Genomic DNA, 143,447 nt, shown 5'->3' on the forward strand with positions numbered 1-143,447 from the left:
TGTCTGATTTGATAATCTCCTCCCTCTCGAGCCATAATCCACCCACAAGATTCCCGACGGTTTACGCCCGGCGACAAAGAGCTGACCCCCTCACACTGACCACTCTTTGTTTTCTGGTCAAAAGTACCACGGACTGACTCCGCCGGGACAAAGACGTCATAGTGTCTGTGGGCTTGGAAGATTATCAGTTTGAACTACGAAATAGTCAGAGGAGCAAACTTATTACGCAAGACAGGAGTTGATGGCGAGTGCCAACAGCTGATGATGAGTTCAAAGACCAAAAAGGTCCATGAAAAGGAGAAAAAAAATCACACTGCAATGCTGCCAAAATCTCAATCTTATTATATCCTCACATTGTACAGAACTTTTCATTGAAGTCCTAAAAAAAATGAATTGCTGACATAAAATGGAACAAGTTAGTTGAACTGATTAAGAGTCCCAACAAAGAAAAATGAAGTTAATCTACAGGAATGTAAAAGATAGAAGTTTGATCGGTTTTACAAAGTGTTTCCTAATCTCAGTCTGTTGGTACAAGGCTGTTGGTACAACTTCATTACTCAATCATCTGTTATCTACGGCTGATATGAAAGAAGAAAAAAGAGATTTGTTGGTACAAAAAGTAGGCCAATGGAATTTAAAAAACTAAACTCTGGATCTGACGCTATTTAATACAAACACCATGCAAACTGTTTCCTGTTGTATAGGGAACACAAACAGAAAAACTGATTTTGGAGAATTTATTTTGAATGAATTTTTTTTATTTGATACTTTTTATAGGACTGGGCGATAACACAGTTAAAGTAATTATCTTGATAACATTTTCATCGAAAACATAACAAAAGTTTTATATAATCAGTATATTTCTTACGCACTTTGCAAGCATGGTGAGGAAGTATGTAATACAAATAATTTTTAATGTTCTAATGTTGATTAGATATTCTCTACCCATAAAGATAAAACCACAACCTTCAAGCATGAGAGAAATAATGATGTGATATTTATTGTGATAAGTATCGATATCGACTGATGTGAAAATGCTTATCTCTATAACATTATGGCCATAATTTGAACAGCCCTCAACCCAAAAGCTGTTGTTGTTAATTGATTAATAAATTAACTTATAACTTGTAAATTTCAACAGTGTTTTTCTGCTAATTTCTGCATTGTTATGAGCTTTTATGAAAGTTTACGCAAAGAGAACATACAGTCACTTCATATGGAATTATCTTTCAGAATTGCATTCTACCTCGCCATTTATTTTAATTAAATTTCAACTGTCCGAATGGATCATATTGGCATTGTAGTAGCATATACACGGTGTATATTTTATATGTAACAATATAATACTTGAACATTATTTGATTGGGTATCAGGGTTGTTTGATATACATATATGCAAAAATTGCATGGGGTTTCTTCTTTTTCAATTTGTGCTATAGTTGGAAAAGTGCAATAAAATTTACAAATGTATTATTATTATGATTATGATTATGATTATTACGTCCAACTTCTCTGCTGTAGAACTTTTGGTTTCTTGGGATGTGCACCACCAGGGCTAGCTGGTTAGCATGCTAACTACAGCAGAATAAAGTGATTTTTAAAAAAAAACAACAGTTAGCATTAGCATTGCTCTCCATCGAACAAAGTGAAGTTTGAAGCAGCCAATGCTAACATCGGCTAGGTAGCGATAGCAACAAAAAAACACCAACATGTATCCCCTTTTAATAAAGACATCAAGCACAGTTTCCTCACCTGCCCATGGCCCCAGTTTGCCGGGTGACACGAGCCGCCCGTTGCCCAGCACCCACACCCGGATCCCGGACAGGAGCCGCCACACGCAGCTCACAGACAGCCAGGCCGCGGTCAGCGCGCCTAGGCCGAGGAGCGGCGTCTCCAGGGCCCGGAACACGGCTTCTCCGCCGGACGACATGATACAACTGCACCACGGACAACTGACAACTGGGGAGTTTATAACCTGCTTGCGTGAAAATGTACCGACAAGTGCTCAAAGTGCAAAGTGAGTGCGAGGAGTACGTCCAGGGATCCCGGATATCCGCATAAGCGATGCGCTGCTTGTGATTGGTCGCTGTTCTTCTTCTTCGAGCAAATTTTTTTTTTTTTTAAATCGGTGCAATACTGCCACCTTCTGTTTCACCACGGTTACAGTTTTGCCTGTCTTCAGCCTCATTTTTGCACAAATTAAATTAGAGATTAAAACGTTTATGTGGTGAAGCATTTATTGAGGTCTTATGTTGTTTTACATTATCTAGCTATTCTTTCCGTTGCACTTTTTCCACTTACGCACGACATGATCAACATATTGTCGGGCATCTTTAAGGCCCTAAGACACCTCAGATCTTTTGATCCCCTGTGAACCGTTGCGTAGCCTGAGATCCTCGTGCAGAGGACTTTCTCACAGCTCCAGAGATCGAGGGGTCGAAGATTAAAGGGGGACAGAGTCTTTCTGCGGTCAGGGGCCCCGAAGCTCTGGAAGGACCCGGTTGTTCCAAGCAAGGTCAAGGTTGAAGCACTGGGGCGATCAAACCTTTGCAGTCATAACCGCTTTTGTCCACTTTGGTTTTAAAATGTGCTTTCGTGAATATATTTGACTTGAATTCATCCTTGTCCTTCTCAAGCTGCGGGGCGTTTATAACAGATGAGGGGAAAATGATTCACTCTTTGCATTGCAGTATGTAAGATGTTGATATTTAAGATTGTCTCATATTTTTACAACCTCAGACTAAATACAATATAAATACTAAATATTTAATCATGCCTGCTGTTTGGCTGTTGGTTGAAAAACCTTGTTTGAAAATACAGCAACAAGAGTTATATATGAAATTCCAGCTGTTGGAATTCTCCATATAGATTATGTGGATTTCATATTATCCAACTACTTCTTCTATTTCTACAAATGTTTTCTCAACAACTGTTGTCCAGCTGTTCTCCCCTAAAGGCTCCTGTAAAGAAAACTGGCAGATGATGTTGAGCAACACTGAGTTTGTTTTACCTTCTGTTTATCACATTTTATGGAAATTCATAACACATTAAATGGGGATCAGATTTTAGGAAAGTCAAGAAATATTCATGAAGTATATTTACAATATTGTGAGAAATCCGCGAGCACAACATACGCATGTGCAATACACCTATATCACCCTGGGAAATTGTAAGAATTATTTAGAATTTGTCCAAAACAAGAGTCTTAATGGAAAAAACGGTGGACAAAGGACTTTTCTTCCATTAGATATTTTGTGTTTGTTGTAAAATGCGTGTTTGATTTGATAGTTTTCCCAAACAAAAGCATGGAAGAGAATATACATATCTTTCCTTTCCTTTTGATTTCTTCTTGCTTCATCGAAGTTACGAGACGCAGTTGAATCCAACTCAATACACAGACACACACACACACACACACACACCGAGCGCACGCTTCAGCCAAGTGGAGCAGACAGCAGTGGTCCATAATGTGAGAGTGAGCGTTACATAAGAGCGTTGCATGCTAAAAATAGAAATGCAGCAATGGTAAACACAGGCGTCTAAACTGTTGGCTCCGAGCGTCCAAAGGAACCTGAATGGAATCCGTATTAAAGCGCCTCCGAGGACGCAACTGGGTCCAGCTGTGGATCATGACCACGGGATCCTGCAGGGACGTACAGTACAGTCGGCCTGGAGTCCACGTGTGTGTGTGTGTGTGTGTGTGTGTGTGTGTGTGTGTGTGTGTGTGATGAGGAGCTAAAACGGTTTGCACTGACAAATCATCAAGAGGGATAGTTGATAAGGCTGATTTGGTAATTTTTAAAAGTATGTGGACGTCCTTTTAATCACACGACATGGTGCACTGCTAATTCTGCTCCACATGTTGATGTCATGGAGTTTGTTTGGCATTTTCGAGGATGGACCTGGTTTATCGAGAGGCAAAAGGTCAGAAATGTGTCTTTTATTGGACAAAACACACACACACACACACACACACACACACACACAAACATTCAGGAAGATATGTTAAATGTAATGAACGACGACACACATTTTGTGTCTTCTGTACCGTCATATTCAACTTACACAAAATACCCACACGACATCAGATGAGTTATTTACATTTATTTTTCTTGCGTGTGATTTTTTTTTGCGCAGAAAAAACGTGAAGTTCAACTTCAGCTTTATTATTATTTCCACACACACACACACACACACACACACACATGCGTATCACAGACACCGACAGGGAAGTAAAATGTCGTTCCTCATGGAAAAAAGTGCAGCACCGAACAGATATTACGTCCAAGTGCAAAACTATAAGAAGTGTAAAGGAGAAAATATTTGTAGACTTAAATGTAAAAAATGTAAAACAAAAAATTAACATTACGGAAGACAAACACGTGGTCAAGAAGAAGTCCTCGCACATCAGCAGCGGTAAAGGTGCACACCGGTGACATATTTACTAAAACTGCACATGTGAAATCAAAAAGGACTCATGGAGGAAGATTTCACACTGCTTTTATTAAACATCAATTCTGCAGCATACATGTTCAAAGCATCGCTAATACTGTACAGTACATACGGTCAAATTATCAAACACAGGAAGTGAGGTCAACACTACATCCAGCCACTCTCAGAATATGACTGAGGATATTTGATTCATCCACATAATTTGATTTGTCATTTAGTGCACAGACGTTATGTCACATTTACACAGAAGAGGAGAAAAGAGGTGACAGCATATGACAGTATGATAGAAAATGTGGGGTTGCATGAAAGACATTTTTAAGGAGGGCGACAGGAGAACATGCACAAAGAGAGGAAAGAGAAAAAGGGCAACACACACACACGCACACACACACACACACACACACACACACACACGTCGTCTTGTCTCTCTCTTTGTCATGTTGTTTAATTTGAGAAAAAACAAAAAAAGTCATTCATTCAGGGGCAAACGGGGCTGTTAATAGTTATAACAATTAATACTATTACTACGTTAATAGTAAATATTTATCCGTTTTTTGCCCCCAGTTTGATGTAGTTGAATATTTGGAAATGTTTGCAGATTTCCATGTAATCCCAGTGAAGAGTCTAGCTGCTCTGTGTGCGTCTGAAAACTACAGATCAGCTGTTTCATCTGATAATAGACGGAAGAGTCACGTACGCGGCTGTAAATGTTTGGACTGAATTTTTTACAAATACCTTACACACTCCATACACACACACACACACACACACACACACACACACACACACACACTCCATACACACACACTCCATACACACAACCTGCTCTGCGTCAAGCCTTTCGCCAAAAAATGTATATGTTATGTAAAAAAAAAAATAAGATGACATGGTCTCATTCATCTACAAACATTATTTCTATGCGTCAGGATCTAAGTGGAGTGTTTGTCCCAACCGAAACACTTCCAGCGCGTTACAACAAGGTTTTTAAAAAAAATCAATTTGGTGTTTTGACTGTGTGCGTTTCCTTTTCGCTTAAATATTTCCAATCTTTTGCACCAACCAAGAGTATAGTAGCACTCTCAAATTCAAAGATGATGTATGATTTCTAATCCATTCTTTTTACACTCGCGAAAGAAAATGCAAAAAACAGATTTAAAATGATTGGATGTAAATGACCCTGTAGAAAGAAAGGGACACACACACACACACACACACACACGCACACACACACACATCTGAACTCTCTGGATCTCGACTGGAAATGTGTGACACTTTAAAAAACAGATTTTCTGATCTTTTCACTAGTTCTGTCTTTTCACAATGTTCTTGTTTCCTTCCACACACCTCACAAAAGAAAGAGAGATGACGGAGACAGACAGAGTGTGTGTGTGTGTGTTCTGACGTCTTCTGACTTCTAACTATGGGAGTGGGTGTGACCCCCGTATACCCGGGGCCCCGGGCCTCCACGTGATGGGACCCTCGTCAAAAAGAGGCTTAGACGAAAGGGATCGGTCACTTCGAGTCAAATCACCGCAGTCTTTATAACCGAGTGAATCGCTTCAAACGTCCGGGCCCCCGGAAGAAGAGAAGGAGACGTCGTGCATCACTTTGGGATTTTTTTGTGCGGGCACGTCGAGGTCCGTTAATCTTTATCATAACGACATTGGCAGTAACCTGACGACTCCGAGGTTTGATCAAGCAGCTGCTCTCCGTGTGGCAGCGTGGGGGCTGTTAAAGTTACCGTGTGTGTGTGTGTGTGTGTGTGTGTGTGTGTGTGTGAAGTGGTTGCACATTCAAATATTATGAATGTGTGTCGACATGATGTCGTGTGGTGACACTTTCTCTCCGTCCGTGGAGGAGAAAGTGGAACCACATGGCGCGCGACTCTACGTCGCGATTCGGAAAAGTGCAAATGCCTCTTCTTTTTTTTTCTTTTTTTTAAATTGCAGATAATATGAAAAGAAGGAGAAGAAGAATGAAAAAGACACAGGATGACACACAAGACAAAGTCAATCTAGAGGAGGCGTGGGGGGGAGTGGTGGTGGTGGTGGTGGTGGTGGGGAGGGGGGGGGGGGGGTCACGTCATCACAAGCATGTCCGCGGCTGTTGTTACTGAACATGGCGGAAAACATTTTGTCTACTTCCCTTTCAACAATTGTCACCCGGTGGATTCCTTCCTCCTGACCTCGCCGTGGTCTGGACGCTGCTGTGGTTTCCCCGGCGTCGTGTGTTTGTGTGTGTGTGTGTGTGTGTGTGTGTGTGTGTGGGATGTGGAGAACCTGTAAGTTCACAAGGCATGAAGACAAAAGGACAAGGAAAAAGCATTAGGAATAAAAAAAACCAAACATATTTCAATAGAACAGAGAACTGTTGTTACTTCGTTGGCCCGTGTCTCGGATGGAAAACTGATTTGAAACTGCTACAGGTTGACACACTCCAGACGTCAAGAGCGTCCACATGCACGTTTCAACTTCAACACAGACTGATGTCGACTCCACTTGATTTCTAGCACATGATCTATGTGGAGGATTCTTTAAAAAACAAAACAAAACATAATCCTGATTTAAGGTAGAAAATGTGAGTATCACGTTGTTGAGGAACTTTGAGCGAATGCGTCAACAACTATTTCTACGTACAAGGAAGAAATAAATCCCCACAGCTGATTCATCCTCTTCTCCCCGACACCTGTCGGCCCGGTGTCGAGCGTAAAAACGCGCGAGTATCGCTGAAAGACGAATTTCTGCCACGCAACGCACGTCTGCGTTTTCCATTTTCGCCCCCCCCCCCCCCCCCCCCCCCCCCCGCGTGACAGACAACATTGCAGCATTTGGCGGCATCCTACAGAGAATGCAAAGGTCTTAGAGCGTGCAGAGAAGACGGAGGGGATGCTGACGCGGAATAATTGATGCATGAAAAGCGATGCATGAAAGAACCAACCCTCCACACCAGTTCCTCTCTCGAACATGTTTGTTTGAGCAGCACGACAGAGACAGAACGACAGCGGGCGCGGTCGGACGTAATTGCAAAGGTGTGTACGGCACTGAACAACAAGGGGGCCGCTGGGTGAGGGCGTTCAGCGCGACACTCGCTCTTTTCGTTTCCTTTTTGACCTTTGACCTCGCCCACTTCACCATGTGTCAGTGTCACAGCTGGAGAGGAAAAAGTGTCTGATATCGAATGTTTCACATCCCGCTGTTACAGCCGACCGTGTGTGTGTGTGTGTGTGTGTGTGTGTGTGTATCACTCTTGTCCACTTCCAGCAACGTGTGGCTCCTCTCCTCTCCTCAGCACCACAACAATAACAACAACAACATCAACAACACGACCGACGTTCACATCCTCCACAAATGCTTTTTGGGGTAAGGGCTTCCCAAAGTCATGTACGCACAGCAAGCCCAGACCGCAAAAAGATTTGTGACGGACAAGTGCTCCTTCTCCGAGAAAATAAAAGAAAGAAGAAACAAAGATTCCACACCCACTCCGGTCCACGACTCCTCTGTGTGTGGTCTTCGTCCTCCCCGAGTGTGTCCAGATTGTGCGTGACGGAGGATGGACGGTTGCTTTAGTTTTGCCATGATGTAGCACAACCACAAGTGGAGAAAAAAACAAACAAGCGGACTGCGAGGCATTTGCTTTTGCATCAACAACCGTTGGACTTTTTTAACGCGCAGCGGATGTGGGGGGGGGGGGGGGGGGGGGGGGGGAGCCTGCGATCTCATTGGCCGCGTCCGTCCGCCAATGGCAGCGCGGACAGGAGCACCTCTGAGTGAAGCAGCAGGCCGGAGAGCATCTTCTGACAGCTCCATCCTCTCCCCTCCACCTTCCACGTGCACAGTGGACGCCGGGCGTGGGGCTGGACGACCAGTGTCATGGTGATTTCACTCTGGGACGAAAAAACAAAAAAATATAGAAAATGGCTGAGGTCGATTATTGCCTCGTGTTTCGTTCATGTAAAGTTTCCAAAAAAAAAAGGAAAAAAAAAGGGGGGGGGGGGGGGTTGGTTCATTTGGCCAGGAGGCAAGGAAGCAAGGAAGGGGCCCCACCCCGCCCTCGCTCCGTTTCCATTGGGCACGTCCAAGCCTTTTCATCCGCGGACGCGTCTCCTCCAGCCGGTCACGATTTTTCCTCCCCATCTGTCTCGAGCGCACCGGAGCCAGACGGCGCTGACGCAGCACGCGCGCCTTCACTCACTCACTCACTCACTCACTCACTCACTTTTCTCCTTTTTTTTTGGAGGCAGTCACGACTCGAGACTCCTCGTGCACGGGAGGATATCTTACCCCCCCCCCTCCCAAAAAAAAGAATCAATCTGATGCGAACAGGCATCATCGGATTGTAAAGGCACCGGCGCGCGCGCGCGCGCCCCCTTCGGCACGAGGCGGAGCAGCGAAGCGCACGAGCAACCTCGAAGCCTTAAAAAAACACCCATCTTTTTATTGTATTCAATGGCAAAAAAAAAAATCCGGTGCACCAAACTTATCAGGGAGATGCCCACGGTGGTGGAGGCGGCGGTGTAAAGACGCTCCTCCGTGTGCAAGAGCAGAGGATGAAAAAGACTTCAGCACCACAACAAGAGGACAGCTCCCCGACGCTCACTATAATAAAAAAATAATAAAATCCATCCACAGATCTGAGGCTCACATTCTGTCTCATATCATAAGAGCAACACAGTAACTATATTACATATATATATATATATATATGTATATATATATATATATATACATATATATATATATATATATAAAACACATCCACCCTTTGTTTTAGTCACAGCTGAGGGAGATTCCCCGTGTGGCTGCAGAGACGAGACACATTTCACATCTCTCCAAAAAAAAATAAAAAAAATCTCATCCTTAAATCAAACACATTTTTCCAACTCATCATCGTTTTGCAGCAAAAAAAATAAAACAAAAAAAACACACACACATATGCAACAAAGACTTGGTGTATAGGTGCAGAGAACTCACCAAGGTAGCAGCAGCAGGAGCCTCCTTTGAAGGAAAAAAGGGACACGAGTCGTGTATAGTCTTGCCACACACACAATAATAAAGAGAAAAGGACAAATGAAAAACGATAAGATTGTTTGTCCATAAGAAAAAATGCCGACGGCTTTTTCCGCTTTTCTTCCAAACTGTGCACACACTGTACTCTTGAATGGCAGAGCCTTTTATAGGAGTGATGCCCCCTATCTATTTCTGGATCACGATCCAACCCCGTTTCTATTTTTAGCTCGCGCGTGATGATGATGAAAAAAAACAACAAAAAAAAAAAACGGAGAGAGAGGAGAGAGAGAGAGAGAAATAACAGAAAAGCGCGCAGAGGTTCCTTGGAGGAATTTTGCGCGTGCGTGCGCTTTTTCAGAAGAAGCCGGCACGAGCTCTCCCGCCTCCCCATCCTCTCTCCTCCTCATCCCCTCTCCTCCCCATCCTCTCTCCTCCTCATCCCCTCTCCTCACCCGCACGGCAGATGCGCGCGCACGTCGTGTATAGCCCATATCATCTCAACTATAATGGCCCCCGAGAAGGATGCGTGTGGTGGAGATGCGGGATTCGAACGGGTCGTTTGTGAAAGTGTGCAGAAGTATCAATGCATATCCCCCCTCAACACACACACACACACACACACACACACACACACACACACAGAAAGAAAAAATGCAACCACCTTTTATTCTGCAGCTCATTTGGTACATGATGATATATACAGTATATATATATATATATATTTATTTTTTTAATATATGGCCTGTTTTCAAATTGAAAACAAATAAATCCATGGATAAAATTAAAGTAAAAAGTAAAGAGACCCTCGTCTCGTGGGGGCTGCGTCAGCCACCACCATGGGCATTGACGTCAGGTGGAGAATCTCCCTGCACTCTGAAGGTGGAGGCTGCTGGAGCCTCATCCGTTGACAATCAAACAAAAACAAAAACAAAAAACCCAACCCAGCTGAGGTCCAGTGAAAAACAAATCGTCATCTGAAAATGTTTGACAGCAGATTATATGGATGGAGATAAAGGCGCAGCTCCTCCTCCAACCACCTGCAACCTGGAAAGACCTTTGTTTGCAGGCCGCTGTACTTAAACATCTCTGGTGGCAAAGGAGAGAAGGGGTCTACTACTACTACTACTACACACCCACACACACAAACTGGTGTGTGAACTGAATATATCATATATCATATATCATATATCATATATCACAAGGGCCTGTACAGGTTGAACGTGCATGGCCGCAGGTTGCAGCAGGGGGGTTCAGGGGGTTTCAGGGGGGGGGTTCACCCCGCCAGGACGAGAGGCCGCTTCAGTGTGATGATGCAGAGGAGTGGAGAGGGGTTGTTTGCTTCCAGGCTGCCGCGGTGTGTAGTCCTGCAGACTCCCCATCCTCCTCTCCTCCTCCTCCTCTTCCTCCTCCCCCTGCACAGGGCAGAATGCTGAAACGCGTAGTAACGGAGCGGCGCTTGGCCGAGAGATGATGCTATTTTTAAACTCCCGTGCCTGCCGCTGCGGGTTCCTCTGCTCACGGTGGCCGACTACTGTACGAGGGAGACAGAGCATCAACAGTGGGTGAGCTTCCATACATGCAGGCGGAGACTGGGGGTCTGGTTCCACAGATTAAAGAACAAAAAATATACATAAAGCCAATAATAATCCTAGTCAGATTATGAGATGCAGTTTTTTTTTTGGTGTGTGTGTGTGTGTGCCCCTTTAAGAATGAGAGCTTTATTCATTAAAGCTGCAACCTGTAGGATTCCCATGGTTACAGGAGATTTTTGAAATGATTTTCTTAAAACAAAAATTTGTTTGACATTAAATTGAGTTAAAACAACGGATATTTTTTTAATATAAATTCTGATTTTTGCATTCACATTTCTGATAAATAGTCAGGCCTATATTCGCAAACAATAATACACCTCCCGCACGCACACATGATGCAGACCAGTGTTATAATAATAATAATATGATCATTTTATTTTTATGGCACCTTTTAGAAGAACTTCACAAAGTGCTTTCACAAAAACATACAGATCACAGAGAATTAAAATCAGCATTCCAACAATAAAACGGTTTGCAGGTCAAAAAATAAAAAAAGATATAAAAAGACGATATAAAAAGACGATATAAAGAGACAACATCAAATACATTCTTATTGTTGTGCTGTAGCAACGATGATAGCCCTCTGGATGCCCTAAAATGTGGTTAATCCAAGTTGATGATGCGGGTTGAATGTTAAAATGAAGTGATTTGTTTCGTTGGCTTTTGTGGGTTAAACAAGATGCAATGGATTGTAAACAATGGTAAATAGCTCTATTTAGTAGACAGCCATCCTTTCCTGTGCATCATGCGAGTCACTCATGGACGGTCGACGACGGACCAGGTCCAGACAGCTCAGATTGGAAGTGGGTTGACCGACCGACCGACTGAAGAAGTCAGACTTTGAGCCGAGCCAGGTCTTCCTCCCTTTCGACGGAAGCGGGAATCGTTGAGGGCAGGAATACCTTTTCCGTCGTGAGGTCGTCCATGATTTGAAGCATGACGAAGATGATCAGCGCCTTGGCAGTGGATCGGTCTGACCGCTCCGCATCAGGAGGTCAATATCTAGTATTTCAACAGCAGGTCGGTCACACTCTCCGTGGGCGGAGATAAACCCACCACGGCTGCAGTGTGCGAACAGGTGGAGGAGGATTTTTAAAAGATGTGGGGCAGTTTTGATCGAGCATGAAAATGATACGAATCTATGGTAATTGCCTTCTCGGTCACCAGATCGTATCTCAGCTGAACTCTCGGGGGAATCTCTCCTTTATCTTTTGCGTTTCAGACGAGGCTCGTCATCCCACCATCAGGAAAACGAAAACCTTTAATTGTGAAAAGTCTTTATCGCGGCTCAGGTCTACCAGACTGTTTTAATAATTTTGGAAAGTTTTATTTTATTCTATTTTGCCCTTTTTGCCTTTCACTGTTGCATTCTAGTTCTGCCCTACTGTGTGTGTGTGTGTGTGTGTGTGTGTGTGTGTGTGTGATCTTCAAATTGTCTTGAATCGATTCCTATGTTCGCCTTCAATATTTAATTTTCTCTGTGTGTTTTCGAAAGATGCCATATGAATAATAAAGATTGTTTAGTATTGTTGGAAAGAATAGAACAACTGACAATGTTCAAGCTGCGGAAACTTCCGTTCTGTGACTTCTGAAGTGCGAGTGTGTGACGGTTTCACTCCGGAGCTGTCCGTGGTGCTGGAGCCACAGGGAAGCGCGAGTGTGGGAGTTTGGCTTTAAATGGTTTGGTTTTAAATGTTGTCGTTTAAAAGAAAGATCATGTCGTGCATAAGTTTTATGTGTGGCAACGATTCTTACAGACAGAACAAACGTGTTTTACTTTCCAGCTTTTTGAAAATGCGGAGGATCTTCTGCTTTTCTTTGCTCGTCCTGTATGGCCGCGATTAAACGCCTTTGGTTTAGAAGAAGTTACTCAATCTTGTTTGAAAAAAAAATATGAAGACAAAACTATAATTGATTAATGGATGACAATAATAATCAAGTAGACAGGTTGACAATTATCACTAACCTGCCGCCGGCCGGCCCATGTCCTTTCCGTGTGGCGTTGACATGTTGGTTGTCATGTCAGGTTTCCTCCAGGTTCTCCGGCATCCTCCCACAGTCCACAGACAATCCAACTCGGGTCAAATGGAGACTCTGGAATTACCTGTAGATTCTGAATGTTTGTTTGTCTGCACTGCGGTACGCTGGTTACCTGTCCTGTGTGTACTGTACCTCACCTCTCGTCCAATGTCCGCTGGGATTGGCTCCAGCTCCCCTGTGACCCTCGAAGGACAAGTTGTATAGATAATGTTCTCTGAAAAATTAAAATTGCTTACAAAAACAATTAAAAAATACTGTTACATTGGTAACACAGAAATGAATTAGGTTTGTTCGACTAACTTAACTTCAAGTTGAACAAACTGAATTCAACCAAATGACGTAATTATTTTAAGATGGTAGACGGACAAACTGATAATTTACATTTACCTATATGGCTACATATCTGGTCCTCACACGGCCAGGACATTTTTATTACACCGAAATAAAAAAAAAGAATAAAACAAAAAGACAATATATATATATATATATATATATATATATATATATATATATATATATATATATATATATATATATATGCAGACTGAAAGACTCATGTCTCAAAAGTCAGCTGCAAGTTTATTTCTGTTTCATACGTATGTTTTACTGACCGTTTTTTCCCACTTTCATGTTTATACTAGTGGTTATTATATTCTACGCCACTACTCTGCAATTATATTCTCTCTCTGGTTTTATATTTTTTTTATTTGTTGATGCAATAAACTGTCATTTTTCGTGTCCTACATGCCCCGTCTCAAAAGAATAGCTCTGGTGTCTTTTGAGGAGCCGCCGTCGAAACATCTGATGACGATACGTCAACACACACACGAATATGTTTGTGCCTAATGAATGAGAGACGACCTCATTCAAAATGAACTGACGTATTTTTTTTTTCTTCTTGTGTGTGCGTGTGTGTGTGTGTTTTGAAATCGTGATCCGAGCTTACGTCACCGTGTCTTCAAAATAGTCTCCTCCTTTCATGGCCCATGTTGGAAACTCACTATTATTACATAACATCTCGCAACAACAATCCATTCTGCGTTACTATTTTGGGCCGGGGTGAACCGGAGCAGCGAGTTTGACTGACTGGCACGAACGCAGATCAAGTCGCTGAGTCGGATATGTGGTTATGAACTTTGCGTCTGTTTATATGACTAAGAAACAAACAAAAATTGACTATAATAACATTTGTTTGCTACCAACTGATAAAGATGAGACTGCTACATTTATTTTAGAGTATAGCTTCACATTAACAACAATAATTGCATGTAGTTCTACTGTTGCAGTTAAATGCTACAAGCTCAAAAGAACGTTGACGATGCCCGTCTGTTCAATCGATATATGACGTCTACTTCACTTCTGCACGCGGAAAAGCCAAACAAAGATATTAACTTTAATGTACGAGAGGAGACTGCAACAAAAGAATGAGCTGCCTCAGCTGCAGCAGACAAAAGGACTCCCAGTGAGTGTACTATCACTCTGGAAACACTCAATGGGTACAGAGCAACACACACACACACACACACACACACACACACACACACACACACACACACACACACACACACACACACACACACACACACACACACACACACACACACACACACACACACACACACACACACACACACACACACACACACACACGATGCAGTCTCTGTGGTGCGCCAACTCACATGCCCATTACATAACAGGGCTCCTACCCCCCCCCGGCAGATCTGCGCACGCTCTGCTACACACAAGCTATTTATAAACTGCGCCCGAGACGAGGCCGGTCAAAAATATACCGCTCCAGTCAATTATTCATTGACAAAACATTCCCAAAAACTGAGATGGGGACGTGGGCTGGGGTTGCACAGGAATAGACCAAGAAGGGCTCACAATATAATAATAGCAAAAATAAAAAAAGTCCATTATGGATGCAGCAGCAGCAGTTTGTCCTCAGTGGTACTGAGTCTGAGGGAGGGGTGGTGGGGGGGGGGGGGCAGTGTACGAATTTGCTCCCTCATGTGTTGTGCTCTGTATTTATAGGAAGCCGACACTCTGTGCATAAACACTCTCGGGCTCCTCCGCATCCATCTTGTTCCTTTACAGGATTCTAAAAATAGCGCGGCTGCACTGAGCTTGTGCCATTTTTAGGTCTTGCAGTTTGAAGCGAGAGAGAGAAAAATTATATTATAAAAAGAAAGCAGGAAGAAAAAAAATAAAAGGTGCAGTTTCACGCGGATACTATGTGGTTGCACTGCTTTCTTTCTTTCTTTCTTTCTGTGAAAGGACAAACTGTTCCAACTTTGTTTGGCAGCTCCGTGCTGCCTTCGGTAATATCATCATCAGCATCATCATCATATTTAAATAAGCAGCTCGGAACTGTCAGGTTTTAATAAGCGTCTCCCCTGTTTATTGCTTTAAACATTTATGGAGCAGGAAGTAACGCATTTTGTTTTGTACAGTGCTATAAAAACTACGGTCTCTTGGTCTTTAATTATTATTAGTACGCTTCTGAAAAATGACGGATAAACGACTGGAGCCTTAAAAAGGGGTTTTAAAAAGTTTTTATGGGCTGACTGATGGGAAATTAGGAGGTTTATTAAAACTGATGGTTGAAAAAAGCTGATATGAATTACAGGTTTCATATTCTCAAACACTGAAAACTTTTCTGCATCACAGGTTGTCAAACAAGAATTAGGCGAGAAATATATACATGTATATTCTTTTGCGCATGTGAATGTTTAATAATTCACATCTCTGGTGCTTAGAAAAAGAAAAAAAACTATCAGCTGTTGTGAAATGAAAAAAACTGATGCAAGAGTTTTCCCCCCCCCACAGCTTCAGATCTAACTCTTCGGGTTTTACCCCCAAATTATAGTTTAAGATTAGATTTTGAAAGAAGTTCTTCGGCGATTTAGAATTCACTTTCAGGACAAAATAAATGAATAAAAATCCACGAGTTGTCTTGTTCTCAGTCGTGCTGCAGCAGCACAGTTGCTGAGTTGCTTTGTCTGCAGACTCCACCTCGCTGCTGCAGTCACTCACAGCCGCTCCAACCTGCAGCTTCTAAAAGCGAAATTATCACTTCACACAAATGGACGACGTGAGTCGATCACTTCAACTTGCATCACTTCTCAGGGAGTGTAGCAAGTGAAGGCTCCTCACTAGTGTAGAAAGTAGAACATCTACTAACTTGAATAACGCTGAATTATTTTTTCATACCTTTATAAACAACTGTAAGACCGAAGATGCTCATCAATCCCAGATTTTTATTTAGACATTTTAATGTGGATACAGTGGTTCTATGCTGAGACAATTTTATTCAGAGTATATTGATTCTTTGGTGACCTATAATGTAGTTGCGGCCGTGTTCTAGTTGCAGCCAGAACCAGATAAGAGATTGCATCGTGATCGGTTGTACACTCTTCTTCTTGGCGGAGTTTTCCCCTTTCCTCTGACAGTGGCAGATATTAAAATGTGGCAGAAAAGCCACAGAAGAGAGGTAGATGTAGTGATTGTTTGATTGTAGTGATTATTTGTTTTTAAAACCAATATTTAGTTGTTATAGGTTTGAAAAATAAAGTTTTTGTCTGATTTTCACTTGTGTGCAACGACAAAGAAATTTACCCTTACAACTCTAACATAACCGTAACTAGAGAGAGACATTTTTACCAAATGATTCTTTTTATAATACGTTTGTGCTTATGTTATACGGTGTGCTGTCATGTCATATATGCTTGTTTTCGTTTTTATGCTCTGTAAATTCCCTCAGGGGCCATACAGGTTTCATTCATTCAATTGATTAACAAAAGGTCTGAGTTTGTGTGAAAATGGAAAGGCACAAATGGAACATGGCCGACGGTCATGATAATAACGATACAGTAATAATCTGATAAATTAAATTCTAGATAAGATCAGTTTCAGTTCACAAACCCCGGAATGTGAGCTGACGTTTCTGTATTTCCACACTGAGGAGAAAAACTTCCAAGTGGATTAAGGCAGACATCGAAGATCCCTCACTGAACGCCGAGTCATTTCTGATGCCATCTACTTGAGAACACAGACGTCACGCGGGGACTTCGTTGTGGAGCTTTTGTGACGCTCAGTCGTAAGAGTGTCATTTCTTTATCCAGTCAGAAGAGGCTGCGATGATGGAGCCCTGTGATTATTACACCACAAAATTACAACCACAGTGACTGTTTTTTAATGTTGTGGCTGATCAGTGTCAGTTTCATAGTCAGTCATGCATATGTCCAGGCTTTGAAACAATCTGATTATGTATGTAAAATACTGCAATTGTATCATCATAACTAAAAATAAGAGTCTGTCATCATTATTTGCTCTCTTCTTGAATATTAACTGAATATTCTTTTGAAAAGTATTGAATAAAATACATAAATATTGACAGTTTGTGTGTGAGAAGCTGCAGTTTGGATCTTTGAGTGCTGACATTTGATCCAATGTGGATTGATTTTAGTTTTTCATCACAAAAAACAGCTTCTAATCAGATATAGAATTGTATTTTGAACGATCACACAAATAAAAGACTGTTGGAGCAGTAAAAGGTTGGGCGGCGCCACCTTTAGGTTGGTTTTGAATCTTTACTTCAAAAAAAATAATAGCAGATGTGTTTGTTCATATCCATTAATATCCATATTGATCCACAGTCTATTTTAAGCTCCAACGAGTCCAAACACTTGTTTTTTTTAATCCGATAAGAGACAAAGAAGTGACACAGAGAAATAAAACTGATCAATTCCACACGTTGCCTTTAATACTGTACATTTAATACAGATCCCACTTAAGGTTTTTTTTCTCTTTTTTTATAGATGGTCGACGGCAATTCCTTTTTTTTTCTGCCTTGACAATTTCCATAAGTTAAGAAGCACATGTAATAGCATATTTAATTTCCTCTTATTCGTTTTTTAAATTAGCTTGGAGCAAAATCAAACTGTTTGTAGGTCCCATAGAAATGGGAATGCTATAGATAAAAAAATAAAAAGTGCAAAAAACTGAGAATTCCCATTTTCCTTATTAGGGCATAAACGTAACAAGGGCGTATGTCGTTTGAGTCAACTCATTTAACCTCGGAGTCGAGAAGCACATTCCTCACCGCCTCAGCAAAAGATTTACGCTTTAATACTGTTTGATATCATTTTTCATACAAAATTCCCAAATTTAAACGTTAAATTAAAACTTGGCACACGTCCAGGAAGTAGTAGGTTTGCTCCTTGAGAAACACGGAAAAAACATATTTGTAATTTCTTTTCATTTTAAATGCTTAAAGGTCTTCAAGAAGACGACGGCTGAGATGAAAAAATATTGCAGAATTAAGTGTTACTTAAAAGCCTTTTTCAAAATGTATCCCCAAATTATGCAAACCTGGAAAAAAAAAATGTGGAGTTTCACGGTCGTAACTTCTTGACCCCAGAAGTTGTGGGATAAAATAATCGACAGTTGTGCCATTTCAAACCACGATTCTTTAGGAAGTTAGATCTCAAAGAGAAAAAGACATTTATGTCTGGATATGAATCTTGATACCTCACCTTTAACCACATTCGAGTCTCTTACACTTTTATTTTATGTAAGTTATCTGTGGTCTTCAGATAAGTGCGGATCTGTGTGTGTGTGTGTGTGTGTGTGTGTGTGTGTTCACGGTCGCGTGGTACTGGTGGGATCAGACTGGAAGCGTGGTTCAGGGCTGACGGCGTTCCCTCTTGGTGAGCAGGTAACACTGGATGGTCCTCAGGCGATCTTTGGCCGGGGCGAACTCGGGTTGCAGCTTCAGGGTGGACTCGTACCAGCGCATGGCTTTCTCGAACTCCTCCTGTCGACAGGAAACAACAACAACAACAACGACCACGGTCACCGCAGTGCTCAATAAATGATTTGATCAACTCTTGACAGGAAATGTGACTGTAGTGGCCGCTTACCATCGCTATGTAGACGTTGGCCAGCGTGAAGTGGTTCACCACAAAGTGCGGGGCGATCTCCACAGCCATGCGGGCGACTGTAAGGGCGTCTTCCCACAGCCGAGCGTTCTGGAAGATGTTGGCCAGGCTGATGAGGGGAACATCCTGAATTCAGGAGGAAGAAAAAGAAAGAATAACGATTATTATTCTCAGTAAAACAACACTTTATTCAGTTTGAGCACCAGGTAGGTGTAGGTTAAGCTGACGTCTAACTTGCCTTCATGTTGTGGGGGGCGTAGTTGAGAGCCTGACGCAGACAGTCGATGGCTCTCTTGCCTTGACCTTTCACCCTCCAGTACAGCGCCGCCATGCTGGATAACACCCACGATGTCTGGTTCTGCAGTTTCAGGGATCAGGGAAGGGAAATACAGGTAACATTTTTAATTTAATTAGGGTGTAAATTACACAGAGTAATGGCAATTTCTAAAAATGACAATTTCTTTCCTACACATTTGCTTTTTTAAAAATCATTACTTAAATTTGCTACAAAAAAGCATTAAACTCTGAATATATATTTTTTTTTTTGTTTCAGAAAATCCTCTGAAAAAAGGATCCATGACACTGAGCAGACAAACTTTACAGCAGACTTTACCTTCTCCAGCACTTTGGCGATGCGAGTTCCCACCTGCTCAAAGGACTGAGGGAGGAACTTGTCTTTGCCGAGGTTCTGCAGAACCTGTGGAAGAGGAGAGACGTGTGAGATCTTTAACTTAGACGTGGTGCTGCACTGATCAGACTGATTTTCCTATTTGACTGTCAGTACATTAGGACTGACCCTGAGCTTTCATGATCTGCTGCATGTTCGTGACATCAGCCGATCATCGTCTTGGCTGTTAAACTTTAGTTGTAAAAGGAGGCACATGAAACTGAAACAATACTCAACTTTTCTCTGTTTGCCTATTATTATTGTTGTGATAGACATATTTAAAAAAGGGAAGAGGACGAGTGTTAATCTACGGCTCGTGGCTCAGACTACCTCACGCAGTTGACTCTCCCCAGTGTAGTGGATGGCGGCCCGATTGGCGACGCCCGCCAGGTGGTCGAGGGTGTGCATGCTGGTGGCAAGGTTGGCGTTGCATAAAGGTTCGGCTGCCGGCTCCTGGAGTGGTGTGGCAAAGTCTATGTGCTCCGTGATGCTGAAAAAGGTACAAGGAAGGAGAAATATTAAATCATTATTCCTCAAGTATGCATTTTTTGGGGGCATTTGTGCCTTTATTATTAAATAGGGACATTGGAGCTGGATTGAAAAAGGGGCGAGAGAGAGTAGGGGAATGCAAATGAGGCTGCCATGTTTTCTTTTTCAAAAAAAATAATGTACTTCATAAAAACGCTATGGTATGTAATTTTTTATGGTCAATATTTGAGCATCTATTAAATTCAAAGTGAACCATGAATCATCTTTAATACAAGATGAAAATGAGTCGATGATCAGTGACGGTGAGAGTCCTACTCGATGTTCTTGGCAGAGACAGCCAACCAGGTGCTGGCTACAGTGGTGAGGTCGACCCTTCGTGTCCGCTGGCACTCCTCCGGCCCGGGCCAGCCAAGACTTGTGTAGTCCCTCCATCGACCTGCACAGAAAAACAAAAAAAACACAAAGACGTCTCTTTAAGTTGTGTGAAGTTGAGTACGTTTTGTGTATATATAGGGTGGGGGTGTGTATGTGGTACCTGAAGGGCCGGGCGATGGTATAGTCGGCCCGCTGATCTCCAGGACGGAGTGTCCTCCGGGCAGCGACTCCCCGTTCTGCCCGTCGTCAGAGCTGGAAAGACCCTCTGTCCCATCCACCTTGTTCTTCCTGACTCGCTTCACCTGGAATGTGATCTGACGAACCAAAAATAAGAAAGGCTCTCACATATTTATATCACATATAATATCTACAGGAGTCTGGTGATTGCACACTTACCCACTCGGCTCCCTCATCGTCTTCGCAGTTTCCGAAGCAGGGCCCGCCACCGGCGCGGGCACCCATGACGCGGTCGTTCTTCAGCACCCTGATGCCTCGCAGGTCCCCGCGTTTGCCTCCGACATCCAGCGCTCCCTCGAAGGCTCCCATCAGGTCCTCCTTCAGCTGCCACTCCTCCTCCGCTTCCACTGCCCCGCCTCCAAATGGGGCGGCCATTTTAGACGCGGCAGAGGCCGAGGGTGGAGCCCGGTGCTGTCCGGCCGTCTCACCGGAACCGTTACTGTCTAAGATGACCTCTGGAGAGGGGAAGAAATTCATTTAATCACAGAGGAGTTGATCTGCAGAGAACTCACTAAACTGACCAGGACAGAAACGCTAAAGTGTAATACAATTTTTTTTCAAGAAATCCACTTTAAATTAATTATCACCCCCCCCCCCCCCCCCCATCTATTAAAAAACCTTTATTTTAACACAGAGCTCAGAGATGAAATTGTGATCACGCTTACAAAGATTCAAGAGCAGTCAAATTGTGTAAAGTAGGAAGTCTGTCGTCACTGTAAAATCTTTGATGTTCATAATGGATGCAGTTCAAATTTGTGAGGAACTAAACATCCAATTCTTAACCAAACACTGTGTTTAGAGATTTTTTCATATCATCAAATTCTTACTCTCAAACAGTAACGAGTCCTCCAGTGCAGAAATGGCCGGTGCCTCCTGCTTCTCTTCCTCCCATTCCTCCAGTTGTATTCCGAGGTCTTCCACCGCCATGCAGGCAGCGCCCTCTGGAACAACACAGGTCGAGGGGAAAGTTATTACTCCGAATCTTACCGTTCCCATAATCAAATCCATTAACAGAGAACGAGCATGTGTACAGCATGTGGAAAAACACATGTTTATTTATTTATTCCCAAACACTGTTTTGTGTAATCATAGATATTTCAGTAAGGCACATCAGTAAATTTGTAATAAAATGAATATTCCGAGACTTCCACTCTTGTGTGGGGAATTACGTATTCATGTTACTACAGAGAAGTTTACAAAGGGTGCTTTTTTCTTTTTAACTCTGGAGAGAATGTCCGCGGGAATTTGCCGCTCGCATATGACAAACGCAGCAGGAGATTGTCCGAGTCAGTCACGTTCACACCTACGGGAACATTTACGGAACATTCTGTGGCGTCTGGGTCGAGCACGCAGTGGTTTTGTTTACTGTCATTGAAACGCCCACTCCCTCGCTGTGATCCTCTGGAAATTTTGGGAAAATTCTCACACGGGCTAATTTGGACCTTCTCTGGAAATTTGAGTAGGGGGCTGGCAGGAGAAAATTCCGGGGCAACATCTGCACACCTTTGTGTTCTCCCATACAGCCCCTCCGGAGAAGTTCAGGAAAAGATCCGGACTTCAGTCCTCGTCTAAAAGCTTTGAGCAGTTTGGATTTTGACTTTCGGCTTCACTGTCTAAAATTCACTCTGGAAAGTAAGTTTCCAACTTGGAAAATTTTGAAATTACATCTCTGTATTACTGGAGGTCAGAATCGTATAGGAGTCATGGCAGACCCATAAAGACACTTTCATGTTTTAATTGTATTTTTTTTTCTTACACTGCCAGGGGTTGAGCACAGCTTTTGCTCAAATGTTGATTTGTTAAGAAAAAAAAAAGGATAAGGCCGTTCAGATGGATGCCTTGCCATGGATTATGCCTCCCGACACTGCAGCATCGGAAGAATGCTCCGACTGTGGCAGGCGTGCAAGGCTCCTTGTTTCCCTGGTAGGTTTCTGTAATTGTTTGTTAGCTTGTCTACAATCATTTCCATTATGTTACGTTGGTCTGGGGAGTTCTTGTGGATTACTGCCTTTCCTACAGAGCAGACTCTCCCCATCCTCAAGGTTTATAACACAAGAAGCCGGAAAGGCAACAAAAGCCATTTTGATTTTCAGATCTATGCTAAGATATTTAGTTTTTTCCACAACTAGCAGTATTTCGCTAAAAGGGATCAAACATGTGGGAGGAACTGCAGCCACCATAAAAAAAAAATTTGGGTGTGGGTGTGCGTTTGATGATTGCTGGTGCGACCTCATGTACCGGCATGCTTTGTGGGAGCAATATTTAGATTTCGGAGAATAAAATATAGACCCTTCTAAATTTGGCATCAGCTATTTTCTGCGGCTTAAATTATTGAGTGGCAAAATTTCTCCACTTCAAAGCACTTTTCTCTTCACTCCTACTGATATGAATAAAGAAGCAGAAGCAGCGGTTCCGTTCACGTCAGTACGCTATTTGTTTCTCTTGGCTTTAAGCGACAACATGGGGGGGTTTCTGAGCGGTGGGCCCACGTAGAGTGCATTCCCAGTCCGTGGCCAATTTTCAGTTCAATATATCCGACTGGCAGGAAACCGGCAACACGGAAAACAATTTTTTTAGGGCTGTATCGAAGTTGCCAAAACCATTAAAAAAAAAAATCTAAACAAATTTTATTTTGGAGAAATAATGTAGACTCACCTGAAATCATCAAAGCAAAATCTCAATATTCAGAATTTAGAACAAAGTTTTTATGTAAACTCTTAGAAATATAGGTCAGGGATTTGTGTCCTAGATCTGTCCATCTTTCTGGTTCGTGGCTCAAGTTTTAATGGAACTTGTTAAATACGGTAAGATTTACCAACACTATGCTTAGGTTTAACAAACAAAACCTTTAATACCGTACTACTTTGCAATTGTTAGACCTTTTTAACGTCTATATATTTCTTTAAAAACTCTCCAGAGCACTAAAAAAAAGGAATATGCCTTTTAAAAAATTGTAGCCACATCCACCTTACTACAATTTGTTTTTTAATCACGGCTGCTACGTGGTTTTCCTGCCGTCCACACTACTCGAGTTTTCGAGTGCGTAAAACAAAGAGGTTTGGAAGCGCGGCTCGTCCCGTTTCAGTTTCAAAACTCCAGGGGGCAGAAACAAAGACGTTTGGAAACAATGACCCAGTCCCCTGCATTCACATCCTGATTGGTTCTCATGAGTCACAAATCGACTAAGCAAAACGGTGTAAACACTTACTTTAAGTACTAGTTCCACCTTGTCGTCCCTCAAGGAAACAAAATTCCTGCTCTTACTTTCCATTATTGTTGTTTCTCATTCGTAGGGTTTTCAGGTGTGTTAGTATGGACGGGGATTAAAGTGGATAAGGAGCTAAAAACGCTCGTCTGGACAGTGATAATTATAGTTCGAAGATGAAAACCTAGTAGTGTCGATGTAGACTGTAAATCTAGGGGGGGAAATACTCATCATATTTCAGAGATACGGTTAAAATAAGTGTTTGAGTTACTCACGTGGGCAGGGCTGTCTGTGTGAAAGGTTGTAAAGGAAGGGGTAGAACTGCAGACAGCGCAGCAGAGGCAGGCCGGTGCGACACTGCTCACAGCCGGCAAAGGACGAGAAGGAGGATGAGGAGGAAAGAGCCGTCAGCAGAGTGTGGCGGAACAAGGCCAGAGCACCTGTCACATTGCCCTGGGCCAAGTGCACGCTCACCAGACTGAGCAGAGCGTGGGGCTGAGGAAAAACAAAACAAAAAGAATATTATCAGAAAGGACACACATCTGAAAACTGACACTCAGCTTTAGCAGACTTGTTCATCCTACAGGGACATACGGACAAAGAATGGTAAATATTTTTTTGGGGTCATTTATTATTGACTCTTTGCAATTTCCTTCCAAAAATAAGCAGTGTATGTCCATTTCAAGGGGTTCAACCCTTTGACCTTTAAAAGAGTGACTGTTTTTTTCTTTTCTTTTCAAGGCTTTATTCAACAAGATTTTGGAAATGTTCCATATCGATTTCACTCAATGCTGACACCGATAGCTTCTTGCAGAATGTGCATAATTTTCAGCCACACACCCTTTCAATCTCCCATACGTTCTCTTAGGGTTGAAATTGTGAAACTAAATTCATATTTTTGGACGAGGATGAGCGCTTTTTCGGTCATGGCACGAAATACTGCTGGACACCTCCGATTGACTAACGGCTGAAAAAGTGGCCATGACGAGATAATGTTAATATTAGTATGGTTGCTAATGATCAACACATTCTGATAATGCCAGAATATCCTTGTATAACCATGTACGGTGAAATAAAATGGCAACGATGCAAATTTTTTTATATTTAAATAACATTCAGGCCTCTTAACCCTTTACCACAGAGATGCACTTTTTATGTGGTACCATTAGAAAAGTGTTTTTAGTTAACCTGATAAGGAGAAATCTGTTTATACGAGCACATACAGCCAGAGCACGAGATGTCTGTGATTTATTATCTTGTTGGGGATTTATCAATACTGGTGCACTGATGTATTTATATCAGTAAAGAGCAGCAGACAAGTGACTGACGTGACCAAAAGTGTAAACTACAGTGCGACTCCCCAGATGGTGAAGCTATTGTTCCCCAACGTGCCTTTACCTCCGATTGATTGAGCGCCAGCGCTTGCTCCAGCAGTGTTTGTGCGTGGGTGGTCAAGCCGTGGTGCAGCAGCAGGTTAGCGGCGTTGGTGAGGGGCAAGTGGCGGTGGGAAGGCGGAGCCGAGCTCAGCACTTGGCGCAGGCACTGCAGGGCACGGCTGCCGTTGCCTTTGGCTCGCCAGAACAGAGCCGCCTCATTGTGGACCTGCCAGCGGGGGATAGTGGCCTACATGTACAAACAGACTTCAGTCAGCTCGGGAAAGTGACTAAAGAGACTGGGAGCCATTCAGAGTGATTCAAGTGATCGAGTTTGAGTCAGTGTGAAGCATCGCCTCGATGAAAGCGTGAATTCCCAGTCAGTGATTAAAGACAGAAAAAAAAATAGAATGTGCCACTCAACAGATTCAGACATTCATGTATTTTTTTTTACCTGCTTCATAGCTTCAGCTACTCTGGAGCCAATCTGCTCCAGTGACCATCCTCCACTGCGAAGCTGCAGTATCTGTAAACACACACACATTTCACAATTCCACACTTTTCTATACTTCTTTGATATGGCCAGATGTTTCTAAAGTAATTGTTTTAATGTAATTGTAAATGTTTTATGATATGACTAAAACCTATTACAGTTCATTCAGAGAGTATTCAGACCCTTTCTCTTTCCCCCCATGATATTGTTATGTTGCAGACTTGAGCTAAAATCATTTAAATGTATTTTTCATGCATCTTCATCAAACTAAATAACCCAAAGCAAAAACTGAATTTTTGAAAAAAAATTAACACGAGTACAACTGAAATATGGCAACATAATTATTGAAGACTCTTATATTTTAGGATTTAAAAAAGAAGAACAGCAGAAATAGTTTGGAAATGCAAATATTTCCTAACCTGGAAATGACCAAAATCAAATTCAATACTTTTCCATACCCTGCACTTCTTCTGCAAAGTTCCACATATCATAGAAGACGCATACACAAACACATACACACAAAGACTGTACAAAGCACAGTGAATCTGTTAACATGTGGTGCATGGTATGTTTCTATCACACTCATTCTTCTATTGAAACCACACACACACACACACACACACACACACCTTGGAGGCAAAGGGATCTGGCAGTTGCTTCTCTTCCAGCGGCAAGTCTAGTGCGGCTGGCAGGAGGGCTGGATACGGTTTGGGGATGGGACCACAGTCTGGCAGAGCCGCCGTCTGAGGAGGATCGCTCGTCCCATAGAGGAGAGTCGCCACTTGGCTGAATGTACGTAATAAAACAAACGCCGAAGACTCATAATCGTCTCGACTCAAAAAAGAGTCAAAAGAAATTGTACAGTGTATGTTAAATGTGCACTGACCTGAGGGCATGAGTTTCAGGTGGAAGGTAGTAGGTGGGGAGCAGGTGAGCAGGGGGAACACTTGGGTACTCGTGGGCACAGTCGGTCCTCTGAGGCCACAGCATCCTCTGGACGTCCTGAAGCAAAAAAAAAATACATTCTGCCTCTCGTTCTCTGAAACAAAACCATTGTGCATTCTACAACTTTTTCTTCAAGATGAATTTTCGTCAATCCTCACATTCATAAGACCAAATGTGATACAGCTACTACTCCAAGTAGAACAGCCTGGTTTGTCAGGTCCAATGTGGTCTGTGAATTCTATTGTGTGTGCATTAGCATTGTGTTTTACTGCCTTATCTTGCCTGTGTGTGCTCGTGATGGACGCCCCACAGGGCAGCAGCAGGGTCTTGGTCTCCGGACACAGAGGGGTGGAGCTGGGGACTGGCTGCTGTCTGGTTGGAGTTCCGCTCTGACACAAGCGCCACGCTTGACGCGACCGACACCTCCTCTCCGAACTGAGAACGAAAAGAGAAAACGAAAGAGCTGAGAAACAGAAAATGGATTTTCCCCATTTATGTATTTTTTTTTTAAATTGATTTTTAATTGCCTCTAGTGATAAATACCTACAGAAATTTGTCAGTGCCTTGTGGGTTTAAAACCCTGGGCTCATATTCACGTCCTTACGTTCACTTACCTGGACGTAGTGGACGTGCTCGAACAGATCGCCCCGGTGATAGCGCACAGGCAGGTCGAAGGGGCAGTAGAGGCTGCGCTGCTGCTGACCCAGCAGACACATCTGATGGTTCCCTGGAGCGCACGTGAAACGCAATACTTAGACGCTGCTCTGGGCTTCGGAGGACGTGTATGTACCAAATAAGCATGAAGATAAAAGCTACAGTCTTTTCATGCGACTCACAGTGAAATTGCTCTTCTCATGAGTTCCATACAATCACACTTATCTTGCCTTCTACTTCTGTTCTGTCAAGCCAACAATAAAGATCTTCCCTTCTCAAAATTAGTATATGCCACTTTGTTTGAGACCACATGCCTGATTAAATAAACAAATATCTGTGAATTTGAATTTGTTAAATCAAACCCAGCATAGGTCAGCACATTCTCTCTGGATGAAGTTCTACTAAAATGCGCGGGGCGTCCTACCGAGTTGGGCTTCCTTGGCCATCTGGGTCTCGTGGATAATGTTGCGTAGGATCTGCTCTTCCTGCAGCAGCTTGTGCTTGTCCAGTGCCTCCTGCTGGCGGAGGTAGTGATCGTGCTGCTTCTGGTACTCCTTCAGCTCATTCAGCGTCCGCTGCAGGGATCTATAAATAAAAGGAGAAAAACGGGGACAGGAAATACTGTACAGGGCCGTTGGCTGAAATGCAAAGCGGGGTATCTGCGGAAAAGCTCCACTGCATTGAAGAGCAGAACTCTGACTCTCTGGTCAGCTAAAAGGTATTTTTTTGTAACACAGACTGAATGACACGCAGACATCTTCCTTGCAAGCCCCTGTAGGTTGTAATCCTCATTGTTCAAACTGAAATAAAGTGGACAGCCTCTAGGTACTAAAACCTGCTTACAAGATTAAATATTGGTACATTTTTATATTTCGAACTGCGAAAAGAAAGAGAAAAAACAGGAGAAACAATTACTACAATGCCTCCTCATCGCGACTTAACCCAGGATTATAACAGTATACTTGTACATTAAGCTGACTGAGCTGAAATGAGTGTATCGCGTCAGGGTTGCCCTACCTGTGCTGGGCTTCGAGTCGCTGCTCCAGCTTCTGCTGACAGAGCACGGCGTGCTTCCTCCTCAGGGCCTGCTCGAAGCCCGGCTGGGCCTGCAGCGCCTGCTCGTAGCACAGCACCGAGTGGTTGTATTCCCCGAGCATCTGGTCGGACAGTGGCAGAAGGGGAGACGGTGATATGGCACGGGGTCAAATGTGGATTTGTTTCATCAGAGGAAATCATACAGGGAAATAAAACAATAATAACACAACTAAAAAGAATAAGGAATAAAATATGGGCAAGATGGTGAGACTCTTGACTCGAGTCGAGCCTCAGACGGGTGTCTGACGTGGGCTGTGTCGCTGCTCTAACCTGTAAACATGGGCACAAGACTAAACCACCAGGCACAGGTGAGGTGACTTTCGTGCCCCTAGTGGTTCATGGTGGTATTATTGTTTGGTTAACTGTCGTAAAAAGAGGCTGAAGTAGCAAGACGCAGGTAGTTTTTCTCAGAGCTGGTTGCAGAGGAAGTAGTCAACACCACTCTGGATGCTTTGGAATCGTTGACGCAATTAATTTGTGCCATATATCAACTTGTCATATTTTCGTGAAAACCGCATACGCCGGCCCATAGTGCGGGATAATTGCTGACGGTGATTACACTCTGCAATTAGTTTTATCATCATAATGACAAGTTTAATCCCAAAAAGTTGTTTATTTCTGCTTTAAGGAAACAAAAATTCTGATAGCGTTTCATTAACCAGTTGGTAGGTCTGTGTTTTGTTTTTTTTGACTTACAGCATAAATGTTGCCTAAGGTGTAGTGGCTGGTGAAGAGGTCAGACGTGAGGTCCAGGGCAGCGTGGGCGAGAATAGCAGCGTCTGCTGAGAAATGGGCGCGGTGCAGGACGTTGGCCATGTTGACCAGGGCTACATCCTTGTGCAGCCTACGAGTGCAGTAAAATAAACACACACATGAGAATGTGGACATCTGTGAGCAGCCTCAGTTAACATAGTACAGTATGTCGGTGCATTGGGTTTCTGGCCATTGAGAGAGTACCTCGGGGAGAAATGCAGAGCACGGACGACGCAGTCCACTGCCTTCTGAGGCTCGTTCTTCATACGCCAGTAAAATGACGCCATGTTGTATAGCACCCAGGACGACGAATTCTGGAAAGCACAGAAATAAGAAGATAGTTCTTCTGCTGGCTTTTTTTCTCTACACACATCTCATATTTTAGTCTAAAGGCTATAAAAGTTGTTGTGTCAGTCCTTACCCTCAGTAAACCTTGATGGATGCGGTGGCCCACCTCATCGACACTGCGGCCTAGCTTTTGAGACAGTGCACTAAAAATGGGATCCTCCTTGGAAAGAAGAGGGGAGGTCAAGTTTGCTCTCTCCTGCACGCCCTGCAACAGACAAAATGTCAGAAATGTATTACTTGTAATTTTCAGCATGTGACGTGTGACGTGTAACAAAAATGCTGTTCTCAATTAAATGTATTGGATTCATCTTGTTTGTACAATCTGAGCCTGACTAAATGTAAACTTGATTCATTGGCACCATTGCTCTGGCCACACTTAAAAAACTGTAGTTGGATAAGAATGCAACTTCAAGATAAAAATAGCATGTTGTTCTTGAGATCTGGACACAGATAACTGCACATCTCCATCCGGGAACCCTTAATTCTGAAAGGGTCACAGAATATAAATGTTTTGGCGTCTGGCACAAAAAGAAATGTACTTTTTCTACAGAAACAAAACCAGCTTCCCATTGCATTCACAGGCACTACAAAACAGTGCATTTAGCTGTTACTGTGCACCAAAGATGAAGCAGGTCAGAGCCGATTTCAGTGAAAATGAAAAGGTACAAGTTTGTTCCCCGTGGTTTGCGGCACGACAATAATATTATGCTTGTGTAAATACGTGTGTATTGTAGGCAATGTGGCCCGTCCATTGCGGGCATCTCTCAACCTGTTTACTGGGTCAACACACTTAAAGCTTGAAACTCTGAAGGTGCACGACGGTATGAATCACTGAGCTGCTCCCCACTTCTTTCAAGTGGTTAGACGAGAGAACCGAGGACAATGAAAGTTCTCACCACCATTTACATCATGACAAAGAATCTCCTATTCCAAAATTTTGAAATCCCAGATCACACTGGTAAAGACAAAAAAATTGGCCGAATGTGAATCATCCTACCTATGCCAACAACGTGATCCATGGCTCGTTTTTAAGGCGTGATATCAAACCACCTGTGTGAAACAACTTTTCACTAAAGTCCCTCCATCCTAAACTAATCCTTTATGATTCAAGGTGCCACTGACGTTTACCACCGTGTCATTGATAATGGAATTGTAAAAAAAACAAGGTGTGACCTAAACCGTGTGTAGGTGGTGCAACCAACTGAGAAAAATTTGGCAGCAGCGGTGCAAACCGTGGAAAAAAAATGTGGATCACTGAAACCATTTTCCCCTTACGTCTGGATAACTTGGCTCTAATCTATTGACACGCAGCTGCCTCCACTATCGGCCTTTTTGATTTCATTACACATTCAGACTTTAGGGTCAATACTGAAAGTAGGTAAAACACTCAGCACTGCAGTTTGTTTGCTACGGTTGACTGGGGCCTCCCTGACGGAGAAACCTAATAAACTTTGGAATTCATACATTTGCTAAGTCTTTGCCATTAAATATCCCGCTTACAACTTTTTGTGCTCTTGAAATTTGGTCCATGCTTAAATTGCTCAAGTGATTAGCCGATGCTTCACTAACCCTGTGTGCCAGAACTGAGCTACATCAGACTGCTTTTGCTGTTGGAAAATCAAAACACTCATCAATCAATATCATATCAATACTTAAAAGACAATTGTTGAAGTTCATCCCATATCTGCTTTAACTGAGAGCCAATGTTCCGGTTGGATTTCATCATCTTCTGTTCATACATCCGTTAAATAATTTTCCAGTGAAACTGTAAAGTGTTGTGGTAAAAAAAAGCATGTAAGGGCTGCCAAACTAGGGTTTAAATACATTCCCAAAAGGATGCAGACATTTGCTGAAAAACGATCTATTTTTAAATTAATATACATTAGAGATGGGAGAGTACTTTTTACAAATGCCGTAACAGCATCGCCCTCTTAAAAACAAAGGCATTTTAGAGCCAACAAAATATTCACCGTGTGACGCCCAGACGAGCCATTTCTATCTTGCTCTATTTTTTGAGCAAAGCTTCGACGAGTTTGACCTCCACTCACCCTGAGGTGCTGGAAAGCATGGATACTGTAAGGTAGTTCAAACGCTCTCGCACAGTCAGGCTTTTCTAGATCTGGAGGCAGAGCTGACCGGGAATCCACATAGTCTTCGGGACTGCAGGGAGCAGAGAGAGAGAGGGGAACAAAAACAACACCTTAAAGAATCATCCACCAAGATGAGAAAAAAATAAAAATGTTTGGCGATGAGGTGTTTCATTGGCAAGAGCTCACCTGATGTCTTTGCCTTCCAATGAGATGTAAGTGCCATCGTACAGGTCCAGGTCTCCCAGGGGAACCTTGGCCATGACGCAGTCCGCGTCTTCTTTGTAGTGTCTCTGCTCGAGCCCCGTGTCCCGGTCCTCGTTCTCCTCGATGTGGATTTTCTGTGCCACGAGCTGCTTCTGCTCCGACGATCGACAAGCAAGGACGAAGACAGTTGACAGAAGATGTAACACTTGCCACACTCTCTCCTTGGCGAGATTGAATTTGACACAGAAAACGTCACATACACTTTGACAACAACCTTTGCACAGTGACACAGAGTGGAAACACACACACACACACACACACACACACACACACACACACACACACACACACACACACACACACACACACACACCTCGAGCTTCTTGAGGTAGTTAACGCGGGCCTCTTGCCTCATGAAGATCACAACGTCGTGTGGATGCTTCAGATTCAAAGGTGAGTCGACCTGGGACAGACACAATGTGCGGTAAGGTCAGACACAGTGACATGCGCGAGGAGTATTCAAAAAATGAACAGCATCCTAAACAGCAGCTGACTGACTCGTGTGACATGACATGACAGTTTATTCAAGGGTCTATGAACTGTCTACTGCGGACGTGCAAACTCAGCAGTGTCTGTCACATAGACATGGACACGACTTCATCGTCTCTTTGCTGAAGGTGGCAGCTGTCATCATGGTCATTTGCACCAACTCACAATAGCGTTAACAGTGGAATATCTATGAGGGAAGTTGCGGAAGTTGACATGAGCCTGAAACGTATTGGTCATCTTGACCTCAAACACCACAACGTCAGGTAGCTGGTGACTTAGCCAGATGGTTGTTGTTCTTTTGTAATGCCATTTAAGTTACCATCTAAACGACTCTTGCCGAGTTGGAAATGAATTACTAAGCTAACCCAATGATAAAAAAAAAAATCACAACAAAACGTCACGGTTGCCGCTAACACAAACAGTTAGCTGCAGCAAGCTAGCCGGCTAGCGTGAGCGGGTTAGCAACGAGCTTAGCTGACTGGCGCTAACCTGTTGTTGGATCTTCCCGTCCTCCGTGACGACCCAGTGGGTCGTGGCTCCGGCGGAGTCCGCCAGCAGCGCGCAGAGGAGCACGAACAGCCCACCCCGGAGCGACGACTCTCGCGGACAGTTGCCGCGACGGGGCAGAGACTCGGGGCAGATTTCCCTGGTGTCCGCCATCTTTTTCTCGTCTCCTTTAGCTCTCTGTGGTGGTGGCGGCGGCGACTGCAACGCCGGCCTCCGGCCACGCGGCGGCGCTGCTGGCGATTTCGCCGCAACAGAGAGAAACGGTAAAAAAAAAACAAAAAAAAAACAACTCTCATGACGTTTGGGGATTTTTATGTATTTATTTTAATTTTGTTTTATTCTGTTTTGGTTGTTTTGGTTCTTGTTTTGGGTAGAAAACTCTGGCTCACACTCCAACATAGTAGGTGGCGGTAATGCACCATAACGCTGGTTGCCGCCCGCCAAAGAAAAAGAAGAAGAATGACGTTTGACGTTTGACGTTTGGTGCAAGAAAGTGAAGGGAAAGTGGCAAAGCAATGGGACAATGGGAAGAAAGGACGATGGTTTTACAGAGTTCAAAGGAAAGTGGGAGAAATGAGGTTTGCAGGGAGGAACAGGAGACAAGAGACAATAATATCAAGACTTAGGTTTGGACAAACTGGACTAAACAGCACATTATTCAAAAGAGGTCAACATCATACAGATAAATGTGACCACTGTAGCCAGGAAGAAACAACAGAGCATGTAATGCTGCACTGTCGAAAAATATGAGCAAGAAAGAAGGCATCTTATTCAAAAGCTCAGAAAGAAAAAAAAGTACAGTTTAATCTAGTAGACATTCTACAGAGGAACACAGATAATATGATAATTATAATAATATATTTAATTTAGAGAGCACTTTTCATTGCTAAAAGCAATCTCAAAGTGCTACGGAGTAACACAAAAATAAATATAGAAACAATAAATAGGTTAAAAAAAGAAAAAGAAAGAAAGAAAAGAAAAAAATCAGTAGGTTGACAGATGAATGATATCAAGTCATATTTCAGTGTCTTAGACAAACAAATGTAATTGTGAAGATATAATTTTTGTTTTGTTTGTTTTGTTTTGTTTTGTTTGTTTATTATTAAGTGTGTTTGTTTTCTTTGGTTAGCGATGCTGAGCCACACTCCCCGCCAGTTGGTGGCGGTTGTGCGCCAATTTGTTGTTTTGGCAACTGTCAAAAAAAAAAAAAAAAAAATCCCAGAAGAAGAAGAAGTAGAAGAAGAAGAAGAAGAAGAAGTAGAAGGAGTAGAAGAAGAACGTTTTAGGGGGAAAAAACAGGAAATTCTGTAGAAACGAAAAGTCTTGGGAAGTTTTCACGTCAAAGGTATGTTGTAAGAATTGTATATATATATGTTTATATGTATATACATATATATATATATACTTGTTAGCACAAGTAGTCAGTGCTTGTGTGACGCTGCCGTTGCCGATGAGGACGCGTGTTTGTTTCCTGTTTCTTTGGTCAGCGCCGTTTCTTTTTCCGACTTGTTAGCACACCTCGGAGTGGAACAGTACCCGGTCCCGCTGCGTGACAGCACCGGCGACGGTGTCCGGCATTGTTTCATTATTGCTGCCGTGTCGACGACGGCACACGTTGCAGTCTGTCGTCAGCCGCACGAAGGGCAGACGTGGTGGTTTCGATGTGTGTGCACACGAGCTGCAGCGGCGCTCCTCGGTTGTGTTGACGTTTAACTTACAATGACACCTCATAACCACTGTGCTACCCTTGTTTAGATCATGTCAATACAGTTGTATCACTATCATATCCTTCTTCGTACGCAGAGTTGCCATGAGTGACCAGGGAAAGATCATTCAACCGAAATTCAAGGCTCAAGCGTCACATGGTGTCCGTGTGTTGGCCTTGAAAAGTTATGCGAAATGTTATTTACAAATCTATCTTATCTTTATGTAATATCCATTTTCAAGCCTCCTAATTTTTGTTTATGATCAGTGTTTCCCCTACCATTGAATTGGGGGGGTCCAACGGGAGCCCCGCCCCCTCTGAAAAGTCAAATTCATGTTAATATTTTATTTATTTATTTATGTATGTAAGTAATTTAAGGTCACTTTCCTTACACACCTAATTCCTCATTCCTCGTTCAAGATTGTGGATGAAACTTAACGTGATTTGTGAAACCTAACCCTAACGAGCCCTAACCCCCCCCCCCCCCCCCCCCCCCAAAAAAAAAACTAGTAAACCTAGAGGAAACAATTATGATGTTACCAAAAATCCCCAGTCCTATTGTTCCAGACTTAATGTGAAATCCTCATCTTAAAGCGTTAATCCATCAATTTACTGCGACTTACCCAGGTCCGGTTCGTTGGCACTCCTCAGTTAATGACAATATTCGTAATCATTTTTAAATACTGCTGGGAAAACCTTATAAAAATGTTTGTAAATTCATATAATTTGTAAATGAGTCTAGGGCCTCGATAGTATTGTTTTTCCCACTAAGGCCAGAATGACTGTGAAACAGATATATAATTTCATTTCGTTTTCACTTAGAAAAAACCCCCACTTACGAGTCATGTGGAGGTGGTCTAAATTTGCTTTATTGAGAACATGAATGGTTTGATTGTTTGTCTCTGTGGTCGTGATAGAATTATAGAGCTGAAATCAGTCAGTCAGAGAGAGAACATTGACCATTTACGTCGCTTCTCAAGCAAAGATACAACTTATTATTCCCTAATTGTGATTATTCAGTCATGACAACAATTGTTAGTTGCTGCAGTGAAGCTTCCTCATAGAAATGCTATTAAATAAACCGACCATGGTTTATGCTGTTGTCTATATGACATAACAGTATCTCAGGGTTTAAGGATTCTTTGTATATGTGCTGTTACAGAGCCTGGCTGTCCTAGATAAATTATTGAAGAAAGAATAAAAACATGTACATCCCTGTACCACTCTCCACAGATGGCCTGCTTTGATAGCAATAAGGGGAGTCTGGAGGAGGACAGCTTTGATGGAGCTGTCGGCGGAGAGCTGTCCAGTTGTGCCTTGGCAATGCTGGAGAAGGAGCGGGAATCCCTCCTCAGCCCGTCAGAGGGCCCCGGGACCCTCAACAGCAGCAGCACCTCCACCAGTCTTCAGGCCGCCGACCCCGTCCAGGGCTACGACGTGGAATTCGACCCGCACCTGGAGCCCAAATACGAGTGCCCCATCTGCCTCATGGCGCTGAGGAACGCCGTTCAAACACCCTGTGGCCACCGCTTCTGCAAGAACTGCATCGAGAAGTCAATTCGGTACGCTGTTGTGCAACTCTCCAAATAACTTTTGAGGCCAACTCAGATTTATGTATTTGTTTAAAATGCTGTCACCATCTTGAATAGTAATTCCGAAAGTAAATGTCCTCTAGGTTTGTGTATTTTGAGAGTAGCTCTGCTGCTCAAATAATAAATCACTGTGCAGATAATCCGTCATGCTCGGGCCTAAATCACTGCTGTTCTTGGTAAACAGTGACACGGGACAGAGATGCCCTGTGGACAACGAAATGCTCACAGAAGATCAGCTGTTCCCTGATAACTTTGCCAAACGGGAGATTCTGTCACTGACGGTTCGCTGTCCAAACTCCGGCTGTGTTGACAAAATGGAGCTACGACAACTGGAGGTGAGATTTTTTTTTTTTTACGACTCACGGTCATCTGTGATTTTGAATGCAGCTCAAAGGAGAATATGGAAACAGAAAACTAATAGTTATAAGACCAGGATTTTTAAAGTGACCATGGGTTGCAATAAGCTAGCACGACGGTTTTTAAATGATATTCAGATAATTGTGATCATGTAAAAGCGTTTTTGCAGACCATAACTAATCACAAAACATGTAATAGATAGATATATGTACTTAATTGATCCATCTATCAATCTAACTGGGATCTTTTATGGTTGATCTAAAACGACCATTGACCACTAACCTCTGAAAATAAGAGGGAAGTCTTCAACAGGTTGTGTGCACTCTGAGATTCCCGCAGAACAAGTTGGAGTTTTCTGTCGTAGCACCATCAAACTTAAGTTATGGTGAATCATAACACCAGCAGACCTAAAAGGGTCTTGGTCAAGGATCTTTGTAGCTGTCATCTACAAGTTGCTTCCACACACGAAGGATGTATCTTTTTACTTTGGCGTGTAAAAAACTGTCAAGTAAAGAGCTGCATCTTTCTCTGGTTTAGACGGTGAAAATGTTATATATATATATATATATATATATATATATAGACACACACACATGAGCTGCTGCTGTGTCACAACAGAATAAATGGAACTGCCTCGTTTCAATATATCGTTTCCCTTCCAGAATCATTTGGCGCACTGTCAGTTTGCGACGGAGCCCTGCCCACAGTGCCAGCAGTCGGTGAGGAAGAGCCACTTAGAGGAGCACACGACTGTCGAGTGCCAAAGGAGACCCATGTCCTGTCCAGATTGTGTGGCCTGCTTTGTTTACGAGGACAGAGAGGTGACTGGTGACTCGCTTGTGCGATTGCTCCTGCTGCCTTTTTCCCCCCAGAATAGTTACCCCCCAAAATAATCCTCAGTGAATTGTCTTATCAGTGAGGATTAGTCATCTTACGATCTGGTTTCTTTGTTGCTCCTTCAGCTTCACGAGCAGCAGTGTCCCTTTGCCAACGTCAAGTGCCACTACTGTGAGATGGATCTCATCAGAGACCAGGTGAGTGCCTCAGCGTCTGGCCAATCACAATGTTGTTGCTTTTTTTTAAAGTGAGAAGTAGTCAATTGTTAATCAGTGGCGCTAACGTCCCTTAACAAGAACTTCTCTTTTATTTTAAATGACGGGGAGCCGTTCCTCACCCAGTCACACTTCTGCATTACCAAGTGCAAACAGTGATGTTAAATTTTTTCTTTCAAACTTTTCTTTAGATTTTCCCACAACTATACAGTAACAACCAGCTTCTTGAAGTGTTTGTTAAAAACCTGATTTGAATAAATAAACATGAATATAACCGAGGTTATCACGTTCTCTGTTTGCAGATTGAATCTCATTGTGATACAGATTGCCCCAAAGCACCTATCGCCTGTAACTTCAGCACCTTTGGGTGCAAGGAAAGGGTAGGTGATCCAATTCAAATTTTTCTTCTACACACTCATACAATCCTTGAAAACTCGTCCCCCCACAGACCAGATGTCACAAAGAAAAATGGTTTCGCCCTCCGCAGATGCAGCGCCACAACCTGGCTCAGCACATGCAGGAGTTCACGCAGATGCACATGTGGTACATGGCGGAGTTCCTGCGCGGCCTCAGCCTCAATGGCACCGCGCCCAGATCCCTGCGGGCGCACGGACCATCTGCGTCGACCGAGGACCAGGGAGCCGCGGCGTCGGCGTCCGCCTCTTCCTCTGCCTCCGGGGGGCCCAGAGGAGCAGCGAGCTGCAGCGGCAGCTGTGCTCCGGCTCCGCCTCCGCCCAGCGAGGAGATGCAGCGGCTCCGGGAAATGGACGGACGGCTGGTGAAGCAGGATCACCAGCTGCGTGAGCTCATCATCTTAAAAGAAACGCAGGTAGAGGATGTCCACCTGCCTCGGAATACTATTATGTGCATATGTGCACTTTTTTATTTTTTAAATCATTTCGTTATTTGTAAAAATTAGCTTGTAGAAAAAATATAGCATAGCTCTTTATTAGTTTAAAGGATGAGTAAGAAGATGTCTCCAGTACTGTAGCCTCTCTGCTGCCCTTATATATAAAATATATATGAAAATACTCTTCATTTCTTTGAAGAAGAGGAAGACTAAGGAAATGAATTCAGATATTACATAATTAAAAGTGTTAAGAGTGAAATGTAATTTTACGAATTTCAACACTTAAAAAATACAACCTGCCACCTTGATTTCAACTTCTGATACTCGTATTTGCCCAATTCAATTTCTTTCTAGGGCTGCAACTAATGATTATTTTCATTATCCATTAATCTGTCGATTATTTTCTCGATTAATCGATTAGTAGTTTGGTCAGGAAATGCTGAAGAATGTCTTGGTTTTGTCCACACACCAAAGATATTTAGTTTACTGTAACAGGAGCGAAGAAACCAGAAAAAATTCACATTTAAGAAGCTGAAATCAGAGAAAAAAAATATTCCCCCACAAAAACAGTTTTTTTTAATTTGATTAATCGATCATCAAAATAGATTATCAAAATAGAGCTGTTGCAGCTCTAATTCTTTTAAAGAGAGGAAACATTTTGACTAAAATGTAACGACTTTTCGTCGAGTAAAACTATGAAGGATAAACATGACTTGAATGGGACTAAAACTAATAAGCATTTCAGTCTAAAGACTAAGACTAAATCTAAAATAGCTGCCAAAATGAACACTGTCGCTAATCCATTTATGTTGGTTGTTGGTGACTCTTTAGATCTTGTCACCATTGTCTTCAAGCCTCTGTCCAATCTCGTTCACAGGCAGGCCAGCTTGCGGAACTCAGGCGCAGGGTGTCGACGCTAGAGGACACCGTTAAGGAGCTGGAGGCCCAGCAGTGCCGCGGCATCTTCGTGTGGCGCCTCAAAGGTTTCTCCGCCCACCTGCGGAACCAAGAGGCCGGGCTGCCGGTGGTGGAGCACAGCCCCGGCTTCTACACGGGCTGCCCGGGCTACAAGCTGTGTCTGCGCTTGCACCTGCAGACGCCCAACGCGCTGCGCTGCTCCAACTACATCTCGCTCTTCGTGCACACCATGCAGGGGGCGTTCGACGCGCAGCTCACCTGGCCGTTCCAGGGCACCATCCGGCTCGCCATCCTCGACCAGGGCCCCGAGGGCCAGCACCACATGGAGGTGATGGAAACCAAGCCCGACCTGCAGGCCTTCCAGAGGCCCACCATCCAGCGCAACCCCAAGGGATTCGGCTACGTCACCTTCATGCACCTGCACCAGCTGGGTCAGAAAGCCTTCGTCAAAGACGACACGCTGCTCATCCGCTGCGAGGTGACGCCGCGCTTTGACAGTATGCCTCACCGCGAGGGGCCCGCCGTGCAGCCTCGAGGACCCGAGGCATCGGTTTGACGGGACTTGAAGTGGAACTTGGAATCATCATCTTTACACTGAAATATATATATATATAAATATATTCCAATACTGCTCGGTTCATTTTATTGGACGACATCGGGAGGAGGAAGACCGATGTTGACAATGATGTAAAAACTTGGAAAACCGCAAATATGCTAGTATTTATTTGCTTGCCGGCTTTAAAATGTCAACAAATTTTTTTTGATATGTTTTAACAGATAAATGCAGTACAATCCTTTCTTTTTTTTTTTGATAATGAAAATGTATGTTCTAACCCACTAGGTACCAATCGTGTAAATTATCAATGTTTCATCAGCTCGAGGTGACCAGTTCAAGATGTATTCATGCTGCCTGTTGACTGAGCATTACTAGAGACCTTGCTCTCTTCTCTTTTTTTTGGAGATGGCACTAAATGTTAAAGGAACCCTGTGGAGTTGTAGACCTCCTGGCTCCATCCTCTATTAGCACATACGCGAGGAGCCACCGACGTGTACAGAGGCGTGTGGAGGACTGCAGAGGGCGGTGGTGCAAAGAAGAAGAATGAAGACTTGGGTAGCATTTTTTTGGTTTGTTGTCGTAGTGACTACGGTCGAAAATTGTGAAAAACACGATCTTTGATCCAAAAACCCTTTTTCCTCGACCTTCATGCATATTTTGAGACTGCAAGTTTCAGAAAAAAGTTTCAGAAAAGTCTGCTTTGTGTTGAAGGAAATGCATTCAACACATTTGTTGGACCATCAGAAACACGAGACTTGTAAACATGTTGTGTCACAAGTTACACAAAAACCTTTTTTTGTTTTCACCCGTTATTGTGTTGGTTTGCTTGTTTGTCAGCGGGATTACGCAAAAACTACTGAACGGATTTCCACGAAATTTGGTGGACGGATGGGACATGGGCCAAGAAAGAAGCCCTCAATTTTGGCGCAAATCCAGAATTTTTTTTTCATCACGGTCCTCAACATTGCTCGATATAGAGTTTGTTGACATTTTTACCAATTTTTTTATTCATGAATCTCGATGAAACATATCTATGAGTGTGTGCAATTCCCCAAATGCCGATCATGATTCCCAATCTGCATTGGGTTTTTTGAGCATTGCTGTAAGGCTTGAATTTTGAGAGACATGGCGGAGGTTTTTAAATCAAAGGTCATTAAAAGAATTAGGAATATCAATATACAAATTCATATGCTCTCGTCAAATTCAAGATTCAGTGCTGCTGTTTTTTTCTGTTTGCGGTGTCACTGTGAAATACACCCTCTGTCAACATGGAGGATTTCACTGTTTCATCACCTCTTGTGGGGGTTTTTTTTGTGCTGAACACATGAAAGCGAAGCAGGTTTGACACAAAGTTGCTCATTCCGCTATTGACAGAATTCCCGGTGCCTTTCACACAAGCTCCTGCCAAATGTGACTTTAGGAAAAATATGTAGAGAGTAGACCGACGTGACAGGTTTGTGTCTTTGCTCTAAAATAACGTGCTGCCTCTTAAATCTTCCTCAGATGTAGATGATAAACTTTAAGCTTGCCTTATTGTACTGACATGATTTGCCTGGTTACATTGAATGTGTTGTCATGAATCTCAGCATGTGATCTAATACTGATGGAAATAGCCTTAAATTAAAGCTAAGCAGATCAACTATATATTGACTAATGCCTGCATTGACACATCGTGATGAAATGATTTTAATTTTTTTTGCCTTTTGCCTTTTTGTCCTCCCCTTTACCCTTCTTCCCTTTTTTCCTGTATGTTTCTTTCATGATTTAACCAAGGACCTGAAATGTAGTCCCTAATTCTAACGATTTGCTCCACCTTTTGTTTCACCGAATCAAATTTATTCATAGAGCACAATTAAAAACAGCTGACCAATGTGCTGCACATTAAAACAATGCAAGTGAAATGCAAGAAGACCTAAAAACCAGGGAGACAACACTGTGACTGTATCCAACTTCATTCTATTCATTTAAATTAAGTCCAAACCAAATCCACCGTACCACCATCAGAGTATTGTAACAACAAAAAAAATCATCTCACGTATAGAGATTCATAATTAGCGCTCACTTTTTTGTCACTTTTAATCATCGATATAAGGAAATTTCTTGTTCGCCCCATATCCTGGGTGACCTCTTTTGACTTCTCTCCGTTCCCGTTTGACCTCCTGCTCCGGTTGACTCGCGGACGCGTCCGTGGCGCTGCTCGCCTTGCAGCCCGCTAGAGACACTGAAATTGAAATCCCCATGTTGTTATGAATCCCGGGTATTTTCTTTTTTCAATCAATTGACGAGTCAATTCCTGCGTTCGACTCACGCGGAGCGGTCGGAGCTTCTCTCCCACACTTGAGCGTGCTCTGAGAAAAGCACTCGGCCATCCAGGACAAGACCTCTCCGCAGTATCTGACCTACAGACGGGTCGACCAGAAAGTGTCTGGGTCAGATAACTTGATAAATAGATTTTCTTTTGGTGAAATATACTTTTTCCAGCGTTACCTGAGCCTCCATGGATGCCATTCGCTTCTCTTGGTCTTTGAACCCACCGACGATCCTCAGCAAACTCTGGACCCTTGATCACAAACGAATGTTAACATCAGCGCCGCAGTCGTCAAGTGTCACCACCGGGGGGCAGAAGAGCTTTAGAACAAGCTATGGTTTTGGTGCTGCACAGGTCAGATCTTGTAATCAGAGTACGTGACAGTTTCTGCAGGGTGATAAGATAAAATAATAAAAAGCAAAACGACAGTTACTTTGAGGAGGTGCTCTTGAGTCTTTCCTCACTGCTCTCCCAGTGCTGCCGCTCCAGTTTGGCCAAGTAGTTCTCTTTCTGCACCGTCTCCCATGTTATCAGCCTCTGGTCGAGCCCCGCCGGCAGCTCCCTCTCTGGCAGACACACACACACACACACACGTTTGTCCTTTTACTCTCACTTTACGTAATGCATTTCCTAGTATACTCCATACTCCATGTGTGTGTGTGTGTATATGCATGATAGTGTCCAGTGTGTGTGTGTGTGTGTGCGCCCAGCTCCCTGACTAACAACCATATTACTGAATCTGCTTCATTACACTCCTCCTTTCTTTCATCAACAGGAAAATGGGAGCCAAACCAAATTCTGCTTTGCCAAAAATGCCAGTAGGAAAAAACTTGTGCCACATCAAATGTCCGACACTTTTGGTGTCAGCTGCCCTAAACGAAACCTAAATCTGAATCCAACCCCCCTAAAACCATATGTTAACCCGTCAAGACAGCCCTTCGTGGGGGCCTACACACACACAAACACACACACACACACACACACACACACACACACACACACACACACACACCTTTCTGTAGTCGTAGTGACCCCAAAAAAGCCATTAGAGGTTATGAGGACCATGAATTGTCAGTGTCCTGACAATGGTTTTTTAACCAACACAACCATTTAGAGCACACACACACACACACACTCACACACACACACACACGCGCGCCCAAGGAGGCAGTCCAAAAACTAATTAAACAACGGGCAATTTCCATGGACAGAGAAGGTGAAGGCCCGAGATAAAAGCACAGTGTGTTTCCCTCTATTCCAATTCAAAGTTTAATTTCTCCAGATAAGCCGCGAAGAAAAGTTTTCATCTGCCTGAAATGAGGCAGGATGTCATAATAGTCCCCAGCGGGGGGGGAGGGGAAGAAAAAGAAATGTGCAGAAATGTTGAAGATGGAGGCTTCGTACCAAGATGCTCCTGCTTGGACTCGGGCTGCTTGACGAGGCTGAGGAGGATCTGAGAGAGGTGGCTGATGATGATGAAGGGCGGGGCCAGTGCCGGGCGGCTGTGGTATTCCACAATCAGGTTGTACCTCTGGAACTTCCAGAAGATGTCCGTGTTGCCCTGCACCACCTGGAATGTGTAGCTGTCAATTGCGGGGAGGGGGGGAAAAAAAACAACAATTTACAAACGTACAAATTTCACCAGACATATAAAACGCTGTTCTGGGATTTCCGACGCCGCCCCTGACCTGAACATGGCAATGAGCAGGTTGAGCAGCAGGACGTTGGTGACGAGGAGGAAGATGACCAGCAGCAGGATGACCAGCCAGTTGGCGTAGACGTTGGGACACGGCGGCCGAAGGCCCGAGATGATCTCCTCTCTGTCGTCGGTGCAGTTGATTTCAGGCATGCGAGCCGCTGCGCTCCGTTCAAGATAAGGACAAAGACAAAAAATCAGATCGGAAGAACCCAACGCTTCAGGTCAACAGGAGGCCAATCGAAATGTGACTGGAGCACCATCGATTTCCTCCAGCGGGATCTGGCCAAAGATGTGCAGGTAGGGGCGGTACAGGGCCCTGCGGAACACCCAGTCAATCCTGGGGTCGTTGGGGTGGAGGAGGGCCTGCGTGGCGACGCCGTACGCGATGAGCCACACACTCAGGAAAAAGAGGAAGAAGAAAACGTCCTTCATCTGCAATGAAGGAAACAGAAATGATTTTCTTTTCAACCTGCTCGGCAAAGTCTTCGGTCTCTCCATCTGTGACGGGAGGTGGGTTTCTTTCCCCCCACCATTCTTTCCACAATGATGATCTTGGGGCCGAGCTGCTTGTGAATGGCAAAGATGTGGATCAGACGCAGGGTGAAGACCATGAAGTCTATGGCCAGGACGGTCCTCCCTGCCTCGTAGGTGTGACTGACCATCCTGCAAAATCCAATCAAACAACACGTCACCCTTCCATTTCGACCCCTCGTTCCCACCCAGTCATTCATTCATTCACTCAGCAAAAGACCCAACGCCGCCACAAAGATGATTTATTATTTCCTGTCATCGAAAGTCATTTCATGTTACTTACCTGCACGAAACCCCCACGACAAAGAGTAAGATGGCAACCATGTCGCACTTGTTCCAGTTGTCCTCCACGTAGAGTTTGAACTTCTTCAAGATGTTGATCTCTTCGTCCGTGAAAAAGCTCTGTGTGATAAAAGATATTTTCTGTTTCACCACGAGACAAAGAAAAATCCTCCGTGACGCGACGTGTTCATCTCCGAGTCTTGGTTTCACTTCTAATTCCACCATATTCTTTGTTTGCTTTGGTAATTTCCTAGGAAGGCGATGTGTAATTTGTTCTGCTGCGACGGATACTTCCACCCTGTTCACTGCAAATATGTCAAAATCTTTTCATTGCGCTCATGCTACAACAGAGACCGAAGCACTAAAGCCTTGTAAATGTTGTACCTACCTACCGGTATGAATTGTGTTTTTTAAATTCATTTTTTATTTGCTGAAGCCATTTGACACCACTGGGATTTCAGCTAAGATTGTCATACACGCCTTGAAAACACATCTGAGCCACAAATTCTTAGAATTTAATTTAATTTATCGTAATGCACAGATTTATAGTCTCATAATGCTGTTATGATGGGGCAATGATATTAAAATCCTTTTTAATTTATCCATTCACACATTTTTCTTTTGCCAGCTGTCCCTCCTGCAATTTGGCAGCTGCAGCTTTTAGTCTGGATGCTGTGTTTACCTTCTTCATATTCATCTTATGTTGTAGTTTTATGACATGTTGCTCTGCAAGCCAGTAGACGTGTTCATGATTGCAACAGGTCATGTGCTGCAAACATCATTTTAAAAATAACGAGACTGTGGTAGTTAGGCTAAGTGGAGACAGATAATGAAAAGACAAAGGATGCACGGCCTAGCAACAAGAATTGCAAAATGGGTGTACCACAGGGATCGATGTTGGGCCCCTTATTGTTTAGTATATATATATATATATTAGCGATGTCCTACAACAGTGCCAGTGGGTAGAACTACAAATGTATGCTGATGACACTGTTGTTTATACAGTTAGCAGCTGAGAGATTTTATGTTTTAACAGTTTTACAAAAATGAAAGGAAGTATTAAAGATGGATCCTTAAAGGCCTTAAACCACTCTTCTATCCTGGGTATATAATTCAAGGGACCAACTTCATGTTGGCTATCTGCCAAGCTAACCCTTATCCAAAGCAAGAGCAGAATAAAAGGCATGTTCTTCTCCACTCCTTGATATGTTGAATTTACTTCGTAGTCCAGGCCTCTGAGCCCTCTCTTTTTAATATTTAAAATTCCACTAGTCCAACTAACGAATGCATAAATATGTTGTTCTGTCGTTTTTTCAACAACTGCCCATCCGATCAAGTTCAAACTTGGCAGGTGAATCGACTGTGAAGTTTGATCCTTCTGTTTCAAACTGGTAAACATGTTAAAGACAAGGGGTTGGCATCCCAGTGACGGGCAGGCACATGTTGAATGGGCTAAAACTATGTTTTATCCATCCTTTGAGAGAGAGAGGAGATTTGTATGAGTATCAGATTTAAAAAGCCCTCGAATCTATCTCAAATCCATCCGACAGTCGCTAAAATGTTTCTGTGACAAACTATGGTGAGAGCAGGGCCCCCCCCAGTGGCATTGTCTTCCTTCGGGGAGAGGTATGCGCCCCCAGAGCCGTCCCCTTTTGAAGGCACAGGGTCCCCCGCCGGGCTTGCCGGAATGCCAGGGCCGCCTGCGGCAACTGCGGTTCTTTTTTTTTTTTTGTGGAAAAAAACCTGTGCCCCTGAGCTCTGGGACTCTCTGGGGCGCACGTTGAAAGATTTCTGAGCCGGGGAAACGGAGGCGAGGGCCCGTCTCATCTGGGGCCGCTGCGGCCCAAGGGAAGGGAGTCTCGACGGGATCAGCGGAGTGAGGGATCGCGCTCGTCTGACTGACCCGGCCCACTGGGTGAAAGGCCCGCGAATCCTTAAAACCCCCCCAGAGAGAATGAGCTCACGGGAGCTGTCCATATCGGCTCCTGCTTAGAAGTGCGTGAGCCGCCGCGCACGGACGCAGTCATGCAAAGACATCCGATTGAAATGCCACAACGCATGGATTGATAGATGTCCCTCCATCCATCCATCCATCCACTATACAGCTTTGATCCTATGGAGGATTGAAGAAAAGAAGAATGTCTTTGAACAGTGGGAGGAAGCTCGAGCCTCTGCCGGCTGTCAGCCTCAAACCGCAACCTTCTTGCTCTGAGGCAACAACCCGCTGCACCGCCGCGCCAAAGACGAACACCACTAAATAATGATCTGAGAAGTTCAAAATCACGAGACGGGGCGATCAAAGAGGAACCGGCGGCGTCGGGGGCGCCTCACCTGCCGGAGTTCCTCCAGCACCAAGGTGAAGACCCAGAAGTAGAGGATTATCTCGGGCGCTCCGGGGCCGGCGGGCGGCGGCGGGCGGAAGTCCAGCAGCAGCACGTAGGTGAAGAGGCAGAGGAAGGCGAAGTACATGATGACGTTGCCGAGGAACACGGTGACAGCGGCGCTCCAGAAGCGACGCCAGCGGCGGAGGAGGAAGCGCCACCAGACGGAGGCGCAGCTCTGCGCCGCTGCATCGCCGGGGAGAGAGTCCCTGGGAGGGGTAGAAAAGACGTTGAGGTGCTTCTCAAACTTCATACGCAGGACAACCAACAAGTATCTACTGATATTGACGCCGGTTGAATCCATATCTTCTCAAATTGGATTACTGGTGTTGTTTTAGCCTTTGATGATTGGGGCTGTTGATGCAGACTGGATGTACTCCAGGTTTTATGTAACGCCATAATCCTAACAGCCATTTTTTTTTCTCTTCTATTTTACGAGCGCTTGTGGCTTTTGGCGCGTGTTTTTATCCATTTTTATTATCTCTCATGCATTTCATTATGGTTTTTTTTATTCGAGTCAAATGTGTGAGACGTGTCTCACTTGGCTGCAGGTCAAATTGAAACTCCCCTGGGGGCGAACAAAAAATAAAAATGCCAATTGGTGTCGGGGGCATCTGACTTTCATACAGAAGCAGAATTCAGACCAAAAATGTCCTGGACAAGGGCAAAGATACATATTTCATAGAGAAATAATGAGGACGGGAAAAAGAAATGTAGCCGTAGAACAACTACAATAATGCCCAAGGTTTTCATTTCCAGCTAGATTTATGCACCATCAATTTTACAAGCGCTGCATGGCGGCAGACTCACAGAGGGTCGTCGTCGTCAGTGAGCAGCAGCGCCTTCTCTGTATCCAGACTGTCCAGCTCGCCAAACTGCTCTTGGCTGCTGCGATTGTCGAGTTCCTCGTCGCTGAGAAAACACAGGAGCGTGTCATCATACAGTACGTCCCGCATGGCTCAGGCTAAAGGTGTGTGTGTGTGTGTGGGTGTGTGTGGGGTGGGGCAAGGGGGGGGGGGGGGGGGGGGGCAGCAAAAGATGCATCACCTGAACTTTATGAGGTTGGTCCAGATGAGGGCGGGACAGAAGAAGGACACCACGAGTTTGGAGATGGCCGTGTCCGTCGTCATGGCGCCCCACCAGATCTTTGTGAGGAGAGCCTGAGGTGAAAAGTTCCGATTCAAATGGGAAAAATTGAAATCTGATTTCACAACAGGGATGAACTAACTAACTTAACAGGGGGAATTAAATCTACCACAAGAGGGCGCCACAGGCCTCCCAATATGTCTGCCTCACACTCTTGTGCCCGGATCCACGGAAGCAATCCTGCAGGGACCTTTAAATAATCCCCCCCCCCCCCCCCCCCTGCTCATCAAACCATTTCCCGTGACGTGTGAACCATGCGTGAACCACGGCCATCGAGTCTGAGGTTTACGGATGAAGAAGTCTAGGGGGCTTGTCGGCACGTGTCAAAACGCATACGTATGTTGCGCTTGAAACATGACACACGTACTGAATTACAATTAACAGCTTTTCCTTTAAAAGCAGAAAAAAAAAAGGTAAAAAGCAGGCTGTATCATGTATGCTGCTTTGTATGAAAAACACAAATATGACTTCACTGTCAAGGGATCGCTGCACACTTAACGTTTCCCTGGCTGACAGGGAATCCCAATTAACTCTCAATGATGACTTACTAATGACAAGCAACGTCTGTTGGGAGACATTTAGGTTTAAACTGTGCAGGGTGGAATGAATGGAACGAGTGGAAGTAGAAGAAGAAGAATGCAATGAACCTGGAGAAGTTCTTTTTAAGAACGGCAGGGACAACTCTCATTTCATCGGACGCGCTCGGGGGAAAAGGTCAAACGTGAGGCGCAACGTGTCCGCGTGTCACCTGAACTCCGTCGTGGGCGAAGAAGGACTTGGCGTCGGCCTCGGTCGCCAGGTTGAGGACGGTGGACTTGCTCCAGCAGCGTGTTCTCCTCACCAACAGGGCGTACGCCCGGTCCTCGCTGTTGGAGTAACACTCTCCGAAGACATCTGCCGCAGGTACAACAACGTCAGTGGGTCACCCGCGCTCACACTTTGCTCCCTGGTCAGCAGCATCGGTCGGCACCTCGCGTGGCTCCGAGGTCGGTGAGCGCGACCTCTCGCTTCATCTTTGTATATTTACATCGCGTGGCGACAATTTCTTATTTGCTGGCTCGGGTCGCCGAATGGTTTATGCACTCACCGAGGGCGAACTGCTCGTACTTGGCCTCCTTCATGCTGCGCGCGGACTCGGCCTCCGACTCCAGTCGGGCCATCTCCTTCAGAATCTTACAGCCCGCCAGCGCTGCCGCGACCGCCTCGGGGCCCTGCGGGATTAGAAGAAAGCTGAATCCAAGAGATGGGTCTGAAAGAGGGATCTGAGAAATCTAGTTCAGGGGGGGGGGGGGGGGGCGTCGTCTTTGGAATGTAAATGAGGTGAACTGTGGCTGCGGTCTGTCTGCATCCCGTTCATTTCTCACGCACATTACATATCTATCCGCCCTGTGTTTACCAACAGCGCGGATGTGACAGCGACAGATCATATCTTAGATGCGCTTGTTGTCATGGTCCGTCTGCTGAGACAGACAGCTGTCAGTTTGGGTGATTGATGCATTGACAAACAAGCCTGAGGGGGGTGGTGGTGGTGGTGGTACCTGTCCCACGGAGTAGCAAAATGACCCAATGGGAGACTGTCCTCCACCAAAAACAACCCACCACATAGGCCGTTTTGAATTCTCAGCAACGCCGTGTCCTTGCATGTGTTGGCCTCGTTTATCACAATCGATATTACTCTACCTCCCTTTATTTTCTTACCTGCCATTTTTCTAAAGCGCACTCATGATTCTCAGCCTGTTGTCCCGGGGTTTCACTTCAGTCCAATTTATAGTGCACAAAGGATTAAACGCCTTGAAAACCAATTCAGTACATTGAACATCGAGTCTTCACGTACTTTGCCGTGGTTGTATTGTGGTTGCGTGCAAAAACTGAAAGGGAACGGACGTGTGAATACAAAACCATTGACGTATTGTCCTTTGACGGTAAAAGGGAGATTTGCTCATTTGACCTCTTGCCGAGAGTGAGGAGAGAGAATCTGTTCTATTTCGCCTAGAGACTGGAAATAAGGAGGAAGCAGCGAGCCCATGGCCGCGTCTACTGTAAATGAAGAGCAACATACTCAAATGAAACAGAGGAAGTTACACTCTGTGGTGCGGTACCTCGCACCCTCCTCTTTTAAAATAATCATGTACAATGACTTTTAAATATGTCATATATTGTACTGTGCAATGTCACTTCTGGGTCTTTTGCATAAATGTACATATTGCAACATTCCCTCCCGTATGCCAGCGCGCGGGGATAATTGTGACGAGGCCGCCGACGCGAGAGATACTTCAAACAATCAAATTATAAATGCAGATATCCCGATAGTTGAGGCGCTTTGCAGTACACACAAAGTGAATGCAATTACCATAATTTTTTAGATCATGTTTGAAATAAGACATAGGAGGGGAGGCGCGTCGGGGCTGGCCGCTCGTGCCATTCGAATAATTGGTTCCCTTTGGTTCGGGGGGAGGGGCGGCAAAGGAAGGAGAAATGAAGACGTTGAAAACAAAGAGCAATTACCGGCCACCGCGTGTCATACGACTAATCGCACGGCATCAGTCACATGTCAGGATACGAGTCATTCATTTCGTCGGGACTCGCCGCTGGCACCGACCGGCGCGACCTTCATCTGAATAGCGCCGCCGGCCGCGAGATGGCGTTCGAGTTCACCTCAGTTCCTCGATAAGTATGCCGTTCGCCGGGCCCTTTTTATCTCGAGCGACATTTTCATATGGCAGGCGTGACCCGTGCCCGCGACCGCGCCGGCCCACATTACTCATGTCCGCGCCGGACTCGGAATACAAACCAGCGGCGGTGTGACTGCGAGCCCCGCTTGTCGATGCCGGGGCGCGTTAAGACTTTTCGTTGATGGACCCGCTCGGCGCGGGGGAGACGCGAGAGCAGAGGGACAGGACTGACCATGGCCCAGAAGTAGTTGGCCATCTGCTGTCGGTTCTGAAGGACGGCCCAGAGGAAGAGATCCCTCCACGGGTGTTCGCAGCGCTCCTCCAACTCGGGCAGGTTCTTCTGGGTGTGGAACAGTCGACCCTTGGCCGGTTTCTCCTGCAGCCACACAGACAGCACTGTACGTCACGCCACGCAGTTTACAGAGCATGACATTATCATGTGAGTCATAAAATCTATGCAAGCCGATTACTCTACCCCCTCTGCCAAGAAGGATGTACTTGCCTGGGAGGCATACGCCGCAGGTATTTTAAGTGATTTCTATGAAACGCGATGAACAAGCAGACCTTTTTTCTTTGAGCCGTGCAGCAAAAATATGAACAACACACAGAACAGAACAGAGCAGAACAGAACACAGAGAGGCTGTAATTTCTTTGCAAATGGCACGGATATATTTAGAGAGGACTTTCTTAGCACGTATGTGACAGCGGGGTTCGGATTTCGTTCGCGATCCATCTCTTCCGTTTCGACATGGGGGCGGGGGGGGGGGGGGGGGTCACCGAGGGAAAGTTTGAGGGGTTTTGCATGTTGTACGAACGGGATGGAGAGGAGGAAAAGTTCTGGTACACAAATCGTATTCAGTTTGAATTACTGTAACGTCAGTAACACGCTCCTGTAAGATAAGACGCGAGGCAAGATGGAGGTCCCTCCGAAGTGTGACCCGATGCAATATCGACTCAGGAGAGAGAGGAGAGAAGGACTCGACGGGGGCCGACGGAAGGGGCAGGATTAACTCAAAATTGCCGAGACTTTATTGCTCGGATTTTTTATGCTCCACTCCGGCCAGCGAGGAAATGGGGTCGCGTTTGACTGCGGCCTCCGACCTCAAGGCCTTTAACATTTTCAGATGAAACGATCCCAGAAACTCTCTCTGCTCAGTCGCGGCGGCTGAGAGACGAGGGCGAACGAGCAGACAGAGCCAAAAGGGATGGGAGCTGGCTGCCAGACGCGGCGCAGAGTGGAAGCTAATTCATCAGCCTGAGATGATTTCTGCAAGTCAATGCGGTGCAAATGATTCACTGGCACATTTGTGACACGCACACACACACACACACACACACACACTCACTGTGGGAGTCTTCTGGTAGAAGCCTTTGCAGGAGTCGTGCAGAAAGTCCTTCAGCACTTTGGCAACCTCGAACAGGGTGAAGCGGGGCTTCCCCTGCTCGGCCGGGTGGTGCCCGGGCGGGCCGGGCGCCCTGGCGGCGCCGAGCAGCAGCTGCTTCTCCTCGTACTTCTTGAGCAGCAGGTTGTGCAGCAGGCTCTTCTCCGACACGGACCAGTAGAGCTCCTGCAGGCGGCCGTACGTGAGGAAGTCGCCCAGGTTCACGCCGTTGTCCACGAAGAGGCGCACAAAGTCGGGCTTGTCGTTGATCAGCGCGTCCATCATCACCTCCTCGAGGTCGCGCGCCTGCGAAGAGCAACGCGGAAAGTTCACCTCCGGATGATTACACTTTTGGAGCCGATCGGTCAAAGGCCGCGGCCGATATCTCGACATCTCCGCACATGACAGGGCATATGGATCAGGAAAAGACGGAAGAGTGTTCCTCATCATATGGTACGAATGACGTCTTGATGACGTCATTATGAAACGGTATTATTACAGTGTAAAGGCTGATCAGGTTATATACAGACTACTTTGGGTGCGCATCGGACAATTGGATGGATTGACACGAAATTTTGGAATGGAATTTGAAGAGTTGGCCACGTCGAATGTAAGACGAGTAAAATATGACCAAAGTGGGACAAGAGCTCCCATCGATTCTCGACTCTGGGATCCGGACCTCACCTTCCAGTCCACATCTCCGTTGAAGATGTCGCTCTTGGCGATGTCCACCCGGTTCCAGGCCACAGCCAGCTTCAGCTCGTCCAGGAAGTCCTGAGCCTCCTGACTCTGGCTCTTACATGCTGACGAGCACACACACACACACACACACACACACACACACACACATCACGCACAGGACGCCAACCCGGGGCTCGCTCTCCATCCTTCTCTCCGTGCAAATCCCCAAAAAAAACTAATATTGTTAGTGCTTTACCCTTGACGAGAGCTTTGAGGATGACCGTGTCCAGCTCGGAGCTCTCCTGCTCGGGGTCGTGCACGGTGAGGAGGTGGCCGTGGTCGAGGATCCTCTGGATCTGATTGGCAGGTTGACAAAACAGCGCCTCAATGAAGACAATTACAATCCCCTTCATTGTGCACGAAGAAAAAGAACATCTCATATCATCGGCATGTTTCCCTCCTCCTTTCATATTCCTAATTAGGTCATCACGTACAAATTTTGAAACATTAGCATTCATTACGTTCGCTCCCCTCACAGTCTTCCCCACTGTGCCCCATTTTTCTGTCAATGTTCAAGTCTTGTGATGTGCATATCTGTGTGTGTGTGTGTGTGTGTGTGTGTGTGTGTGTGTGTGTGCGCGCGCGCCTGCCGCCGCGCTGCGTGCACACTGCTGCTCTCACCAGCTTGACCCAGTTGCTGATGTCGGTGCTGTGGTGGGCACTGGGAAAGGTGTCCAGCAGCAGCTCGCGAACGCTGTCCGTATCCCAGCAGCCCCGATTCACCAGCGTGACCAGGATGTCGGCCACGCCCCCCGAGCCCGCCAGGATCAGCCACGGCGTGGAATTGCCGATGCCCTTGTGCATCCTCTGCAAGGCGGGGGGGGGGGGGGGGGGGGGGGCAGAGTGGTCAGGCGTGTGTGTCGACAAAACGCACCAGAGCTGCAACGGTTCGTCGATTACTAAATGAATCGCCAACCATTTTAAGAACCCTTTAATCGGTTCAAGTAGTTTTTATCTCCAAAGTTCTCTGATTGCAGCTTCTCAAATGGGAATGTGTTCTGGTTTTCTTTGCTCCTCTGTGACAGTGACCTGAATATCTTTGGTGTGTGGGCAAAGCGAAACATCACGTTGGGGTTTGGGGAAACATGATCTTTATTGTTCACAATTTTATAGATCAAACAGCTAATCGATGAGTCGAGGAAATAATCGTCAGATTAATCGATTATGAAAATGACCCCTAGTTGCGGCCCTCAAAGGCCCCAGAACTGAATTCTTTTTGACTTATTAACTACACGTCAACGGAGAAATGTATCGACCGGTGCAAAGTGTAGTCTGTAACCTCCTCAGTCATCGGTGTTGTTAGCGGGAGAGATTGGTTCGTGTGTGTGAACAAAAGAGAGGATTGGTTTCGCAGTTCTGGCTCGGGCCTGCGACAAACAGATATATTGCATTCCGAGCCTCCATTCTTCAAGTCACATTGTGCACTCTGCGGGGGGGGGGGGGGGTCGCGTTACCTTCAGGATCCTCGGCTCCCCGTGGACCAGGAGACACAGCACAGGGATCTCGAAACTGCCCGCACCTGAAAGCAGCACCAAGAGGCACGTTCACAACACGGCCCCCCTGTGGAAGGGGGGTCCCACGTCACCGCCGCCCCGCCGTCATCGCCCTCCCGCCATTCCCCCGCGGGCGCCCCTTTGCCAGCCACGGGCACATGAACTCAACGAATGGCGTTCCTCTTCCCTGATCAGATTGGCCAATTCGAAGGGGTCCGCACGCCGGCAGAGGTGAAGCCGTCAAAGGGGTCAACAATTGCGCGGCGAGGAGATCGAGAAAAGCCCGAATAATAAACCTAATATCCCATTTTCTTTCCTTTTTTGAAGTTCCTGTTAACCGTTTATTCAACGGGAACGAAACACGACACAACTTTTCTTGCTGTCTCGTAGATCTCGACGCAAAGTTATCAAGCGGAGGTTTTATTCTCCATGTTTGTCTGTTTGAGCAACGTTTCGGAGATTTTTTTTGTATTTCGCACTCGTGAGCGACGTTTGGGCGCAATTTATTTTAATATTTGTTCTATTCAGAAAAAAACTGTCTCCACAAATGAGAGTGCACTCGGACGCGTCTGTTGGACCTCGAGGATAAACGCAATGCGCTCGTAATGTGCAAAAAAAGGACCTTTTGTCCCTTTACGCAGAAAACTCCGGGGGTACCTCCGGTGACTCTGACATTTTTCTAGGTCGTGCGTCTTAGCAAGTTGGTGATTTAAAAAAAAAAGAAAGAAAAAAGAAACAGATACCGAGGGGGGAAGAATTTCAAGGGGAATATGATTTTTTTTTCCCCCGGCAAGCCATATGAAAAAAAAAAAACCTCATGAAATATGAATCACGTTTTCATTGTTTGTTTTGAAGCTACCAGTGTATGAAGCAGCTGCCTGTCCCACGAACATCACCACAGTTGAATAATGGTCAACGCATCTATGAGTACTTTTAATATTCAAGTCGATTCTACAGTCTTTATTTCTGTGCGTCTTACATAAGTAACAGTTAATGCAGGGCGTTTGCATTTAATTGAGTCAGTCGTAAATTCTGGCATTTTTGATTGCCTTGCTTGAGTAAGTGACTGGCGCCCGATCGCCGGTTCCCAGACGACCCCCAGACGACCCCCAGACGACCCCCAGACGACCCCCAGACGCCTTTACCTCCGTAACCGGTGCGCTGCAGAGAGATGTGCTTGAGCAGCTTCACCCTCATCTCGCTGGTGAGGCCCGGTCTGCTGGGATCCTCCTCCACCAGCACAAAGTGAGAGTGGTGGCTGTCCAGGGAGTACACCGATCCGTGAGGCAGGTCCTGTGGCTTGTAGGCGGCAGGCTCGTCCACCTGGGGGGGGGGGGCAGCGTGGAAACAGTCACGTGAAAGACTTGCTCTTTTCACGTTTGATGCATTATCTCTGTGTGAGTCTGAGTGTGTGTGTGTGTGTGTGTGTGTGTGTGTGTGTGTTTGTCTGATTGTGTGTGTATGTTTGTCTGTTTGTCTGAGTGTGTGTATGTGTGTGTGTTTGTCTGATTGTGTGTGTGTGTGTGTGTGTGTGTGAAACCTTGGCCGTGAGCAGAGCCTCTCGATTGTGGATCATGTTCCAGGGTGCGATGCCAATGGCCACGACACGAACTTTGGAGGAGGTGCTGGCCAAGGAGTGATCTCTTACCGCCTGGCCCAAGTGCTTCGTGATGCCGAAGCGGAGCCCATTAGTCAGAATCCATGCCCCTGGAGAACAGAGACGCAGTGACACACACATATATATATATATGTGTGTGTGTGTGTGTGTGTGTGTGTGGTACATAGACAGTTGTTGTGCACTTGGTAGCAGGGTCTAGACAAACTCTAATGAATCATTACCATGTGAGTGTCTCAAACTAGAGAGCTGCGTTCTGGTTTTCATTATGTGCAGAGCTGCTCTATTGATGATGCTAATCAGAGTGCCCTATAGGGTTATATATGGTTATAAAGTATGCAGTGTTAGTCCTCCTTACATACATTAGAATTCATGAAAATATTGTAATAATTGTGCTCCTAAAAAAATAAATGAAAAAACACATGAAAAAAGATAATAAATAATTTATGACCCTTATTATAGACCTCTCACATCGAGCCTTTTTCACCCGTGTGATGTGTTCCCAGTAGGTTCTGCTGCCGGGCAACAGGGGGCATCGGAGAGCCCGCTCTCTGAGTGTTTGAAATCCAAAGACAAGTGTGCTTTGTTTTCCTTTCCCCTCTCCCTGAACATCACCTGTGCTCTGCGCGGCCTTCACGAGTCCTTTCCTCAGCGTGTCCCTGAGCCACGGCTTCATCTGAGTCAGCTCGTCGCCCCCGACCAACGCCACCACCAGGTGCGGGGGGGCCAGGCCCCACTCCTCCGTCAGCATCCGGTAGATCAGCACCGGGTCCGTGTCGCTGCGCACCCTCATGAACTGGACACAAGAGTGTGCGTGTGTCATGTGGGAGCTCCTTTGCTGTCACGTGACGCCCACTGTTACACGTCGCCTGTAGTTTCACCTTTCCCCTCTTCTTGGAGGCGCCGGTGAAGTCGATGTCGCCCACTCGTCCAGCTGCCCAGTGGCTCCTCTCCCTCCTCATCTTGCTGGCCAGGCCTCGGGCCACCTTCTCCAGTGCTTCATCCGCCGTGGCGCAGCAGGAGCAGCCCAGCGGGACACTGACAGCAACACACATGCACAGAAATACAAATCATACATAAGGGATGTGTGAAATATCTTCTATTCCTGGCAACAGAAGAATATTTTGGGTCTTAAAAACAACAGTTTCTTTTGTAGAAGAACGCCGCAGACTTCAGTTTTGGCGCCTGGCAAAAACCCGTGAGGTTCACGTGAATGAATAATTGAATTAAAATGTCGTGTGCTGCTCATCTGGAACATCCTGTCGTCCTGCTCCCCAGTCGCGTAGCAAGCGCCCGGACGGAGGAACCTTCCAGCGCAAAACTCGAAAACTCACCTCCCAGCTTTTCGTCACCTTCACTTTTTTTCTAAATGCGAGGCCCCAGTCTTTCCCCGTAACCGGCTCGGTGATAAATATAAGAGGGAATAAGTTGCGCATTTGTCCATCAGGCAAGTTACTGTGTTGTTCAACTTGTCTTGTTTACATGTCAAATACCCTGTAGTACAGTAAAGCCATAGAAAATAAAAATTAATGTCACCATTGTCAGCCACTTATAAATCTTTTTGGATCTTAACTCCTAACCAGTAAGTCATACAATGACTTGACAGAAATGGGAATGATCCCAAAATGCTGTTATTCTTGACATATGCATGATTGGACATTAACCTCACTTTAAATAGGGAATAGACCAATTTTTGGCCTTAAACTTTTCAATTAACGGCACAAAGGAATTGCATCACCCATTGATTAACCACAACAAAGAAGAGAGTAGCGTTCTCCCGGTGTCTATCCCCAGTGATGGCAAAGGCAGACCTTCTATTAGCTTACTTATTAATACTACCGGACGTTCAACTCAAGGTCAATTTTTTCAAACCGGTGCTCCTCAGTGTTTGTTTTCTGCTTTGGATAGTAGCCAGGCTGCTGACACTGAGTTAGCCATGATGCCAACGCTGCCGCTTGTTCACACTGGGAGCAAGGAAACAACGTAGGCACTTCAGTGAACGTCCGTCTCCTCCATAGTGGTGTCGACAGGGGTGTAGCGCCAAATTCTGGGCCCTATGCATAAGCAGTCTCTGTGGGCCCATCAACAACACTACTACCACAAGTCAAACCCCCAACCCCTCACAAGTAATTTACTAAGAGAGGGCCCTCAGAGAACTATTTTTGGAATTGTATAGTTCAGTCTCTCAAACAATGTATTCAGCCACGTTTTTTAATTCATGCTATGACACTAATTACTTAGAAAACACTAATTAAAAACAAAAAAACCTGTTTAATTCCTCCCCCATCCTTGGGCCCTGGGCAGACACGCCCGTGGGTGCTGACAACCTCCTAGGGAACCAGCTCTGAGGAAAAATGCCGTCTTCCTTACCAGCGTCTTTACCACAGTGACCACACAACACTACCGACTGTAGCCACTGGGGGCGCACGAAAGTTGAAACGTAAATTCACTTTCATCCTCAATTGGGCAAAGCCTCCATATTTTTTCAGACGCGTCTGATGTTGAAGTGGATCCAGACGCAGAGGTGGATTCAAAATCTCAACGCCCATGCTCCATCCTCTTAAAATAACCAGTTTTGTAAGATTTTGCTCTGTTGGAGGTATGAACTGTGTGTGCTGTATCAAGAATGCAGCACTTGGCATTTCTCTAACATTGGAGGAGGCTGGGAAACAGTGTCCCCCGCTCATGAATAATTTAACTAGCAAACTCTACTTGGAATCAGTTAAGGTTTCTTATGGCCTGTCAATCACTGGGATGATCTGGATGCCTGCAGACGTCTATTATCTGATAATCAGATAAAAAAAACAAAAAAACATGAATATTGAACCACGCTGTCATTTAATCCAGATAAGAGCTCCGGCCCGTGGTCGTGGATGTATCGTGTACATAAATTCGTGATTCGAACACACACCTGTGCTCCTCCGACCACTCCAGTGCGTCCCCACATCGCAGGCACCGGGTCTGTGGCCGCAGTGTCCCCTTGCAAACAGACAAAGACACAGATGTTACGAGCAATTTCTGAACACAATATGACTCGCTCACCACGCTCTCTTATCGCATATGCAAAGGGTCCTCAGAAGCACTTGTGGTCAATGCAAAGTTGGCAGGAATTTTCATGCTCGCTTCACATGCAAAGAGCTTCCGGCCTGATGCTCGAGCTCCAAGTGCACAAAAGGCCGGTCAAACATGAAACCCTTCCGACGCAAGTGTGCTTGTGACATAGAGACACGATACGCGTGTCGCTATTGTTTCTAGACTGGAAACACAGCCACAGTCTGTCTATTCATAACAATAAATGACACTGGGTTCAGAACGGAAAATCATTCATTATTAATAAGATTATCCCCTTTGCCTGAGTAAACAATGACTTTTACTTGCCAGCGCTATTTGCATAGGCACTTGAGCCGCTCGGGAAAGATGATTGAAATGAAACGCAAGGGCGTACTTCCCTGACAAAACCACAGTTGACTCCCCGCGCACCTTGAACCCAAGTGTGGCCATCTGTTTTGAATGCAAGTGAGCAGCTTGTCGTGGGAGAGAGAAAAAGACGACTGGGAATATGCAAACCGGACGATTGGCATGCAAACGTAGAGGGAAGGACGCCCGGCTGCGTGTGCAAAAGGGGGGGGGGGGGTTCATGATCAACTTCTCCTTTGCTCGTAACGAAAAAAGAGACGATATCTGGGATCTCTGAGTCAATATGTGCTGCTCAGCGGAAAAAGTGGAAGCACAGCTCTACGGTACACGGGTCAGTGTAAAACTGAAGGGGCCTAACAATCGTCGTAGCACACGTGGGAAACCAGTCCCCAAAAGAGGCAAAGTAATTAACCAAGGAACTCACAAAAAACATATAGATTTTATGGTAAAATGCCAAAAATGTACAGTGAAAGGACAGAAATGAGAATCACTTATAACAAGATGTGGTCAAATGTACCTGTCTGCTGATATTTATGTTGTGGTTAAACATCATAAACCACGAGAGTTAAGATTTATACACACAAAAAAAGTGGTGATGTAATGTAAAAAGTTAATTATGACTGGATTATTGCGAGCAACGCACGGAATATGTGTCTATATGTCGCGCGGGTACATCAGTGAGTCTTTACATGGAATATAAAAAAAAAGAAAAGCAAAAAAAAGATCAAACTCACAACTTCTGTTTCATCTTGAACTGTGTAAATTCTCCAGAAATTGAACTATATATTAAATTCTATAGCATTCCAAAAAGACCAATCTTAGGATGATTTCCCCATTTTTCATGTTGTACGTCAACCACTCTTGACGTACAATATATATTAGGAGACGAGGAGGCGTCGGCTCACTGAAAACACGTGGAATCATGCACAGTACAGTACCTGGGAGAATTATTTCTCATAGACCTGTTACAACTTGACATGGTACACAGAAAAAAATGACACTTTTCCACTCCGTCCACACTCACCAGAGGAACGTCCTGTCTCTCCTGCATGGCTGAAGCGATTCGCCTCCTGTCGCAGAACCACACCTGTGAGGGCTCAGGGCTATTCCCCCTTCCCCTCATCCCTCAGGTGGACTCCCCCCCCCACCTCCCACTTCCTGGTTGCCAGCAGGAAGTGGGACAAAGGCGGAGCTCTCCCTCCCTCCCTCCCTCCCTCCCTCCCCGTGGGCCAATCCCTCCACTTTTGCTCCGCCCGGGTTTTTACTTTGCACCCATCGGTCGGGCCGCCGCACTCCTGCTCTCATCAGGACCAAAGACTCCCGATCCCCAGAGACACACTTCAGGTGTCTCGGGTGCACTTCCTGCATCGGTCGTGGCATGTTCACGCGCAGCTGCAGAAGTATTCAGCGTTAAACGGAGCCCTGAACTTCAGATATTGGGCAGCAGTTGAACATGCAGAGTGCGATGTTCCCCATCACCACTCGGTCAATGTGACAACTTTTGCACCATCGTTGCCCGTTGGCCTAAGTGTCTCTAAGCGGCCCCGCAGGCCAACTTTTATCCCGTGCTCAGCCGTCGGTGAGCAGTCGAGAGTTCGCCGAGGCAAGCGGCGCCGCAGCTTTTCCGACTTTGGGCTCAATAAGCCAGTTAAGCGTGAAAGCACCCTGTGAATGTGTGAATCCGGTCGGTGGCGGACAAAAGCTTTTGGAGAGGAGGCTTGAACGCCGCCAGATTGATCCGCAAAATGCTGAACCAATTACCGCCGGGGGAGCTGCCCTCGTGCACGACCCACAACCCCCCCGACTTCTCCGGAGCGGCGCTGCCCAGCGGTCACATCAGACTGTGGTCGGACTGGGAGCTTCTTTTGAATGCAGTGGGTGAGTGAGTGAGTGAGTGAGTGGGTGAGTGAGTGAGTGAGTGAGTGAGTGAGTGAGTGAGAACAGGGCCGTTCGTTTCCCTGCCAAAGATTTGGACACAAAATCATCTTCCCCTCAAGTGGAAATGATCCGTCCCTCCGTGGTCTTCTCATGCATCCACGCCTACGGTTCATTTAAAGTCTCCAGTTGACCTAAGCTGCGTGTCTTTGAAGCCGGGGGACCGGGAGGAAACCCACGCAGACGCAGGGAGAAAAACATTGAAACTCCACGCGGAGAAAAAAAGCCCCCCCCCCCCGCATGTGGGACGGCGGGTTTGGGAACCTCGAGACTTCCTGCTGCGAGGCAACAATCGCTGTTCCCTTCTGCACCGCCAAGTCAAAATTATAATATCATCAATAATTAACAGAAATGATTTGGGGTTTCTAAGTTAAATGCAAAAAAGTGGAAACCTTTTTTTCTTTTCTTTTTTACGACTAAACTCTTCTTCCAATGGGGATGGAAACCAATTAAAGCAATGACTTTCTCATTGACCTTAAAAGTATCTTAAACTAAATCCCACCTCCTGGTTTGAACTATTATCTTTTAATTTTTAGACCAAACTCTTTGACCTCCTTTGTCCACAGCCAGTGTCGCTGGTTTGTGACCTGATGTATTGAAGCCTTTCTTTACCCTAAATGAGACCACACTGTACAAAATGAACATCATGCTCAACTGAAGAAGACTTGAAACTAGAGATTGAACCATGAAACTCAAATGACAACTGACGTAATAAATCAAGTGAGAAGTCAGAGTCATTTTCTCATAGAGACTTCTATAGAGTTCTTTCTTTGTGCAAACGGTGAGTCGCCCCCCGCTGGTCATTTCTAGAGAATACAGACTTTAGGCGCTTCCGCATTGGCTTCACTTTCCCACCCGGTCGCTACGTGCATTTAGTTTTATAATTCAGTCCATGGTCCACCTGCAGAAATGTCTTCAGTGGCCTCTTATCATTGCTGCCTGCTGCTTACATACACAGGAACATAATGACTGCCACAGGCGTTTTGCTCTCACCAACAGTTTGCAGGCGTGGAAGTTTGCCTGAAAAAAAACTGCTCTTGTCTTGGAAATGTAGGTTCATATAAAATAAAGGCAGCACTCAAAGGAGGTGTGTGTCTTATTAGTCCAGTTCAGTAATACAATGTGATACTGGTTTGGAGTCGTTGCGTCAAAAACTGCAATTATTATGTATTACTATATTTATGTCAAAATAAATAAATAACACGTAAGCAATTCAAAATAAATATGCGACATGAAATCAGTTCATTTTGTCACTAATATTTGTGAGTCAAGCAGCATGACAAACCCACTCCTTTTCTGTCAATCGAAGCGGTCATTTATTGACGGTCCTTGAATCTGCATCCAGCGCTTCAGCGCCTGACCGTCCTCCTGCAGCCAACGCTGGGTAAGAGGTCGCATATCCAACTCATATGCACCGAGAAAAAAACCCAATCATTGTTGTGATTGATCCTGGTTTAGGGCAGACCCTTTCTGTTCATTGATTGTGGTCCTCCCCTCCTCATCACACAAAGGATGAATGTGGCCCCTCCTCCTCCTCCTCCTCCTCCTCCTCCTCCCCTCAGACAGCTGCAGCCAATCAGCGGCTCCTGCCCCTTTGTGTACAAACACACCACCGTGCGCCGCGCCGCTTTTAAACCGCCACCGCAGCCGAAGGACGAGCAGACAGAGAGCAGGAGGCCAGAGGGAGAGGAGGAGGACGACATCATCCGCAGCAGCAACAACAGCAGGAACGTTCCCCTCGAGACTCTCGCCGCCAGCAGCAGAGGACACCATGACCTCCATCAGGCGCAAGGAGTCGGCCTGCAGGAGTCTGTTCGGCCCCGTGGACCACGAGCAGCTGCGGCGCGACTTGGCGCTGCGGCTGAGCGAGGTCGCCGAGCAGGACAGCCGCCGCTGGAACTTCGACTTCCAGGCCGGGGCGCCGCTGCCCGGTCGGTTCCAGTGGGAGGAGACACCCGCTGCTGCGTTCTACCAGGAGGAGCCCGCGCTGCCGAGGGACGCCGTCTGTCCCCCGGTCGCACCGGGCCGCGGCGATGCTGACGGTGGTGCTGATGGCGGTGATGAGGCTGAAGGAGCAAGCGCGGGGACCGACCAGGAGAACTGCCCCCGCATCTCCAACACGCGGTGTCCCGCCGAAGTGACGCCCCTCCGGGGGAAGAGGTCTCTCTCCAAACCGGCGGCCAAGCGCAGGAGCGCGAACGCACGGATCACAGGTGAGGAACCCGCGTCTCACAGATGCAGCGTGACTTTTGATATTTCTGCTTCATCCTTATTGACTCGTTGTGGGAGGAAATGTGAAGTGACCAAACATCTTCTCTCCTCTTGTTTTGTTTTTTTATCGGCAGATTTTTTCGCAAAGAGGAGGAGGACGACGGACACAAAGAGTCCTCATCATCTTCATCTTCATCACACGAGTTCCAGTGAAGCAGCTTTGTGCAAAACGATCAGATGAACTGTTTATACGGACTATTTATATTTCTACATGAACATTTTCATGGACTGGACCAAAGGGATTTAATTTAATTTAATTTTATTGTGTTGTGTTTTCAGTTTTGTTATTTGGCCCTGACATGAAATTCTAGAATTTTATGTTATTTATTTTATTTATGGCAACGTTTTTTTTGAAATTATTATTTAAAACCTTTTCCTTTTTCCACTGCTGATGTTGCAAATATCTTTGTTAACTTATAATATGTTTAAGTTAACAATATGTTTAAGTTAACAATATGTTTTCTCTCATTGTTTTCATCAGTGTTATCGTTTTCCCACATCATTGTCAACCTTGTTGAATGAATGAAATGTACTGAGCTGCTTTCTATTAATGATCTTTTTTTTTTTAAAAAAAGCACTATTTTGTCCTTAATAACTGAGATTTACCTTGAAATATTTTCCAATTAAATAACCTGTTCTAACAGTGGTTCTTTTTTCATCCTCTGGTCATTTCATTTTTCTGCAGCCTGCTTTGATTTAACAATCAAAAGCGCGATGAGCCGCCACAAGTCAAATTCCACTTGTTGATAGACGCAACATTTGTTCTTTTCATTCATCTTAGTTTGATTCTCCATTGCTCCAACTTGGACAAAAACAAGGCGACAAAAACATTTCTGAAAGGTTCACGTCAGTGGCTGGCTCACAAATCTGTACTCCGGAGTTTAGTTGTCGAGTAAAAACGGGTCCCTGCAGAACATAGAGTACATTAGATGGATGTAAAAAAAAAAAAAAAAAAAAAGCAAAGCAAAAACACTTATTTGTGTTATAGAAAATGGCGCATTTTTATGTGGCACTCGCTCTCCTGCAGTGAGACAATGTGCCCGAAGCAAGAAGATCCCACGTGGAACAGAGTCGAAGCTTCCTCGTCTTTATTCATTAATCTAAAAGCAACAAAATACTGATCTGAGATTTATAAATATGCCCATGCGGGACCGGATGTCCAAAGTATTGCATTTGCCAATATGACTGCAGCCCCGCGAGACGACGCATCCTTTGGTTTTACTGCTGACACTGTGGCAGCCTGCGGATGAGCGCCTTCATATAAAAAACGCGGGAGGGGTCCCCTCGGAAAGCGAAGAAAATTAAATTTTAAGCTGCGGGTTTGGCAAAACATTGTAAGAGAGGAATTGCGTTGCCTGGGATTTATTAGGAGATGAGATGGGGTTTTTTTTTTTTTTTTATAAGCGCAGTCCTGAGGACCGGGTGCTGTCAGGCTAAAAATTATACCTCTTAATATGAGCGGTAACTGCCACATTAGCCCATTAGTGGGACCCACAGCCCAGCGTGTGTGTGTGTGTGTGTGTGTGTGAGAGGGGTGGGGGTTCAGCTCTGAAGCATTTTAAGAGGCCATCTGGTCGGAGGGCAGGACAATGGCCGACAAAGCAGAGTGTGCCATCTCTTTCACCTGCAAATCGGCCTTTGGAGCTCCTCGAGCCCCCCCCCCAGGTCTTTCCACAACTTTTTCCTCTTTGTCCCTTTTCTTAGTCAAAGCAGCCACTATCGCTGACATGTGCCTGTGGTTCCTTCTCACCACAGGAGGGGGGGGTGTATGCTTGTGTATGCACACACAAGCATGTAAAAGCAAAGAGCAAACATCTTGGAACGCCTCAGTGCCAATCAAGGACAAACACCGCTAAGTGTGTTATTTTGGAATTAGGGAGCTGATGATCTGACACTCTTCTCTTCTCTTCTTTGTTTTTGGATTTCCAGTCAAAAGAAAATCAATATTCAAAACTATCCCGTGGGTCCTCGGGCTCCCATGGGCTCCCGTTTCGCACCGCCCGCCCTCCTAACTGAGGTCTCCTGCGGATGAACACCAACAAGCTCCTCAGGACATCGTCGGTGAAGGAAGCCGTCACTATAGGAAACGCTGCGGTGTCAATTAAAGAGCACCGTGCTGCTCCTGCTAAACGTGTTGAAAGGAACCTGCGTGTTCACACGCAATGCACCCGATGCAGTCATACAATTACTCAGGAATAGAAACTGCATTCATTTGCATTTACTTTAATTTATTAATCACAGTTTCTTCTGGAGAGACTTTAGAAAAATTGTCCAAATTTGAAAAACAAAAAAAGCTGTAAAACTGCAGGGACTGCCAACAATCCCCTTTTTTGTAATCTGCTGCATAAGTCATTAATGGCATGAGTTGTTTTCAGACATGGAAAATTAGCTCTGGACATTTGTCCTTTCACACAGGACGATTGAGCAGGAGTTTGTCCGAGTCGGACGCGTTCACACCAACGGGAACATTTCCATTAGATCCTGTGGCGTCGGGGTAGAACATGCCATGAGTTTTTTTGTTCACAGCCATCAACGGGAGATTTTTCCAGATTATTTCCCTGTTGTATTCTTACACGGGATCACTAGGATACGTCCCAGAATATTTACCAGGGAGCTGGCGAGAAAAGTTTTTTCGGAAAATGTCCAGGGCAACATTACATACAGCCTCTCCGGGAAACGTAAGACTCCCTCGCAGGTCTGAAGGCAGCTGTAGATACAGAAATGTACAGATTTGAAGGATTAAAGTGAAATGTATGTACATTTAAGCAAATATTATTCATTTCTTTACTGTAACTATTTTACCGAAACAGACTTTTTGTTTCGTAGTGTTTATGACTGTAATGCTGAATACCGATTTCCTCAAATAACACTCATTACCAGGGGGACAATAACCGTTTTAAAGCCTCCACGTCCTCCCCGTAATGAAACGCTCCCCTCACCCACGTCCTGGTCAGCACAAAGGCCAAACACCCTCATCACACTTAAAGAGGGTGGGGCCCATTGTTGTGGACCCCAGAGGCAGATGGTCACTTGGGCCCTTTATACTCCACATGGCCACTTGTGTGGAGGAATGCATTAGGCTCCCCGGGGATGGCTGGAGCAGGGGGAAAGGTCACCATCTGCTGCCCAAAGGTCACGTGTGTAAAGAGCGTGGTGTTAGACATGGTGTTGGCCGTTTCAAAAAGTCAGCGAGGACTCGTCAGCCTCCCCCACCTCACCACAACAAAGAGAATTCTGCTCTGGTGATACAGGATTATAAAGAGAACCTGAACGGTGCCTCGAAGGTGATGATCTCGCTGAAACTGAAATAATGTATTTGTTTTAAAAGGCACCTGACACATTGTACTTAAACACTTGGTTATAATCTTTTATTGCTTTGGAAGAATATTTCTAAACTTTCACAAAATAAAATGAAAACAGTGAAAAACAGCATTTGATTAAACTAAAACTTTTCAAGTGAAGTTCTGAAGTGTAAGGCCCTTTTCCCCAAGATGAATGTAATTCAATTTGTAGTTTAAAAAAAGAAAGAAAAAAATATATATACAGGATGATGTTGATGATATTTAGCAATGTTAACCTGAATACATTTCAAGTATTATATTCAAATAGACACAGACTACGCAACAACCCAACAGATAGATGGAAAGATGGATGGATGGAAAGATGTATGGATGGAAGGACAGCTCGATGGATGGATGGACGGATAGATGGAAAGATGGAAGGAAAGATGGATGGATGGATGGAGGGATAGATGGAAAGATGGAAGGAAGGATGGATGGATGGATAGATGAAAGATGGAAGGAAGGATGGATGGATGGACTGATAGATGAAAGATGGAGGGAAGGATGGATGGATGGATGGATGGAAGGAAGGAAGGAAGGATGGACGGATAGATGGAAGGAAGGATGGATGGATGGACGGATAGATGGAAGGAAGGATGGATGGCTCGATGGACTGATAGATGGAAAGATGGATGGGTGCATGGAAGGACGGACAGACAGATAGATTCATAGATGTACAGTATAGAAAGATGAACAGATAGACAGATAGATAGATAGATGGATGGATGTACAGATAGATAGATAGATAGATAGATAGATGGATGGATGTACAGATAGATAGATGGATGAACAGATAGATAGATTTGTAAATAGATGTGGCTCCAGCAGGTTTCAGTAGCAGTCCTCCTCCTGACCGGCGGCGGTGCTGAGCGGAGGGTTGGGCCCGGCCGCCGCGCTCGCCGTGTTGGAGGAGAAGGAGGAAGGTGATGAAGACAGCTGCTCGTAGCTCGGCAGGCTGTCCTGACGGGGCTGGAGATTACATGTCCGCCCGGGCCGCGGCCTCGCCCTGCCTCCACCTTCGCCGCCGTCAACATCCCTCTGGTCCAGCAGGGAGGCGAGGGACTCGGCGATACGCTTCATCGTCTGGTCCATGTGTGTGATCTGTATAAAGGCAAATAAAGTTTGATGAATCAAAGCATCCACAGAGACAAGGCACACTGGATGCACCACTAGTTATTCTTTTTAGTCATTCAAACAGAACTGAATATGATAATCCTCGAGTTCAAACACAGGGGGGTGTTACAGTTACGTCCTTTAGATGGTTTAATTACAATGTGTGACAAATTGTGTAGATTGTGTAAAGTGTAGATCCCTGTTGTGCGTGGTCTATTAGGATGAGATCAAACAAAATTACATTTCAAGAAAGCTCTACTGTAACGGCCTCACTAAATGGCCGTTAAAGATGAAATAAAATTCATTTTCCAACAAAAAGAAATGAATTGTGCTTGATAGTTTTCTACGTGGCTGCGAGGCAAGAGTGGAAGGCACATTTTTTTCTGAAGTAGAAATGAAAGAAAAACAATCTCAAGGTTTCCCATGTTTGCGCTGCAGACCTGGAACAAGCTGTTAAAGTTTGTTCTTTAAATATCTGAATCAACAATAACAGGTCCAGCGTCTGACCATAATTGTAATGGCGAAGATGGGATCTTTTTTCTGCGTTGTCCAAAACGCAGAAAAAATGGCAGTTTCATCTTCATGAGCGAAACTGCCACCGCAGTGTCAACATCCTCCTGAGTGAAAGCCCGTTTGTTATACATTTACATAAAAGCAAGAACTATGAACACAAGAACAAAACACGGTCGTGCACATTTTTGGCAGCTCCTTCACACACAAAAGCAAATGATCAGAAAAGGGTGTAAAACGGAAGGTTTCAGTCGCACCTTATCCTCCATCCTGTTGAGTCTGGATCCGATGGAGTTGTTGCCTTTGTCCCTGGCCCTGTCTTCAAAGGGAGACAATATCCACGTGAAAACTGTAAGACGGGAGGAGGAGGACCGCGGGTTTCTGATTCATAGTTACCGTTGTGTATTTTTTGCGGGGGAGCAATGGAGTGATTCATTACCTGTGCCCGTCTGGAACAGAGTTATCTTCCCTAAAGACTGGTCCAGTCTGAGGGAAACAATGGGGAGGCTCAAGTCAAAGGAGTGCACGCTTTCCCTCTCTCTGTATTGCCCCCTCTTATGTCGTCATTTATTTAGTTCTCAAAAAAACAACCCACACATCATTTATCGATGCATCTAATTCATTACCTCCTCTGCAGCTCCTTGATTCGCACCATGAGGTTGAGGTGACCCTGGGAGTACTGCTCAATCACGTCTCGCACATCGTACGGCTTACGAGCTTGCTACAGCGGGAGAGAGGGGGGGGGGGGAAAGAAAATATGCTTGGAACGGCTGCATCAAAATATGTTTTCGTCTTAAAAATCTTCTTCGTTCGGCCGAAAAAAACATTTGCTGATATATAATGTCATTTTCACATTTTACGCAGAACAAAATCAATAGTAATAACAACAATAAAAGTAAGTAAATAACATAAGAGACTAATCAAATTATGTACAAATAAAACGAGGTGGAGTCAGGTCATACAGTGAAACACAAAGAGACACTTTACAGACACAGTGTTATACAGTAAGAGGTCGACGTTATGTCTTTCCTGAGCCGTGCATAGAGCAATTTCCATGAATTTAATTTGGGGACTTGTTGAACATTCACCAGCAAGGAAAGTTCAGGAGGATTAAGGGAACTCCTGTGACCTTGGTCAAGCTCTCACCTCTAACACAAAGTTTTTACAGGAGATGGAAGGGGTGATGTATTTATTATGTTGCTTTGTCCGAGTCTGTTGCTGAGCGTGTCTGTTACAGGAGGGCAGGAGCTCAGACAACAAATACTAGTGCTGTACGTACAGTTCTCTGTTATCACCATCCATAACACAACTATTTCATATCTTAGTTTATTTATTAAAGTGGAATACACTATCGGGTTTGAGAAGACAACTTCAACAACCCTGTTTGCTCTGTAAAGCTGCGGCTGAACTCCTCCTTTGTGAACTCTGGTGTGAAACTACTTCGAACGCCCCCCACTGCCCAAACTCCATCCACCTGGAGGTCAAAGTTCCACTGGGGCAAAGTTTATTATTATCGTCGCTCCTAAATCTCTGTGGCTTGTAGTCTGCTACCTAGAAGTCAGAGTGCAGATACCAGATTACATCTGCACATGATGGGGACTTGCAAAATAGCAAATTGCATTTCTGGGAAAACTGGATGTTAATATTGAGAAACTGTGGATAAAACCAAACTTCAATCACATCAAAGGTTTTATACACAGCATGAAGAGGTTTAAAAAACCCCAATTCTTTTTCAGTATATCTGAAGAAAAAATGATGTGCCACAAAAACAAGTGTCATATTTACCTGGAAATTTCTCTTGGCCACAAAGTAGCGCATTCTCTGGATCACCCGGATGGCTTTCCGGTGCGACTCCGTCATCCTGTGCAAAAGGAATTTCACAGGAATGTGTCCGTGTTCCTCTGAAATGTGATGAAACCGCGAGCGGAGCGAACAAATAATGTTTTGAAATTGATTTTTCGTGAAACAGAAGTGTCGGAGAAGCTTTAGACCCCCCCTCCAACCCCTGCTTTATTTATTTCTTTTCCCTTGGTTAAAGCAGGCGCCACTGTGAAAAGTTGACAAGGCCCTCGTGCCCAAAGAATATCAATTTAAGGCAAATATTCAGTGCAGCGCAGCTTCAAGATTACTATTCAGTCTACGTCAAAGGCCTCTCCCTCATGACTCGTCTGCCTCTGAATCTGCTCAGGGCGAGCTAATCGATTTTTTTTTTGGGGGGGGGGGGGGGGGGGGGGGGGGGTCTGGGTGTTTCTCTGAGCTTTTTATTAACGATTTTCAGAGTGAGTGTCGCACATTTAGCCACTGTTATATTCCGGGGGAATTATTTAGGATCTATTACTCATCGGGGATCATTACACTTGAAAAGTGGATGAGTATGTGAGGGGTGGGGTGTGTGTGTGTGTGTGTGTGTGTGTGTGTGTGTGTGTGTGGGGGGGGGGGGGGGGGGGGGGGGGGGGGTGAGTGAGCTCTTTATCAGATCTGGTCAGGTGAAAGAGTGAAGAGGTGTCTCGTAATGGACTTTTTCACAAGCAGTGCAACGGGCGGTTTTCTCAAACGCACCCTTCATGGCATTCATCATGAAAATGTCAATAATGTGCCCAGCGACCCATTATAGAAATCCATTCTCCCGCCAAAATGTGACGCATGTGCTTATTAGGCGGTGGTGATATAAGCAGGAAAAACAGACAATGTGGCGAAGAGTGAGACGCGGCTTCCTAAGAACTCTCACGAACAGAAGCTCCGTTCTCCTGAAAGTGAACTTTGAAAGGCACTTGAACATCTTAGTCCAAATTTAAAGCTCTATTACTTAAAGGAACCATGTTAAGGGAACACGGTTGTTCACTTTGCTGCAGAGACCTTGATGAGAGAGTCTGTCTAATACGAAGCTTGAGCACACGGGGGAAACAGCGAGGCTGGTACTTGCACTTTGAAAGATGTGAAAATCGAATGTAATTATTTTAAGTGTGACGCAAAAAAAAACAAAGCGTTTTGCATGCTGGACTGGCAACATCGCAATGACAGCAAGATTTTAGGAAGCCATCAAGTCCTGTCCTGTTTAAGTGGTGTCATGTAAGTCAGCGTTTCACCAAAAGGTTTGCACGACTTTCCCAAAAGATCCCAATATTTTTAGAATCCTATTCGAGTCATTTTTTTTTTAAATTTTGCAATAGCCAGTAGTCAAATGTCAGTGAACTGAGATTCAGGCCACATCCACGTTACTACGTTTACAATTTTGAAAGACATTTACTGGCGCTACGTTAACGCCTGCCGTCCACACTACTCTGGAGTTCCCGAGCAGCTACAGCGGAGACATTTGGGAGCTGTTGCCAAACAGCGCTGTAGTATGGACGGGCAAACGCGGAGATGTTTGGAACCAATGATGGATTCAGCGGCATATTCGCTTCCTGTTTGTGTGGACGGAGAATTGTTTTCCATCCATCGTCTACCGCTTTATCCATCTAACGGTCGGGGGGGGGGGGGCTGGAGCCAGTCCCAGCTGACATTAGGCGAGAGGCGGGGTTCACCCTGGACAGGTCGCCAGCCTATCACAGGGCCACATACAGAGACAAACAACCATTCACTCTCACATTCACACCTACGGTCAATTCAGAGTCTCCAATGAACCTGACCCCATTCTGCATGTCTCTGGACTGTGGGAGGAAGCCGGAGAACCCGGAGAGAACCCACTCATACACGGGGAGAACATGCAAACACCACACAGAAAGGCCCCGGTTGGTTCGAACCGGGACTCGAACCCAGAACCTTCTTGCTGCACCACTGTGCAGATTGTATTTGCCGTTTCTTTTAAAACATAGTAGTATGGATGTAGCCTCAAATTGCCTATGCACAAGGGATTCACAGGAACTGATTTGTTGGAATTGTCGGAGATGAGAAATGGACGCAGCCACATTCGATCACGGGAGCAGTCGGAGGCTGTCATTTGACATTTCACTTCTTTAGACGCATTTTAATTAGACAACATGATGTGGTAATTTTGGCATTTAGATCCAAGCTTTGGGGAACGTGCCGTGAAGTCGACAGACATGAACTTTGGAGAAGAGTTGTCGTTGGTGTTGTTTCATACAAAATACACTTGGCATTAAACGTGCATTTGCTGTACACACGTTTGTCTTTCGCGCAGTACTTTTGTAAAACTTGCACATTTACATCTGTAACTCGCAGCTACAGATTGTTGCTCATGTTTACTTTTTGCACGATTTCACAATCCCTCGATTGTGAAATCCTACTTGGCAATAAACACCATTGTGATTATTAAATATGTTTAAATACATTTCCGAGAAGGTGCAATTCCTATCTCTTCCTGAAACCGAAACTGGTGGGTTCCCAAATTGTGGACGCGAGCGGTCTCCTCTGTCGTAGACAATACGGACACGCGTGGAATTTACCGAAATTTGACAAACGCGGTTTTTAAAGGAAAACTGGAAAACCACAGTTTTCCAGCTTCTCAAATTTTGTGCTCTCTCGTTATGGTTTAAAACCCGCGAGTCATAATGGCTCGATTTAGCACGGGTTTCGTTGTGGTTCTGCCCGACGCGAACAGCTGGTTACATATTTTGGAGTCAGCAGAGCACAGAGTGATCTTTGCCAACAACGCTGCTGCATGCATTACCCACTCTGCATCATTACCCCACCGTTTAGAAAGACGGTCCCATGGGTCGGCGCTGTCGCTCCATTCGTTTCACTACCGAGCCCTCACATTACACTGCAGTTACTTAGCGATCATCTCCTCGTATCGCTCCTAGCCTCTCGCCGCGCGAGTGCCTCATCGAGCGCCAATGCTTTTCCCCTAATAGATAATCATTACACAGCAGACAGGAGCGCTTTGGGGTTCGGCACGTGACAAAAGGTTCATTACAAATAGCAAAAAATGTAAAAATACATGCAAAACATTCTGTCAACATTTGCATCACTGTACACTCGCACACGAGGACAGCATCAGTGCGACGGTAGAGTGGGGGGGGGGGGGGACGACGACTCACTGTGACATTGAGGAGACAGGAGTCAGTTCGCTGTGGTGCCGCTCCGACTCCAGCTCCAGGTTGTCTGCGAAGCTGCAGTTCCTCTGGAGGGGGCCGGGGGATTGAACATCCAATAGGCCAGGGTTCCTTTTCGCTGCACGAACACACACGCAAACACACACACGCAAACACGCACACACGGCTCATTAGGCTTTGCCGCTCGTGTTCCAAGCTGGCTTGTTGTGATGTAACTAACCGACTACTACGATACTACTACTATACCAATATACTGTACCCAACAGGAAAAGATGCTACGGTAAATTGATGGACTGAATTAAAAAAACTCTAATGATTGGGGTAAGGCCTCCTCGCTGCGGGGACATTATGACCCCGTTTCTAAACATAGCTCGGTTTTGGATTACTGTACAGAACTGTGATTTTCAGATGGGGAAAGAATAAATATCTCGAGTTTTCGGTCGCAGTTATCTGGTCAGTATTGAGGAAGGGTAAAACAGGCAAACGGTTTTTAATATCAAGTTCTCCAATGTCTTAATATTTTTGTTTGCCTGCGATTTGTGCCTTTTTTAACAAAACACAGGACTTAAGAATAAAAGCTTGTCGGCTGCTAGAGGGTTTTTTTTCCTGCTTGGCAGCTGTAACTTTGTACTTGCCTGACTGCAAATAACATATCTTTCTTTTTGAGGAAAAACAAGACATATAAAGCTGGGCCTAAAGCCAGATCCTCAAAACACATGAGTTGTTGGGTTCCAGATTTTATAAAAAATAAATAAAGATACAGAAAAGATAAAAATAAAGATACAGTTTGTGCACAAATGAGGCCATTTCCCCACCAACTGAAATTTGTGTAACTGCAACTGTGTATATTTGTAACCATCTTCAGTTGGTTGTGGAAAACCCTGGAAACCTGTTAATTATTTGCGTCTGCAAACGCAGCGTTTTGAAGCGGCGGCAGCCGGAGGAGTGTGATACGACTGGTCGGCTTTAAACGGACTTTGAAAGGAACAGACTTAATTGGTTCTGTCAACGCAGCGCAGATGCCAGATGTCATGACAAGTCCTGCCAGGCCCCGACTGATGTTTCTCAATAACAAGTACAGAGAAATGATTGAACCCCTTTTTTTTTGGGGGGGGGGGGGTATCCTCCACAACACATATATGGAGTTATGAAAGATTGGTTGTTTAGGAACTTGAGCTTTAAACTCATGTAAAACTTTTATTACTCTTTTCTTCAACAAATGCCCTACTACTCCTAGTCCCAGCACTTCAACACATCGAAGAGACCAGCCCTTCACCTCCTGAGAGACAAAGTCTAAATCCATACCACTTCATTTTCCGTCCAGACGAGCGTTTTAATCCCCGTCCATACCAAAACACGACTACACATGAAGGTGTAAACAGGAAGCAGACTGTCTACTCTGCAGTCAGTTTCTCAGTGACATAAAATAATAATATATATGTGAGGAGAGACCTCCAGCTGCAACAGGGGAGGGATTAACTTCAATAGGTTAACCACGCTGGCTCAATCGGCGAGGGAGTTCGTGGCGATGCAGCGGCAGCAGGCGACGGAAAACAGGCGGCAGCTGGATGGCTCTTCAGGCACAGGCGGACCCAGCTGCTGGAGGGTCTCCTGGCCCGATATGGGGCCCGACTTGTGTCTCGTGCCTCCGTCCTCCTCCACCAGCGTCTGCCTACATGAGACATGGCGTCCGCACGTCGTCTCCGGTCAGCAGGCCGGCGGTCACCTGATCCTCATCTCTAGGCGGTGGGCCGGCAGACACCTGGTGCCTGGTTCCCCGTTGGCGGTCCGGTCAACGCCAGCCCCTGGTTCCGGGTCAGCCATTCCGGGGCGACCCAATATGCGCCGGCGCCCTCCCGCCCAGCCTCCAGGCTCTTTAACCAGCGAAGTCGGGTGTGCTAATGTGTCCCCTGGTGCAGCTGGAGGTGTTCTCCTGAGCCCCCTGCGCCCTCACAATATAGTAATATACTATATCAATATACTATTACAAGAGGCAACAATGGTAAAAAAAAATGCAAGGGCAGGAATTCATTTTATTTTGGCCGTAACAGACGTTCCCAAACGTCTCTGTTTTAGACGTGTGAAAACTCCAGAGTAGTTTGGATGGCAGGCGCAAACGTACCAGCAGCGATGCGTTTTAAAACGAAAACGTAGTAACGTGGATGTAGTAAAAACCACTCGACTCTCGGTGTTACCTGGAGGTGGGGAGCTGAAGTGAAGGGAAGATAGAGACGCCCAGGACTCGGGGCGATCTGAAGACAAACACAAAATGAAGATGACATCAACACTGACAGACAAAATGACAAAGAACAGTGATGTTATTTAAAAACCAATGGTGCTTAGAATCCAATTGTATTTTGATTGGTAATAAAGAAATGAAAACGACATATTAGTGTAATGTTGTTTGTAGACATGAAAATTGGGCCCAGACATTTTCAAGAGTTTGCCTTTTCGCACACAGGTAAGACGAACGCAGCAGTTGATTTTCAGACACATTCACAACAACTGGAACCTTTTCTGGAACATTCTGTGGCATCTGGGTGGAGGATGAAGGAGGCAGGACAAGGACATTATACTATATATATATATATATATCATGTGTGAATTCTCCAGAGATTTTCCTGCGTTGTATTCTCACATGGGCTGGCGGGTAAGGATCCAGAAAATGTCCGTAGCGACATTTGCGGACATTTGCCTTCTTGCATACAGCCTCTCTGGGAAATTTCAGGAAAACGTCCGGACCTCGGTGCATGTCGGAGAGCAACTCGAGTGATTTTCATGCGATTGACTGTTTCTTGCCTCTGTAGTATCCATATTTCCTGTATCATCTAATAATCTATTGATTAACTTTACCAGTAAATGTCTCAACTGTATGAAGCCAAAAAAAATCAACCTTAAAAGAGGGCTTGAATGATGAAATCTAATAGACTTGGGTCGTGTTTCTGAAATGATCTCAGGACAATGTTATCTGACCACTCTGTAGGCAGCTGATTACTTCATCCACCGCCGACATGTGTCCGGTCAATACACGATCACACGCCAGATGGAAATGTGGCGAATGTAGTTAAATGATTCATAGGTTGAAGCAGCATGCAGGTGAAGTCACATGTGCAGTGCAACATGCACTGTAGAATCTATTTAGCTTCAAATACAAGAGACGGCAATTTTCGTTGAACAGGAACTAATTACAAATAATAATAATAACTAAATTAAATTTGAGTGAATGCAAAGCAAACACTGCCGCACCGCAAACGCTCGGCAGCTCCTCAGGTCACCAGCCGGCGGGAAAGATACATGTTATGTAGCCAAGCACAACAAAGAGTGGTTTGAAATCAGATGTTTGGAATTCATCTTTGTTTCATTTTGCGAGTACACAGCCCGTCCCCTGCAGTATCTCTCGCGTCGTTCCCCTGCTTTGAACAGAACATCCATCAATGCCCTCCGTGTGATAATGGTAATGATGATAAACCTCTTAACATCCTTGCATCTGCACCCTGAACAAATGAGCGACGCCGCTGCCTCGCGGCCGACAGGTACAGAGCAAGGATGAAATGAAAGTGCGTTGATGTTTGGCGGCGGCGGCGTGAATGAGGACACCGAGGCCAAAAAACTCCATTTCCACTTTTTTTGTCACGAGGTAAAGTGTTTGAAAACGTTGACCTTCGAAACGGCAGCGGATGAAAAGGCACGGGATTACCCACAAGTCTCTGAAGGCTCTCCCTCTGAGGACCGGGAACGTCTGCACAACGTTTAATCTAATAGTTGTCGTAATACTTTTAGACCAAAGTGGTCGACCGATATTAGACACACACACACACACACACACAGACGGAGTTTTCCATCCTCAAAGCCACGCCGCTGGATAGAAAATAGACTTTTAAATTGCCGTAACCTGAATATTTTGTTCCCGACATCTCTACTGTAAATTCCACCATGTTTCCCGGTCACAGTGACACCCCGCACTGTAGGCAAAGACACTGACATGATGAAAGATGGGAGGATGCAGTGTGCGATTAAAATGGCCTCTTTTTCATCACTCTCAGTTCTCCATCAGTGAGCCAGCGATCCTGTGTGTGTGTGTGTGTGTGTGTGTGTGTGTGTGTGTGTGGGCGCGCGGTGTGGAGTTTTGTAAACTCAGCAGTGCACCGCTGGAGTTCACACTCACGAATGCAACCTCACGTTTTTATTGCTGCAGTGCGCTCATCCATCTTTAATGTTTGGACTTTGTCCTGGCCCCCCTCCTGTGGCTACAGCCCCACAAGTGAATTTCACATCAAACATCTTCTTTCCACCGTGTCATCGCTGCATGTGTGGTGGCCGCCACACAAAAAAACCTCCACTGCACACGAAAAGTGAACGGGAATCTATTGGAACAGAGTTCATATACTGTACAGTCTGTCCTGTTTTGCAGTACCTGTGCCCACCGTGCTGTAAACATCCGAACTCAGCTCCCTGCTGCTGTCAAACACAGAGTCGAAGGTGATGCTGGGAATCGTGGGAGAGGTCAGGCCGTTGTCCTTGTCAGTGCTCTTCAACTTCTTCCTTATCTTCACCTGCCGAACAAACGCAAACACCTCGGCTCAACGAATCCTTCTCGTGGACAAACGGGCTGCAGATAGTGAGTTTGACATGTGAGTGACACAACAGGAAACCGAGCTCCGCCGTATTGTGATAAGCTAAACCAACCTTAAGCCTTTTTTTTTTTTCACCCTTCAGACGAGACACTGTTTTACTATTTCAGTTGAATACATGAACCTAGTGGTAATGGTTTGATTGAAAGTCTAAATGCAGCAGCACAGGAATAACTGTAACAGTGTGTCAGGATAGTAAAATCACTATTTTAGATGCATATCAGTATATCAATGTATGACCTAAGTAAGCCCTCACTTTAAGGTGAAGCCCTTTAATTTTGGAGGGAACATAAAGGTGTCAAACATTTATTAACACTAGTTTCATATGTATGCAGTAGCGTGGGCTTGGTGTCATAGCCAAGCAGCATTCAAATTGAAAACTCAAACAATATCAAACTTCTGCTTGCTGTTGTCTTAGATGCATATCTTTTTTCTTCTTCTTGTCATGCCAAAATTTCTTATGTTTTATAATTTAAAATGCTGCCGTGCAGATTTCACACCAACCCGGACAACTACAGTGGAGCTGACGATGTCTGAATCATTTGAATCGTTCAAATCACCACAACAGTGAACGGTGACAGGGTGTTAATAGTATTATATTTATCATTTAATGTACAACCTTTTCCCTTGAGTCTGTCTGACACTGTCCTTTTACCTTTACCTTTCTTTTATGAATTCAAGCTTCACTGACTGTCACGGAAGGCCAACTGTACTGCCATTCTCAGTCACAAGTGGACCAAGCTAAACTGAACGCAACCTGGTGTTTCTGTCAACCAGATTTCAAGCGGGGAAACTAAATATTACAATTATCTCTGAGTGTAGAGCAATATCACTCACACGACCCCACAAACTACAGCCTGTTGAATGTTGAATCCACACCTATTGTGTATATCTAAAAATAAAAAAAGTGAAGTGAAACCAAGTATTAGAAGCGGTTACAGGCAAATCAAAATAGAATGATTACAAACCGATTTCTTGGGCTTGGGGGTGGACAAAGAGGCGGCGGTGATGTGGGAGCGCTTTCTCAAAAACATCTTGAACGTGGCCGACTCTAAGTTCTCCACCGCGAAGCATCTCCACGACGTCTGGAGGGGCATGAAAATAGCAATGACTCGGTTGGATTAGACAAATTCCACCCACCAGTCTGCCATGCAAGAAAGAAGGGGACGGTTACATGAGAGGATGGTCTCAATTATAAGACTGGGAGACTCTGAGACAGATCAGTAACCCCCCCCCCCCCCCCCCTCCCGCTCTGTATTGTGGTTCTGTGTCAGTAAGTTCTGGTCAAATAACCTGAATGAGACAGGCGGCTGCAGGGATCTGTCTGTTGAAGTGCTTCTGTCTCTGCTTCTGCTGCACCTTCAGGGCGAAGCCGGAGCCCAGGATTCCCTGTGAACAGCGGCACAGGGGAGTTACTGGCTCATCAATTCTGTTTCTAACCGAACACTCGCAGGCAGCAGCACGACCCAGAAGAAACACACACAAAGTTAACGGAAGAAAATTAAGGAATAACGTGCTATTGCTCAAACATTTACGGCCTAATATGCACTTTGTTCAGCTCCTGGAGTCGATAAATTCAAATGAGCACTTGGGTCTTTACTCTGAATTTATTGGTTTGCTTACAGTTTTTTTTTTTTTTTTTAATGTGAGGAGGTTGTTTGTTTTTCTAAATTTCACATATTGAAAATCCTTTGTGCTCTAAGTATATTGGAAATTTCATACACGAACCACTGAATAATGCTTTAACTTTACTTGCCTGATCCTAATTGACTAACTGTGTTTAAAACCCAAGCCACTCTTATTCTTAATCTTGCATATCTCAACTTCTGAGGGACGATCTCAGCTACACGGGAAACATTAGAGGAGGATTGATACTTTGAAACACAACGACGCACAACACTGTGAGCAGATGCACGACACGATCAGCCTGAAATATGCCGCGGTGGTTCGGCAGTTTCTCATTCTACGTACTGCAGGCAGGGCAAAGAAGGAAATGGCAAAGACTGAGAAACAGGATGCGATGGTCTTTCCAATCCAGGTTTGTGGCACTTTGTCTCCATAGCCAATGGTCGTCACTGTCACCTTTGAAAAAAAACAGAAGACAATGAAAATGTTTGGCAGCTTTATCCTGTAAAAACCTGAAGAAAAACTCTCAACAGCACACGACTATCCACAGCTTTCTAACTATGTACTAATTGGTTACACAACTGTCCCAAGAAGTTTACTTGGGTCACTCAATATATACTAAGTATGCATGTCTATGCCAAGTTTCGCAATATAATCCATGCAATGGTGGTTGAGAGGTTTCACTCCAAACCAAAAATGTGAACGTCATGATGCCACAGCCGCAAAAATCAGTATATACGCTTCATCCCTTGAGGGATGATGAATGCATGGCAATCCATCAAAGTTGGGTTGGTCAAGACCGAAGTCACGGACTGACGACAGACGTTTCAATCCCTGAAGCCAAGTCACAAGCATGGCTAATAAAAAGATGAATTCAAAGAAACTCATTGAAAGGAATCGGTAAAAAAAAAGTAAAAACATACGGAAGGAAATCCTTTAAAAGCTGTGTCATTTTTACTGGTGAGTTGTGCTCGACACGTAAATGATGAAATAAACAGTAACCTGACTTGACAAACCGCTGTGGTTGGCTGTGACCAATCTGCTTTGAGTTTTTACTGTAGTGCATGAGGCCTATATTTTCCCTGACCCTCCAACCACAACTCTGACCTCTGTCACCGCGCTGACTCTCATTTACATCTACAGCGCTGACAGTTGCAAACACAGCCTGCAAGTGAGTGAGAGTGGACTCAAAACCTGATAAAAAAACCAAACTGTGCTATAGCTGTACAATGTGCAAATACTGTAAATAAACCTTTGTGTGTGAACATTTTTTAATATCTGTCCCCGATGTTTCCAAGAAGCAGAGTAGGTTTATTGACTGAAAATACATTTCCATGCCGTATTTCTCTGCTCTGCTCTACTTGTTTTGCTGATTGTATTGGCGGCCCACTTGAAGTGCCCAAGGGTTTTGACACAACACCTACAGTAACAACAATAGCACTGTGAAAACACAGGACTATATTGGACCCTGCCAAAATACTGTTTACAACAAAGTCGGAGAAATACGACTTTTGGCAAGATGTGCATGCATTTGGCAAACTTGGTTTCTGGCACGATGACAAGCTCTCCTTCAAAAAACATAGCAAACTGACTAAATCCTAAAAAGCAAAAGGCTTTTTTTTTTGTTGTTGTTTTAAAGTAAGGTTTGTACAAGCCAGAACTACAGAAAGATCCAATTCTTTATCTGTTATTATGGACTATGGAGATGTAATTTATATGCACTCTCCTGACTCAACTCTAAAACCTCTTGATTGAGTCTATCATTTTGCCCTTTGGTCTATAACTGGGGATGGCTTTAGAACGCAGCGCTGGTTACTGCATGAGGAAGGTGGGCGGCAGCAGTGCATTTGATCCATATAAAAAGCCATTCTCTGTAAACTTCCTAGGCATCTGTCTTTTTAATTATAGATCAAATTCACTTTGGTCCTCGAAAATCATCATGCTGATGCTGAGACTGGGAAAATGGCTTTTAATAACTACTGTCCACACAAGTGGAACAAGCTGCAGAATCGTGTAAAAGTAGACGAGCGGATCTGTTTTGACCGACACAGAACAGTGTGACTACATGTGTTTGTCTTTGAATTGATGTTGTTCCCAATGTAAATGTCCTTGTCCTGTTTGTTGTATTTTTTTGTTAATGTATACCGTAGCTTTACTTTCATAGCTTTATACGGCATATACTTCAATCAGGGGCATCCTTGTGAAAATGAGCTTGTTCTTAATGGTCCTCCTTGTTTCAATAATGTTTAATTATAATCATTATAATCAAACTTTTCTTTAGCGAAACAGTTAATATCAGTATTGATGTTTGTATTTAAGTCAAACATACTTCTATGGAGTCAGACACTAATGTCTATCTGAACCAATTCTTTTCTAAATTATTTAAAGTAATAATACATAAATTGAAATTAAGAATTTAGTAAACAATTGGAAAAAGTAAAATGTACCATCTGGTATTTTATAGAACAGTTTGAAGTTTTGGGAGGGCTGCTTTGCCTTGTTGATGAGAGTTGAGAGAGAGAATTAGATGATTGATAGGACTCTCATGTCCATCTGTAAGCTCGTCACAAGCATCACACGGTGAAAAACAAAAACAGACACACTCTTACCACTCCCCACCACAGAGCATCTGCGTAGTTTTCAAACTCGGTGGAGCCGCTGCTATCGACGCCATCTTTCTCTGCCAGGTAGACAAAGTACGAGGAGAAGATCAGGCTCAGGAAGCCAATGTACAAGGTGGTGATCAGCTCCTGAAATACACAGGCACAGATTAATTTACTTCAGACCAAGTAAGCAACAACAGGATCCTTTCAGAAAAGCATAATAAGGTTTATAAATAATTTATGAAATCATACAGTATCCGTGTGGCTGTGTCGCAAGTGTGGCTGCGTTTGCTGATAACGTGACATGTGGATGTGAATATTCATGTGCATGTGCTGTGGATGATTAAAATCTTCTCTTTTTAAAAAATATCCTGCTGTCTCTGCTGGCTTGTGTCGTTCAACTTAAGGTGAATTTACACTTTAAGCTCATCATTTCGGTGGAACTTGCTGTGCTTAAACAACAAGGCTGGAATTATTCTATATATCTTTTTCATCATCATGATAAGACCAACATGAACAATGCATTAGTCAGTTATTCAATACTTTCCGACTTCCTTCCCTCGGCCTGTGGCTCTCTGACCCTAAGCCTACTTGATCCCACTGCAGACATAAATCTTTAAAAATGTGTCACAAATAAATAGTTTAGAGTTGTGCAGACAAACAGTTTTGAGCGGGAGCAGGGCACATTTGCATGCGCGCGGCGACTTGGCGAGGGAGAGGGCAGGGTTCTGAGGCGTTGCAAAATCTGAACGTGAAATGGAGAAATAATGCTCTCGAAATGAAAGAGCACGCTCTTGAATACCGATAGGAACCGAACTCCACGGGGAAATAGCTGAGAGCCTGTTACACTTCTAAAATCGCTGCGTGCAACGTATGAGTGCGTGATTCTTGAAAATAACAGCGCTGAATGCATCCAGGTACATCGTCCTTAAGTCGCAACTAAAGGCTTTGGAGAAGTGATGATGATGCTGCTGCTGCTGCTGCTGCTGCTGCGACCTGGCAAACGCACGCAGGAGACGTGTACCTCCCATCTGCCGGCGAGGAGCGACTGTGCAAATTTTGTCCAGGAGCCAAAACGGCAGTCTCGTGTGTCTTTGTCAAGACAATGGCTGAAGAAAAATATTCAGGCTCTGTGTCGACTTAACCAAAAGAGTCAAATAATCACTGAAGAACCAATACTGAAGGTGCAATGCATCAGTGTCAAGCTGGTTGATGGTAATTTGACCTCTACTGCACCGACTGTCCGACGGGTACACTCTGTGTTTCCCTCAGGGCAGTTGGGACTGTATGGAGCCTTAGCATATACCCTTCAGCTAAATAAAAAAAAGTTTGCAGTGCATAAAGAGAGAATACAGAACAACATGGACAAGAATTTGTGCATTTATGTGACAGGTGTGCCACATTAGGGCCCGTCCCAAACCGGCTAGTGAGGAGCATAATTAGACACTTAAAGCCTCAAATAGTCTACAGCAGTGCTCCGCTACTAACACAGGTGTCGGATAACGGAGGGAAACGTTACATGAATTTAAATCCAGTCTTCCATAACCTGAACTGCAGGGTGCCCGGCAGAGGGTCGATAAATATGTACCACGTTCAAGATGATTGACGTAATAAACACATATGTCCTTTGAGGCCTCTCAAATTTTTCTCAAGTTTTTGTCTGTTCGGGCTGAAATTTTAGATATACTTCGAAATATTACTTGAAAGATAAGATAAAATAAGATAAGAGGAATCTTTATTGATCCCCTGAAGTGGAAATTTAGAATCGACACAAGGACAGTATCTGAGGTTAATAATAATAAAGTTGAAATACTGTGCCATAACAATAGCAAACACTATTTACAATAACAAATACTATACACAAAAATGTGCAATGTAGTTGTGCAAATATTAAATACAAGTCAAATAATAAAAAACCAAATGGTTGTGCAGTTGGAGATTGGAGTGGACAGAGTCTTAGACTGTTGGTGCCGTGGCCTCCCGAGCGCTTTGAGGCTCGTGGCTCATTGCTTTCTCATAAGCTGCTTTCAGACATGCACTGAATTCTGGACATTAGTCCTGAACTTCTCTGCAGGGGCTGTATGCGAGAACGCAAATGTCCGCAGATGTTGCTCTGGACATCCTCCAGAACTAACTGCTGCCAGCCGACTGAGTCAAAATGTCCGGAGAACGTCCGAGTGAGTCCATGTGTGAGTTCAGCGGGAAAATCTCCGGTTGATGACTGTGAACATGAACGCTGCTTTTTCCCGCAGCGGAGTTGTCATCATGCCCTGCCTCCTGCATGTTTCTACCCAGACACCACAGAATGTTCTGGAAATGGTCCTGCAGTTTTGAACGCGGCCGACTCTGACAATCTCCTGCTATGTTCATCATATGTGCACGGCAACCTCCTGGTAAATGTCTGGACCCAATTCTGTGAACATTGTCCGACAACAGCGGGAGTGGTTTCCGGTCATCATAGGATGTGCAGGCTGCCCGTACTGATGTGATGCGAATGCGGCATTATTTCATGCAGAGCGAAACCCTGTGGTGAAAGGCAACCTGGTAGGGATCGATTTGGTAGACCTCACTGCACTGATACTCTCTTTCCATACAGCTGAGGTCAATGACCGATGACCAGCATCGGCAGGGAGCAACGTGGTCATCAGCCAAGGCCAATACAGGGAAACACAGTGGGGTAGAAGTGGATGAACAACATCCCTGACACTGTGCTCGCCTTCATCACTCTCCCTTTTAACTCGGAGAAAGACAACCACTGTGGCCACTGGGGATAATCACGGCCAGCTCTGCGTCTCACAGGTATACCCCTATAGGAAGAGTCTATACCACTAAAAAACCTAACCAATTACACCGTGTGATGTTTTTCCATGATATGAATACTTTGTTCTGTGTTGCATGAAAAATAATAATGGCCTACATGATAAAGGGAGGCTTTTAAATCCCCTGACAGAAAGCCTCCAGCTTACCTATAATCAGCAGAAGCCCGGCGTTTGAAGTGGTGTTTGTGTTTCTGTACCTGCCGATGGATGAAGACAACAGAGCCCAGGAGACGCCAGGTTCCTCCCTGCCGGTCAACATGAAGCATACGCAGGATCTGCAGGAAGCGAATCCCCCTGGAAAGAAGCAAAAGTGTTTTGACACCGTATTTTAGACCACAAAACGTCGATATGTACTGAATGTGCACACACAAACACACATACGGAAGAAAAGCGGAAGTATGTGGACAGCAAGACATCACACCCATAGGTAAATGTTTAACATCTCATTCCAAAACCAAATATGGTTGCTTTTCCCAAATATTGGCTGCACATTTTGCTCCTATTTAACCACGACAGCATTAGTGAGGTCAGCTACTGATGTTAGACGATATCGCCCCCTCAACGTTGGCCAATCCCACAGTTGTTGTTGTTGTTGTAGTTGTTGTAGGGGGTTTGAAGTCCAGGCTCTGCTTGTGGTGGCCTTTAGACAAGCGTCAACCCACTGTGACGTCACCCATTGTTTGTGAAGTGACGTTTTGAAGCCTTGAGTTTCATTTCATACATTTTACCCAGCGCCATCTTGGTTATTTGAAAACATATTTGGAGGAGCAGGGGGTGGGTCTATATGAGAGCTTGTCCGATTCGCACATCCACCTACACCTGTGACCCGCAGCCCTTGGACAGTACTAGCTGTCAATCCCACGGTATCCAAAACCCAAAGCATTTTGTTTTGTGACTCTCAATGAAAAACAAAATGAACATCATGTTGTATCGAAGAAAAATTGAAACTAAAGATTTAACCATAAACTCTTTAGAAAAATATTTACTGACTTTATAAATCAAGTAAGATGTACAGTCATTTTATCATAGTCTTCTACAGAAATTTATTTTTGAAACCAGTGGAGTCGCCCTCTGCTGGTCATTCAAGAGAATACAGGTTTCAAGCACTTCGGCATTGGGTCCACTTCATGGACCCTGTGTCAACGTCCATTTTTATATACAGTCTATGCTTTTATACCAAATTGGGAAAACCATATCTTTATTATCAAGGGACATGTTGTCACCTTGAAATGGGAGAGGATCTTCCCCAAACTGATGCTGCAAATTTAGAGCACACCAAGTACACAAAGTGCCATCAACCAGCTGGAAACATGCAGAAAAACCACAAATCCCTTACCTTACAGCAGAGGTGGCAAACACCTGCCCTTTGGAGCCCACCGACAACACGATTACTGAGGCAACGACAACGATCAGATCTGTAAAGATGGAGGATAAGGGGCTTTAAGTATAAATCTTTCTATAAGTCAAGCACACTTACAAACACACTGAAATTCATTTCTGCATAGTTAAATAGAAACCTGGAGGATGAAAATTTATATAAATAAATGGCTGTGAAAAACCCCCCACATCAGTGATAGTTTTAATTTCATGCTGAATTTGTCTGCGATATCTCATTTTGGGATGCAGCTCAGGATATATTACAGACATTGTTTAAATATTGTGAGTGTGTGTGTGAGTGGGGGTGATGATAGGGCTGTTTGCGTATATGGCTTATGGATGTGTGTTTGCATGGGGGTTGTGCTCCCACCTATAATAGATATTGGCTTCCTGGCGAAGCGCAGTCGGCCACAGATGCCAACGTATTTGCTGCGGCAGCCTGCTGACCAGAGGCGGACAAAATACTCCACGCCGAAGAACACCACAAGGACGATCTCCTGGCAGTGAAACGGGACAACAACAAAAAAAAAAGAACACACAAATGAAGGAGACGGACAGGTGGATAAATAATTAATAAAAATGCATCAGCTGTTGTTGCATGGTATTTCAGTGCAACGACACCCCAACAGCTGCGTAGACTTCTGCAAAGTGTGCATTAAAACTGAATATGAGGATTATTGATTATGATATTGCTGGATTATAGATGCAGCTGTTGCACACCTGTTCTGCCGCTCCTCAAACAAACCCAATCATGTCATGTTATTCATTAAGGATTGTTGATTCTCCTTCCATAGATCCGCCATTTCTCACCATTTCATTTGTAACATATCATTGATTCATTTCTTCAGTTCAGCGGCTAAATGTACTACACGGACCTGGGAGATGGAAAACATGGTTATGTATTCTGACTAATAGTCAGTTAATATTTACTTGTATTCTGTACATTTTGAACAGGAGCTTAATTGATTTTACACAAAATATAAAGCCTTTAATGGCTCTAGAGATGAAATCTTTGAGAACTTTTTTCTTCTTCTAATTAAACAGACTACGATCTTTGCCCAACCCGAAATTAGTTCTGTAAGTGCATAAACATAATCGTAAAATGTTTAATTATGCAGTAGTTATTACGTGTGGATATTGTGCTGCAAGATAATATATTTTGGCAGAGAACAAATGTCTGTGAACAGTTTACTGACATATTCTCTGTCAACGTATTTCTATCTTGCCAAATTACATTTTGTACAAAGTGCAGTGCTGTTGTGCATAGTTTTTTAAAGGTTTGGTGGCGCTTAAGATCAATAACCAACATATCTCTTTTGTACGGTGGCCCCAAACGTTGCGAACAGAATTCAAAAGCCACAACACGAACACAAAAGCAGCAATATGAATGCAAAGGTCAAAGCATGAATGCAAAAGCCACAACACGAATACAATAGCATGTGACAACGGAAGTGAGCGACAAAGAACGTTGACATCCGCTGCCATGGCGATGTTCACACTGAAAGTGTTGAGCGAATCATCCCAGATACTGATATGTCTCCGTACAGCCTCTCTGATTGGCCAACGTTAGCTACATGACGTGATGATAATGTTTACGTGCTCCATTGCTAGCTTCATAAGAGCCAAGCAATTAGGGGGCAGAGTTCATAAATATGAACATTGCTCGTTTGTGAAAATCACATAGCGATAGAATCTATCATCATTTTGTACTTTCATTCATAGTCTGCCGTGTCAATGTCACCATAGCAACCAAGGTTAACATCAGATGTAAGTCACTCATTGTGGTGGGCAGCTTTTGCATGTGTGTTGCTGCTGTTGCGTTCCGTTTGAGACTTCTAGGCCATCGTGCTTTTGCTTATTCCACACAAATAATGTAAAGATGAAACGTTCTGGTTTTATGACTGAAGCAGAGCCAGTTCTAGCGGTTTCCTTCCCGTCTCCACCTCCGTGTGCTGAGATAACCGGCTGCTGGAAATAGCTTCCTATTGACAAAACCACATCTGGCTAACTACCTAATTTTCTTCTTGTTCTTATTCTCCTAATTATTCCTAATTCACATGACAATTACTGAAACAAGGCAAAACTGCATGTGTCCAATGCTAAACACGGAGCTGCTGAATTAAAAGCCTTCATTATTACAACTCCATGCAGTTTTTCCTCCAGTTCTGCTCGAGGGCAAATTGATTTTTTTATAAAAATCAAATACAGCACACAATTACACTTAATGAATTGGTGTGAATGAGACCGCAATTACCTCCGCATGTCTCTAAAGTGATTGACAATCAGTTGCAAAGGAGCTGTTCGGAAGCAAAATCAATAGCCCTTCGAACATTCTTAATGTTACATAATCCGTTTGTAATGAGTGATTGGAGGGACAAACCGGCAGAAGGACGAGGACGAGCTCTGTGCAGTACAGCGGGAGATGTTTTTTCAGGTGGGAATTGTTGGAGGTGTTTATCTTCATTAGAGCCAAAGATTGACACATCAGTGAATAGCACATCTTGTGGGACGAAGAAATTGATTAATAATATGTTGAATCCTGCACTTGGAAGCTGGCGCTTATAAAATGTCTTGGTTCCTAATTTATTCACCGAGGATTTCAACTTGAAGGCTGAGAAGTAAAAGAAGCAACACATAAAGAAACAGGGAGACAGAGAGGAGAATCAAAACGGTCGCTCTCATGCCTCTCCCTCTTATTAAGAATGTGCATTGCGAAAATTGCATATGAGCTCATATACTTTTTACAAATAAAATAAAACTGTGCACATTTGGACGAGCCATTTTTTCAAGGCATCTCGTAAACAGCTTGCGGCAATGTCCGTTTAAACATTTGGTAAGAAAAGATGGATAAACTATTTTTAAAAATAGCATAAAGGTAAATTATACCCGTCTCTTCTTTATCTTTCTGTTTTCACATCCCTCCAATCCCCCCGTCTTTGCTTACAGTTCTTCTCCTCCCGCATTACAGGCTGGACTATAAAACTCGGATACCTCATCTTGTCTTTCCCCCCCACGCTGAGTTCCCTCTCCACAGCCTCTTTCGATCTAAACCCATCATCGATCCCCGTTCGACCGCCCGTTCATCCCCTCGTGCTTTTGAACCTCATTTCATCCACCTCCCAATCTCGAACCCCCCACCTGTCTCCACCCCTTGCTCCCCCTTGTTTGCATTAATGCAATTTGCATTGGTAAGTGACTCAGTGGTCTTTGTTGGTGAAACACACCCCCCCCCCCCCAAAAAAAAAGTTATGTTGCCAGGAAGGAAATGAAACGCAGAAATATTTCTTTTGCTATGATAGAACATGAATAACTTAATATTGCAAAGTCGATTTGACCTATGGGCAAACAAATGCTTTTGGGAGTGTGAATGGTCTCTGGGCAAACTGCCAGACATCTGGCCAAACACACTGCTGCAGACACCGTCGGCCAAGTGCTGCATCTCCACGTAAAGAACAGAGCGGTCCCTGTTAACCTTGAGTGCGCACGAAAGGAAGGAAAGAAACAAGAAAAAGAAGATAGTTCTGTGGTTCGGGAGGGCGAGGGGATGAAACCGTGGCAGGGTCAGAGCAAATCTCTTCACAAGAAAGCACAAAGTACAAAATAGTCCCTTTGGGATGGAGGATTGAAAAGATGAACGTTGGCGATTTGGGCCAGTTTAAGTAGCCTGGCAAATATTAATTATTCATTATCTGTATGGAAGAATAAGAAGATTAAATATCGCCAGAGGGTGACATTTTACCATAAAATGTATATTTCATTTTATTACCGTATTGGTTTTTGGTGACAAAATACAGGTCTAACTTCTACAACGGGAGCCCCTGCGGCAGTGAGCCCAATAAACCACCATGGTTTGAGATTGCGACGTGCCAGCTCATGGCCATTTCATCCCATTATCCGCAGGCCAAGGTGACTTGTCACACGTGCCACGCTCCCGTCCTCCCTCGAAAAGAAAATCCTAAAGTCCCCTTTTTATCCTTTCTTGAGGTTTTTCTTTCGTCTGAGCTTGAGTGACTCACCCATCACCCGAGCAGTTCCTGCGCTCAGCAGCCGGTGCCCCCGGGGGTTAAGTTTATCCCTTTGACCATTGATTTTAGATGAGGTGTCTTTGCCCTCTTCGCCCAGCGGGAGACCCAAAAATTGCTTTATAGAAAAAACACCAAAAAACAACAACCCTGATGTGGTTTCAAAACCACGCGTCCTTAAATTGTTTTTCCGGGGGATGCAGTTAGGTCGATCAATGCATAAAATAGCTTTTGAAACAAGACAACGGGAGATTTGTTGTTTGAACAACATCTCGGTCATGGTGTTGATCGTTGAAGCGACACCTTTAACAATTTACAGTCCAGAAAAAAAACGATGTGATAGAAATTGATTAGACTCGATTAAACAGGTCTATCAACATGGTATATGTGTGAAAACCCTCATAATTAATCACTGTCTGCCAACTGCAGGGGGTTTTTTGAGCATCATTATCATTTTTGAATTATCGAAATGAGTGGTTTGACATGAAATGGGAACAAAACTCCTCCTTAACTACTTAAAGGAAACGCATCGTTCTCATTTACAATTCTATATTTTTATTCCAGGACTTCACTTGAGGGGCTTTGTGTGTTTTACATTTCAAAGAAAAATCATTATTTATCTCCAACTGCCTGTTATGCAACCCCTCAGTTGAGCCTCTGACTGAAACAGGCAATATTAGCTCCAGGCTCTTTAAGGGGCCCCCCCTCCTTTAAAAGCCCACTTTCTTCTTATTGGCCAACTCCCGGGAGCCTGTCGAGCTGCAGCGCCGTTTGTCTGTGAGCGCTGCTTCAGCATCTGAAAGCAAACTATATGTCTAATAAGTAACGTGACACAATTGATGGGAAAAGGCAACTTCCCAAGCCAGAATCTGATCCGGTATATGAAAGTGGACAGCACGAACAACTGCAGCAACAAAGATTACAACAAGACTTTTCTGCTTAGTAACTGTCAATTCCATTACCTGTACATTGTGTTACATAACGGAAAAAGACTTAATAAACATGTATTCAGATTATTCAAAAATAGTTTCTATATATGCCCCTGTTTATTGTTGTGCATGTGGGAAATAAGCTCAAAAACCAAAGACATGGCAGTTTTAATTTCGCAATAAATACAGATGTAATCAAAATGTAATCATGTAATACTTGACAATGTAACTACAGTCAAATTCCACATGTTAACAAGTGTAATGTGAGTGTGGCTGATTAGAGCTACTTGATTCAGGAATCTGATAATAAACCTCCTCAATTTAGACTGTATACAAAAATGGACTTAGTCACCAGTTCCGGAGAGTGAAGCTAATGCAGTACCTGAAACCTGTATTCTCTCGAATGACCAGCAGAGGGCGACTCCACTGGTTGCAAAATGAATTGAGTTTCTACTTCTCATTTGATTTACAATGTCAGTAGACATTTTCCTGAGGAGTTTATGGTCTCAACCTCTAGTTTCAAGTCTTCTTCAATACAGCATGATGTTCATTTTGTAAATGATGTTCCCGTTTAGAGAGAAACAGACGATAAAGCACAGTATGGGTTGGGCGTGGATACTGTGTGATTGACAGCTAGAACCGTCCAATGGGTGAAGGCTGCAGGTGTAGGTGGACAAGCACTCAGGCCCTACCCCCTGCTCATCCAAATATGGTTACTTCTGGTTTCACAAAACCAAGATGGCACTGGCCAAAGTACTAAACGCAAGGCTTCAAACGGCAGTTCTCAAGATGGCTGCCCCTCGGATCACCCGCGACGTAAACACGACACCTGTGTGAACACGTTAATTTTAGTTTTTCCGCACTGTCACAAAGCACACCTGACACCTGCGCACAACCTTGCTGTTAAACAAAAAATACAGCAGCTACACAATATTATTTAAAAAACACATTTACCGACCAAAGTGTCTCACACCGACTGGAGTACAACCCACAGATGAAACATAATGAGACAGAACCATCTTCATAGTCGGGGGTTTTGACGCGATGGGGCCATCCATTTTTTTTAAATTGTTGTTTTTTGGATCCTCCTGTACATAGAGTAAGTTTATTCTGGTGTGTTTAGGGGTTGTTTTCACCCATAGACTGCACAGGATACACCTTGGTAAAAGATCATGAAGGGAGGGGGAAGACAAAGCATTTGTTTTGGGTCGAGATACTGGTTCTCCAGTGACATCTTGTTTTGAAACCTGCATTATCTAAATTTTCCTGCTATCTCCTTTTTCTTTTTATTGTGGTGCATTGCTACCCTTTGCGCCGGAGCATATCTTCAACTGTAGATACAGAAGCCGTGTATGGAATTGCATGAAGGCGTTATCATCACTTGCATTTGGAAGATATGAGCGGGGTCTAGCCTCAACATGAGGCACTCTGACATGCAGGAGCACGGGTTGTTTTGCCCTTCCGAGTGCTACACTAAATCATATAATCTGTAAGTGAGGCGATTTGTTTCTTTTGCTGTGTCTGTATTTGTTCGCCTTAATGGTCTGGTGTCACCTGCATTTAAATGAAAGAGATGATCCAGGTTCATTCTCAGAGGCAAAAGGAATGTCGTGCAACTTTGGAGAAACTTGACTTGAGAAATCCCATTAAAGACCCATTAAAAAACTGGAACAGAGATCTGGAGAGCGCAACAGGAGAGAGATGATCATATAGGGCTGCAAGTAATGATTATTTTCATTATTTGATTAAACTGACGATTATTTTCTTCATTAATCGATTAGTTGTTTGGTCCATAAAATGGTGAAAGACGTTGATCGTGTTTCCCAAACCATCAGGACGACGTTGTGTTTTGTCCACAGACCAAAGATATTCAGATTACTGCCACAGGAGCAAAGAAACCAGAAATGATTCACATTTAAGAAGCTGAAATAAGAGAATTTTGAGATTTTCTTTCATTAAAAACTACCTAAACCCATTAATCGGTAATCAAAATAGCTGGCGTATAATTTAGTAGTTGATTACTAATTGATTAACTGTTGCAGCTCTACGATCATGTCAGTTGTGTGCCTCTGTCCAAACTGATATAACCCTTGTTGGTTTAAGATGGAGATGCAAACAGCTTTGAGAGCATAGTTGATTTCTTGAAAGAACTATTGTTAGCTTTTTGACACGTTGGTGACCAAGTTTTATGGTTATTTCCATGTGTTACTTTTCAAATGAATCAAACGTAACACTCACCACCCAGAAGAGCGTTGTGTGAGCCAGGGCCTGGTAATGGTCAATGGTAGAGAGGACACTCAAGATCAGGCAGGCCAGAACTATGAGAAACCTGTGGAGGGAAAATGGTTCGTACATTAGTCATCGTTAAAAAGTCTTGGTAATTAACAAACTCAACATACACACCTCGTCATCAGTCAGGTCATGCAAGCACAAATCTTCTCACTCCGTGTTTATGTCAACAAGCTTCACACTTTGATTTAGACAGGAAAAAACTTCAGTCAATGTGGGTGTCTGGCCCAAATCAAAGCGTCTGAAGAACTGTCAAAAAATTGAAAGTCTCAAGACAACATAACATCACTTGATATTTTTGTCATGAAAAGTATCTGACTGAATTTAAGCGAACATCCAAGGACAGCACTCCGGAGGAAATACTGCGAACCTTTTGAACTCTACCATATGAATGCAAAGTGCGTGATAAACTTGTCAAATAATAATCTCACTGGTTCAAACACACACACACATACACACTCGATCAACAAACACTAAATTGCTCTTTAACATTCTTCTTATTCCCCCCCTTCAAGGTCACAAAGTGTTTCAACTGCAGGAATAACAAGAAACCTGTAACTCCTCAACCCACTTAAGAGAAATATATTTTATTAATTCCAGATGAGGTTTCTCAAGCTGCTGTGGAACTATAACAACTCTCTATATGACCTTGAATTTTTTATCTCTTTTGAAATTAGGCTTTGGGTTATTAGGGCTTTGAGGTAAACGCCAACGTCAGCATGCCAACATGCCCGCCGTGCAGCGTTAGCACGCTGATGTGTTAATATTTACCATGTTCACCGTCACAGTGTAGGAAATTAGCATGTTGACATTTGCTAATCTGCACTGAACACACAGTGCAGCCGGGGCTGATGGGAAGGTCATTATTTTTTTTTTGTGCATGTGTTTGGTCATAAACCAAAGAACACAAACTAAAAATTTGACCAGACGATGGCGCTAGGCGAAGCAACTTGACCTCCACTTGACCCCAAGCTCCATTGGGGACGTCGTCGGGCCTTGGTTTCCGACACAATTGGACCAAATAATTCTTTCTCAACATGAAGCAATATAGCCACACAGCATATTCACAGAACGGTTAGAAGCTGGGCTACACCGCCACATCGACCGTTTTCACCTACGTGGAGCACATTTAAAACAACGTAATGACAGTCGTGACATTCCACGCTAACAAGCTACGCGTCAATTGAAAGCTCCGAGTTCACCGATTCCAATCGTGTGTTTTTATTATAGCTCTCCGACCAACTGTCATCGAATTAGCAGCCGAAAAAGAGCAAAAAAAAAAAAAAATGTTCTGATTAAAAAAGTGACACGTAGAAATGATATTATGCTACATGCTAAACATGAAGCTATGAAGCCGCACGGCGTCTGCACAGAACGGGGAGACGCTCGGCTACACGCCGGCGTCAAACCCTCTTCACCGACACCAAACACAATTTAAAACGCAGAGCAACCGAGTCGGCACATCACACGAACACGACAACATCACGTGATGATACATCACCGATGTCAGACTTGATAGCAGCTGCTGCTGCTACCAACATGCTAACAACATGCTAACAACACAAGCTACATATCATGCTAACGCCTAGCCTCCTGCCGATTCCAACGCTCTCCTGCCTCTGTAACTCTCAGACAAACATTCAACTGACCAGCCGCTGACCGGCGTTCATATCAACACAGCCACGTTCATGAATTATGTCTTACCGTCGAAGTGTTTGCAGGAAAAGTTGTTGTTTTTTTATCCATAAATCCGATTCCGTTAGCTTAGCACAAAGGCCGCTGGTCATTTCAAGATATTAATCCACCTGGTCCGTCCTACCTCGACCACACAGGGGGAAGTCGCGTGTCAAATGGCGTCGGGGGAAAAAGGCGTCGCAGGGGATTCCGCCCCCTCACAGATAGCGAATGGTGTCCTTGATGCTGTCCGTCGATTCTACTGGCTCTGACGGTCCTACAGACGCGTCAATCACCCAGCTCGACCAATGCGCTGCTGAGAGTCTGTTCGAAGGTCCGACGACAATGACGTCGCACTACAAAGATCGTTTATGGAGCGACAGATGCTCACTCGTATTCATTAAAACAGTCCTATTAGATGTAATCAGTGAGAAACCCCACATGGGACAGAGTCCGCCTGACCACGTCCCTACTAAAGCCTGTAACTTTGCCCTGACTCACTTTAGCAGCATGAAATTTGGCGCAGATTATGTTCAGATGTTGTTCTATGGATTCCCAGAGGAATGGGCTTCATCTGCATTATTACATAGGAAATATTCACTCTAAATTGTTTTTTTCAGGCGTACATGAAATCTTTAATTTATGTTATGTTCCATCTCCATTTACTCTGACCCAATAACAATTATACTTGATCATTCACCTCCTGCTGAAATCTCACAAGGGTTACCTTTATATAGATACCAAGATTATTCATATAGGCCTTGTATTTGCAGAGATATGCTCTTTTCATTTTGGGCATTGTCATTTTTCGAGCAGGGACCTGCAAAAGGGGCCTGGGGCATAGCTAGGGATCACTAAAGTTATTATAATTCATCCGGAGGGAAGCAAGACCACCTGAACCATAGACTGTAAATAAAGATATATGACATGAAATCCCCACAAAAGTGAAGCCAAAACATCTGGATCGCCCCCTGGTGGCTGGCTGCAGTAAAGGCCATGAACTGCTTCTTCCTTGCAGGAGGACAGGACATGGACCGAACAAAATAAAAGTACATATACAAATCCCCGAAGATGGTTTCTGTCATTTTAAGTAGTGTTCATCTTTCTGTTAAGTTTACTTTTAAGTTATTTGATGATATGAGCTTCACTCTTCAATCACTCAAAATTCTGTCACTGGTGCAAGATGGCGGCGCCCGTATTCCCGGGGATGTTTTGGCTTCATTTCCGTAAAGTGGGAGGCAGTGGAGACATCCGTCCATCTTTTCATACAGCCATTGATCTGAAGCAAATTCCACTGCAATCCCAAGAGTTGTTGAGATATTTAAACTCAAAACGATAATTGGTACTATTGTCATGGAAGAAAACCCAGTATGGAAATGGCATTTCTTGACAATACAGTGTTGTCGGAAGTGTTTGTCTCGTGCCTGTATGAGCAGACTTGGTGGAAACTATGTGCCCAGGGAGTTACAGTTCGCAGTCTGTGTTTGCACCATGAAGGCCCTTATCACCACACGCTACAGCTACAGTTTATTGAAGACCAGCCAGGAATCCACATAACCCCCCCCCCCCTTCAAACTAACACGCGTGCGCGGTCTTGAATGTGCACGACACACGTCAACACAGATAAAAGAGCGAGGAGAGACCTTCGCAGGGAAGACGGTTCTGGTGTGTCACGCCGCGAACAAAGCAGCTGTTCCCGTCCGAAAGAACACATCAAGTAGACAAAACAGCGGACTCCTAATGAGAATGAGCACAAATGTGTCCGTTGAGCATGGGCTACGCAGGTGAGGACACCGTGTGAGTCGCAAAAAAAATCTCCTGTCCAAATGTGACAGGTGCAGTTTGAACGAGGATCAAAAGAAAACGCAAATGGACACGACGACCCTCCGAGGCGCAACGCTCGGGCATGCTAATGGTTGTAATTTGTCAGCGGAAGCTCCGCTTAAATTATTTCAGAGCACTGGAGATGCCAATAAACACGCACGCTCGGTATGCTGAGCATAAACTCCTGCTCCAGAATTCAATCCGTCGGAGACTCCCCGACTCTGTCCGCTAACTGCGCCCTCGTAAATTCACTCGCTTCACTTCCAGGGCCTAGAGACGATAAAGGCCGCCCGCGTCGCCGTCTGGCACTGGGCGCGGCGACAGACAAAATAATACGTCGGCTCGGCCACATAGGCACCGCCGAACTCTACTGAAACCAAAACAAAAAAAGCCCAAAGCATCGCTCCTATCCCATCGTTGACGGACGCTTCCGCTCGCGGTCGGCTGCATGCGGCGAGTGCGAAGACAAACCTGCGGACGGCATCGGAGTTGGAGGTGACGCTGCCGACCGCGTCGCCGGCTCGGCTCGGAAGGACAACAATCGTTCCGTTATGTTTCTTATCGCGGCTCGCAACGTGTTGCGGAGTGATGGAAGACACAAAACCGAGGGAGATGAATACTTTCATAAGAGATAAAAAAAAAAAAAAAAGTATAATAGTGAGGTTTTAAGGCCCGACCCCCCATCCTCTTGTCTGGAATTTGGACAATCAATAGAAGCCTTTTGTCGGTGCCTCAGCCAAAGCTGTGGCTTGTGCGGGGTTAATAGCTCAGAGATAAAGAGTGGTAAACAGCCGGTGACCTTGTCTGTGTGCTCCATTAAGAATCCTAGCTCCTGTGTTGTGGAAAACAGACTGAAAAGAAATATGTTTGAAGTGAGGCAGGGGTGCAAAAAAAAAAGAAAAAAAAATGAGTTTCGGGAAGGAAAGACTTTCAAAAAAACCATGTTCCTTTTCCCCGCTTAGTAAAATATATGATAGAACACAAACAGCTCAAGGTTAAAAAATCCTGCTCAACCAAGCGTGAACTCTTCGCCGGCTTGTTAAATCATTAAAAAATGTGTGTCTGCGTTTACTTCCTCCAGCTTCATACTGTCTGACACGATATCGGTATCGGGGTCTTAAAAAAAAAAGAGAAAAAAAAAGGAAAAAGCCAATCTGATTTTTGAGTTTTCTCTAAAGAGCCCCGGTCGACTCGTCTGTAACCAGCAGGTGGGATGGAGCCATGCCGTTCCAGAACGGAGATGGTGCGTTTTGCTGCGGAGGCTGAAGCACGCTGCAGACAGACAACAGCAAACAACAGCACATGGATGAATGCTCTTCTCTTTGTTAATCAGGAGCGCGTTTGGGGGGAAAACGCTTTATTAATTGCACAAAGCTCAGATATGCCATGTTCCTTTTTCGGAGAAATACTCCATTGCTTTCTTCTTACAATAATCAAAACGACTTACAGAGTCCCGGTACGCACACTGCATTACAATACGCGCACACACAAGATGACATACATATGCATGTGCAAATATATACGCACACACACACACACACACGGGTGCCCTCTGATAAGGGCCTGGGGTCGCTCTGACGTCCGAGTTCTGGGTCAGTGATAAGGCCGCGCTTGTTCCTAACTGCTGTTCCCCCACGCAGACACAAAGCAAAAACAAAGTACTGAGATGACCCCGAATACCCGCCGGAGGGTGAAGATGCTGGGAGTAACGCGGTCTCGCAAAAAGGGAACTAGCGAGTTCTCTTCAAAAACACACCGCCAGAGAGCATACAAATTGAACCCTAATGAAATCTAACAGGGCAAAAGTTTGAATACATGCGTTGCCACAGCAGGCGATGTGTTTCATGAAGATGTTGTAGTTTTCAGATTGGACCGGATCGGCGCTTCCTGCCAGGCCTGCGAATATGAGCTCCCATCGACTGAAGCCCACACAACCAGCAGAAGTCTGAGGATCACCACTGGCGATCCAACTTTGACCACTGGCTCGGCCGGCCGGCAGAAACAGAAAAACAGTTTTGCGTATCAGACGACGGGCCGCAGGGCGGTTTCTTCCAGTGGCGGACCATAATGTGACCGAGCGTTAAGCGTAACCAGAAAAATTTGAAAACAAGCCAAACATGGCTGCTGGCTGGCTGGAGGTGAGTGGTAAAAAAAAATAGCTGGTTTCATCCTGAACAACAAAAATGAAATATCAGTTTTACAAACGATCACAATCGTACGCACCCACTAAAGTGTAATTTGCAACATACCTTGTGGCTTGAATTGATTTTTTTTTTGGTATATGAATCAGCAACTAGAAAAGTCAAAGCATCTCACATCTCCCTGGTCTCGCCCCCCCCCCCCATGTACGGTCAAATAATATAACATTTCAAAATGTTCTTGTGTAAAACAAAATGTCTCCATGTGATCATGGAGCAGCCCCACTGGTTGTCCTTTCGCTGCGCATTGTTGCTCTTACGTGTGTGAGTTAGTTGCACCCCGTTGGTCTCATGCTCCTGCTCCCTTTGAGTCACCGAGACTCTAACCTGCTGCGACAGCCTGCGTCTCCCCGCGTGTCCCCCACCCACCGGCACGGCAGGGTCACCGGGTGGCAGCGGCACACAGGGCTGCTGCACCTCCTCCACCGCACACACACTCCCTGCCAAGTTTAGCTGCCTGCTATCAGTGGACAGGCAGCACACATGGGGGGTGGAGGGAGGGGGGGGGGGGGGGGGGGGGGGGGGGGGGGGGGGGGGCTGGAAGATCACATCCCACATTCCTAAACACTTAAGTCTGCATTCACTGGCCTCTCAGTGGGGTTGTGAACCATAGGGGGGCGGCATCTTTATGGAACACATGGGTTCATCAGTTTGCACCAACTCAACCCATCGCCAAATAAGTTTTTAAGTTCATGACTTGCTGTATTATTTATAATTCATTTGCCATTCAACAGCAGGCAGTCTCACATACCGGTCACACTGCCAGGAAGGGGGAAAAGCATACTTAAACATCCCCTGTCAGCCTGAGTTAGTTTTAAAAGTTCTGTTGTGATGACTCACTGAGTGCAAAGCAGAAACCTGTTCTGGGGAAGAAGGAAAAAAATGAATTTTCTCGGTGATGAAAGAGTCTCTCAGATTCTGACTGTGATAAATGACATGGCTGGACGCAAAATATGCTCATGCTATTTCTAGAGGAAAGACACCCAGTTGTGCAATTGCTATACCAGTGTGAGGCACCTTTCTGAAAAAAGTCCCAGGATTAACAGTTCTTTGTGGCGAGGGCTTCGAGGCTCTACGTGCGCAATTGGCTCCCCGTTCAATTAGGCTCGTAGACTTGCAATTAGATCCTCTTATGCCCCACGGATGCGGGTGATTATGGGAATGAGAAAAAACACACTCACACTGTGAAGTGGTACACGAAGCACTTCCAGCCGGACGGCCTCTCCAGGAAGTTGTACACGCGCCCTTGGATGTAGGCGCGCGTGACCGCCGGTCGCACGCCGGTGCTGTACACCGACATCCGCACGGACATCCGCGGGTGAGACAGGTACGGGTGGAGGTAGACACCGGGCGCCTCCGCATGGGCGTCGCCGTCCCCGGGCATTTTGGCTCTTCCCGAAAACGCGTCGTCGCCGCGCGCCGGCGTCTCCGGTCCGGGTGCGCCAACGGTGGTTTCCGACAGCTCCAAATGCGGCGGCCGCTTCCCGCGCGCCACACCAGAAGACCTCCGCGCGTTCCCCTGACACGGGGCGGACTTGGACATTGGCACTGCCGCGTTACTCTCCGGTCAAACTTTTCCCACAGGACAAATGTTCGCCCACGTGCGCTCAGCTTCCGTCGCGCGCCAGCGCGCGTAAAACTGCGGCATAAAAAATAAAAAAAAGGGAAAAAAAGTGTGGTTCTTAATGCTTCTGGATCACCAGGATGGCGTTTCTTTAATTTGAACTTTCACGGCTCTCCACAGGCTGCAGAGGATGTGGCGAGTGTGAGCCCCTGAATGAACATGCCCCCCCCCCCCCCGCCTCCGTCAGAGCACTTATCAGAGCTGGAGAGGTGCGGGCGCCAGCTGTTCAGACATTTGGACTGCTCGGGCTTTAAAAGTGATCTGCGCCTGATTAACTGCACCAGCAGATGTGTGTGGAAAATACACCACACCTTTGACACCCCCCTCCTCCCCCATCATTAATAATCACACACGACATGTTTTTGTAAAGATGTCAGAGGCATTTATGAATGTGTGATTGTTTACTGGGGGGGGGGGGGGGGCACTTGTATATATCCTCAAGGTTACCACTGAGTTTTTAAATGAAGCATCATACACTTGGAAAGAGGCACAGTCCTGACCCACGTGCAAACCAAAGGGTGACCTCATACAAGACGAAGATTGGAACCTGCTCTCATTCCTTGATTTTTGAAGTGCTCTTTTCATATCAGTTGAACGGTAAATAGAAGTAGAACTACTACAATTTACTACCAATAACAATCTACCACATGCAGTGTTTCCCCTACCATTGAATTGGTAGGGTATTGGTATACTTAATTTTTTTAATTTGACATATAATGCCAAGCAGAAGTCATTTAAGGTTGTTGTATACTAAGTATCGATGATGTGAAGATGTATTGAAGAGAAGTCCGCCGACACCGTCTTGATTGTATATAAAGGTTTATTACAAAAAGACCAGCATCGATTACAAGCCCTGCAGAGCTTGGAGAGTGTCCGGCCAAAATGACAACCCTTCCGACTCTTCTTGGGGGTTACATTTATAGGTCCGTTGTTTACTTGAGCAAGAACATCTGGTTCAAGTTATACTGTGTAAGACAAGGAATTTAAAGGGGGCCACAAGGAAAGGTGAGGGGTCATCAGGAGGCCCCTAACTTGGCATTCCAAAGAAAGACATATAAACACATATTCCCTTCTCATTCTGTATATGGACGAAAAGACACTACAAAGTCACTTTCCTTAGACACATTATTCCTCGTTCCTGTGTAAAAGATTGTGGATGAAACCTAACTTTAACCCTAACGAGCCCTAACCCTTACCAGTAAAGCTACACATTGTAAACACCATGCTGCTCATAAAGGTTTGTAAAGTACAGAGCTAGAGTTATGTTTGAGAACAGGTTTGTCAAAATGACAGATTTGAGTGAAAATTGAATATATGATGAGTTGTGTGCAGATATTATATATATAAGTTCTACAGGCGGCACAGCGGGAACACGTTGAATTTACAACAACCACTTAGGTATAACTCAAGTTTTACTCAAGGTTTAATTCTCAGCTTAGCACAGTAAGTGGTGAGAAAGACACGTTTTAATTTGCAGATGCCGCAGATTTCATAGTGTCAGTGTTTCGTTTGTTTCAAGGCCTCGGCGCAGCACATACATCCACACGTGTGGCCCCGTTTCACACTGGAACGACTGCACGATTTGCCATGCATTCATAGCGCGTCGTTAATTTTTTATTTTTGCATATTGTTGTTCATGCACTCGTTCATTATTTAAGAAATAGTGTATTCATGTCGAGGGACGATGTGCTCATTTTGTGCAGAAGCGCGTGTAGAATGGCCTCCGATGTTTCTGTGCTGAGATGACATTCAGACTTTCTATTGAGCTGTCACATAACCGTCGCTGTGTGAAAGTCTCCGGCAGGTTCAGGACCTGTCGCCAACGACACAGACGTGAAGAGACGTATAAATAGACAAAGAAAGTCGCTAACTAAGCAGCTCTGCAAAGAGGTTTTCATTTTCCAGAAACATGTACAGATCATATTACCACTTTTACATACCAGAGCAGGACCTGTACGAGATATTACGTCTAGAAATTTCCATGGAATCACGCCCGCTTCCTGGCTTTTGTGCGATTAATTATAGTTTGAAGGTAACGTCGTCCACCCTGGCGTTGAGTCTAATCTAAAGAATCTCCGGGGACACGCGCAGCTTAGTTACAACAGGGTTACCCGGCAGATTCTTTTTCTTTTCCTTTTCCTTTTTTCTTTTTTTGTTTTGTTTGCAGTGACCTTGGCCAAGCTCGTCCAAGGAGGAAGGAAGCAAGTTCACTGCAGGAGATTTAGCTGGGAGTCGAGTCGCGACCATGTGATGACAGGATCTGTTGCCAGGTAGATATTAAACGCGTGTCTAGCCGGCTCCTGCTGTGACCGCCATGCCACCAGGAGGTTGCGGTAATCTTGAAGGTCAGACATGCTCACATATATCTGATTGCCGGACGGAAATGAAATGTTTAATTCCACAGGGCGATCGGATTAGAACAACTGTTGACGCTTGGAGATGATCTGATTAACTGATTGGTCGTCTGACAAAAATGTGATGAGCATCTTGATAATCAGTTAACTAATTGTCAAAGATCCACAGGTACAATACTTTTCAGAGTAAACAAGATATGTCAATATTGCCACTGTCCTGCAAAAAACACAAACAATGTTAAATGGTTAATTTATCATAACATATCTGACAAATGCTCATATTCAAATTTATAGTGACATGGTTTTCTTAGGGAAGTGATGTCATGTCACCATACACTCAATTTTTTTTTAAACATTCTATGACCAACTGATTAATCAAGTCACCAAGAAAATAACTGGAAGATTAGCGCTGCGTCCCATCAGACCTCGGATCTCCGAGCCCGGAAGCCGGGGCGTTGATTTTTTTTTTCTGACCTCAGACGGTTCAAAATTGCAATTTCCGACTTCGGACGTTGTGATTCCGAGTGCCGTGATGGAACGATAAACCCGAGCTCCGAGGTATAATGGAGCGCAGGGTAACGGATAATGAAAAATACAGTTTGTTGCGGCACCTTTAACATTACGAACATCGACTACATAGCTTTGACCTGCAGATCACGAATCATTAAAAAGGAATATAGAGGGGGTTTGAATCCACACTCGTTTGTTGTATATATCCATTGAAGTCGCTCAAAGGAAGAAGACAATATGATCACTCTTTTATTACTCTCTAGACATTACATGTATCATATGTCTTCCCTCAACACCTGCATCATTGATGTTGCGTCGTCCTTTGCTTTTTTTCCCTCCCACCGGAGAGTGGATTTTATGGATTTATGGATTTTAAAACCAAGTGCAACGAGCAAATTTGGACGACTGACTGGCTGACTGGCTGACTGACTGACTGACTGACTGACTGACCGACTGCACCCTCAGAAGAAAAGAAAAAGAAAAAGCCACCGACCGAAGTTGACACCAGAGGGCACACAGGAAGCCACCGGCCTCTGGTGTCAACCGCTGCAATAAGGTTGGAGAAAAGCAGAATCTCGTCTCCCTCCACATGGGGCATACGTAGCAGGCATTTTGGCTCAACCATTATTTACCCTATGGCCGATCCACATGAGATTAAGGGGATTTTTTTATTATTATTATCGCAGACTCGGCTGACACGGCAGCAACTCATGATTTAGTTTTAGTTTGCCGGGTGGAGAGAGAAAAAAGCAAACCAAAGAAAACACAACAACACTCCATTGTAATTAATGGACGATCTCAGTTATTATAGAGTGGAAGTTAGGGAGAAGAAGAGACAGCGTGCAAAGGAGCAAATACATCTTTTTTTTTTTTTAAAAAGAGTAATGACAACAGTTAAGAAGATTCATCTTCATGAATAAATGCTTAGAGCTCAAAGGCAGTTAGATAATGTTGAACTGTTGCCACAGACGGTCTCCCCCCCCAAAAAACAGGCTCCGTCCAAGTGTTCGGGCCGGTCAGTAGAAAGTAGCCCCAGACCGTATTGTTATTTCATATTTATGAATAGTGTAAACACATAAAGGGAAGGAGCGCCATGCCATAAGCACGCACAATCAAGACTAAGCCTTTTCACGTAAAGACATAAGCATATACAGTAATGTAATGAGTTTTTTTTGCATCTCGTGATATAACTCATTTAATTAATGAAGAGCGTGTGCGTCACCGCGTCGATGCAGTTGTATATGTATCTTCACTGTGGCCCAGTGCAGGAGCTGCGGCCCTTTGACGCATGTGTTCCCTAACTGGACATGACAAGGTTGTGCTCTTCCAAAGGCTTCTCTGAATGCAAAGCCTGTGAAAAGGGGGTCCGGATTCTTCAGCGGAATTCCAAGGACGCAGTTGGTGCATCTTTTTTGCAGCCCTCATACGTGCATCGTCTGGCAAAACAAATAGTCAATGGTCACGGACTCCCATTCCAGATTAAAAATCCCTTTTTTTTTTCATTTAAGCGAGCAACCTTGGCTCGTGTGGACTGATGTAGGCTGGATAATAGAACTGTCCTATTTGATTCGATCTTCCCGTCCGTGCCGTGTTGCAGCCAACTCAACAGCCGACTCTGAAACAGAACTGTTGCTTATGTTAAACCCCAAGACGGCAGTTCACAAACCAGCGGGTGACGTCTCAGTGGGTTGCCACTTGATTATGCGACAATAAGAAACTACATAATACTCCTTTGATGACCCACATTACCCAAACCATTAACTTTGCCCTATCTCCTATCATTTCACTGTAAGTGTCATGGTCACAAACGTGTTAAATATGATTGGTTGGCAGCTAAATGTACGTCTTTTTTTTTCTTTTTGGTTTGTTTAAATTCTCCTGTTTGAACCTGCAGGTTGTCAAAAATAGATTTAGACTGAGTTTATAATATTAGATTGTGACACAGTTTTATAGGAGAGGAGACAGAGGAGTACCAGCTGTGCAGGGCACACGGGAAAACACACTGAAGGTGACTGGTGGACAGGTGGGGAATGTCAGCATCTGAAAAAGAGACATCAACACACACACACACACACACACACACACACACACAAAAGGGGAGGCAGGGGATGAGACTGAGGCTCCGCTGTGACAAACTAATCCTCAGACATTATGTGCACCTCTAAACATTTGGATGAAATAGGCGCGAGTTTTTAAGATTAGCAACAGTAACACTTAACACTTTACGTTATTGTAATGTTGATTTACCGATTAACTTTCTTTAAATGATTTTGAATTTAAAGCAATGGGCATTTTAAATCCCAAATTGGGCGAGTGCACCATTTAAAACATTTTTTTAAGTGTAGCTTCAGGCAGTATGTTTTTTCATGGCATCGTTTTCCGCAAGCAGCACTTCTGCATGTTTTATGTTTTTGTTTATGTAAGTGTGAAGCCATTCGAGCCAGAAAAAAGACCACTAAGGAGTTTTTTAAGTCTCTAGAGACTTCCGGACGACCACAGCACTAAAAAAGAGGGAGACGCTTCTTAAAAGTTACCTGTAGCGTCTCTCCACAAGTTTGTGCGCGTGCTGTCAGGTCCATCAATTCCAACCACGCACTGCTGCGAAAATGATGAGCACGCATAAAAAGAAAAAAAAATTCGACTTTCAAAACCTCTGAATATTTTTGAGGGCAAGATCTTGCAGCGTAGGATCAGTGAGTATTGATTCACTGACTTCCCAGTCCATTACCTGGGTATTTCCATACGACCATCGACCCGCAGCTCGCCCATGTACCTGATTAAACTGCAAGACTGGGAAGGAAAATTTGAAAGGGATGATTTGAACATACTGCCCCTTGAAACCAGACCCGAAGAACTTCCTGTATCCATCCCACTGCTGAAGACTCAGTGGTGATGAACCCCTCCCCCATGCTGATATGTTGTCCCGCCCCGTTACCATTCCCATGTCTCAGTCAGGAAGCAGATTACCATATTTGTCGAGGCCTATGAATTTGCAGGAGAGTGGTATCTGTATCAAAATAGCAAGTTGCTTGTTGTGTTGGCCCGGCTCCCTCATAGCCCCCTCAGGCAAAGACTTCCGCGCTCAGCACTGTACTCTCTGGGCTACAGGTTATTTCTGAATGAGTTTCCCCGTCACTCAAATGCCGAGAGTTAAGTGTAATTGCCGCCGTTGCGTCCCTCAGGGTAGCGGCCTTGCGGAGAGGCGGCGATGGCAGCCCGCGTTTGTGACACCGTCAGGAGCGAGACGGAAGCTGCGAGCGAGCGTCGTCGGGGCCGGGTTTGATTTAACGTGAGACTGCAGGTTCCGCAACCGCGGGAAGCGGCAACAACAACAAGAAAGGGGACGTTATTGAACTTGACAGGTTATAGGAATATACAGCAGTCACCAGACAGTGACTATTTAGTTCAGCTTAAAGAATATGCCTCGGGGCATTCTATGTTTTTTTTCCTTCTTATCCCCGGCAAATCTCATGAAAAGACACAAAAGCAACAGTAGAATGATTTCTACACTTCCTGTGTAACCCGACAACACTCCAGAGAGGCACGGCAGAGCACTGGGCGCCATGTTCCTTCCTCCATAATGATGAACATGGGCATTGTAGTTAATTTTGGCTCAGTGCAACTTAAAGGGCCAGTAAGCGATTCTGGAGAAAGCTTGTCGAGGTCCTCGGTGTGGGAGTCCCACGTGCCGACCACGAGGCCGAGTTGCAGCGTCACCCGCTCGACGAGTGATGTTCACAAACTGCACTCGCAGTGTCGTGTGGTGCGGTCCGCACCATTTTTGGGGTTTTTCCGCTTTAAGGAGCCTGGGCTGCGCCGAAAAAACCCAGATTTTTTTCCGCTGCACACACAAACGCGACAGCTGACGGACGGTGAGGAAATATTCACAGATTGTGAATCGCTTTAGAAAATCTCTTCCTCCCCCTTTAAACCATTATGTTGCTGCAAATACTTGTGGAGCAGAAAATGTGTATTGATCACTAACTAATGCCAATTTTTCCTCTTGTTTGAGTACGACTTAATATCTGGTCTATCTAAGAATAGATATTGATTAGCCATTTTTTGTTTTTCTATTTAGTTTTTCATTCTCTCAATGTAAAATCTCCACGATTTGCACAAGAACTGCCTCAAAAGGCGACGTACAGTAGCAAGCCTAAAATCTGTAAAAAAAAAAATCTCCCAAAAGGAGGCTTCAAAAGCAGCGTCTGCTCACAGGTGGAATCACAGTCTCCATCAAACCGTTGCCTAAAATGACTTTGTCTGTTTGACATGCTCAGCTACACATGCGCTCCCTCATTAATTCCTCTAATCAGAACTGGAACTGGAATATTCCCCTAGTACAGCCTATAGTTGATGGAAAAAAATGAAAAAAGATTAATAGATGATGGACATTTTGGTTGAAAAAAAGAAATTCAGCTTTGTTGGTTTGTAGCGGATGCGAACGACCCTTCAGTCTCAGGTTTGATCATGCAGCTTGAGAATTTCTCTTCTGTCATCATTAATCGACTGTATTGTCAGTCTGGCACCCTGCAGTCATGATGATAGCACAGTGCCGCAGTAGATAATACTGTCACTGCCTTTTTCCTTTTTCTTTTTTTCCCAAACACGGTCTATATTTAGCTTGGGCCTTGTGTTATGCAATATGAAGCTCATAAAAAATCCTGTATAAGAAAACAAAGGAAACATAAAGGGGCTATGTGACATTTACACTTTATATACTATTCAACGGAACATTGTGTTTGTAGGCATCCAGTCTTAGAGAATAAAATAGCCCAAGTTACTGCTGATTTTCATTCTTGTCGGATCTAGGAGCGTGTCCGCCCGACTGAACCGCCGCCTACTGCCAAGTGTATTCACTTTACATAAATGCATTCATTATATTAATCTAGATAACACTCTCAACACGGTGTCTAATCAACGTTGTGCTATGCGGGGAATCATAGCGACTTAAAGAGCACAATAGTCAATCCACAACAAGCTCCCATTGAGAGGAAGACAAAAAAAGAAAAGAAAAGAAAACCGCTTTTCTGGAAAATATAGGAGCCGCATCCATTCAAGCATTTAAAGTGATCGGTCAAATATCACAATGAAATCCAAACCTAACAAGTAATTATTATCAGTAATATCACCAGTGTCACATTACGCACACACACACACTAAAGTGCAGTCCAGATAATAAAATCAAGATGACATGAAAGCATTAGTCTGATTCTTTAGAAACCATTGCCTGGTTTCCAGCATGATGGAATGATGTGCGTCTGAATGGGCCTTTTAGTGTGTCGGTCAAAACTTAAACAAGTGCACCACCGGGGCCTGAAAAGGGGAGAAATGTGAAGGTTTGCATGTCTGTGAAATACTGCAAATAACACAATGTTTTTGCTTTTGGGTACTTTTTTTGGGGGGGGGGCTTTGCGCCGTTAGATAACTTGATGGAACTGTCAGTGAAATAAAACAGTTGATGGGTTGTGAAACGGCCATTTTCAGGACATCTCAGAGATTCAGCCCGTCGGACGCATTAACATCTCACGCCACGATTGGTGTGATAACAGCTCACACATCATCATGCACAGACCTGCAACGCAAATCATCTTTTATGCTTTAGAGATTTTTTTTTCCTTCAGAATGTATGTGATTGTAAATTGGCCTGTGAGTTTAGTACAAATTGCACATCTGTGTGACAGAGTTGAAGAATGGTACACAATTGACAACTAGACACATCTTATTATAGGTTTGCGCTGTTGGCATGTTAGCCCTCAATGTACAGCTGGGTCGGAAATGTAATATGTATGAATATGTGACTTTAAAGCTGCAATAAACAGTGTGTTTTATTACATCAAAGAAATGTATGAGTTTCTGATGAACATATTCTTGATCATTTAACAGCTAAACACTCAAATATTTTCCTCAAGAGTTGGTGACTGTTATAAAGATGAACCACAAGACCGCTTTACCAAAGGGAGGCCATAACATCTTGTCCGCCCCCTACTGGCTGACTGCAGTGTAGCAAATAAACCCTGCCTCCTCCATGTTAGTGGATGGGACATGGACCAAATTACAAAAAAAATGTAAGTAAAAGCCAAATTAATTTTGCCCAATTTTTCGGTGATTCAGATATAGTTGTTATCACGCTGATGAATGTTCCAGTGCTAATTATTCCTCATATGTGAGCATAGTTATTCGATGCTAGAAAAAAGGGGGTGAAAGAACTGAGATCTCATGAATGGTCAGGCCTGTACGAGACCTCCAAAAGCATGTGCACCCATATCTGGAACATCCCATGGAGACCAGACATTTCTGCAGCAAATTTCATGGCAGATATACAGGAGAGATGACGGCCTTGGACTGAAGGTGTGAGAGATGGATGGATGGAAAGATCATTGGCCTCAGTTTCTGGCATTTGTCAGGGATTCATTAGAAGGATTTACGATTGTGATGAGCTGGCAATGATGCTACTTATTTCAGTTTCAATTTGATTACCCAGATGACAAGGATATTGTAGTGTCTTTTCGTCCATATACGGAATGAGAAGGGAATATGTGTTTATATCTCTTTCTTTGGAATGCCAAGTTAGGGGCCTCCTGATGACCCCTGACCTTTCCTTGTGGCCCCCTTTAAATTCCTTGTCTTACATAGTATAACTTGAACCAGATGTTCTTGCTCAAGTAAACAACGGACCTATAAATGTAACCCCCAAGAAGAGTCGGAAGGGTTGTCATTTTGGCCGGACACTCTCCAAGCTCTGCAGTGCTTGTAATCGATGCTGGTCTTTTTGTAATAAACCTTTATATACAATCAAGACGGTGTCGGCGGACTTCTCTTCAATACATCTTCACATCATCGATACTTAGTATACAACAATATCAAATTATTATAGTCCATTTATATTTCCTAACAATTAAGATATCTCCCCTAAAATGTGTTTGCGGGCATTGTGCTAACTCTCGCTGTGACACGGATTTCTTTCCATTGTGCTGTTTGCAAGACTGAAAATGAGGGGAAACAATGCCTCGACCGCTTGGCAGAGCAATTTGTAAGACTCTGGGCCTCAGCCCGGTGAAAGCCCAGTCCACATGCTCAGCACTCTGAGATGTGCTTTGTGTGGGTTTTCGTCTTGTCTGGTGCTATGGAGCAGAAGTAGTCCCTTCCCGTCCTGACATCATACAGCATCGTCCTGTCTTGGGCGGGAGACGAGCATTTGCCGGAGGGGAAGAGAAAGTGAGAGCCCGGGAGAAGAAGAGCCGGGTGAAAACAAAGAAAGGCCAGAGTGTTGTATAATGAATTGTGTAAAATAGAACACAAAATGAACGGAGAATTTCTAAAAGAGAGAAGACAGGGAGGGGGCAAGAGCAGCGATTGTTTGTATGCGATATGTACAGAAAGGAACTGCAGTAACAGAGCAAGGGACTGACTGAGGAGACGGTGACTCACTGTGTTTCCGTGGAGATCCCTTTCTTCCCCAACTGCTACACTAATTGGATCAGGTCTATAAGTGGCTCACCGGCCGAACCTCGATGAAATCGCTGATCATCCGACTTGCCGCTATAGCTGACTTGCATATATGCGTCTGGCAATCCTGACGTTCGGTGCCTGCAGCGTTTATTCCTCTCGGCAGCGTTTGGTTTTGACGCTGCCAATACATGGCACCGACGATCGAAAGCGAAAGAGCAGAGAGCGGGAGCCACATGTTGACCCTTCTGACCCAGTAGCCATTACTACATCATTAGATAGGTGCTCAGTACTCACGCGTTGGCCCACAGTCGTCTTTGACCTCATGTCGATGTCAACTTCTCCCCTGTAAAGTTTCATGACTGTGTATGGCACAGATGTGATTTTATTGCAGTGACAAAATTTCTCCGCGGACGGACGTACGTACATGTTAACACCTGCCACAGTAACGGGGAGATGGGGAGGGAGGCTACTGGCTAATTTGCTTCACTTTTAATGGGTGTTGGAAAAAGTAAGAACTCTATATTTATGTGTTTTAAAACTAGTGCTGTGCGAGGAAAGAAAATGGCAAGTGGGGATAAGCAATGGGGTTGGAGGGTTCAGCCAATGCTTAAAGACTCTCTATAGAACATACATGTATACAACATAAAGTATTTACTGAACTGTCTCTTACTCAATCCAGAATCATCTTCGGTGAATCTATATTGGAGACTATTCTGCCCGACTGGCTACGTGAGATGTAATTTTGCAGACTTGTAGTGGCCTTAGAAACATGCCATTATGTCCACATAATGAAGGGCGACGAGATAGCATTTGCATAACCCAACTGTGCTGGATTTTGCGAGGATTAAAGACTGTCGTGTTCCTTTGTCAGCTGTCTGCTGCTATTTAAGAAAACCATTCTCTGTTCCTTTTGGAAGTGGGTTGCCTCAGAGTTGAAAAGGTCAGTCAGTGGAAATTAAACTTTGTGCTCGAATTCGTGTGGGTAAAGGCTTGAAACTTTCATCGAATCTGTCATCTCCGTTTTCGTTGTTGTTTAATGAAATCTTTTTCGTCGACTTCCTGCGTGGTTAATGCGGACGTGTTCTCTATTGGTGGCGTTAATACAGTAGAGACATAGAACTAAGGCAACGAATAACGATGTGTTATGTAGCAAAATGGTTTAGGTCTGCTTCATAACAGTGTCCCTGTGCTTTCAAGTGTTTTCTTTCTGTACCGTCTGTTGTCTAAAAGCTGAAATCCACAATATTCATCTTCTTCAAACGCAAGAGACAAACAAGTTTTGTTTTTAAAGCGCTTGTCATACATTGTTAGCTGCGGAGTCAGACAGAGATATTCCATAAGAGATGTGAGGTTGCTCACTACCTGAATACTTAATGTGGGTTTTTTTTTTAAAGTAAGAGCGAAGACAGGGCAGACTGTAAAAATAAGTACAAATGAATAAATAATAATAATAATATATTTTATTGTTCAATGACACAGTATATACTGTATATAATTAAGTCCATGCAAGCTTAACATTGAGTGTCTAGTTGTGATCATATCCTAACTTTGGAGATTCTGTAACGCCTAAAAATAATGAACTCAACCTGGGTGAGAAATGAAAACGTTTTAGTGTTTTTTAATCAGCAAAAAAACATGGCTCCCCTGGCAGTGTTGTCTGGTCCAATATGGCGGGTACGTTGGCTTATTGCAGCAAGGGCCAGCAGTGGTCAATGGGGCTCGACAGTATGTTTATATAGACTATGGCTGTGGTTCAATAGTCAATTTGCCTGAAGAAGGTTCCCAACTGAGTGAAATGACCCAGCAGCCGTGATAAGAGCTGGTGGAATTCTCTAAATGATGAGGAAAGGAGCTTCAGTGCTTTAGCATAGGAACCACCGCACCATCCTTTTCTAGAGGAGAGGAGAAAACGCTGTCTCACAACTCTAAAGCAAAGTAACGTTGTAAATGGCCCGGGCCGGAACCCAAATTTTTAAAAAAAAACCCCAGAAGAGCTTTTTTATTCCCGTGACATGATCCGAAACGTTTGCAAATCCTCACTGTCATTAGGATCAAGTGAAGAGTGGTTAAGGGGGGAGACGCTTTGTATTCTTGACCGCAGCCCATCCTGTTTTTTCTGGCATGAGGTGGGAAATTTCCCGATTTTCCCAGTTGTAGCGAACGCACCATATTTACATAGCAGTGGCCCCGCCCACCCTCTGCGTCGCAGCGCGTGATTAACAGCTGCCACACACACCTGTTGCCAATTTGGAGTTCCCTGGAGGAATATCACGTCTTTGTGGCTTTTCTTCAGATTTTTTTTATCTTTGTCAGTTCTGGACGTCGCCGACTTTCCCCACAGATTTTTTTTTTACGTCACTGAAGAGTTCTCACTTTTTTACTACACCAAGGTAAGATGGCTGTCTGCTACACTCTCTGCTCACATGTTGTCAGTGGGTGTTTTTTCTTGTACAGGTGCTTGGCTTTTTTTCTTCTTCCTGTTTTGGCCTTCGTGGTGAAATATGAAAAGTAATGTTCACATCTGCTGAATAGATTTATTATCATTATTTGTTTTGGGGCGGATGATTTATGATTTGCTTCATTTTTTTTTTAAAAACTTGGTTCTCTTTTCTTTTTTTTCTGGTTAAGTTGTGTCGTTAATTGGACTCGGGGACAGATGAACGAAATTATATATTATCTGTAACGTTGGTTACACACACACACACACACACACACACACACACACACACTAGAGAGAGAGATTCACAATGTCTCCAATATATTAGAGAAATATTTCAACTTAAAGCAGTGAATTTATGTATTTATGTGACTGCTTGCTTTTACTGTTCTTCGTATCGTAATTACATCTCCGCCGCTGAGCAAACTGTCGGCCCGAAACTTGTGTATCCATGTACTGATTGTCATCTGCTGCTTATCGACACCATGTCATAATTCATATGAACAGGGCCCTTGGCTGCTCTGAGCCACGGGTTGTTGGGAGTTTATGCATTTTAGTGAGTAATTATCTGCTGCATATCAGGTGGAGTTTCAGGCATTTGATTTTTCCATCACAGCTTCGGTAGATTGTACAGACGGGTGAAAAAAAATTAAAGGGGCAATCCCAAATTTGAAGAGCTGCAACACTTAATCGATTAGTAATCGACTACTAAATTAATCATCAACTATGTTGATAATCGACTAATCGGTTCAAGTATTTTTTATGAAAAAAAATAGTCAAAATTCTCTGATTTCAGCTTCTCAAATGTGAATATTTTCAGGTTTCTTTGCTCCTCTGTGACGGTGAATATCTTTACGTGTGTGGACAAAACAAAACATCATCTTGGGGTTTGAAAAACCATTTTTCACCATTTTATGGACCAAACAACTATTAAAGGGATAGTTCGGTGGTTTTTGAAGTTATACATGGCCGAAGAACGCTTGAAAAAAAAGTGCAAACTTAAACGTCTGTCTGGCGGAAAACTGAAGGAGTGAAAAAATACGTCCTTCAGCGTAAAATTGAAAGGATATTTTTATTTTTAGGTAAGCATATAAAAATGTGGCGACGTTTTTCTGGTGGTCCCCTCTGCAACAGTGGGATTCAGACTTACGCTACTTCCACTTCTCCTCCAAACTCCGTTAAATGACATCGCTGATCACCGTCTCCATAAGGTGACATATTAACTATGCATAAGTAACTCGTACAACCCCACTTCAAAATCACTCAACTATCCCTTTAATCGAGAAAATAATCAACAGATTAATTGATAATAAAGATAATCGTTAGTTGCAGCCCTACAACATTTAGTTTCTTCGCAAGGTGTTGAGCGGCCGTGCACAGCCAAATTACCTTCAATGGCTTTGATTCTACAAGTCTGTGGAACTCTGCTGGAGGTATATTCCCTCCATTTTGTTTTCTTCTTTTTGATGGTGATGGACGTTTGAGATCTGGTGACACCGAAGGCCATCATATACGATTCACATAATTTTTTCATAGTCTTCAAACATTTACCCCTAGTGTAGGAGTCGGGTGTATTGTTGTTGACCACCACCTCTCTGGTAACTTACAGTAATCGGGTCACATTACCTGGTAAGTTGTGAATGAGTGTTCAAGAGTTGACGGGGGGGGGAACCTTATGTTTAGGGCTGCAACCAATGATTCTTTACATAATCGATCAATCCATTGGTTCATAAATTGGTGAAAAATGTCGATTGTGTTTCCAAAAACCCCAAGATGATGTTTTTTCCTCTCTCGAATTATTAAGCTACTCTTGGACAGCGAGTGCGTCAAGCAGGTTAGTCTCTCCTACTCAGCCTCTTGGTGACTCAAATGTTGTTGCTGACAGTCGCCTATACCTCATGTTGTATAAATGGCCGACAGCATTGAAATCCTGCAAGAAGGACCTTCAGGGTCATCACTTACGTCAGGATAGGAATTTTTTCATGTCGACCATGTTATGCCAGTGATGTCATGGTCCCCAAGCATAATGGAGCCGCCATATCTCCTGAATGTAGAGGTCAAGCGTTCAGGCCTGTACTTTTCTTTGTGTACGCCACACATGCTCTCTCTCTCTTACCTGTTGAGACTACGTCAAAGGAGAACTCGTCTGACCATGTCACTCTTTCCTCACATCTCTGTAGACCAGTGCCTATGGTTTTTTTGCACCAGTGAACTATCATTCTGATCACATCCTGCTTTTCCTGACACATCGGCAACAAGGTCGAAACCTTTTTTCCGATGTCACTTTAGTCTAGAGCCCGGCCGATATATCGGCCTTTCACAGACAAATAGGTATCGGCGGATATTTTAAGAGCCCGACCGATATTATCGGCCAACTGATTTGAGCCTTTAAATGTGCATTTATCTTTCCAATTTATGTAAAATAAGTGTTTGCTATAAGTTCTATGCATTCGGCTGACTGTATTTGAATTTTCAATTCATAGTTGTTCATGTTTAAACTAAAGTATCAAGCCTCAATTACATGTCTTTGTCATTAAGGTTTGATAACGAAATTTTAGGAATGATTGACAGATTAGAAAAAATTAAATGTATATATATCGGCCGATGTATCAGGAATCTTGTACTCCCAAATATCTGTGTCGGCATCGGCCCCCAAAAATCCATATCGGTCAGACTCTACTATATTCACTGTTCCTATTGAAACACCAGCCTGTTTAACACTGACTAAAGATTCTAGAGTCAGCGCCCAAACAATGAACCCTCTCTCTCTCTTTCTGTGGCTTAGATCTTTTCCCTTTTACCATCATGACACAGAATTAGAATTAACTGAACCAACTCTGCCTTTTTTTACACCCGTCACCGTGCAAGCTTGGATGTTTATTGCTTAATTGTGCCATGCAGTGCACCTGTGTGCGAGCATTTGCATTTGATATTTTTCTCCGTTCATTTAAATTCAGGGTTTTTTCCAATTCGTTACCAATATGCTTAGTCCCAGCAATGTCTGGACGTGTAATACTGTAGGTTGTTGGTCAATTTGTGGTGGAGATGTTTGAAAATAAGCTACATTTGGTACAAAGCTTCTTCTCTCTGTGCTTTTTCTACTTATGTATTTTCACCACTTCTAAATTAACCAAAGCATAGTTTGCTGCATGACGATCTGTACAAAAAAAAACATATTCAACATCATATATGCCGATACTGATATATCTGTGACAGGCCAATGTTGTGCTGATAAAATTCAACCGATACTTTTGGGCTGTAGCATCTGACTGTGTCAGATATCAAGTCTAATGTCGCCTGCACACGACTCATCTGCCCTTTGAATTGTCTGTCTCTGCTGATACAAAGTTATGGCCCCATATTGTTTTCCCCGGGCTCGTGGTTAGTGGGTGGTTAAAAAATGACTGCAATGTGGCCGGGGTGGCTCAGTGGATAGAGCAGGCACACATGTACTTCGAGGTTTATGCCTCGATGCAGAGGTCCAGCTGACGATTTCCTCCGTGTCATCCCCCCTCTCTCATCTAGCTGTCCTGTCAAATTAAAGGCGGAAAAAGACCCAAAAAATAATCTTAAAAAAAAAAGATTTACTGCAATCAATATTCAGAAAAATGGTCTTTAGATGATGATGATGATGATGAAGAGTTTAAAAGGGGTGGTAACGTTAATTAACGCACCAAATGTTCATAGTATGTCTAAAGACGGAGTTATTAATCAATGGGAGTGACTCAAATCGTTGCTGGCCTCAGCGATGGGCTCGTTTGGGGAATTTTACGGAGCATTGACGACGGCAGACGTTGTTCCTTGAAAAATTCGGTAAGAGTAAATCGTATTTCTCCCGACTCTTTGAAAATGATGAGGCGTGTCAGATCTTTATGACATATCGTGTCTTGAGAGAAGGGCTAGGAGGGAGAATGAATGAATAAATTTGAATGAATCGACCATGCAGGGTCCAGCTGAAACCGGGGGGGGGGGGGGGGGGCTGGTTGTTTTTAGCTGGTTTGAGTGGGGCCACCATCTGTCTGCCTTGTTCCATGACTTCCAGCCATGTGTGTAAATGTAAAGCAATGATCCGTCGATTCGCCTGCTGTCTGCGTCGGAGAGGGTTAAACGAACAACAAATTGCTCAAGTGGCAATTAATCACCGCGGTGATTGCAGTGATCAAAATTTCACGCAAACGGCCCCTTTAACAAGGTGTAAATATTTGAAAGCGTTGCGTGATAAAGAGTCTCCCACCGTCTGCGAGTTGCACATTGATTGATTGAGCTCGCGCTGCTGTGGGGCGTTACTTGAGCAGCGCTCCTAAATCAGAATCAGAAATACTTTATTGATCCACCGGCGGGGGAAATTGGGTTTCATGCATATTTAAGCAGCGTTTAAAACTGAGGAGAGGAATTCTGAATCAGCCCTCATCTGTGCTCGGATGAGAAGAAAATGATATGCTGACAATGATTGCAGCAGACACAAGTGCACTTGTACTTGTGTCAGCATTCAACACATTTAAAAACCTTACGTTTTTATATCTGACGCACTTAGATAGGAGGATGGATAAACTGAATTGAATCGTGCCTCCCTCGCCTTTCATTAAAAAACGACGGTGGCAATCCGTTCTCTATAGACACTCGTCCGACAGCGCTCAGCTCTTTTTGTGCTCCTCCACTGCTAAAACCTGATGTGACAACATCATCACTGCTACCTGCATCTGAGAATTTTCACGCCACGCAAACCAAGACTGTGTTTTTCTGAGACGTGAAGATGATATACCACACGGGATGAACTCCCTGACAGCGACAGGGCAGGGCCAAAGTAACCAGAGACAACCCGCCACTGCCCTCCCGCCGCCTGACAGCCAGGCAGTGGCACGGTGTGGCTTGAAATACAGTACAGTCTACGTTATTTTCAGACGGCTGAGCTCATGCTGCAGCCAAGTCCCCATATTTTTTCAGCCGGATATCATGAAACCACAGCAGCAACATTGCTTTCCTTCCTGTGTGCAGCGGCGTTCTTACAGGGAGGCTGTGAATTAAATAGTATTTGAACCGTGGAGATGATGGCTAGTCTACATTATCATTTTATCAGAAAAGAATTTGTTTAGTTTTTTTTCACGAAAGTGACTGTGTGGACTCTTATTGAAAGAAGATGAGCAGCTCTGCCAATGGTGTGAAGATAATTTACTTCCTCACTGTGCATTTTTGACTTTCTCATAGAAATTATGTTAAGCGGCTTGATAAGGAGCATGTAAAGCAGATGGCACAATCGATCTTAATTCACAGGTGCTCCATCGCCGAGACATATTTCCATCAATTGTGATTCCAGAGAGACAATAAATGAATTCAGTTTAGATTAAAAAAAACAACCTGATTTTGAACTTTCCGATGACGAAACCCAGAACGGTCTTCCAAGCACGAAATCCCCCTCCACGTCGCGATTTTGTTGTTGCCCAGGTTGTTCGTCTCATGTCGTGTTATGCCCTAATTGTGTCAAAAGGTGGCGGTAATTATTTGTCAATTCATTAGGGAGCGGAGTTGTTGAACACAGAGCGACTCGGGCTCATTAAGGACATTTCTTTGAGTAATTGCACTACTTTTTCCAGGTACATAACGATATAAAACCTGGAACACAAAATGGCATAAAACTAGGGCTGAAACTATCGTTTAATCTATCGATTCGTTGTTTGATCAATAAAATGGTGAAAAATGACAATCGTGTTTCCCAAAACTCCAAGATGATGTTTTGTTTTGTCCACACGCCAAAGATATTCAGTTCACTGTCATAGAGGAGCAAAGAAACCACAAAATATTCTCATTTAAGAAGCTGAAATCAAAGAATTAAGACTTTTTTTCATAAAAACTACTAAATTAATTTATTATCAAAATATTTTCCGATTAATTTAGCAGTCGATTACTAATCGATTAACTGTTGCAGCTCTCTGTAAAACAACTGTATAATTGGTTTTACGGTTGCAGCCTGATTATGATAATATTAATAGGAAATGCTACAGTAAGTTATTGGGCTATTTAATGGGGCCGTTTTTGTACTGGATTTTTTTTCATAGCATTGGCAAGTTAGCAATTGGTCCACTGACACTGGTGAAGGTTTAAGTTGTTTATGTATTCAAATTTGGATATTATAGTATATTAAATTGGCATCTGTTTAAATGGCTTGATTAAAGCTAATTAAACCAGTGTAAAGTCCGTGTTCTCTTCCTTGTGTTTAGAACATGGACTCTGCTCGTGTCTCACCCCGGCATGTTCTTATACCAATTCATATTTGTGCAGATTGTCCGTTTGTATCAGCGAACACTGAGAAATGTTTTCAGAATGAGCTATAAGGACCAAGCGTGGGTCAAAGTGAGTGAACTTAAAATAAATCAATGCTGCTGGACAGTGTGTACACACAGTCATTGGAAAGCGCTTCTGTGTACTTTCACCAGGACTTGTGCCAATGGCCTGTCCGCATGAGACCACATGCGAGGAGAGCGTGCATGCGTTCATGTTTCGTGACTGGACCCCCGGGCCACTTACAATCGAGTCAGTTAATGCGCGTTAACATCGTAGAGTAATCCAAAAATAGCGTGCGGCAGTGAGTGTGTAGAGTCAGCAGTCATCTATTACCTGATTCATTAGCAGATTCATCGCTAGGGAGGTTATGTTTTCAGCAGGACTGTACACACCTCTACCAAACTTGGCCGAGGGATGGGGCCCGGGAAGAATCCATTAAATGTTGGTGCAGGTGCGGCTTTAAGTGGCACATCCAGGATTTTTGACAAATAATTTTGGTCATCGGGCCACATCCCTCTCTTCTATATTTCTTCTGAGGAGACAAATGCACGTTCGTCCTTGGCCAAGGTCTACTGAGTGCTGTTCTAGCTTTGAAAGCAGTGCCGTGCATCCACAAAGAGCGACCGTGAAATGACAGCGGGGTGAAATATTTCAGTTATATCGACAGCATGTGCTTTAATACTGTTCGTAATGTCAGACTTAGCAGGAGCCGGCGGCGTGTAAGTGCAGCTCATAGAACTGATGCCATATTATTAATTTGATTTGTTACCATCAGTTTACATCGTTGTCTTCCTGTCTCCTGCATGTGCATAAAACTCATCTGGACGTCGTGCTGTCAAGTGAAACGTCTCACTCGGTACCTTTTTTTTGTTTGTTCCCGCTGACGGATTACGATCTGCCGTTGTATTGTGATGAGGAGAGCAAGTGCGTAGATTTGGAGTTGAGGACATGCTGCGGGGCTTACACTGTGGCTGTTCAGCAATTTTCCTCGAGTGAGTTCTCTTTCATCTCAGCAGAAGCGGGACAAATTCATTAGGGGCTATTGTCTGTACAGTGGTTTCTACATGGCCCCTCCTCTTTCACAGCTAATGACGGTGGGAGAAAAGAACAAAGCATTGGACTTTAATGGAGAGCCTCTGTGACCTGATGGTACCACAAGAGGAAATGGGTCACGGGGTCACCAAACTAATTAATGTGTAATATGCCTCATGCAAACTAGGGCGGATGCTGATTATTACTAATCTAAGAGACCGATAACCGACATTTGTCTTCAGTAAAAAAGTGTCAAAGTTCATAATAAAACAAACTCTTGAAACAAAACTTTGTTGAAATGCCTTAAAGCACATGTTTAATTCACAGAACCTTTCAACATGACCCTAACAAAAAAGTGCCGGGTGTTGTCAGCAGCATTATTATGAATTAATCTGCACATGGATTTTAAAATTGACTCATTAAAATCATCATTAATCATTAAAAACGGTGAATATCGGCGCAGATAATCCGTCGACCCCTAAGTCAGTCAGTCAATAACTTGCGTAGTGGTCTCAGTTTAGACAGTGCCATGAAAGGAAAAGATCACCGTGTCACCAAATCTGATAGACTTCATAAATTCACAATAAACCAAAGTAATGGGTTGGAAATCCATCATGCATAACTTTCTAGTCAAAAATATAAAATTGCCATCTTTCTTTTAGGCACATCTGGCCTAATGCCGTTTTAATATTGTGCAACGACCCTGCAATAAATCCTATACCTTCATAAAGGTTCTACTGTTTAATAGGTTATAATGGAAAGAGGATGGAGGGATGGAGCGTTTTATCATTATTAATATTTATTCATGCATAATTTAAGTCGTGCTGATTCAGGCTCTAAAATGATATTATGATCCTCTTTCATATGACTAATACAAATGGGATGAGAGATGTCTGTTTGAATGCAGCGTGTTGTTCACAGTATTGTCTCCAGAGGCAAACAGTAACCCGATGTCGATCTCATTAACTTATCTCTGATGAACACAAGTTAAATGTAAAACCACTGAGTTTCTGTAAATCCTCCTGCTCTCCTCTCAGATTATTCATTCTTGTGACTCAAATTGAACTCTTATTAATAAAAGAAAAACATCTGGGGACATTGTGCAGTACTAGTGAGACATTTACGCCCCAATTTCTTTTTCCCCCATCTATGAAGGAGATTTCCACATTGTCGAGCTTTTTTTATCGCATGCGCTGTGATTGGAATCGGCCAGTAAAACTGGACCCAGTGGACTTGTCACAGCGTCCCTGCAGATCTGTCTGCCAAAGGAGTCCTGCTGCAACAATGCTCGCCCTCGGGTTTGCACTGTTGTCCGTCGCGTGGAGATCTGGTGACTGCGCCTGTCATCGTAATGCAGCCGCTGTCATTTAGCTGAAATCATATTGATAGGATGATGACAGCGTATGTGACGCACACTGTGTCACCCTGCTGAGAGTGTCTGACAAGCGGTAACAGTGGCCATCGAACAATGAACCTGATCAACTGAAGTGGTGTTGATGGGCATGTCATAAAAACACTCAATGCTCCGTTTATGAACGACCTTACCGACCTGCTCATTCAACTCGGTTAGTATTTGTCATTTAATGTAGGTTGTGCAATCGCTTGCTCATTGTACTGTAGCATCATCCCGATGACCCTGCTTGTCAGGAGTTGAACCCTGCGTCGCTTCAAGGTTGAAGGAATCGTGCATTCAGAGATGCCCTGCTGTTCACCAGTGTGTACCTGCGGCTTTTGTGTCCAGCTTGAATTCTTCCCCGATGTCTGTCATCAGCAAGTTGTTTTCTTGCAAACAAGAGTTTCTCCCTGACAGTATTTGTTGGTTTTTATGATTGTTCTGTTCCGTTTAAAGAATATAAAAGGACAACAAAATCACAGTCACTTACATCATGTGTCTCACTGTAGCTCAGCAGCAGTTGAAACTCTCGACAGTCATGGGTTTGCTGCCTGTTGGTATTAAGAATTGGACATTTTATGGGTGTGCGTATCTGTAAGGATTCAGATCTGCCTCTTTACATTTGGTGAATGCAGGAAGGTTTTCCGTGCTCACAATAACTGGAGACTTTATCCTGGAAGATGAACCTGATATGCAGGTTTTGAGGTGCTGCAACAGCAGAAACGCATCACAGGAACACCGTTGGAACCACCAGTATACTTGGCTTAGCAAGTAGCAATAGCATATTCATAGTTTCATCTTCTGGAATAAATGTTTATCTAAAAATGTCATTATTTTATAATATTTTCAAGGGACAAAGTGTAAGAAACAATCTGATCCAAACAATCTTAAGATATCCATCCATCCATCCATCCATCGTCTACCGCTTAATCCACTTAAGGGTCACGGGGGGGGGGGCTGCAGCCAATACCAGCGAACATTGGGCGAGAGGCGGGGTTCACCCTGAACAGGTCGCCAGCCTATCACAGGGCCACATACAGAGACGGACAACCATTCACTCTCACACTCACACCTACGGTCAATTTATAGTCTCCAATGAACCTAACCTCATTCTGCATGTCTTTGGACTGTGGGAGGAAGCCGGAGAACCCGGAGAGAACCCACGCATACACGGGGAGAACATGCAAACTCCACACAGAAAGGCCCTGGTTGGTTTGAACCGGGACTCGAACCCAGAACCTCGCTTTGAGGTGACAGAGCTAACCACTACGCCACCGTGCAGCAACAATCTTAAGATAATCAGGGGTATATAGGGTTGGTAGTCTGTGTTACCGGAGTTGGAGTAGAGGAATGAGTGGTCACGCACTTTGTTCATCAAATATTAAAACCTCTGAATTGTAAAATACTCGTTTTCATTATGCGAATAAAAAGTGTGTCTCACATGGCGGAGGATTTTTAGGTTGAAACAAAAGAAAGAGTTCCAATTTGGCTGAAGAGGCAATCTGCAAACGTTGTCTGAAGGTGGCAGCATTGGGAGGTAACACTCCTAATCTGCGAACACACCATCAAGTGCACAGTAGGGAAATAGAAACATCAAATATCAAAGTAAGCGTCCTACAAATACTGAGCCGACACGTCTTTTCCCCTTTAAATGTCTGGTGTTTAATCAGTAACACTGGTGTTCACATGAGTTTATTGAGTATTGCCTAATCTTCAATTGAGTTTTTGATAATTTGAAGTACTTTATGGTCCAGATATCATAACATCATCTTCGTACTGTATATTTGCACTGCGTTGAAAAAACAAACCTCTGTGCTCCGCGGTCGGCCGAGCTTCGTCTTGACAGAGCACTCACTCACTGCAGAAGACGGTTTTGAATTTCTTCTTTTTAATTTATAATTCATCGTCCTGTACCCAGCTCCTGAAATGTAAAAACTGTTTTTGATCAATCTCTATACTTTATTGCCATATGTTCAATTACAACATTTCTTTTCATAACTTGCACACAATTCTATTTTACTCGGCCTTTTAAATGCTCAATTTGAGAATTAAGTTCACAGTTCACACAACTTTGGAGGATATGTATTACAAAGTTTTCAAGTACAGTATGTTTACTATTTTTTTTCCCCAAGAAGTGTTATAAGGAAACAGCAGAGAATTTCATCAAAGCCTCTAGGGTTATGTTGTCAGCAGACTTCAGTTTTTTTTCAGTTGCAGTTGCGGTTGTCGGTGTTTTTGGTTCATCAATCCCAGATTTTACCAACAATACTGATGAGTAAAAACATTGTGTTTACAGGAAAGTAGGAACATCCACGTAGGAACGATAGCTCAAAGTATCAAACCACGTCCCTGGTTATAAAAATGAAAGAATCAATAAACTGCAAGTGCAGCGCAGACTGAAAGATAAATGTGATTGGGAAAACATTCCGAGTGCACATGGACAGCTTGAGGAATAACTCTGAAAGTGGAAAGCTGACTATCTTCATCGGTAGATATATCTTATTATTATATCTGCAGACCAACAGTCAAGTTTGCCGATCATGCACATGTTTGGAGGGAGGTACAATTTCATCCTGTACCCGAGGTGCCGACAGAAACACTCCGGGGTATTGTTAGCACCTACAGTTCGGTGAAATATGACCCTGATCTCTTAGTCGGAAAAGTCTGCCTGTCATTTATTTCCATAGTGCACCGTCTCGTTGAAGTTGAAGTGGTCGTAGCGCTGAATCAAACCACATTGTCTGCAAGTAAGAATTTAGAAACATGAGTGCACATTTATCATATTGAGAACTTTGCCTCTCGGTGGTATTCTTGCTGGCAGTCGCAGAGTTCCAAAGCAGCCAGGCACCATCTAGAAACCTGGAGGTCGGGGGACAGACGGCTTAAATCGATGAATTTGGTTAATTACCCTCCTGCCTCGTGCCAAACCCCTCAATAAAATACCCGGGGACTTGTCGTCAGAGGTTGCAAATTAATATTCGATGCAGCCTTGCCTTATTTAAAAGCAAGATTTTTATTTATTTTCAACTAAGGCTGTTAACGAGGCCGTTTCATTTAGAAAAGGATCGATGTTGGGGCGGATTGACAAATGTTCTCACTGGGGAAAAAAAAAGGTGATTCCATGTTCAATACCATCTGTTCTTGACACCCATCGAGAGAGTAAGTTCTTGATGTCGTGATCTCCTAGCTTCATACAATTCTTGATCCACTATCTGGTTATGTAAACTGACTATAAGAAGTGGCACATTTCCTCTGCATTTATGACCTTTTTTCACTTCCTGCTTTGTGTGTGTCTGAATGTGGAGGAGAAATGTTTGAAAAACGGAGCACTTAACCTGAGCCGTGAACACTGACCGGCAGCCTGACGGAGTGTTTTAATGGAAAAATAAATAAATAAAAAATCAGATAGTGCAACCTGTGCTCATGTGAAATTATGTATGTAATGGACGACTCCACTTTCCAAGCATCAGTGACATGCGACCTGTTATGTTTCACTCAAGAGGCAAAGTGATCAGCGCTGAACGTTAAAGTGCCGTCAGATGCAATTCCTCTAATGACCACAAGGTGGGCGTTTTAGAAATGCAGATTGCCTTGAAGAAAAGAGGGAAAACCCGCAATGTCGTATATACGTGAACTTGCTCTGCTCCAATATTTTAAAACCATTTGAACATTACAGGGCTTCAAATTAAAATTTGATATTTGATGTTTTTTCCTCATAGCGCTGAAAATCCAATGTATTCTGATAAAATTCATCAGTGCCATACAACCATGTGTCTTAGTTGGGAACATTGTAGTGCAACCTGATAGTAAATTGTCAGTATTACCATGTTTGTTAACGTGGGCCTTCAACATTTTATTTGTAGGGAACTTTTTTGATTGATTGATGTATTCTAAAATTTTTTTTATCATTTAGCCATTTTAAACCAGGAACCTCATTAAATCCCATATACAGTCAACCCTTTCTCCCAGTAAATACTTGTATGTATGTAGAACTAATTTCTATTAACAGATTCTATTTTAACTTATGTATGAAGTTGCAAATATGTGGAAAAGTGAAATAACAATTTTACCTGTTTATGGTTGTGTTAAGTCACAAGTCACACAAACGTCTGGTTTACAGAAGTGGCTCCAGTTTTATTCTCATAGGCGGAATAAATTTACCTCGGTTTAAAAGCAGACTCGAGCTACAGCAATTAGCTCGATGAAATATTTACATACTTATAAGTATAATACTTAATATTGAGAAATTACAATCAGATCACGTCAGGATATTTTCTGTTGGTGGTCAACAGCCGAAGCAGAAGTGATTTTCCTCAAGACCTGAGCTTCCTAGTGAGGCTAATCTTGAGTCACTGGTATCGATCAACAACTCGACCACACCCCTGCACCACTATTACAGTCATTAGACGAAAATTTGCCAACTACCACTATGGTGTTTTTTCGGTTTTTAATCTTCTTGCTACTGAACGAAAGGCGAGCGCTGCATTCCTGTAGTTGTCTCAAACCCCACCATTGTCTTCCATCCAGCGTTCCTCTTGGGAATCCTCCAACCCACCATCCTAAATGCTGCGCTGTTAGTCTGGAAACTTCTGCGAGATTGTCTCCTCAGTGGCCGAGGTGCTGCGTCATGGCAACAAAGACCAGAAACTGTTTCCTTTGCATAGCAGCATCTTGCAGTGATATGCGAGTGTGAGCAAGGAGGCCACACTTGAAGGATCTGCACTCATGTATGAAAATGATAATTTGAAGTGCATTAGTGCTCACTTGTATGTTCACGTTTTATCGTCTCTCATATCATTCTCAATTATGAGGCCTGCTTGTGGGCAAGTTAGTCCCATTTTTAAAAAAAATACTTTGCTCCATCTTGGACCCCGCTCTGCTGCTCTGAAATTAGCCACTCGCATTATAAATTGTGCTACATATTACCATGTGCCGAGGGGGAAGTGAAGGACGGGACGGCGGAAAACAGCGGAGGTGAGCGGAACGAGCAAACCGACAAACCCAATAACGCTTTCTTTATTCCTTTTGGCGAATCTATATTTGTACAATCCAATAATCTTGGTATCCATGTGTGAAGGTGCTGGCCGACTGGCTCGGTTTAACAGGCAGGCGTATTGGGTGTGGGTCAGATGCCTGCAGGCTGCTGCTAATGATTAATGAATATTCCATCGATGTCATTCTGGGAGTGTGGTCGCACAGACAGAAGCTGTCAGTCTCATCCAGAGCACGGCTCTCTGCAGAGGCCCGCTGGAAATATTCTCCATGCAGGAAGAAAAAAAGCATGCCAAATTGTTGTTGAGTTGAAGAGCAACACTCGTCACTGATTACTGTGATAAAAATAAATTGAAGCCTTGTGCCTCTCGCAAGCTTTTAAAAAATGTCTTAGCAGCAGTTGCTCTGATTATATGATTGCTGGTTAGAAATTTTAAATTCAATTTATTGTTATTTTTCAATTAATTGAGTCTGCTCTTGACCAGCAGCGCTCCTGTTGAGTGGTTTTATGGAAGATGCTCTATAACAACGACGTTGTCCAAGCTGTGTGCTATGAAATGAGTCCTATGAAATGCTATACACTTCCTGTCCTCTCGGTTGGCTTGGCTGCAAAAGGCGAGATGGATGATGTTCTTGTTTTATGGCCTATTGCTGCACAAAGCTTGAGCATTGTTTTAACACTAGTTGATGGATTATTGCTTGTCGTCATAAAACAACTAAACAAAACAATACCACACTGGGGGTATTTCAACTTTGAGCCTTAGTTAGCTGCCCTAAATTAGAGCTGCAACAGTTAATCGATTAATGATCAACGACTAAATGAAACGACTATTTTGATAATCGATTAATCGGTTCAAATAGTTTTTGTGTTGAAGAAAGTCAATTCTCTGATTTCAGCGTCTTAAATGTGAATATTTTCTGGTTTCTTTGCTCCTCTGTGACAGTAAACTAAATATCTTTGGTGTGTGAACAAAACAAAACATCATCTTGGTGGTTTGGGGAAACCATTTCATGACATTTTCTGGAAAACAACCGTCCGATTAATTGATGGTGAAAATAATGTTCAATTGCAGCCCTACTCTAAATACATAGTATCTGAGTTCAGAAAAGTACAGTTGCATGATGAATGAAATTTTGAGTTTTTAACTCAATTCACACGTAAAACCCTTTGGATTTCCCTTGGAAAGTGGCGTTGGTAGCACCGCAATGAAACAAAAAGGAATCTGTGCCAGATCTTGCTGGAGCATGTTGCGATGTTGATACGGAGACAAATCTTAATAATTTTCTTTGTTTTTTGTTTCTGAAAAATTCCGTTATACTGTCAGAATATTTGGAAGATGTGTGAACTGGGAAAAATGGGTCCAGGTTTTATTTTGGTGAATAATCTGGCCTAACGATGGCGGGTTGTGCCAGTCATCCACGCAAGAATTAACTGGTATTGTACATTAATAATACAAAAGCAATTTGTTCAACTGACTAGTAATGCAGTTGCCTACTAGCGAGGGAAGCAACGTTCAATCGTTTGGCTGACTAATCGTGCACATCCCCGAGTTCCTTAAACGATCCCTTTGGCAACTTGAGCCATGGGAGCAAAATCCACAGTCCACGCTCGGTGCAAATATGTATTCCGAGCGTTGTTTGACGTTAATACGAGGCTTCAGCAGTCCCGAGTTATCCACACAAGGTGGGAATCTTTCAGATATCATCTTGTGGAACAAGATTCTCCAGTGTTAAGCTCCACAGCACTGTAGCTCAGCAGTGTCTGGACAACAAAGGGAATGTCACACTGAAACAAAGGTAATAATTTTGGACTGCTGATGCAATGAGCTTCAGCTAAATGAGGATTGTGGATTTGCAACTCTCGCATTGGAAGCCCTGAACAAGGGGGGGCGAGCTGTAGAGAAGGCAGGTCCCATTACTGTCACCGTTTAATGAAGAAAAAGAGAATGACAGTGTAAACACAGTGTTGAATAGATCACAACACACTATCGGTTCTGTCTCATTGAGCAACCTCGGAGTTGTTTGGATATCTGGAAAAAAAACGCTGTAAAATATCAGTGCACTACAGAAATGTCACAGTTCATAAGGCTGCCGTTGTACTGTGGTTGAATGCTAATTAGTTGATCTGCTTCTCTGTTGTCCTTGATTAGCATTTAATACTCATTGTTCATGGTAAAGTAAAAAAAATAAAAAGCCCATCAGTAATTAGCTTTCAAAACCATAATTTATCAGACCCCCCCCCCCGCCCGACTTACATTTCGCCTCTTATAATTTTCTGCTTGATTTATCTTGCATGTTTTCCTAACTAGCATTTTAGTTTTTGCAATTTGGCTTTGCTTGAATTAAAACGCAGCTAAATATAGATTTTTTTTAACATTGGGAGTATTATCCAGCAGTCGTCTATAACCTTGGCGGTGTTGGTGTCTCGCTCTGACCAGTGAAACAATATTATCTCTCCTTTCACACTTGAAATTTTAGTTTTTTTTTAACACACTTTATGAAGTGAGAAGAGAAATGCAACGTGTATTTTCAATGAACTCCGATAAGCCAGGAAAGCAGTGGTCTCAAAAATTAATACTGTGAAATTAGAAACCTTTTTATTTTCATGTAGGAATAAACTTGAACTGTATTAGCCATGTTTTGTTTGTCATTGAATAGATGCCCAGCTCATCAACAAACCTTTTTATCCTGTGCTGATATAGTTGTGAAAGGAAAAAAAACCAGAGACACCCTTCCCACTGTCATAACAGATTAGTCCATACGCATCATTACCTCAAACACCCACACACTCATTTCTCATTCCCTGGTTTATACAATGAATTCTTACAATATACAATGAATTCTTAGCTTTTAAGCAAATATGAAGCTGCGGTGAAACTTTTAAAATGTTTGTTCTGGAACATGAATAATCTGACCTGGTTAAAGCAATTGTCTTTTGTTTATTTCACTATCAAAGGAGTGTTTTCACCTCAGAGTTTAAAGAAACACATTTGGCAGGAGCTGTAATACTGTATTCATGAGTTGATGGCGAAGTCCCAAATTATATTATCAGTACTCCATATAATACTGTTCGTTGCTGAGAATAAGTAAAAACAATAATTTGAGTGCAGAAGAAGAAATAAAATGATATTTTTATATTTAATATTTAGTATGAAGATGGATTATGAAGGACTTCATGTTCGGCTAAAGTCAGTGCTCTAAGGCAAGGATATATTCCAGCATATTTTTGTACATGGTATGAATGTCTCAATACTTTTTTAAACAATATTGTATTTCAGTTTCATTGCACAACTTTCTTTTACAAGTTAGTTTAAAAGTAAAAGCTATAATAAAACTAATATTTGGCAAAAGTTTGTCTCCTGTCTTCCCAGCGAAAAAAAATCGGGTGTGTTGATGACTGTAAACCAAATCATGTCCTGCCTCCTTTTTTCCCAAGACATACTTTAAATTTAATTGAGGCACACTTGTCGGATGATCTTGCACTATAATTAATTTATTGCCCTAATACCACAGACACACCCGTGTAACTCCTAGTCCAGATTTTACAATAAAAAAAGTAGAGCCGAAGATTCCCGATACCCAACATCATAATTGAGGCTTGATATTTATGGTTTAACCATAAACTTTATCATAAAAAACAAATAAAAATGACAGATACATCCAAATGGATAGAACTTGAATATGAGCGTTTATTTTACCTAGTGGGCAGCAGTGGGCTCAATGATTAATCCTGTGAAATTAAAACTTTTTTATTTCCATATAGAAATAAACTTAAACTGTATTAGCCATGTTTTGTTTGTGTCAGTGAATAGATGCTCAGTTCATCAACAAACCGTTATCCTCTGCTGTAATAGGTGTGAAAGGAAAGTAATCGGAGACCGATACATCGGCCTATGTATGTATAATTATGTTATCATACATAGTATTTATGATTATATGTTGTCGTTATCAAACCTTTATGACAATGAAATGTAATTGAGGTTTGATATTTTAGTTTAATCATAAAATCAAATAAAAATGACAAATACAACCAAATAGATAGAACTTGAATGTGAACGTTTATTTAACCTAAAATGTTAAAGCATAAATGCGCATTTAAAGGCTCATATTAGTTGGCCAATAATATCGGTCGGCCTCTAAACATAAACCCACCGACATATCGGTATAAAGGCTGACATAGGCCTTTCACAGAAATATCAGTCAGGCTCTAAACAAAAAGGGTCAGGAGTGTTGAACATGTTGCTGTAAGCAGGTAGCTCCTGCACGGTGAGGTGAAACTGTCAACTGTCAAACACGCGTGCCCTGATTTACACAACTGTATCTACACATCCATCTACTTTGTCGGGCAAAATGCAACGCAGCCCTTGTTGTGAATATCGTGACGCGCCACGAATTCCACTCGGCCCTTTTTAGGAAGTGTAACGGGAGGGGAAAAAAAATGTCCGAGGTCATTGTGTCCTCTTGGACAGAAAGATCCGAGATGCCACCTGTCTCTCGTAGGTATAATCGATATTCTCCTCTTGTACAGTGATGATTTACAAAAGGCTCTCCACGAAGGCCTTTGTGTCACGTGGAACTTCCAATTACCTTCCATCCTTCTTCTTCTTCTGACCTACTTCTGTCACAAGCCTCCATCACGAGACAGTTATAGATAGTATAATGACGGTAATGTTAAACGTTGACATACTGTGCGTATTCATGAATACGTATGAGACGAGACATTTCAGTTATGCAAATATTAGTGCTATGAAAAAAGGTCGTCAAACATGATTAATGCCAGTAAGGCAGCCGCGCTGTTTGCTTCCCGTGGGGCCGACCTATGACATGTGGTGACGATGTATTACATTCAGGCATCAGTCATAATAAGCGATTCATTGCGATACATTTTTAATTTTTTTGTAAATCATTTGTTTGGGTAAAACAGAAAATAACACCAGAATTAGAACAATTCTGAACTGACGCAGGTGGTTATTAACTGCTAACTACTACGCGGTGTTTGGAAGAAGCAGCTCGCGGAGCCGTGCCGTTGTTATGGCGGCACTAATTTATGCCGCGACTGAAATTACTTGTCCATATGCAAACATCTCTTTTAGACATGACGGGGGAGATTACCTACAGTGGTTACAGGTAAGAGAGTAGGACGACGATGCTGAACGTGGCAATTATCTCGCTCCTGTGAAACCATGGAATGATCTGCGAGGAGGAGCAGGAGTGAGTTCAGTGGACCCTTAAGTGGATTAAGCGGTAGACGATGGATGGATGGATGGATTCTATCTGGATTAAAAAGACAAATTTATGTTATGATCTAATAGGTAAAACATTTTTATCGGATTAACAAAATAATTCCTGGTAGTATTTTTTTTTTATGGTTCCATATTACCTTTAATGTGTAGCTTTTTAAAATAAAGGTTGCGCTCATAATAATCCCAAACTTTAGCTCCTGTATTACCTGTCAAAGAAAAAAAAATGCTGCCTGCTTCATTATTTACTCGTGAAAGGCCTTTAGTTTCCTCCCCCCAGGTTATTCATTGGCTGTGTTATTAATCTAAAATCTCCTCTCCTCCAAGCTACGGTGTAAATATTCCACATTCTTCTTTTACGGAAGGTCTTTGTGAGCGGAGTACAACTCTTGGAAATGTGGTTTCCTGGTGGTAAAACTGCACATCACGTTGTTCCTTAAAACGAGGGTATTATACCTCAGCAAATTTGGAATATTAAATCAAACGCCCCTCTCATTTTAAACGATGATTCGTCGTTTGACCTCAACACGACATGGGTTAGTTCCAGTTTGTGCGCAGCTGTGTTTCCAATTAGTTTCTTATTGTTGATAAGGAATATGCTCCTCGTTCGTCCGCACCAGCCTCTTGTTGTCCGCTCCTCCTGCAGGTTTTTTTTATTGCGGAATCGATTTTTAAAGTTCAAGTGATTACTCGGCTCAGCAAAGGCATTGCTGCTCCCCGCCCGTCTCTTTATGAGCCGGAGTGCAGCGGTAATTCTACAAAGTGCGGCCTGAAAGTTTCTCTTGCTTGAAATTGAGATATAAACAACATTTTTATCCTTCTGAACACAGTTTGCACGTCAGTCGCTGGAGCGTCGCCGCCGTAGCTCTCATGTTTCCAGTGCAGCTGCGATGTTGGTATGATGGCGTTTTGGTGTCAGCTCATCAGAAAAAGGAAAATAGGTTGCATTATAAACATACTATTTTTAAACCAGTGCTTAACTTGTCATGCAGGAAAAAGTTTCATGACGGGAAGGAGTGAAAAGTGAAGGGCAACAAAACTGTTACATTAGGATGTTTTTTTTTTCCCCCCGTCTTGAAACTTTCCTCGTTACTTCGGCCGAGGATGTTTTCACCGCCGTTTGTTTGACTTTGAGCAGCATAGCAAAAAAAAAAAGTACTGAACTGATTCCAAAGAAACTTTGCGGAGGAGTGGGGCACGACCCACGGAGGATCTAATGGAGTGGATCCGGATGAGCGAGCAGATCCAGTGGCCAAGACCTCATTTCAGCAACGTGGCTTTGTTAACTTCAGGGTTAGTCCAGTTCAGTACAGTGTGAGCTTTTGTAGACGGTGTTATGCTGTAGTAAGTATCACTTCGCAACAGTTTTCACATGTGACCAGGTCTGGACATTGCCTGGAGTTGTCAATGCACAACGGGAGATTGCCCCACGTCGCACCCCTGTTCTCACCTACGGGAGTTGTGTGTAAGTATGGGGTGTGTCCTGCGTAGAGCATGCAGGAGAAAGGATAGTAGTGTCATCAACCCCCCTCCCTCGCTCCCACCATGACCAGCCCCATTCACACATGGGCTCCGTCAGACACCAACGCAGACGTGATAGCAGGGAGCTGGCCGAGTGTAACGTCTGTTTAATTTCTGCTCCAGCTGATTGCAGCTGCCCGTGTTCTCACGCGCAGCTTCCTCCGAGTGTCGGCCCGAGGAGTCCTGGGTCGCGGTTGCCTGTGTGAAAGCGGATGATGCCGCCGCGTCTCGTTTCATGAAGCCCTCGGCGGACGGCACAGACCTATGACTAAATCCTTACAGAAGAGTCTCACCATTGTGGCAGTATTTTCAACGTGTGTTATTCGATAATGAAACGAGACGCGTTCTCCTGTGGCCCCTGTACTCCGACAGGGGCCACTGTGAAGACCTCATCCTACTCTGACATCGCATAAACTCTACGTGTGTCACATGAGGTCATGTGTATCTGGTGTCATAAAAAAACGGCAACAAATATTTACAGACCTGTCCAAAGAGCAAGCAAGTTATTTCTTTGATGTCCTTCGGTTTGCTGACTTTTACTGCTTTAAATCATGAGCCGGCGTTTGTTCCTCCGGGCTTCCATCCCCAGTGTCGAGCTGACATTTAACTGATATTGTTTGTTTTGACCGTTGTGTTGTCATTGCAACGAGGCATTTGGCAGCAGTCATGACTGCTAACACGCACAACGTGCTTAGTTTTATCAGAAGTGCTTTGTGTCGACACGAGCTCCCAGATTATACTCGGTAAAAAAAACGTCTCCTCGCGGCCAAAAGTCGCACATGAGCCTCATCTGCACATTACCGCCGGGTACTAATACACGTTGCGATTTCATGGCCAATTTGGTCAATGCGAACATTAAAAAGGTATTTTAGAGGTTTTCTAAAAGGGATATTATTCACCGTGTGCCTGATAAGTAAAGCAATAAGATCTGTGAACATTGCTCGCAGCACAGATGAAGAATGTGTCCTCACGTTCACTTTCATAGTAGATTAGCATAAAATAAGCACCCCTTGGTATAAAATGTTATTTATTTTAATAGAATTTCCATCCGCCCATCCCGTTTTTAAACAAGTATTGTAAGAGTTAATGAACACATTATCTTCAGAGCAGACTTTGACTGTGAAATTAAGTAGACAGAATAAAATCCTTATGAGGCATAGAACACAATTTTACACATAAATATTGGGCATTGCTCAGCAGAAAGCCGGGAAATGGGTTACTTAAGGCAACGAATGAACACTGTCACAATTTTTGAGATGCACTATGGTGACAATATAACCCCAGGACTCCGCCCACGCTCATCGAGCTGCCAAATGTGTAAATAAATGAACTTTTGTTACATTTGATTAATTGTTTTCATGATTATCTTCAAATGTTCCCTTTTATACACTCTTAAAAGCAGTTTTTTTTGGTTTATATACATCAAAAAATGTGTTCACTGAATATTTAATCTGCTCTTTAGATTGTAAAATGTTCATAACCCACAGCCATTAAAAGCATTTCTATTGTGCCATCGCGTAATGTACAAGGAAAGAATAAAGTACAGAAAAACTATGTATAGCTGAACAAGTCAATACATTTAATGACAAACCTTCCTTTGTTGGCAGAAGGGAGCACATACTGCACGACTGGATTATTTATTTTATTCAGTGTGTTAACATGCACACTTCTATTTTGACTCTCTCCAGAGAAAGGAAATAGTCCAGTTACTATAACTGATAATGACAGTAAAATTTAAGTTATTTGTCTGACAATTATGGCGATACAGGCAGTTTGAAATGGTGTGTTGCAGACCCCAGTACAAAAATGGGCGGAGAAAACAACAAAGCTAATGATGTTGGGGGGAAAAGTAAAAGGCCAATGCCCACTGATGCACAACGCGTGATGAGGTACAATTACCCCTCTAATGATTATTAATACTGAAACTTCAATTTCAGAGAATTGAGATCCAATAGTTCTCCTAAACATTGCATTTTCTGGAAATAGAACAACTCTCAAAACAATACAACTTTTCTCTTTTCCTAATTCTGAAAATGATTAGCATAATCTTGTAACACATTTTTATCCATCAAAATATAGATTTATCTTCGTATGTGACATTTTAATTTCTCTGAAAATATGACTTTCTATTTGTTTTAAATTACCCTAATAGTTATGTCATACTTGTGATAGGACAGAAGAAAAACGCTTCAGGGTAACAGAGTTTGGGTTCTCATGGTGGGATATTTGTGCTTTGTACATCCATCAAAACAAAAGACGGCAAAATTCAACACAACAATAACAAGATCTTTCTCTTATTTTGTGCTGATAGAGATAATACCTGCAGGATATTCTCTACATTTCTCCATACAGTAACCCACCTATCGTGTAAACTCAATTCCATATGCTTCATTCAAAGTATTAGCTTAATTTGGTTACACGTAGTAATGGGGTTGTTGGGTGCATGTTAACATACCGATTGGAATATTGCAAATACAAATATACAGAAATTGTAATATTGGAAATTGTACATGTTTCTTTTGAAGATATAGTCCCTGAAGTAAAAAAAAAAAAAATCTATGGTATATTGTCAAGATGCATTTGCTGCTGTGCAATTTCTATCGCTCATGAACTGAGTACATGTTTGAAGCGAGGAGAGTTTGCATCCTGACTGCAGTTCGTAATCTTACATGACCTCCATTTGGGCTTCACATGATTTTCATGTTGAATTGTATGGGTGCCTCAGCTGGACTGGCCTCCTCTGTTTCCTCTTTCCGTGGCACATATTCGACCTCTATACTTGACTTGGTGCTGTCTTTGCCTCTACTCCAGAGGAATAATATTACAAGGCAGAAGAGGACAACTCCGAGGAAAGAGATAAATCCCATGGTGGTTGCAATGATAAGTGTCTTCACATCAAATGGAAATGAAACCGTGGAGCGGGTCACGTTAGCACCTTCGTCGCTGGGCTGGTTGGAAATGAAGGCAAATGTCTTATTTGGCTGGTGGGGCCAATTGGGGGAGTAGCTATGCACAAAAAGGTGAGCAGCTTTGGTGTCATTGCCTGCTGCATTGCTTGCAATGCACAAGTAGGTGCCATTGTCCTGGATTTGGGCGTAACGCACCTCCAGCGTGCCCTCGTTGGACACAGAAAGTCTGGACCCCACTGTTTTCATAGTGATGTATTCCTTCTTAGGGGAGAGCCACATGATCACAGGGACCGGATCACCCTCAGCTTGGCAAGTGAAATAAACGGTAGTTCCTTCATCCACATGGCTTTCTTGAACTTTATAATCCACGACCTTTGATTTCTGGCAGATGAAATGGTCAGAAGGGAGGATGTCTGGGAAGTCCTTGAACTCTTTTCCTCGCACCACCTCAGGTGAAGCACACGTGGGCTGTTGTCGGTTAAAGTTGAGCCTCCACCGCCGGCGGAAGACCCAGAGCAAGCGACAGTCACATGCCAGGGGGTTGTCATATAAAGCCAGGGTCTCCAGGTTTCCCACCGAGTGAAAGACAGACTCCTCCAGGGTGCTCAAGTTATTGCTGGATACGTTGAGTACACGGAGGTGGTTGAGTCCTCGGAAAGAGTAAGGCTCAATGGCTACTAATCTTCCACCGGCCAGATGAAAAGCCTGAAGCTTTTGCAGATTGAACAGTTGGTTGCCTTCCACAGTTTGAATGGGATTGAAAGACAGATTCAGAAACCGGAGATATCTGAGGTGACTGATGGCTTGGTATGGGATGGCGCTAAGATTACAATTTGTGATTGAGAGTGACGTGAGATTGAGCCCAAACAAGCACTTTGGGGTCATGGAATCCAGGGTGGGCATATGAGAAATCTCCAGCACTCTGAGCCGATACAGCCTTTTAAAGGAGTAATCCCTTATGACAGTGACGTTCAGATAACGTAATCGAAGTGACAACAGGTTATGCAGATGGCTTAGAGCATCAGTCGGCACCGAGGCCAGATTGCATCCCTCAATGTTGAGGCTTTCGAGGTTGCTGAGGCCATGAAATGATCGGGGTGATATGAATACCAGGTCATTGTCACCAACCTCCAGAGCCCTCAGGTTGTACAGTTCCTGGAACATATAGTCAAGCAGAATGACAATTTTGTTCTCACTGATATCCAGCTGGGTGAGGTTGGTCAGGCCCGTGAACACCCCCAGCTGAATGAGCTTCAGCTGGTTGTTGCGCAAACCCAGAGTTCGAAGGTTCATGAGGTTGCTGAAACCCCCGGGCTCAATGGATGAAATTGTATTTTCGTTTAGTTGCAGCTCTTCCAGCTGAGGGTAATTAATGAACTCTTCGGTCCCCAGAGTTTTCAGACGGTTCTTGCTGAGGTCTAGCAGCCTTGTTTCAGTGGGGATACCCTCAGGAAGCGTCGTCAGTCTCCGTCGATGGCACACGACCGAACGCTCCTGACCGTTGCAGTCGCAGCGGGAGGGGCAGCCGGTGGTGGAGCCAGAAAGGACGGTGCCCAGCATCAGGATCAGGATGGGCTGCCAGCATGCCACCAAGTAGCTCTGCCCTCCTGCCTCCCCAGACACCATCCTACTGCTTACCTGTGGAGACATGGAAAAAGAGGGGTTGACTGAGTAAAATGGTGGCACAGAAATGACCACGACGATTGAAAAAAATCATGTCATACAACAGACCGAAACACGATTACATTAAGCCTTTTATCACATTTAGATTCATAATGAATGCATTAATAACTATGATAACGCACAAAATTAAACCAATGTCCTGAAAGGCGTCTGTAAGGTTTAATTTGTAGACAGATATGAGTAAATAAGGCTGACCTAATTTTTACAATAAGATTAAACTGTATATCCACTTTTTTGGAAAATAACTTATCTTGAAAGGCTTTCTGCATGTAATAGAATTTTTTTCTCAACATAAGCTACAGTATGAGCTTAATGCATATCATAAAACCTTAACTTAATTGTATTTGTATCGCACCAAATCACGACATTGAGGTCGAGACTTTCTAATAATGGAGAGAAACCCAACAGTTTCCACAATGAGTAACCACTTGGTGACAGTGGACAAAATTTTCACGGTCAGTGGAAACACATTTTTCCTTGAATCTTTTCACCTTAACAAAGAGATACACCACCTTTTTCCCTTTTGTTACGTACAATTGAATCATGGTGACTTTCCTCACAGTAATGAAATCAGCCAAACAATAAAAGGGCTTGGTCCAACACGATATAACCTCCCTGCTGTGCTTCTGTCTTCTGAGTGGATTTAAAACAAGTACTGCCTGCATCACTGACACATTGTCTCCGCTCATACAAACCATATTTATTTGACAGCCTTAAAAAAGAAATGCCATTGTAGATCTTTAAACGTCTCACTGAAACATTTGCAATCGTAACACATCCCGTCCCATGCTGAGCTGGTGACCTCGCAGTGATATACTGTAAAACAGAGATTGCTGCCAAGCGGTGATAAATGGAGACGGGGAGAACTTTAAACCCCAGTTTGATTTTGACTCAGGGGCATTGTAACTTGCTAAAACCTTCAAGCGCGACTTCTCACATCAATCATACGATTTTTAAATCCCAGCTTCATCTGTTGGACACAGTCTTAGTGGAGCCTCGTGGAAAGTTTGAGAAATGATGCAGTGATTGGATCTTATTGAAGAAACTGGCTTCACCTCTGCTTTGTTTTCATAATGTTAACTTGACTAGGCTTAGTGGATAATCTTACTTCTCTGGACAGAAATTCATGCCTAGAATGTATAAAAAAGAAAAAAAAGAAAATATAAAGGCAAACATTTATAGTGTACCGTACAATGGGACATTAAATTCCACATATCTTGGAATAATTCAGCAATAAGTAGTGATGTAAAGAAATTCTAAAAGGGTAAATTACATCATGAGAGGATAATAGGCCGCTGAATAGCTCATTCATGTTTTATTTTTTCTTGGAGCGCTTTTAAATGATTTTTGCTTTCAATCATACTGTTTGTATGAGATTGAAATTGATAGTGAAGATTATTGGTAAGTATATGCTTCTATTGCACCAACACAAATTAGAGATACATCACTCTCGCTGAATAAAATCCATTGCACTGCGACAGCTTGAACTGTCGTCTCAGTAGTTCCATCTTCACTTCCGCCAGAGCTCTTAATTTCTGTTGGCTGCCGATGTCACACATGCGGGGTGTCAGGCCAGTGTATTGTCAAAGGCAAACTGCATTTAAGTGCTTATAAATACAACAAATATCATACATGATGTACAGCACGCACGAGATCCATTGTGACGGCTGCTAAACCTCGGTGTGAAACGAGATATTGCGAAGATACTCGGTGCTGAAAACGGGTGACGTGTTTATCCGTTTGACACATAATATGGCTTTTATATCGTCGCGTCAGGAATATGAATGAAGGTGAGGGTTTTTTCTACCGGAGCACATGCATGATTTATGATTTACAGTGTAGTAAGAGCAGGTCTACTATCTGTGTAATCTGGCCTCGCCGCCCAGATGTACTCATCGTATCACCACTTTGTTTCGACCTTGAACTGAAATCTGGGTTAAAAAAAGGAGTTGCCAAAAAACCTCTCAATTACAGTAACCCAGTACCTTATATTTTAGTCCTCACATTTTTAGTGTGGTGTAATAAAGCATTCTTTCAAGAGAGAGAGAACCCTCTGCAATTTTTCGTTTCATCTATCGCTCCCATATACTTTGTCTCTATCCTGATTCTTTCAATTCCTCTTGTGAAAGCATTGTGGAGACGAAGAACACGAGTGGACAAGCCTTTTTTCTCCCCCTCTCATCTACGACGGCTCACATTTTCTCTGCGGACCTCTCACCCTGTCACTGTCTTATCTCGGAAACATGTCTCGGCTCACCATTAGTCTCTCGGAGACTCGACTCTCAGCGTTTCCTGCCGTATGAGGCTGGCGTGGTTTGATTCCGGAGCGAACTGAGGAAGAGGAGTGCGCCGTTAATGGGTCACTGGATGTCTGCGAGCGGCGGGCAGACAAAATAGCCCTTTGGCTTTTTTTGGCAAGTTATTGTCAAGTCCCTTTGTTGTGCTGTGTAATGTTTATAGGACTGATGGCAATTCACATCAGGAGGGGAATTGAAGATAATGATAGTTTTTTGCATCATTTCTAGAAGGCATGGCAGACAATTTAATGTCAATAGTCACCGAAAATTATTTGACTCGTAAGTATCCATTTCGCTTTGTGATTAGTAGCAAACGAATTTCACATTATATTTCCGTCCCCTATAAACTGTGAAGCCTTGTTTGGCTGCCATGTTCCTGTCGGATTGTTCTAACTCGTGACCACTGTCATGAATCATCAGTGCAGCCGGAGTATTTCCACTTGATATATTGAATAGTTTAGCTTTTTGTTTGATAGATGTACCTGCAGCTTTTGGCTCTTGGGGATTTGTCTATTGATTTTCTTATTTGTGTGTGACAAATGCTGCTTTTTGGGGATTCAATGATATGAATAATACTCAAATACGTGTCAGTCTGGAGCGTCTCGGTTCATTTTCGATTTCCAAGAGGCGTTAACAACGGACGCAGACGAATAATGTGACGTCTTTTTAACGACGCGAAAAATGGCAACAGACTAGAACGAAGGTATCGGGTATCGGAAGGAAATCACTTCCCAATTGAGGGGATCCAGACTGTGTTCTGGCAGAGCAAATCGAAATGAGCTCCCAGAATTAGTCTGGGTCCCAGGCTAACCTTCTGTAGCATAATGAACAAGACTTTCTTTTCATGAAGAGCTTGTGTTGTTTTGTCTCAACCACTTCACATGCGAGCATTCAATGTTTGGGAAGCACCGTTTATTAAAGTGCTAAAAGCGGAGATCTCTTTTGGACGTCGTCTTCTGTTCGTCTGCACGTATTACAAACAATCTCTTGAAGCAAGTCAAACATCTTCAGTCGATGACTTCTCTTGTACACGTTTGAGTCGGGAATGCTTTAATTCTGTTCATGATAGATCGTTAATGTATGTGCATACTGAACCTCCTCTCGCTTCATTTTTCTTCATCACAGCGTGGTCATTAACATCCCTCTTATACGTGGCCTGTTGTTCAGTGGCAAACACAACCCAAAGAGCTTTTGATGATCCCTACGACTTCTTAGGAAATAGTGAGGATGAAACAAAAAGGAAGCTACGGTTTCCAAAGTCACCGATTTGATATGTGCACGATTTGAGAGCTGAAGATTCCACTTCCGCCGGCGTGTTTGTTCAGCTGACAAATTTAAAGCAACCGTTTAAAAGTTGGAAAATCAAACAAACAAGAAAACCTTGTGCGCCGCATTGAAGCGACAACGTTGGTGGGAGATCACAGTGGAGACGTCTTTCAAATAATCCAGAGGCTCCTGAAGGGGACGGCACTACATTAAAGGATGTTTAAATGACAAACATTTTCATTGAGACAAAAGGTTGCTTAATCTTCTCATTGAATCAAAATGAAGTGATGATGTCCAGCCTCAAATTCCCTGCATAATTAGGCGTAGAAATATTTAGTTGGAATCCAAATGCAAAGCATTTACGGATCTAGACAGGCAAAAGCTTGCCATACTAACAGTGATGATATAAGAAATCAAACAAAGAATAAATACTCGGTGGGTTAACATAGACATGCACTGCAGCAGAGGTTGCCGGCTAATCTGCGTCATCCCGATGAGAAAAGCGGTTAAAATATGAGAAATCCGATGAGAACAAATCCTCCATGAAAGCGCCAGATAAAGGCAACAACAAC

The 143,447-nt window shown here is 43.9% G+C and overlaps 7 protein-coding genes across 13 annotated transcripts in view; 2 read left to right on the forward strand and 5 right to left on the reverse strand.

Moving 5' to 3' along the window:
• hsd17b12b (hydroxysteroid (17-beta) dehydrogenase 12b) overlaps positions 1 to 2,076 on the reverse strand; it is an 18,026-nt gene extending 15,950 nt beyond the window's left edge. Inside the window, exon 1 of the mRNA XM_035628512.2 lies at positions 1,752 to 2,076. Within this exon, the coding sequence (XP_035484405.1) occupies positions 1,752 to 1,929 (178 nt within the window). The 5' untranslated portion in view covers positions 1,930 to 2,076. The remainder of the gene's footprint in view (positions 1 to 1,751) is intronic.
• A 1,625-nt stretch (positions 2,077 to 3,701) lies between these two features.
• On the reverse strand, positions 3,702 to 33,206 carry ttc17 (tetratricopeptide repeat domain 17). 4 transcript variants are annotated; one of them, XR_007030561.1, is made up of 26 exons: positions 32,998 to 33,203; positions 32,333 to 32,422; positions 31,942 to 32,111; positions 31,714 to 31,825; positions 29,739 to 29,870; positions 29,522 to 29,631; positions 29,261 to 29,408; positions 28,487 to 28,626; positions 27,894 to 28,054; positions 27,430 to 27,542; positions 27,098 to 27,250; positions 26,757 to 26,872; positions 26,500 to 26,656; positions 25,832 to 25,903; positions 25,403 to 25,627; positions 24,280 to 24,499; positions 21,627 to 21,740; positions 20,959 to 21,254; positions 20,723 to 20,876; positions 20,503 to 20,623; positions 20,029 to 20,188; positions 19,645 to 19,728; positions 19,270 to 19,389; positions 19,014 to 19,157; positions 18,700 to 18,907; positions 3,702 to 3,726 (listed from the first exon to the last, which is right to left on the reverse strand). XR_007030561.1 is itself a non-coding variant. In XM_035627960.2 (25 exons), exons 1-25 carry the CDS (start codon positions 33,166 to 33,168, stop codon positions 18,776 to 18,778), a joined length of 3,615 nt encoding a protein of 1,204 aa, XP_035483853.2. In that variant the 5' UTR covers positions 33,169 to 33,203; the 3' UTR covers positions 17,833 to 18,775. The 4 variants fall into 4 exon arrangements, 1 of the variants encoding a protein (XP_035483853.2); XR_007030560.1 differs by lacking the exon at positions 3,702 to 3,726 and adding an exon at positions 12,424 to 12,472; XM_035627960.2 differs by lacking the exon at positions 3,702 to 3,726 and having other exon boundaries at positions 17,833 to 18,907.
• Positions 33,207 to 33,530: 324 nt separating this feature from the next.
• traf6 (TNF receptor-associated factor 6) lies at positions 33,531 to 41,689 on the forward strand. The gene is made up of 8 exons (XM_035627961.2): positions 33,531 to 34,360; positions 35,954 to 36,282; positions 36,497 to 36,647; positions 37,332 to 37,490; positions 37,632 to 37,703; positions 38,024 to 38,101; positions 38,209 to 38,550; positions 39,449 to 41,689. The coding sequence occupies exons 2-8, from the start codon at positions 35,954 to 35,956 to the stop codon at positions 40,043 to 40,045; spliced, it is 1,728 nt and encodes a 575-aa protein (XP_035483854.1). The 5' UTR covers positions 33,531 to 34,360; the 3' UTR covers positions 40,046 to 41,689.
• Positions 41,690 to 41,981: 292 nt separating this feature from the next.
• trpm5 (transient receptor potential cation channel, subfamily M, member 5) lies at positions 41,982 to 60,812 on the reverse strand. 2 transcript variants are annotated; one of them, XM_035627959.2, is made up of 26 exons: positions 60,737 to 60,812; positions 59,207 to 59,274; positions 57,177 to 57,333; positions 56,911 to 57,091; positions 56,221 to 56,387; positions 55,826 to 56,003; positions 54,642 to 54,706; positions 53,809 to 53,994; positions 53,384 to 53,483; positions 53,131 to 53,249; positions 52,411 to 52,752; positions 51,297 to 51,440; positions 49,480 to 49,603; positions 49,141 to 49,286; positions 48,294 to 48,406; positions 48,057 to 48,158; positions 47,197 to 47,455; positions 44,867 to 44,985; positions 44,583 to 44,715; positions 44,310 to 44,484; positions 44,042 to 44,210; positions 43,758 to 43,936; positions 42,787 to 42,919; positions 42,533 to 42,605; positions 42,354 to 42,444; positions 41,982 to 42,266 (listed from the first exon to the last, which is right to left on the reverse strand). In XM_035627959.2, exons 1-26 carry the CDS (start codon positions 60,761 to 60,763, stop codon positions 42,121 to 42,123), a joined length of 3,696 nt encoding a protein of 1,231 aa, XP_035483852.2. In that variant the 5' UTR covers positions 60,764 to 60,812; the 3' UTR covers positions 41,982 to 42,120. The 2 variants fall into 2 exon arrangements, with proteins under 2 accessions (XP_035483852.2, XP_047187432.1); XM_047331476.1 differs by lacking the exon at positions 59,207 to 59,274 and having other exon boundaries at positions 60,737 to 60,788.
• Positions 60,813 to 63,325: 2,513 nt separating this feature from the next.
• cdkn1ca (cyclin-dependent kinase inhibitor 1Ca) lies at positions 63,326 to 64,509 on the forward strand. Its single transcript, XM_035628576.2, has 2 exons — positions 63,326 to 63,860; positions 63,993 to 64,509. Exons 1-2 carry the CDS (start codon positions 63,419 to 63,421, stop codon positions 64,097 to 64,099), a joined length of 549 nt encoding a protein of 182 aa, XP_035484469.1. The 5' UTR covers positions 63,326 to 63,418; the 3' UTR covers positions 64,100 to 64,509.
• A 3,288-nt stretch (positions 64,510 to 67,797) lies between these two features.
• On the reverse strand, positions 67,798 to 101,650 carry kcnq1.1 (potassium voltage-gated channel, KQT-like subfamily, member 1.1). Of its 3 annotated transcripts, none has more exons than XM_035629235.2 (17): positions 101,071 to 101,650; positions 94,143 to 94,233; positions 87,324 to 87,450; positions 86,913 to 86,991; positions 85,774 to 85,870; positions 82,764 to 82,904; positions 80,500 to 80,610; positions 79,822 to 79,917; positions 79,497 to 79,613; positions 78,312 to 78,450; positions 76,093 to 76,149; positions 73,883 to 74,015; positions 70,668 to 70,743; positions 69,509 to 69,603; positions 69,322 to 69,368; positions 69,140 to 69,201; positions 67,798 to 68,360 (listed from the first exon to the last, which is right to left on the reverse strand). In XM_035629235.2, the coding sequence occupies exons 1-17, from the start codon at positions 101,430 to 101,432 to the stop codon at positions 68,091 to 68,093; spliced, it is 2,100 nt and encodes a 699-aa protein (XP_035485128.1). In that variant the 5' UTR covers positions 101,433 to 101,650; the 3' UTR covers positions 67,798 to 68,090. The 3 variants fall into 3 exon arrangements, with proteins under 3 accessions (XP_035485128.1, XP_047187676.1, XP_047187677.1); XM_047331720.1 differs by lacking the exon at positions 101,071 to 101,650 and adding an exon at positions 95,898 to 96,210; XM_047331721.1 differs by lacking the exon at positions 101,071 to 101,650 and adding an exon at positions 94,308 to 94,330.
• A 34,086-nt stretch (positions 101,651 to 135,736) lies between these two features.
• lingo1b (leucine rich repeat and Ig domain containing 1b) overlaps positions 135,737 to 143,447 on the reverse strand; it is a 19,395-nt gene continuing 11,684 nt past the window's right edge. The window contains exon 2 of the mRNA XM_035629098.2: positions 135,737 to 139,267. Within this exon, the coding sequence (XP_035484991.1) occupies positions 137,408 to 139,267 (1,860 nt within the window). The 3' untranslated portion in view covers positions 135,737 to 137,407. The remainder of the gene's footprint in view (positions 139,268 to 143,447) is intronic.

The sequence above is a fragment of the Scophthalmus maximus genome, chromosome 4, assembly GCF_022379125.1.
Source record: "Scophthalmus maximus strain ysfricsl-2021 chromosome 4, ASM2237912v1, whole genome shotgun sequence".
Taxonomy (NCBI): domain Eukaryota; kingdom Metazoa; phylum Chordata; class Actinopteri; order Pleuronectiformes; family Scophthalmidae; genus Scophthalmus; species Scophthalmus maximus.

Bases quoted from the DNA above. Each gene is read 5' to 3' on its own strand.
- traf6 (XM_035627961.2), top strand. From the start codon at position 35,954: ATGGCCTGCTTTGATAGCAATAAGGGGAGTCTGGAGGAGGACAGCTTT. The intron at 36,648-37,331 runs GTGAGATTTTTT...TTTCCCTTCCAG, and splicing joins TGGAGCTACGACAACTGGAG to AATCATTTGGCGCACTGTCA. The intron at 37,704-38,023 runs GTGAGTGCCTCA...CTCTGTTTGCAG, and splicing joins TGGATCTCATCAGAGACCAG to ATTGAATCTCATTGTGATAC.
- ttc17 (XM_035627960.2), bottom strand. From the start codon at position 33,168: ATGGCGGACACCAGGGAAATCTGCCCCGAGTCTCTGCCCCGTCGCGGC. The intron at 32,112-32,332 runs GTGTGTGTGTGT...TCGTCGGAGCAG, and splicing joins ACTACCTCAAGAAGCTCGAG to AAGCAGCTCGTGGCACAGAA. The intron at 29,871-31,713 runs GTGAGTGGAGGT...TGTCTGTTGCAG, and splicing joins ATGCTTTCCAGCACCTCAGG to GGCGTGCAGGAGAGAGCAAA.
- trpm5 (XM_035627959.2), bottom strand. From the start codon at position 60,763: ATGCAGGAGAGACAGGACGTTCCTCTG. The intron at 54,707-55,825 runs GTAAAGGCGTCT...TGCTGCTTTCAG, and splicing joins GCAGCGCACCGGTTACGGAG to GTGCGGGCAGTTTCGAGATC. The intron at 49,604-51,296 runs GTCAGTCCTGTC...CTAATCCCGCAG, and splicing joins CCAACTACTTCTGGGCCATG to GGCCCCGAGGCGGTCGCGGC.
- kcnq1.1 (XM_035629235.2), bottom strand. From the start codon at position 101,432: ATGTCCAAGTCCGCCCCGTGTCAGGGGAACGCGCGGAGGTCTTCTGGT. The intron at 86,992-87,323 runs GTGGGAGCACAA...CCATCTTTACAG, and splicing joins GAAGCCAATATCTATTATAG to ATCTGATCGTTGTCGTTGCC. The intron at 69,369-69,508 runs GTAATGAATTAG...TGTTTCCCTCAG, and splicing joins ATCAAGGAGCTGCAGAGGAG to ACTGGACCAGTCTTTAGGGA.
- cdkn1ca (XM_035628576.2), top strand. From the start codon at position 63,419: ATGACCTCCATCAGGCGCAAGGAGTCGGCCTGCAGGAGTCTGTTCGGC. The intron at 63,861-63,992 runs GTGAGGAACCCG...TTTTATCGGCAG, and splicing joins CGCGAACGCACGGATCACAG to ATTTTTTCGCAAAGAGGAGG.